Source organism: Engystomops pustulosus, chromosome 7 (genome assembly GCF_040894005.1).
Source record: "Engystomops pustulosus chromosome 7, aEngPut4.maternal, whole genome shotgun sequence".
In the NCBI taxonomy this organism is placed as follows: domain Eukaryota; kingdom Metazoa; phylum Chordata; class Amphibia; order Anura; family Leptodactylidae; genus Engystomops; species Engystomops pustulosus.
In genome coordinates this window covers 159,522,751-159,666,929 of record NC_092417.1, presented here as the reverse complement: position 1 = coordinate 159,666,929, position 144,179 = coordinate 159,522,751, and the positions used below count along the sequence as shown (strand labels likewise).

The 144,179-nt window shown below is 43.1% G+C and overlaps 3 protein-coding genes across 6 annotated transcripts in view; all 3 read left to right on the top strand.

Moving 5' to 3' along the window:
- The window catches only part of LIN7C (lin-7 homolog C, crumbs cell polarity complex component), a 22,509-nt gene extending 22,141 nt beyond the window's left edge, over nt 1-368 (top strand). The window contains 1 exon segment of the mRNA XM_072118557.1: nt 1-368. This exon segment is cut by the window's left edge and continues 7,563 nt beyond it. The gene's annotated coding sequence lies outside the window, so the exon portion shown is untranslated.
- A 28,617-nt stretch (nt 369-28,985) lies between these two features.
- Nucleotides 28,986-98,254, top strand: LGR4 (leucine rich repeat containing G protein-coupled receptor 4). Its single transcript, XM_072118556.1, has 18 exons — nt 28,986-29,393; nt 57,879-57,950; nt 69,456-69,527; nt 70,277-70,348; nt 79,423-79,638; nt 80,996-81,067; nt 86,897-86,965; nt 87,080-87,151; nt 88,100-88,171; nt 88,564-88,632; nt 89,772-89,843; nt 89,932-89,997; nt 90,391-90,462; nt 91,720-91,791; nt 91,950-92,075; nt 93,108-93,229; nt 93,323-93,400; nt 93,955-98,254. The coding sequence occupies exons 1-18, from the start codon at nt 29,185-29,187 to the stop codon at nt 95,229-95,231; spliced, it is 2,880 nt and encodes a 959-aa protein (XP_071974657.1). The 5' UTR covers nt 28,986-29,184; the 3' UTR covers nt 95,232-98,254.
- A 15,059-nt stretch (nt 98,255-113,313) lies between these two features.
- CCDC34 (coiled-coil domain containing 34) lies at nt 113,314-143,456 on the top strand. Of its 4 annotated transcripts, none has more exons than XM_072118555.1 (7): nt 113,314-113,481; nt 116,224-116,470; nt 122,126-122,252; nt 123,269-123,376; nt 134,412-134,570; nt 135,850-135,991; nt 138,552-143,456. In XM_072118555.1, the coding sequence occupies exons 2-7, from the start codon at nt 116,235-116,237 to the stop codon at nt 138,767-138,769; spliced, it is 990 nt and encodes a 329-aa protein (XP_071974656.1). In that variant the 5' UTR covers nt 113,314-113,481; nt 116,224-116,234; the 3' UTR covers nt 138,770-143,456. The 4 variants fall into 4 exon arrangements, with proteins under 4 accessions (XP_071974656.1, XP_071974655.1, XP_071974653.1 ...); XM_072118554.1 differs by having other exon boundaries at nt 113,316-113,481; nt 116,233-116,470; nt 122,123-122,252; XM_072118552.1 differs by having other exon boundaries at nt 113,316-113,481; nt 122,123-122,252.
- The last annotated feature ends 723 nt before the right edge of the window (nt 143,457-144,179 follow it).

Here is a 144,179-nt window from a genome sequence, read left to right as displayed (position 1 = left end):
TAAACTTTTTTTTTTTTTTTTTTTTTGTAACGACAGATTTCTAGATTTTCTTCAGATCTCTCTTATATTGGGGGGTATAGACCTGTATAGGTGACTGTCCTGCTGTATGACCTCTTCTATGTGTCCCCTTCATGTTGTGTGTGTGTGTGTGTGTGTGTGTGTATATAGATGTATATGTGTGTAGAGGAGATCCCTGCTTCATGATGTGACCTGCCACACGGGACACGCACGGTTTCATTTCTACAGCTGAAGATTTTTATTGGTCGATTTGTTTTTGTTTTTTTAGGCTATATGAACACCATTGTAATGTATATGTCTTGCATTTATATGTGGGTGACGCTAGAATAAATATGTGATCGATATCTATGGTTTTGGCTTCAGTGTTTGATTTTTCCATTATAAAATTTAAAGGGTAATTCCCATGGAGATGAGATTCTTAAATATACTCAGCAAAATAACACATTTTCTAATTCACTGTTATTAACAAAGATTCAGCATTTCACAGATATAATTCCAACCTGTCTCTATCAGTCCTGGTGTTTACATTTTGGTTGTCCCTGGATACGACCATAAACTCCTGACTATGGTCGGTAGACTATAGACACAGGCTCTTCCTGTCCAGCAGCAGCTCTACACACAAGAGAAGCTCTGGATCTAAGGGGAATGAGGGTGGCATAGCAGAGCCTGCTCTATTTTAAAGGTGAGATAGCAGAGCTCAGTGTGTCATTGTGTCTTATATCCATCTCATGACTCTGATCTGTCTTTCTTTTTGACTCTGTCTCTATTTTTCTATATGTCAGATACTAGTACAATGTTCAGGAGGTAAATGAAAGTGTACATAAACCCTGTAACCTGATAATCTAAGCACATTGTCAGCACACAGCATCTCATAGCACAGAGGAATCATGAAGTGTCTTAGAACGTTCCCGCCCACACTCTGGAATCTTAAACTGACCATCACTGAGTGATAGGAGCTAAAACAGCAATGTCTGAGTAAAATTTAAAAGTAAGGGGTTAAAAATGATCTATACGGTGTAAACATCACTAGGGGATTAATGATTGAGGACTTTCATTTGCAAACCCCTTTTAAGGAGAAGATTCAACAAGACTCCCTGAATGCTCTATAGGGATTCTATAAAAAAAAGACAAAAGTGTCCACAACACTAAGACTGCAACCCAACACGAAAGACTCAACCCAATTGTGAGACAGAAAACATGATTTAGGGGCAGTTTGCTGCCTTAAACAACCACCTTTCATTGAACAGTTATTCATTTTACAATATACAGAAACAAAAACAAATAAGCAATATTCTTACCTTTTATTATAACACATACACATGTTTCTAGATGTAAAAGAACCAAATAATTAAACCAATCTGAAAGATGAGATATTTATCTTTAATATGACACCAGTAACATGTTTCTAGGTGCTATAGAACAGAAGATAGCGGCATGTAATATGCCACTCCTACTGCAGCCTCTAAACTTGACTCATCGCAGGCAAAATTTGACTCTTCTCTGCTCATTGTTACATGGCTTTGGAGAAGAATTCTAGAAATGACATATCATACCCTAGCTGAGGGGCTAGTATTTTAATGGGGTAAAATTTGGTGACAAGTTCCCTTTTAAAGGTGTTTTCCTTTTAACAACATCTTATAAATGTTTGATCAAGGTTGGGTCCTAGAACCTTTGATCATAAGTGGAGCAATACAATCCCCCCTGCAATATATACAGCACATCATTGTAGTCCACCATTAAAGAGCATCTACCACCAGGATGAAGGACCCTAGGCAAATGAGCCTGAGGGGCTCCAGGCTCCATAGGTGTTAATGGAACCTGGAGCCCATCAAGCTCATTTGCATACAATCCTGCATCCTAATGGTAGATGTCCTTTAAATTCTATGAAACTACTTGTTTGGGAGACTTCTGATCATGGAGGGTCCAAACATTATCAGAAATTTGTAAGGGATGTTGATATGAAGTCCTAAACACCTTACGATCATTGAAGGAACAATAAATACTAAGTTGTATCATATGTTTCCCTTTAAGGTGAGTATAAGGTCCTCAACCACTAGAGGGAGAAAGGGTGCTGCAACAGCATAATGACCCAAATGTTCAAGCATCACAAAGGGTTCTCACACCTGGGTGATGTAACGAGCCGTGCGCATGTGTGATATCACATGATCAAGGATATAACGAGCCATGCATCTGTGTAACATCACATGACCAGGGATATAATGAGCCGTGCACCTGTGTGACATCACATGACCAGGGATTTAACGAGCCGTGCACCTGTGTGACATCACATGACCAGGGATATAACGAGCCGTGCACCTGTATGACATCATATGACCAGTGATATAATGAGCTGTGCACCTGTGTGACATCACATGACCAGGGATATAATGAGCCGTGTACCTGTGTGATATCGCATGACCAGGGATATAACGCGCTATGCACCTGTGTGACATCATATGACCAGGGTTATAATGAGCTGTGCACCTGTGTGACATCACATGACCAGGGATATAATGAGCTGTGCACCTGTGTGACATCACATGACCAGGGATATAATGAGCTGTGCACCTGTGTGATATCGCATGACCAGGGATATAACGCGCCATGCACCTGTGTGACATCATATGACCAGGGTTATAATGAGCTATGCACCTGTGTGACATCACATGACCAGGGATATAATGAGCTGTGCACCTGTGTGACATCATATGACCAGGAATGTAACAAGCTGTGCACCTGTGTGACATTACGTGACCAGGGATATAATGAGCCATGCACCTGTGTGACATCACATGACCAGGGATATAATGAGCCGTGCACCTGTGTGACATCACATGACCAGGGATATAACGAGCCGAGTACCTGTGTGACATCACATGACCAGGGATATAACGAGCCATGCACCTGTGTGACATCACATGACCAGGGATATAACGAGCCATGTACCGGTGTGACATCACATGACCAGGGACCAGGTTTTATCCACAGGAAGTAAACAATGAAGCTTCCTATATGCTGACAGCAAGCAGAGATCTAGAAAACCATGAGGAATTGTTATAGAAAGTATATTGGAAAATTGTACAACTATTCTTTACCAACATCCCCTTTAATAATGCCTCTGTCTTATTTGCTGCATAGGGGATTAGTGGCTTTTTGCACCTCCCAATGATAATAATTGGGCTTATTTATTAAGGGTCAGCAGAACCCATTTGCGTTTCAGCTGCGCTGGATTCCATGCGACAGAAATCAGGGGTCTTGCTGTCGGACGATCCGACTGAATCGGACTGAGCGCGGGATTTAAGTTTCAAATTACAACATGGATACATGACTGGAACCAAGATTTCTTTATTGATACAGCAGCAGAAGCAATATTACTACATAGATACAGGACCAGAACTAAGATAACTACAAAGTTTACCAGAACCACGATTACTACATACATACAGGATCAGAACCAAGATTACTACATACATACAGGACCAAAACTAAGATTACTACATTGATACAGCACCAGAACCAAGAATACTACATAGATACCTTACTGGAACCTAGCTTGCTAAAAAGATACAGAGGCAGAACCAAGATTACTATATAAATAAATTAGTGGAACCAAGATTTCTTCATTGAAACAGCATTGGCACAATGGATTCTTCATTGATACAGCACCGGAACCAAGATTACTACATAGATACATTACAGGAACCAAAATTAATATATAGATACAGGACCAGAACCAAGATTACTACATAGATATAGAACTAGAACCAAGATTACTACATAGATATAGAACTAGAACCAAGATTACTACATAGATATAGAACTAGAACCAAGATTACTACATAGATATAGAACTAGAACCAAGATTACTACATATTGTATATACTTGGGTATAAGCTGAGTTTATCAGCAGAAGTTTTCTTCTCGCCACTCCTCCCAGTACTGCGGGCAGGAAAAGAGGACGCCGGGGGTGAGCGCTGAAGGCTACGTATATAAGTTTATTATTTTTAAGGGGGCATTTTATTTAAGAGTAGTTGCTGCATTTCCCGCCCTAGGCTTATATGCGAGTCAATAAGTTTTCCCACATATCTGTGGTAAAATTTGGGAACCTCAGCTTATACGCAGGTTAACTTATAGTGGAATATATACAGTAGATACATTACTGGAACCAAGATTTATTGATACAGCAGCAGAACCAAGATGACTACATAGATGCAGAATCAGAATAAAGATGACTTCATCAATACAGGACCAGAACTAGGATTACCACATAGATACATTACTAGAACCAAGATTCCTTCATTGATACAGCACCAGAAGAAAGATTACTACATAGATATAGAACCAGAAACAAGCTTAATGCATAGATACACACTGCTAGTATTTCCCTCCTGCTGCTGGCCTGGCAGTGGGAGCGAGTCCCCCTCTGTATGAGTTTCGGATGGGGCTCCATTACAAGCTATTATACCAGCAGAGTGTTTGGGATAAGGCTAAACAACGACAGGAACAAATCACGACCACAATGTGAGTTTAATTGCTTCCTTTAGGGAAACAGACTTGGTCTTGTGCAACCTGGCAAAGAATGAAGACTGAAGATTGTCTGCAACGTTGCCTGTTCCTTATTACAGCCCAGAATATAGAGACAGGAAAAAGTGAGAGTCCTCGGATACTGATATATAGATTAATGGTGACGGAAAGAAAATGAGTGACTTCTTATATGGTAATTACTTAGGAGTCTTCATCAGGCTGCTTTAAGGATCTTTTAAAGGGTAGTATCATTTTCCACAGGATAGGGGATAACAATCTGGTTGTTGGTATCTGATCACTGGGACCCTACCAAGTTGCTGAGCATTTGTACTGCCGCTCCATTGAATATTATGGGAAGCTGCTGAGCACAGCGCTCAAGTATCTCCTGCACTCTCTTTCACTGCCTGAGATAAGCTCTGTCATTTCTGGCTCTCCAATAGTAATGCACGGAGACCAGAGCACATGCTTGACCCGCAACTCCACTCCAATTTGTCAGAACCGGACCACATGTTTGTGAATGGTTTGGGTCCTACCAGTCAGACCCACCTACCATTCATATAGTTACTTCCTAATCTGTGGATAACAATAATAATTTGCACAACCCCTTTTGGGTCAATGAGAAAAGCAATTTACAATAGAAAATGTAATATTTGATAAATTTAATAATTGTTTGAGGCAGTGAGGGCCAATTCACACTGCCGTGTTCGTCTATGATTCACAGACTGCACCGGGTTGTTTCACTGACTGCAGAGAGACAGAGGATCCTCCAGAGGGGCTCAGACTCCAACCCAATACCGGACCTAAGAGAGACAGGGGATCCTCCAGAGGGGCTCAGACTCCAACTTAATACCGGACCTAAGAGAGACAGGGGATCCTCCAGAGGGGCTCAGACTCCAACTTAATACCGGACCTAAGAGAGACAGGGGATCCTCCAGAGGGGCTCAGACTCCAACCTAATACCGGACCTAAGAGAGACAGGGGATCCTCCAGAGGGGCTCAGACTCCAACTTAATACCGGACCTAAAAGAGACAGGGGATCCTCCAGAGGGGCTCAGACTCCAACTTAATACCGGACCTAAGAGAGACAGGGGATCCTCCAGAGGGGCTCAGACTCCAACCTAATACCGGACCTAAGAGAGACAGGGGATCCTCCAGAGGGGCTCAGACTCCAACCCAATACCGGACCTAAGAGAGACAGGGGATCCTCCAGAGGGGGTCAGACTCCAACTTAATACCGGACCTAAGAGAGACAGGGGATCCTCCAGAGGGGCTCAGACTCCAACCTAATACCGGACCTAAGAGAGACAGGGGATCCTCCAGAGGGGCTCAGACTCCAACCCAATACCGGACCTAAGAGAGACAGGGGATCCTCCAGAGGGGCTCAGACTCCAACCCAATACCGGACCTAAGAGAGACAGGGGATCCTCCAGAGGGGCTCAGACTCCAACCCAATACCGGACCTAAGAGAGACAGGGGATCCTCCAGAGGGGCTCAGACTCCAACCCAATACCGGACCTAAGAGAGACAGGGGATCCTCCAGGGGGGATCAGACTCCAACCCAATACCGGACCTAAGAGAGACAGAGGATCCTCCAGAGGGGCTCAGACTCCAACCCAATACCGGACCTAAGAGAGACAGGGGATCCTCCAGGGGGGATCAGACTCCAACCCAATACCGGACCTAAGAGAGACAGGGGATCCTCCAGAGGGACTCAGACTCCAACCCAATACCGGACCTAAGAGAGACAGGGGATCCTCCAGGGGGGATCAGACTCCAACCCAATACCGGACCCAAGAGAGACAGGGGATCCTCCAGAGGGGCTCAGACTCCAACCCAATACCGGACCTAAGAGAGACAGGGGATCCTCCAGGGGGGATCAGACTCCAACCCAATACCGGACCTAAGAGAGACAGAGGATCCTCCAGAGGGGCTCAGACTCCAACCCAATACCGGACCTAAGAGAGACAGGGGATCCTCCAGAGGGGATCAGACTCCAACCCAATACCGGACCTAAGAGAGACAGGGGATCCTCCAGGGAGGCTCAGGCTACAACCTAATACTGGACCCAAGAGAACCAAGGAGTCCTCCAGGGGGGCGCAGGCTACAGCCCAATACTGGACCCAAGAGAACCAGAGGGTTCTCTGGGGAGTTCAGGATCTATGTAAACACTCGACCCCAGAAGAACAGTAGAAGAAAATCCATTTCCTGGGGGATGATTATGTGTGGGCCGCAGAATAGTTGTAGCAGATGGAGCCTTTACTAGACCTCAGTGAACCAGAGGATTATCCGGAGGGGCTAAGACTCCAACACAAAACTGGAACCTAAGAGAGACAGAGGATTCTTCAGACTTCAGAGAACCAGAGGGTCCTTCAGGGGTCTCAGGATCTTTGTAAATACTGGACCCCAGAAGAACAGTAAAAGAAACCTATTTTCTAGGGGATGATGATGTGTGGGCCCCCAGAATAGTTTCAGCAGATGGGCCCATGGAATCCGAGTCTACAACGGAAGAAACCCTTCTTTCCCAGTGAACAGTGTTATGGATATGACTTGATATGATTTTTTTAGAATGAATTGTTCAGCACGACCTTGAAGAACACATATTTCATTACCTCAAAGGAGCAGATTCCAAACTGTAGGCTGCGCTGTTTCCATGTGGTTGCATCTCTTCAGTAGAGTGTAGGGATCTTCAGTACAGTGTAGGGATCTATAGGGAATATGCAAATATCTTCCTTCTGGAATAGATATACTGGTTTGGTTTTAGTCCCGCATCATGACATTAGGCTTCCTGAAGATCATGCTTGATGTCAAGAGAGTTGCCTTACAAGGTAGCTAAAAGAGGTGTGGTTTTCCTTATCCCATCATGGAAAACTTATTTGCATAGTTTTTCCGAGAGGAGTTCCACAGTTCCATGTGTATAAGCATAAATAGGGCATAAAACCCAACCCGAATATTATAATGGCAAATAATAATGAATTTAATGAATGGACTCAAAACTAACGTTCCCGAGTGTTAGGGGCGAGGGGAATTAGCCGAACCAGGACTTGGACTTTTAATGAAGTTTTGTGTTTGTTTTGAGTCGACACTAATAATAATGTTATTGTGGTTGACACGGGAGGAGGAGCATGTGAGCGGACGTGACGTCACGCCGCCCCGCCATTCCCGCCCGCACTCAGAGCAAGCTGATGCCGACTTCTCGGCTGGATGAGCGTTCCCCGCTGATGTTTGACAGGGGTTCGGAGGTCTAGAGCTTCAGGCACACGAGTGGTGGTTCGGGCGCACGAAAGGTGGTTTGGGCGCATGAGAGGTGGTTTCGGCGCTGCATAGAGAAAGAGGAGTTGCAACGCCGGTCAAGTCAGTCAGCGAGGTGTCATACTGTGGTGGCAGGAGCAGGAGCTGGAGGAACTGAACAACCTGGACAGATTGTCTGCAAGTCCAGAAGAGTAAAGGAGTGGCGAGGATTTCCCTATTTTCAACATGCTGTGGAGAGACTCCAGGAGACCGGTGGATGCCTGACAGGATAGCCGTCATCGTCCTGAAGAGGATGTTTGAGGGCTTCGTCCTGAGGATCGGACCGGATTCACTGGGGCCATTGAATCTACTGGGGTGTTCCTCGCCCCAAACAGGTCGTATAAATCCCTGTCTTATGACTTTTTGTGTGCTGTGTATCTGAACTACACTTGCAGTCACTAACTCGCTCCTGGCTCTGACATTATAACAAACGCTTCCTCTAATTAGCCATGCGGCTACACTTTAGCTCAAGAAGAAAAAACCACAGCTGACTCCTAACTGCTTAAGCATTTTTTCTGACTAACCAACTAACAACAGGCTCTTTTTCCCACTGTGGCAACTGTATATTTGAACTATACTTGCAAGTTACTAACTCGCTTTTGGCTATGATATCATAATAAACGCTTTAACTCTAATTACCACGTGGCTATATTTAAGCTCAAGAAGAAAAATTACAGTTGACTCTTAACTGCTTAAAGCATTTGTTTGATTAGCCACTTAATACAGGCCCTCTCTCCCACTGTGACAGTTTGTTCGTCCACTTTCTTGTGTAGATGGAAAAAGTAGTATTCTAATTGGAAAACTGGTTAATGGGATATTGGTCCGTTTTTTGTATTATTGTCTGGGGGAGGAGGGAGGAGGAAGTGGGAAGGGAGTAGAAAAGGAGAAAAAAAAAAAAAAAATGCTTGTTATTTATTGTACCTCCCTGGATTTATCGCTCGGGTCCTGCTGATTATTAAATAAGGTTGTTTTCACTCTTTGTAGGTGTGAGTAGAGCCTACTGACGCACTAATCCACTTACATACTAGAGCTGTAGCACCTTTCAATTGCTCGTTTTTGTCTCCATGAACCCTGTAATGTTTTGACTACTAATGTCCATGTACTATTTTGTTTGTTGAAAGTTGGTCGCAGTTATTGTTTGATTGCTAACTGTAATTTCTGTAATTCCTGTGGCTAAATTGCCTTTTTTCCTCTGTCAGTTGTATGATTATGTACCTGCTAAAAGGCTAGATTGGGATGAACTAGTGTGAAACACGTCCCTATACAATCATTTAAAATCTTATTACAAGAGCTGAGCCTTAAAACAGGGTATTGTGGCACTACGAGTTGTTCTGCCAAGATAATTTGTTCCGAAATATTGATTGGGCAGATATATCCTGCTTGGTGGGATTAGTATACCCTACTAGCCAAGATGACACGTCCGAACTTAAAAAAAAAGGGTACAAGCACCACCCCGGTGTCCTCCCCAATAAAAACCCCCAAAAATCAGAATAGAGTAGAAAAAGTAAGGGAAAATGCCTCACGGAAACTAGATAAATTCGCTCTATCTCCAAAAAGTTGTGGGAGCGCATCGACAGCTACAAAAAAGAGTATTAAGGAGGGGGAAGGGCGGGATGAAGGGGGGGGTGACATAGAAAACATGGTCTTAATAGAGACTGCCCAACAGGAGATAGCCTCAGGCCCGATGGATGATGACAGCACAGGTACGGGTAAATCCCACATTCAGGAGCAGCCAGAAGGTTCAGAAATGGTGGGGGTTAGTGGGGATCCACTACCCCCGTCTCAGACTGAAATCTATGAGGCAATTATGCAGTGCAACAGGGCAATAAGGGTCTTAACAAAGGATGTGGGCCAGTTCCAAGAGGAGCTGGTCCGGATGAGTTCGGATCTACGTAGGCATGAGGCAAGATTTGACCAAGTGGAAACTAGAGTCTCTGACCTAGAGGATGCGCAGAATGAGATGAAATCGGAAATACAAAAATTAAAATTTAGGTCTGAAGAACAAAAAAAGAAAATTGTTGATTTGGAAAATCGTTCCCGTCGAGCAAACCTTAGGTGTTTAGGATTCCCGGAGGGGGCAGAAGGGGAAGACCCCATTAAATTTATGGAAAACTGGTTTAATGAGTTACTAGGAGAGGGTTTTGCCTCCTTCCCCTCATACATTGAAAGGGCCCACAGAGTACCCGGGAGAATCCCAGTGGTGGGGGGCTACCCCCGGCAACTACTATTAAAGATGGTAGTCTCAAAGGATAGGGACCTCATCCTGCGCAAACTAAGAAAAATAGAGAAATTAGAATTTAAAGGTCATCTTATAAAAATCTTTCCGGACTACGCTAATGAGACTCAAAAGATGAGAAAGGGTTTTTTGGAGATAAAAAATAAATTAAGACAGAAGAACATTGTATATTCAGTATTATTTCCAGCTAGACTTCGAATTATTTGGAAAGATAAAACATTATTCTTTGATACACCTGATGAAGCGATGGATTGGTTTAATCATAATATTAGTTGAATTGTTTTTGGGGGAATTAGGAATTAGAAATTAAGAAAATAATGCTCTGGTGGGGGCGGGGAGGGGTTTAGGGATGCATAGGTTGAGAGTCTTAGCTTTGCCCTGTTCCTTTGGGTGCAGTAGGCAGAGAAGACGGAAGGTGGGGGGGGGGGTATTGTTGTTTTTTTTTTTTTTTTTTTTTTTTTTTTTTTTTTTTTGTTGTCTCTCACTCCTTTCTCCTCCCCCTTGCTGGCGGTCCCCATTGGATCTCCCAGGTGGGATGCATCTTCTTTTGTACGGTTTCTACCAAAGCCGATTTAATCTGGCCTTTCTCCTTTCTCTGGTCATTCCTTATGATTTATAGAATAAGAAATGAATAAGTCCATGAAAATATTATCTTGGAACGTTAGAGGCTTAGGATCCCCACAAAAACGGGTAGCAGTCTGGGACTTAATTAATTGCCACCGTCCTGATATAATAGCTCTTCAAGAAACACATCTGGTACAGGACAAGGTGGATGTAATTAAAAAAAGCTGTATAGGGATAGGTTATCACTCCGTTTGTTCTGCTTATTCGAGAGGGGTTTCCCTTTTATTTCACAGAGATTGTCACTTTGAACAAGAAAAGGTCACAATAGACACGGAAGGTAGATATATTTTTATTTATGGTACTTTAGAAGGAAGAAAATGGGCTATCGCAAATGTATATATCCCCCCACCATATTCATCAAATATAATAACAAAATTTTACACTTTTTGTTCTACTTGGGAGGACCCACTTATTTTGATGATAGGGGACTTTAACACTGTTATGGATTATCATTTAGATACAATTCAGGTTACACAAGGATGTAAGTCTTCACATAGGAACACAACACTGTCAGGACTGGTGGAAAATTTTAAATGGATCGAGGCTTGGAGGGCACATAATCCTAATAAACGTGTATATTCTAGTTTCTCGGGGTCGCACATGGTTTTTTCACGCCTGGATATGGCTTTTTTGAATAGTAAGGCGGCACAGTTAGTTAAGAAGGTGGTGTATGGGAAAAGGGGGGTCTCTGACCACTCACCTTTAGTCATAACACTAGAAAAAGATAAATCACGAAGTTCTAGGAGTATTAGGATATCTCCTCTTTGGTTAAATTTATTAGGGAAACAGGATCAGTTTGTGAATGAAATAAATAGGTTTTTTAGTTTTAATAAGGGCACAGCCACGAAGGAGATGATATGGGATACAGTTAAGGCTTTTATTAGAGGAGAATATAAATCTCAGGTGTGTTACTATAAAAAGAAGGAAAACAAGGTGATGCGGGAGCTGGAAGCACAGGCAGAAAGATTGGAAAACTCATTTATTAACAACCCCTCGGATGAGAACAGACGGGCTTGGGAAGAGGCCCAATTGTGTTATACGGACTTGATTAAATTACAGGCGGATCGGAGGGTTTCTGCACAGGCCAGAAGAGGGTATTTGGAAGCTAATGTATCGGGTAAGATGTTGGCTAAATTAGTTAAAGCAGATAAGGAGAAAGAACTTATAACCATCATTGAAAGATCCGATGGGAGTATGACGGATGACCCAGCTCAGATTCTAGAACATTTTATAAAATACTATGAAGAATTGTATACCTCAAAAAATAGTAACTCACGTGCGGATTTGGAGAAATATTTCGGGGACACTATAATTCCCAAGATTTCAGAGATAGGGAAAGATTTATTGGACCAGGAAATATCACGTTCGGAAGTGCTGGGGGTGCTATCTCGAGCGGCGGGGGGTAGTGTACCAGGGCTGGACGGGATACCGTTTGAATTTTATATGTTATATAAGGATGAATTGTTGGACCACTTGATTGAGATTTGGAACCATTCCCTTCAAAGTGGATCCCTTCCTCCATCTATGAGGGAGGCATTGATAGTCTTAATTAAAAAACCAGATAAAGACAAGCGGAGAGTGGACTCATATCGTCCCATTTCGTTAATAAATGTGGATAATAAATTACTTGCCAAAGTGCTGGCAGAAAGACTTAAAAAAATAATTGGAGAGATTATTCATCCGGACCAAAAAGGTTTTATGCCTAGAGGTTCGACATTTGATAATATAAGGAGGTTATTTTTAAATATGCAGATGGAACCATCCGGCCCTGGTCATAGGTCCCTGTTGTTTTTGGATGCCTCCCGAGCTTTTGATACCCTTGAATGGTCCTTTCTCTGGTATACATTGGAGAAAATGGGCTGTGGAGCCCGATTTATCTCATGGGTAAAACTTTTGTATGAGGAGCCATTGGCACGGGTTTTAGTAAATGGGGAAATCTCAAGGCCATTTAGGCTTGGAAGAGGTTCCAGACAGGGATGTCCGTTATCCCCTCTCCTATTTGCTATTGCTATGGAACCATTGGCTTGTAAGATCAGACAGAATCAAAGTGTGGTAGGCTTTAGACTGGGGGATACCCAAGAAAAAATCTCTTTGTACGCGGATGATGTTCTTCTCTATTTGGGAAATTATAGTTCAATCGATAATGTATTTGGGATCTTCGAGGAGTATGGGCGTTTTTCAGGCCTGGGCATAAATTGGCATAAATCCGCCTGGCTTCCCATTGACCATCCAGGCTCCTTCGCTCCAAAGAATGTAATAAAAATCAATAAGGGGGAAAGCACCAAGTATTTAGGGATTAATATTTCAGAGGATATTACGGAATTCATAGATAAAAACATTATCCCAATTATAGGTGAGATTAGGAAAAAAGTTCAGTTATGGAAAAAGTTACCGATTAACATGCTAGGGAGAATTGCTCTTATTAATATGATACTACTCCCGAAGTTACTCTATATTTTAACAGCATCTCCAATAATAGTTCCAGATAAGATTTTTAAAATTATAGAAAGCTTGTTTGCAGAGTTGGCTTGGAGGGGGAAGCAACCACGCTTAAAGATGGAGAGAATGACGTTGCCCATGGAAAAAGGGGGATTTGGAATTCCGGATATGCGTGCTCATTATATAATAGCCCAAGCTAAATATCTGTCTACATGGGATTCCAGTCCCCACAGTCTTGTGGGTAATAGGATTCACTCCAACCTCAATTATGACACCTGGGAACTCTTAGAGGCGGAACACTGGGAAGTATCTAAAAGGGGCCCCCCTAAACATACCTTCCAATTAATGCTTCAAATTTGGAGGGAGCTCCAGAAGATAACAAATGTGAAGGGGTATAACCAGTACACCCCTATATGGGAAAATAGGAAATGGCGTGTTCCGGTGGTTAACTACATAAAATGGATAGACAAAGGTATTAAATACATGTATCAGATTTTTGATAATGGACGGTTAAAATCTTTTAATAGTATACAGGAGCAATTTGGGTTGGATGATTCATGTCTTTATACATACCTACAAATCCTCCACTGGTGGCAAACAGTGGAGAAGTCGCAAAAAGTTATGCAGCCACTTCCGCCATTATTGATAGCAATGCAGACAATGATGGGGACCAGGTTTAAGAGTAAAAATTTACTTCGGTTCTGGCCAATCTCCGAAAAAAGAGATAATAAAAAAAGAATCTTGCATAAGTGGACAGAAGTAGTGGGGGAATTGAGTGAATCTCAATGGAATATAATTATGAGGGATGTAAATAGGTTACTCAAGATACCGGCTCAGCGGTTATCCCATATGTTTATACTACACAGACTTTATTTCACCCCTAAAATACTATCTAAATTCGGTCCAAAGGTGTATAGTTGCAATAAGTGTGGTATGCGAGAAACCGATGACATTCATATTTTGTGGTTTTGCACACAGACACATAAATTCTGGGGCCTCGTCATTGATGAAATCAATAAATGTATGGAGGCAGATCTATCATTTTCTTTTCACGGGTGCATATTGGGCCTTTTGGAAGATGTAGTATCACATAATAAGATATACATCATAAAGAAATTGTTATCCCTGGCAAGATTCAGTGTTATAAAAAAATGGATGTCAAAAGACCCCCCCAATGTTATGCTATGGAAAAGAGTGGTTAATAACACGATTCTGGCAGAGGCTCAAATGAAATTGAAGGGAAATAAAAGAGGATATGAAAGGTTTAAACTTTCATGGCAACCTTGGATCAATTTAAACTTTAGTAGGGAGGAACGTGCAATATTAAGATGAGATATATGCTTATGGGGATGTTGGTACAGCGGAGAGGGAGAGAGAGGGAGGTGAGGAGACACAGTAATCTTTTTTTTTTTTTTTTTTTTTTTTTTTTTTGGGGGGGGGGGGACGGGTGGGGGGCTAAGGAATTTATATGTTATTTATAGTAAAATGTGCCATCACATTTGTTGTATGTTTAAAAGGGGTCTCTCTGAGAAAACTGTTTGATACATGTACGGTCTGAATTACTGAACTATATAGTTGAAATTTGTAAAATACTGTTTGTCTGTTTAAAATATAGAAGGCCTGGATGGGATAATCTATTAATGATGGCTAAGATATTAGGTTGTTGCCTAAAGGAAAGAGAGAAGACAGAAAATAATTTTTTGTATGTATTGATATTATGGAAATTTTGTATAAATTAATAAAATTCTTTTTAAAAAAAAAAAAAAAAAAATGTTATTGTGGTTCATTCTGAACAGATTTGATGTGGGTGGTTGTAACAATTGAACTATTTTGCTCTTGGGCAGCGTCGTCCCCATAATCATTGCTTTATTGTGCCTTTGCTGCTCCACCAGAGGAAATCTGTGACATTAGCTTTTTATGAGCACAAAGATAAACCTGCTATTGTCCAAAACAATGGGATGTGGAATTTGGTTGTATTTACATACCATTGATAGCGCAGGGTTAATGAGCCTCACACACGGCCTTATCCTATATAATCTGTGGGATAAAGGGCAGAGTAGGGTTATGCTAGATCCATCTTAGCTCTGGGGCTATAGAGACGTGTAAGGTGATCCTATTCTCTGGCTCCTCAAAGACTTTGGTCAAGTAAACAAAACAAAGGGCCTGTAGTTTCTCACAGATCCTCCACCCCCCCCCCCCCCCCCCAGAACCGCTGATCCCATATACAGCACCCTGTCTGTACACGCAGAGATACATACACAGTATAATCTGCTGCCTTACACTAATAATCATTTACATAGAAGAGTAGATAAATAATGTAGATGTATAGACAATGGGGGTCATTTATCTTATAAGCAGAAAAGCGATTCACTTCGGCACTGCGCATTTTTCCATTTCCAATCACTTTATTTTCGACATTTTGTCAGAAGTTAAAAGGTATAAAATTCACACCATCACCTTACAAATACAGTAGGGAATTTGCCTAAGCGTTTCAGGTGTTGAAACCACCCTTAGTCTGATGCGCCTTTTTTCGTTGTATTTTAGTGACTTTTTGAGCGCATTAGGGCGCGCCTTTATAATCTGGCACCTCCCTTCACTCACTGCCGGATCTTCAAGTCATTCCCTGAAGTGAAAGCGTTCCTGTGTTTCCTAGTGTTCCAGCGTTCCCAGGTTTCCTCCATGTGTCTGTACTCCAGTGTTCCTCCGAGTTCCTGTATTCCCGTGTTCCTGTGGCGTTCCCGTGATCCTGTGGCGTTCCTGTATTCCTGAGACTGTCCTGTACTCCTGTGGTCCTGCCATCCAGCCGAGGTCCTGCCAGCCTGCCGTCTGTTCCTGTGTCCAGCTCCGGTGATCCGTTCCTGTGGTTCCTGTGCCATCCTGTGGTTCCTGTTGCCTGCTTCCCTACTTTGGCTGCCACCGCGGGCCTAGTCGCACCTGTGGGACGACCTATTGGCTCCCCACCGCAGCGAGACCATACCGCTTTGCGGCGGGCTCTGGCGAAGATCAGGGGCCACTTAGACTCTGGTCCTGGGTTTCGACTAGTACCATTATTTCCTGCGGTGGTCCAGAGGTTTCACAGACTCTAGCCCCAAGAGACTCTCCCACACCCCTGTGTGTGACAGATATGAGATAGAGAGGGAGAGATAGATAAATAAAGAGATAGGAGATAGATGAAATGTAGATACTGTAGATGTGTAGATAATGTAGTTAGATAGACTATAGATTGATACTGAAGAGAGAAAGATAGATACAATAGACACTGAATATCAATAAATGAAAGAAAGATAGATACTGTATATAGATATATGCTGTAAATAGATGGATAGATAGATAGATAGATAGATAGATAGATAGATAGATAGATATGAGATAGATAGATAGATAGATAGGACATAGATGGATAGATAGATAGATAGATAGATAGATAGGAGATAGATAGATATGAGATAGATATGTGATAGATAGATAGATAGATAGATAGATAGATAGATAGATAGGAGATAGATAGATAGATAGATAGATAGGACATAGATGGATAGATAGATAGATAGATAGATAGATAGATAGATAGATAGGAGATAGATAGATATGAGATAGATATGTGATAGATAGATAGATAGATAGATAGATAGATAGATAGGAGATAGATAGATAGATAGATAGATAGATAGATAGATAGATAGATAGATAGGACATAGATGGATAGATAGATAGATAGATAGATAGATAGATGTAGATACTGTATATACTGTAGACAGATCAATAGATAATAGATATATAAATGATAGAAGAAAGATAGATAATAGACTAGTAAATATTGTAGATCTATACAGTACATATATACTGTTAGAGATCGATGGTCCAGGGCCTGTTCCCATGTGTGCCCTCATGTAACTGTTGTTCCCAACATCCCTTTACATTTAGGTCACAATGGTCTAGATAGTGGGCAGTTCATTGAAACAATTATCCTCAGTCCAATAAGGATCCACTTTGTAAAGTCTTTCAACTGGGCTAACTGTCTTGGTAAAAGTGCTAAAAGTCCATGGTAGAGGCAGGACCAGCAGTGATCAATCTCTAACCAAGAGGTGCAGTACTCAGCAGCCCTGGGGAGAATATATATAGGCAATTGCAACAATTGGACATTTTTGTTATTTTTATTGTCACTGAGTGTAGACAGATTATTATTATAATTATGTTATATGGTTATTGTATGTTTAGATACTTTATGTGTCTTCCCTTCATTTCTATGTCTATTGTCTATTTTATCAGCTTAATTTTGTATAAAGGGAAAACCTCTTAAACTTTCTCCAAGCAATTAAGATGCAAGTTCTCTCTCCCTATTAGGGGGTGCACATGTTTCTTTGGTGCTGTGTTGTGCTTAGGTCATTGTGCCCAGCAAAGAAACTATAAAAAAAAAAACATTTTGCCTTTGAAGTGAAAGGACGGTGATTGACAGTTACCGGGAGGCTGTAGAAGCCTCTCTTACCGCTCCTGGCTGGGAAATACTGAGGCTTTACATAGTATTATGTACCACTTCAAAACTTGTCATGAAGCCATGAGCTGACCATGAAATCCCAACAAGCATGAGCCACCGGAAAGACAATGGGGACAAAAATACTTTCCCTGGATTCAAAAAGCGAAAGAAACATTCCCTCTTCTCTCAGCTCTCGAGAGTCAAGTAATAATCCAATTAGGTTTTACAGTTAATTATAATACATTCTACATTAATAGTAAAGTCAATGGAACAATATATGTATAGATATTATCATTGATCAACCCTCAATTTTTTGGGTCATACACATGTCTAACGTTATGGACACAGCATGAATGTCCCCAATTTCGGGGAGAACAAAAACTAGCCAAACATTTTGGATTCCACTCAGGAGATGATCATTGCATGACGGTCACTGATCTTTAAAGTGAATTTGGTGTGGGGGGAGGGGTGTTGAATTTTAATACCCCCACCTGATACATGTACTGTAACGAAAAAAGTTGCCCAATGCGGCCAATGCGGCTAGACCCACCAAGTATCTAATGTGCCTGTAAGGGTCGAGGGTGTCAACTGATTATGTTCCGGAATGGATTTAACTTGTGGCTACTCCCAAGGGTCTTGTCCAAATCTAGGTTCCCCAACCACCAGGTTGCGACCCAAAGCTCGGTCGGGCATGACTGACTGAATGTGTGAAGGTACTCGAGGTGGAAACATTACGGCCATGCACCTCCACTTCACCATTAGTCAGAAGACGCTTCTCCTTCTGTTCCTCTTCCTCACCCAACCGGCTGCAAATTCCCCCAAGTTCATAGGACGATTAACATGTTCTCTAGAGATGAGCGAGCACTAAAATGCTCGAGTGCTCGTTATTCGAGACGAACTTTTCCAGATGCTCGAGTGCTCGTCTCGAATAACGAGCCCCATTGAAGTCAATGGGAGACTCGAGCATTTTTCAAAGGGACCATGGTTCGGGAATAAAATGTGTTAATTAATTGAAAAAGAATGTCTTCTGATAAGTTAGCAGATGTATGCAAACATCTGCAATCTATTCTTCACTGTTCCGCGCGTATATTATCTCCCGACAAGTTAACAGATGTGAAGAACAGTGAAGAATAGAATAAAAACAGTGACCACATGATCATTTAAGTGAAAAACACAGTGAAGAATAGATTGCAGATGTTCTGCACATCTGCTTACTTGTCGGGAGATACGCTGTCCCGGGATCCGCTGCTCTTCTTCCACTGAAGTCTCCCCGATGTCTCCGTGCCCCGATGTCTCCGTGCCCCTATGTCTCCGTGCCCATATGTCTCCGTGCCCATATGTCTCCGTGCCCATATGTCTCCGTGCCCATATGTCTCCGTGCCCCGATGTCTCCGTGCCCATATGTCTCCGTGCCCATATGTCTCCGTGCCCCGATGTCTCCGTGCCCATATGTCTCCGTGCCCCGATGTCTCCGTGCCCATATGTCTCGGTGCCCCTATGTCTCCGTGCCCCGATGTCTCCGTGCCCCGATGTCTCCGTGCCCATATGTCTCCGTGCCCCGATGTCTCCGTGCCCATATGTCTCCGTGCCCCGATGTCTCCGTGCCCATATGTCTCCGTGCCCATATGTCTCCGTGCCCATATGTCTCCGTGCCCCGATGTCTCCGTGCCCATATGTCTCCGTGCCCCGATGTCTCCGTGCCCCGATGTCTCCGTGCCCCGATGTCTCCGTGCCCATATGTCTCCGTGCCCCGATGTCTCCGTGCCCCGATGTCTCCGTGCCCATATGTCTCCGTGCCCATATGTCTCCGTGCCCCGATGTCTCCGTGCCCCGATGTCTCCGTGCCCCGATGTCTCCGTGCCCATATGTCTCCGTGCCCATATGTCTCCGTGCCCATATGTCTCCGTGCCCCGATGTCTCCGTGCCGCTCCCCGATGTCTCCGTGCCGCTGCCCGATGTCTCTGTGCTGCTCCCCGGTGTCTCTGTGCTGCTCCCTTGTGTCTCCGTCCTGCTCACCGTGTTCTGCAATGTCTTCTTCACACATATATATTGTTCTTCACATACTATTTGCTAGGGTTGCTAGGTGACCAGAATAACATTATTTCCCCTGCTCGCGAACGAGCATTTAATTTAAAAAACACAGTGAAGAACAGTGAAGAATAGAATAAAAACAGTGAACACAGTGAACACAGTGAACACAGGATCATTTAAGTGAAAAACACAGTGCAGAACACAGTGCAGAATAGATTACAGATGTTCGGCACATCTGCTTACTTGTCGGGAGATACGCGCGGAACGGCGCGAACAAAATAGCATGTGAAGAACAATATATATGTGTGAAGAACACATTGCAGATGTATGGAAACACCTGCAATGTGTTCTTCACACACATATATATTGTTCTTCACATGCTATTTTGTTCGCGCCGTTCCGCGCGTATCTCCCGACAAATAAGCAGATGTGCCGAACATCTGTAATCTATTCTTCACTGTGTTCTTCACTGTGTTTTTCACTTAAATGATCCTGTGTTCACTGTGTTCACTGTTTTTATTCTATTCTTCATTGTTCTTCACTGTGTTTTTTTAATTAAATGCTCGATCTCGAGCAGGGGAAATACTCGTCCGAGCAACGAGCCGTCTCGAGTACCTTAATGCTCGAACGAGCATCAAGCTCGGACGAGCATGTTCGCTCATCTCTAATGTTCTCTATTGGTCTCTGGGGCAAAAATGCAACTATCCCCTGTTTCATTTTAACCACTGTACAGGGATTTGGAAACCACCAGGTGAGAGACACCAATGTTCAATGTTGAAAGGACAGTTTAACACAGTCATTGGACAATCCAAGTTTCTTCGATCCAATATGCAGCGGATAAATTTGGGCAGGCAGAACTGAATCAGATAATTGGCTTAGCCCCACGACCCCTGTGATAACATATATTTGTACAGAGTAACAAAACATGCATGTGTATGGGGGCAGGGGGGCACTGAACAAAAAACAAAAAATCTTTAGTTTGACAACCATGAACTGTGGTACATTAGGCTGCATTCACACACATGTATGGGGGACGTATATACGGCCGATATACGTCCCCCATACACTTCTATGGGCTCACGGCCCTGTACGGGAGTGGTACGGTGCAGCACACGTGCGGCACCGTACCGCTCCGTAGCCCAGGAAAAGATAGGACATGTCCTATATTTACCCGTATTACAGCGCCGTGCACCATAACTTCCTATGGAGAGGGGCGGGGGTGATCTGCGCTCACCTCCTCCGCCTCCTCTCCCCGCACTGCCGTGTGCCCGCCGTGCTACGGTGCGGCAGGTTTACGGCAGTGTGCATGTAGCCTTACAGTTTTAAAGGGTGCAATCCCACAATATGAAAGTTCACCAATATGGAGATGAGTTGTAAGATGCCGGTGGTTATGAGGGAAGAGGGAATGGCAGATATTTTTCTAGACTTACTGTCAACAATCCAACAGGAAAACAAGTCAACCGATTTTGTAGTCCAGGAATACTGTGGTGAAACTGTGATAATAACAACAGGTTGGGTGATGACATGATACCAGAATAAAGAGGCAAGTGGATAAAGAGTCAAGTGAACAATGCGTTTCGAGTGGATATGAAGAACAATCGGATAATTAAGGAGATTCACAACACATTTCAAGCATATATGGAGAAAATTTGGTTGATTAGATAGATGGACAATGTGTTTCAAGTGGATACGAGGAAGATTAGATAGATGGACACTGGGGCAGATTTACTTACCCGGCCCATTCGCGATCCAGCAGCGTGTTCTCTGCGCTGGATTCAGGTCTGGCCGGGATTCACTAAGGTAGTTCCTCCGCTGTGCTGAAGAGCATCGGAACGCACTGGAATATACCGAGCCGGGCTGAGTGAAGGTAAGTGCAATTTACACGACACGTTTTTTTTAAAAAATGCGGCGGTTTTTCCGAAGTCGGGTTTTCGTTCGGCCACGCCCCAGATTTCCGTCGCGTGCATGCCGGCGCCGATGCGCTACAATCCGATCGCGTGCGCCAAAATCCCGGGGCAATTCAGGGGAAATCGGCGCAAATCGGAAATATTCGGGTAACACGTCAGGAAAACGCGAATTGGGCCCCTAGTAAATGACCCCCAATGTGTTTTGTTTCGATTGGAAGAAAAATCGGTGTGTTAGGTAGATGATCAACACGTTTCAAGTGGATATGAAGAACATTCGGTTTATTAGGTAGACGGTCAAAATGCGTGTAGATGGACAAGATGTTTCACGCATACGTGAAGAACAATCGGTTGATTAGGTAGACGGACAACATGCTTCAAGCATATATGAAGAACAATCGGTTGATTAGGTAGATGGCCATTGCGTTTCAAGTAGATATGAGGAGTAATTGATTAGATGGACGGGCAACATGTCTTGTTTGGATATGAAGAACAATCGGTATATTAGATGAATGGACAACACATTTGAAGTGGATATGAAGAACAGTTTATTAGGTAGACCGACAATGTTTTTTTGAGTGGTATGAAGAACATTGGGTTTACTAGGTAGATGGTCCATTTTGGAAATGACACTACAGAAAGTTGTGTGTCTTCTGCTATTTTATGCCTGGAAAACTTAACAAAGACCAGTAGATTTGGGTAGGACTTGCCATTGGATTTGTTTGGAGTGTAGCAACTTTACCTTCATGGCAGATGTTGGGGGAAATGCCTGATCCTTGTGTCCATAGATGTTTGGTAGAAGCCGTATCCGCTCTCCACATGTAGAATTAGTTTTCCGTCATCCAACAGCTATCCAAGAGGTATGGTCTGGTGGAGGTTCAGTGTTCCTTGAACACGTTGCTGCTATTTTAATTTGTGTGTTTTCTTACTGGAAAATGTGTTCTGTTCCTGGATTCCTCCGCAAAGCTAATTCTAGATAATTGTCTTCGGTGTGTATACACAGATCGTAGCGTGGCAGAGAGGCCGTCAGCACCACCACTTCCTAGAACATGAAATACTCAGTCATGCTAAATTCTGACGTAATTGGAAACCTCATAATTATATTATTAGAGGTCAATTACAGTAAAATTTGTCTTGGGGAAGTTTAAGTGATTACTTCCAATTGCGAGGTCAATTTCTGGTGGGATCTGACTATGTCCTCCCTAACCTCTTCATTGCTGAATGAGATGAGCAGGAGATAAATGTCACCTCCACTTATAATCTATGGACACAGGAGGAGCAGTTGACTTATGACATCTGTAGTTGTATTCCTTCTGGTGTTTGACCTTCCAATGCAAGAGTCCTATTGAAATGTTGACATCATCCTTTTACATTTTAACCCCAAAATACTCATCTTTTTCTATACTGTCCAACCCCATAGAGATGCATTGAGCATTTGTTATTGAAATACAAATTTTTAAGCCTTTTTTGTAAAAATAAGCACAAACAATAGTGGATCCTGCCAGGGGGCGGGGGGCACACACCAGCATATAATTGGGATTGGTTTACAGTCCTGGATCCTGATACCCCTAAAACCTCTGAACTTTTGAACACACAATTCCAAGTCCTCAATGTTTCATTACTTTTTGTACAACTTGTTGTTCTCTAACAAGGAGCTTAAGAGCAAAATTCAAATGGTGTCTGATCCTTGAAATGCCCAATAAATTGCCTGGTTCAATTACAGATAGTATAACAGTCCTCCTTATCATGCTGTTCACATTTTGACATCGTGAGACCAAGATGACACCTAACAAATGATGAACGATTTGTAGGCTTTAGGCAGGATGGTCAATGAAGCCACTGAAGCCACTGAGCTTAGAGTGTCCTCATAAGGTTTCAATAGAGATGCAGAGAGACTGAAAGAGTCACAGAGGCATAGAAGTGGTCGTCCTTTGGCCATAACCATAACTGCTTCATTGAGAAAAAAAAGCCCTGCGTGACCTGATGATGAAATTCACACAACTCCATGGAACATTTATAGGAGGTAAGAGACACCCAAGTTTCACATATCATTCTAAACCGTTTATGTCAGCATGGTCTACGTGACAGACGTCTTATAAGGATACCTGACCGCACCACCAGGCACAGCTGTCATCGTCTTGTATGGGCCATGGAGCATCTACACTAGACTAGGACCAGTGGGCTTCAGTGCTGCTTACTGATGAAGGTCGAATCACACTGAGCTGAAATGATGGCGGCCAACAATGTTGAAAATGTTGCGTAGAGTGCCGTGCTTTTGCCAGACATGCCTTTGGTGGTGTTACAATGAAGGGAAGTGGTACACTTTGGGAATGGTACAGTGACAAGCCCATAAATCTTATAACATCATGAATCCAGTCATTGTGCCTCTGCATGAACAGCACAGGCCTAACCTCATCTTCATGGACTTCAATACGCCAGATCATTCAGGTTCATCATTATGGAACAGGAGACTGGAGGACATCAAATCGAGTGGCCTGCACTTCTCCTGACCATGAATCCTATTGACAACCAATGGGATCATCTTACAGTGTAAAGGCTCTTAAACCTGTACCCCAGAGCCTCAATGATTGGGGGGTTGCCCTTCAAGACGAGTTGTATTCTAAGCCTCAGCAGATATTTAGTTGACTTTTGAACAGCATGAAACGTTGTTGATGCTCATGGCCTCATGACAAGTTTTGAGACACTGGGGCTCATTTACTAAGGGCTTCGCGGCAGCACTTTCGTCGGGTTTCTCAAATTTTTCCGTTTTGCACCAAATTCCACCGCGAATTTGGCACACGTGATTGGATTTTGGCGCAATCGAGCCGGCTTTCACTCGACAGAAATCGGGGGGCGTGGTCGTCGGACAAGCTGACGGATTCGGAAAAACCACGGAATTTAGAAAACGTAATGTGTCGCAAGATCAAGCACTTACATGCACCGGGAAGAAGCAGGTGAACTCCGGAGGACCTTGGCGCAGCAGCGACACCTACTGGATATCGGGCGCACGACCTTAGTGAATCCAGGCAGAACCCGAATTCACATCGGACAACACGCCGCGGGATCGCGACAGGACCGGGTAAGTAAATGAGCCCCACTGACATTTTTGTGGGGTTATACCCACCCCTGTTTTTGGCTTTTAAGATGGCCCAACATTCACGAAGATACTGTATGCTAATACTTCATACAAGCCTGCTCGACAAAAAATATCAGACCAGCATAAATCTTGGGCTCCATGGCAAATTTTTGGTTAAGTTGATAGATATTTGGCCTCAGTCGTTTGACTAGAGGTGAAAAAGTTGTGGGGCACTCCAAATTGTAAGTATTCTGAGCCATAGCCTTAGGGTAAGTGCACACCTATGGAAAACCGGCAATGGCAAATGCTTGGCATCGTCCTTGCTCGGTAAGAAACTTAGGAATCCAAGACTAAATTTTGCTCCCAATAAAAGTTGCTTTTGACATTCTTCATACTGAGCAAGTTAAAACTAAGGAAAAACTTGCATATTCTGAATGAGTAATCACATGAATCACAGTAAAAAAGTCAAAGAATATTCATTGGAAACAAAGGGGAATGTTATAGGACTGAATCACGGAGGCACAGCTAAGCCAAAGTTACTAAACGTCCACTCAGCCTAAGTTGTAAAACTTAAAGGGATTGTCTGGATTAGACGGAAATTTTTTTTTAATGGAATTCAGTGTGTGTTTTTTCTTATATTGCGGAGCGAACAGAGAAGAGTCTTCTCATGGGGACTTTCCTCTATCACCAAACTAGAAGATGACTAAAATGTCTGTAGTTTTATAGAAACTAACTTTTTAATGGTTTGTTGGTGCTACAGAGAGATAATATGAGCAGAAACCATTGTGTTGGGCTTGGGGACCAGCTCAGTTATTACGATTTCACTGGTGCAGTGCAATTAGTAGTTTATTATAATATAGGAGGGGTCCCAGCCTTGTAGGGGGCCCATGGCCTACCAAACCCCTCACCAAATTTTATACTAAGTAGGACCTTCACCCATGAAATCCTTGTACATCTATTTCTGCTTTCAATAAACAAGTAGACATGAGCCATTTCAGGACCTTTAAAGGTCCTCCATTGGTCCTGAAAGCAGAATGAAGCGACACATCTTCCATGCTCAAAGAAGCTTAAGTCTAGTACCAAATTTAGGAAGTAAATTCCAGACTTGTAGGGGCTATAATATTTGTACAGCCCAGAGCACATGGGTGCACCAGAAGTTGTAGACTGCCGAGTTATCTCTGGCGCTCTCATAGCCAGTGAATTGAGCAGCAGGACACATTCTCAACCTGCTGCTCTTTCAATTAGTGAGAATGGGACCTCCGTTCTTATGATGGGTTGGAGGTTACAGCGGTCAGACTCACATGATCACACTGTTATTCCCATCTTGTGGACGGGGGATGACAATATAACTTGGAACAACCCATTTCATGTCCCTGTATCCCATTTTGTCAGGTATATACATACATGGTGGGTGTTGGCAGCATTATGGCTGCAAAGCCACCATCAGCAGGTAAATGGCAGCGGCGCGTGGATGGCACCATCTTTGGTTGGATTGTCGCTCCCCCGTGACGTCATCGAGATGTGTTCCCATGGCAGCCTGGGGTCTGTATGTGATCTATCAATGGGAAGGATCTATAACAGTGTGCTGGAGGCACCGTGTTATAGATCCATAGCAAATTCTCCAAATACTTCAATAATTCAAACCACCAAGGGTCAAAGTACCCTCATGGGTCTGAAAAGTAGTGAAAAAAAGGGTAAAATCACCCCCTTTCCCTGGAATTCATATTAAATAACCAAATAAAATCATAAAAATGTTATGCTTAATAACATAATTCCTTTATTTATATAGCGCACACAGATTAGGCAGCCCTGCACAGAGGTTCCCAAATCAGTCCCTGTCCCCATGGGGCTCACAATCTAATCATCCTACCAGTATGTTTTGGAGTGTAGGAGGAGACGGGAGGACTTGGAGGAAACCCGCACAAACATGGAGAGAACATACAAGCTCTTTGCAAATGTTGACCCTGGGACTTGAACCCAGGTCCCCAGCGCTGCAATGCTGTAATGCTAACCACTGAGCCACTGTGCTGTCCTGTATACTATACTGCTGTAAAGTAAATTACATACGTCATAATTCAATTTAAAACATATACCTCCCCACCCTTCAATTCAGAGATTGCCCCTCCCTCTGACGTCATCGGAGAGCAGCGATCGGTTGCCATGACAGCCTTGGGTCTATGTAAGACCCGAGATTGTATGGCTCATTGTAAGGAATACTGTGTAAAACGCCATTTGTTGCAATACAATAGCATTGCAGTCTATCGTAGTAATGATCAGAGCATCTAGGCTTAAAGAGGGTCTAAAAAATAGTAAAAAAAAAAGAAAACATTCAAATCACATTCGAACCCCCCTTTCCCTAGAACTAATATAAAGCAAAATAAACAGTAAGGCCCCTTGCTTTTTTCGCAGAACTTGCATTGCACTCTGACCCATTGTAATCAATGGGCTTTTCCACATATTTTTTGATGCTCACACACATATTTTTTTAAATGCGCGTTTAAATCTCAGCATGCTCTACTTTTGCAAGTCTCGCGCGTGAAAAACGCACCATACAAGTCTATGGAGATGCATCAAAAATGCATTGCACTCTGAGACACTTGCAAGTGCAATGCGTTTTTCATGCATCAATTGCCATAGAAAAGATAGAGCTCAGTCCTGAGTCCCTTTCACGCAGACATTATCTACGGATGAAAAACGCATTGAAATTGCATTGAAAATGCGCATGAACAAACACTGACCGAAAACTGATTGAACTCTGATGCAAAATGTCAGTTTTTCACTGACCAAACCCTGATCGCACCCTGATCAGACTCTGATGTGATCTGCAACGCAAGTGTGGAAGGGGCCTAAAAATCAACATGTTAGGTATCGCCATGTTCCAAAATCTATCAAAATATAAAAACGGTTATTCCTGGCAGTGAACCACCTAAAATGAGGCTGTTCCATGCTCCAGTAGCCTATTGCATTTCGCCTACCAAGCCATCTTCAGCGGGCAGCTATAAAGAAGCTGGGTTCTGCACATGCGCAGTAGCTCCGGAACCAAGACCGCACAGCCGCCTGCCTGCGCTCTACACAGAACCCGGCTTTGCAGACAAGTGTGCACAGGTACGACGAGCTGGGCACTGAAGATGGCTTGGTAGGCGAAATGCAAGAGGCTCCTGGAGCGTGGAGTAGCTGCGCCGTGTAGCCTCAGCTCTGGCCACTCCACGCCCCAGTAGCCTCTTTGGTAAATTTACATATTAGGCAATACATTTATTTATTATTTAATTAAAAATTATAAAAGATACAGGGTATCCTAAAAAGGGCTATACTACTATAAATTAGATGAACCTTCCACAGGTTCTACCTTAATAGGTAGATCTGTGGTGGTAGGTTTCCTTTCATTTTTTAAAAAATGTTCTAAAACACAATAAAATCTATATAAATTTGGTATCCCCGTGATCGTACTGAACCAAAGAATAAAGCAGATGTATCATTTGGAACGCACAGTGAAGGTCGTAAAAACTGAACCCACAAGAAAGTGACGCAAATGCCTTTTTTTTTTGCCAATTTCACCACATTTGGAATTTTTTTCCAGCTTCCAAGTACACGGCATGGAATAAGAAATAACGTCACTGAGAAGTAAAATTTGTCACGCAGAAAATAAGCCGTCACGCAGCTCTGTACACGGAAAAATGGAAAAAGTTATATATTTCTGAAAGTGGGGGAGTAAAAAAATGAGCGGAGAAGGCAAGTAAAAAATTGGAACGCAATAAACGAAAGCAGCCTTAAAGGGGTGAAATGGAAGGGTCTTTACCAAATAACAATGTGTGAACGCAACCTGAGGGTACGTTGCAGTTTTTTTAATGTGTTTTTGGACGCATTCAAAAAACTTCAGCCTTGAACACGTGATTAAGTAACATTGCGTTTTAGCAGATGTAATGTAAACGCAATGTTACCTCACGCATGCGATTCCAGCCTTTAGAATGCGGTCAAAAACCTTGACGAAACGCGTTGTTTGAACGCGCCCTGAGGGAACCGTACGTTCATTTTTTTTTTTTTTTTAAGCAATTTTTGAAACCAAAACGCAGGTTTGGACTGTAATGAGTGAGAACTGATCATTAAAAACTGTGGACGCACCCTGAGGGGGTGACAGAGTCCACACTGTGCGGTTGCTCCTCAGGGTGGTCGTCGCTGTGACAGAATAAATATTGCGGTAGTTTCCAGACAGATCCCGCCACTTTCTCCTCCTCCTCCTCCTGGCGCCTGGCGCCACGCCCCCTTCTCCCCCCCTCTCTCTCTCCGCGAGCGCGAGCCAATGGGAGCGCGGGCGGTCGCGGCTGTGCTGGAATTTGCATATGAATGCGTCCCAGCCAATGGGAGCCGCGGCGCTCATTAGCATGCACCTTGGCGTGCGGCGCTGGAGGGGAGCGCAATGGCCGGAGCGGCTACATTGTATCTGTAGGAGCGGGCGCTGCTGCGGCTGCAGGAGAAGGAGGTGGCGGAGGGGTCTTGTTTGTTTCTTTCTGCGATAGAAGTGCGGGCTCCGGGCGCGATACTGCACATACACGGGGGGCTCTGGCTGCTGAGGATGATGAGCCGTCCCGGGGGTCTCTGGGCGCCGGGCGCCTTCCTGCTGCTCTTGTTGTCGGTCTCCCCTGCTTCAGGTGGGCCCAGCGGGGTCTCCTCGCCGCCCCCCTGCCCCGTGCCGTGTCGCTGTAACGCGGAGAGAGGAGTGGACTGCTCGGGGAGAGGACTGGTGGCCGTGCCCGAGGGGCTGAGCGCCTTCACCAACATGCTGTGAGTATAGAAGCCCCTAATTCACACAGTGCGGTTCTGCATTACACTCTAAACTTCATTGTCATCCATTTGTCTTGAGGTGCTGACTACAAAATTAGGTTTCAATAGACTTGATGGGGTGTAGTGTCACCTGAAAGTGTCTATTCATGATTTAGAGGGTCATAAAATCCATTAATATTGATACTGTAATGACCGTCATAGGTAAAAGTGGACATTTGCCCAGTGACTTGTAGAGAGAACCTCATGTTTTGTCGTATTTTTAGAAGATCTGGTGGTAATTTTGCTGATTGGACAATATTTTGCTGGTGGATAATTAGTCTGGACAGGGTACAGGGTCACCTAGAAGTTGGTGTTTGTGGTTTAGGTGGTCATAAAATTAACTATTAATGATACCGTAACTACCAGCGAGACGTTTGCCCGGTGACTTTTTACGTCTTTGGAGAAGATCTGGTTATTTTGCTGACACTATATTAGAGTCTGGACAGGGTGTAGGGTCACCTAGAAGTTGGTGTTTGCGGTTTAAGGATCATGATGGCGTCACGCCAGTTGCTTGTTTTATCGCCTTTTAGACAAGGTCCTGTCGTTATTTTGCTGATCTTACTTGTTTTTCCTGCCGTGCATCATATGGGGACTTCAGTGTCCAACATCTGGACCTCCGCTGAACTACGGTACCCTCCAAGTGACATTGACCCGCTTGTTCTTGAGTAGGTCCCTGGTGTTACATTGTATCCAGTAAAACATCAACAAAGTACAGAGAAGTGTTCTGCAGCGTCCGAGAATCTTGGGTGATACTACTACTCCCAGCATGTCTAATCTTTATGGACTCGAGGTGATACAAATGTTTCAATTCCGAGGGGGTCAAGATATTGGGGAGCTGCTCTAGAATACGAGCGTCACTCATGTGTCAATACCAAAACCGTTCCGGTAAAACAATGGCCCCAGATTATCCAGGATCTGACCCCAATTTCTCCCTGTGCAAATCTCCAGCATAGATTGACACGCCATAAACTAAAATATTCACTTCTCCATGTTTTTGGTCTATGGGGGTAAATCTACAGGATATATTCCCCGTGTGTGGCAAATATTTACGATCATTCTCCATCTGTCATGATGGGGGTATGATGTGATTGGTTACTATCTCGCTGTGTTTGTGGTCCCGGGTATATGGGTAGAGCAGAGTATAGGATGGGTTGTTGTGGTGTCTTACCCAGACTTCATTTATTACAGTTTTTATAATTATATTTTAACTTTTTTCTTTAGCTTTCTATATTACACTATGCGTTGAGTGTCCTCGTTGTGGCGCTGTACGTCCGTCCACCATTGTGGAAGTGGTAGAAATATGAAAACTTTTGGTTCTTTTTATTGAATGTACAGACAGTTCCTGAGTTGCGTACAAGATGGTTTGTAAGTCGAAACTGTATGTTTTATAATTGTTACAGACCAGACCAAATTTTTTTTTTTTTTTTTTTTTTTTTTTGCTCCGGTGACAATTGGAGTTTCACATTTTTTTGCTGTTATGGGGCCAAGGATTATTAATAAAGCCTCATTACAGACATCTTACAGCTGATCATTGCAGTCTGGGACTATAGTAACATCCAGAGAGGTCACAGGGGGCAGAGAGGTCCGTCTGTAACTAGGGGTCATCTGTAAATTGGGTGTCCTTAAGTAGGGGACTGCCTGTATTTCAGTTTTTATTATCTGTATCACATGCTCTATATAACTTTTATATGTTACATACAAAGTTGTGTTATTTGTTTTCACCCCCAAATCAAAAAGTCAACAGCAGTTTTTCTTCTTGTGATTAAGGTGTTAACTTGTTGTATGTTTTATTTATTTTTTTTTGTCTGCTCATGAGAAAGCTGGGTTGCAATCCGTATGTCCAACTCTACACTTTCCACTGGAGTAGTCGGTGGGTGCAGGATGCAGCAATGTATTATTATGTTTATGTATGTTTCTATTTTGTTTGTTATTTGGTTACTTTGTTTTTGTTTGTATCCTATTTGTTTGGACAAGAAAGAAAACGTTGCCTTTTGGGATGAATAAAGATCTGTCTATCTCTGTCATCCATCCTGTCATATCTGTCTATACATTTTTCCATCTATGTGCCATATATCCATCTATAGATATTGTATTCATCTATCTCTGGTCTGAGTTGCAGTCGATGTGGAAAATTTGGGGTGATGGCAAATATGTGAAGTATTGTAACAGATTTGTGTTGTGTATCTTCTATTCTCAAAGTTTTTTTTATTTGTTATACTTTTTGTTTTGTAGTGTTAATGTTGTACATTCTTTCTATAGTCTTATTCTCCCTCATTTTCTTGCTGTTCTCTATGGTGGTGGCGCTTTATTAATACTTTTGTAGTGTGCCCAGTCCTGCCTAATGTAAGGATCTGTCTTTTTAAGGCTGAGGCTTGACAAGTCTTTCTTTCAGAACACAATATTGTTGAAGTCATTCTGCAATTACCCCCCAGTGACCCCCACCCCCCTGCTTCCCACCCGGTCGCTGTGCAGGTGGCTGTAGATCACCAATGGCTAAAATTCTGTATCCTAGACCACTGCGGCAGCCGTTGACCCCGCAGTTACACATTTCATAGACCTTGATTGTAAATAACCCAAAATCCTCTAGGCGTAGTAGTTACCTGGCCCTGGAATTTATATGGAGAACACCAAGGACATAGTGTAGCGATTATGTATCCACTACTGTTAGCTGGTTACAGTTTGACTTGTTTAGTCTAGAGATCTGCAGTTTATGTATTGATATTGGTCAAGGAATGTCAAAGCTCTGTTCACATTGCAGGCTTTTTTTCTGCTCCCCAACTTCTGGTGTTAAAAGGGGAGAAGATAGAGGTGTGAAAATATGGAATTTCTGTGCTGTAGAATCTTCTATAGTGTGTTTTTTTTTGTGTACTTTTGGGATAAGTTCTTACTGGATGTATAAATTTTCTACTGCAGAATCTCATTCACAGTGGATTTGGCTGCATTATTGGTTTATGATCCATATTTTTATATTTAAAATTTTGAATGCAAATGTTGCCCCTTGCAATGTATATGGCAAAATAGTGCTGTAAACATCAACCAGAATTCTGGCAGATGTGCTATGAACTATCCGCAATGGAAAAACAAACAACTTTCCTGTATGTATATGGCAATATTTGGGGTGCATACTGTTTTTATGATGCAGTTTTTGATGGCCAAAGCAGGAGTGGAGTGAAAAACAGAGGAGGATTCGATATCTGTTCTGGCCTGTTATAATCCAAACCTGCTTTTGGCTTCAAAAACTGGATGTGTGAATGCACCCTTAGACTTCCATGGCCAGATGTTGGGTGGAATGAGACTAACCTGTGGCTGTCCAGCTGGCTGCATAGGATACTGGGTAATGTAGTCCCACAGCTGTTACGCAGCCACGAGGGTCTGTAAAGGATCACCGGGTGTCATTTAACAGGCAATTTATTACTCTGACACTTTCTTGAGGCTCTTCTATCTCCTGTGTCAGTCCATTACCTCTAGAACTCTCTTTAGGGAATGTGTCCCAATAAAAGCTTCATTGCACCTATAGAACATCTGTGATATATGTTACACACCTATCATATGTGTATACAATAGAGACACGCACACATAATTTCTAGCACCGTAGATGTCCCAGATTATCTGTGTCATGGTCATTCGTCAGAATATTTATTGCTAATAAGGATCATCTATGATGTAATACGTGAAAATATTATGAAAGGGCACAGATACTGACAGTTTTGATGTGACCTCAAAGCTTCATGATCCTTCTCATGTGAGTCCATAATGATGGGACCTTCATTTGGTTCCCATTTGGTTCGGTGAAAGTTTGTTGAACACGGCAAAGGGCATCCAGATCTTTGACGACCACCACAAGTTCTCTGATCTTGAAATTGTTGGTTGTCTAAGCTCGTGACTTTGTGTACACTTTTTATACTGTTTTGTCCAAACTGGTGGATATAGTATGGTTTTGTGATGTGATCTTCTCAAAATTGCAGCAAATATTTGACTATTGATGTTACTGCTCTTTAAACTGCATTAATCTTCCACAGAAGAATGTGACCATGTTTGGCCCTCTGTCCTTGCTGGAGGTCTAGTGACCACAGAGTGAGGATTACTTAATACTAATATTACCTGTGTAGATTGTTCTTGTTTGTCAATTGTCTTGTTGTGGTTGGAGAACCTCATTTGATTCCCCTACATATTAGACTCTAGTTGACAACATTGTGTGGCAGGTGATGTTTTACAAAGAATGAGCCTTTGATTTTGACTCATGAGCAGATGACCACGTTTGACATTGTCCTCCAGTATTCTCTCGTGGTCTGAGTATAGACTTTTTTTCTATTGAAAGGTGTCCAGTTGACTGACTAATAGCTATGATTTGGTTGGCTGAGATGTGTTTCTTATCTATCGAAAGGAGGGAAGATTGGGGATGTCAAGATTTTGTACAGGGACTTCTTGTTTGCCCTGGAGATGAGGCACTACCAGAGTTGTCTGGCGTAGGCTTCCTCAAAGTCTTGACTGAACCATGTGTTCATGGAAGAATCGGCCAACTGTTGATGGTGTATTGGTTACCTTTTACAAAGTTATGAGACCATTCCCAGATGGAGTTTAAGGTCAATTTTGGCCAGGTTGGACAACTTTGGCCACCAATACGGGCTACAACATACTCGTATGTGTTCATGATACTGATAGTTTAACCAACCAGATTGTTGAATGATTCTTCAACCATCTCTTATGTGGGTGACCTCGCTTGTATGAAGAGTTTTAAGACTGTCTAAAATGCTGACCTTGTTTGAGGAATGTTTTTTATCATCGGAAGTGGAGCCATTATCTACATAATGTGGCACAATCTGTACTGTAGCCTTTTCCAAGGATATTTCATAGTTAGCATCTTCATGGTCAGCCGTCTTCTATACCCTACCCTGGCGATAAATTAAAGCAATGTGAGTTTTATTCCTGACTCCAGATGCGATACAGGTCAGCAGTTTGGCAGGAGGAGGATCCCCCCCCCCCCCCTCTCCCCGCTTGGTTTCCTAGGACTTGCAGTCCCCTTAATTATCCTGTGGTTTTTTAGCTCTTTCCATTTGTATGGGTCTTTGCAGCCTAGCAATCTAGGTTCAGCTTTATTAAATAGAAACCTAAATTATATTGCCTTCTTTTTTTTTTTATGAGACTATGGATTTGGCCGCACAAAAGATGGCTCCATTCGATCTCTAATTGGGTGGAATGTCATCTGGCGTTATTATTAACGGCTTTTATATGGGATTTAATCGCTTCATTCCATCAATCCCAAAGATCTGTGTATGATTTGACCAAATATATATGACCTCCCAGTTGACATGAGATTATAATCCAATAATTGGAGGCAGAAATCGTTGTTCTGTCGTTGTAGATTACTGATTTATATCCTGTATTGGCAGCCATCTTGCAGAGGATCAGTCTATGGTTCTTTTAGGAATCCTTCTTGATCCAAAAGAATGTTTTAACCCTTAATCCTTACACTGCATAACACAGAATATGCAGTGAGTTTGTTACCTTAAGGATCCTGGTTGTCCTGGCCAACGTGGTCCCATCTGCAATTCGAAACACTTTGTTATTATTGAGATGATGGAAGTAAGTTCATGAGGTTGAAGGCCAACGAATTGTCTGATTAGTGACCGTTTTGGGTACATATTTTAGGACACGCTGGTTTACAGTTGTTCAGATCGACCAAAAGTTTTCCGTGGCAGCCAGTAAAGCGTGAACATTCCTTCTAGAGAAGATCTTTGGTGGCCAAAAAATTCTTTAGTTGTTTCAGAAGATCGTTCTTCTGACTATTGGACAAAGTTTTTTTTTTTTTTGACCAAGTCGCCCATTTTGTGGTTAACTTTTCAATTCCTATTTGGATAGCTTACGCCATATTTACACATTTTGGGTACAGTCTGATTTCTGGCAACTTCTTGGTTGACCTTTTTAAGTTTAATTTTGCGCTGGTCTCATGACACTATCTACTTTCCGGCCCATCCACGTTGCTCATATCTTTCACTTTGTCTTTGTTTTTTTTTTGGTTTTTTTTGTATGTATATATTTTTTTTTTTTACTTTGTGCCAATAATGATCCCTCTTGGTATTGGGTCAATATAATCCGCACTTTGTATCCAATGGCAATGGTTTTAGCACTAGGGATTTTCTGGCTTTTCTAAAAAGCCTCCACAACAAAAGGCTGAGGCCGGGAGACCTTATGTAATTGCCTGTGTGTCCTACTAAACACTGTGTATATCTTGGCGATTTCTCAGACTTGGTTGAGGAATTTCAAGGTAAACAAGCAAGCAGCGACTAGTCGGGACACTCGTAATATCTGCAAATGTAGATTCACATCAGTGTGCACCCGGGAGACTGAACTCACCTGGATCTTTAGTCTCTTTTCTCTTATGTAGAGTGTCTTCTTTTCCCTAAATTTGTGTCTGTTATCACGGAAGCGAATGATGGGATCAAACAACAACAAAAAAACTCACGTGTTCAGCTGAACTTTCTAGAAATGATGGGGGAGATTTATCTGAAGCGTCTGAGGTTAAACTGTTCTAGTTGCCCAGAGAAACCAATCGGAGCTCAGCTTTCATTTTATAAACTGCTCTGGGAATCTTTAAAGCTGGCTCTGATTGGTTGACATGGGCATCTAGAACGGTTCTGCCCTCAGGCACGTATAGTTTTAGAGGCAGCGAAAAACTCATTTAACCTGGAGCAAGACACACATCAGGTCTCAGGTCAGCAAGAATCCAGACCAGCGTTTTTAATGGCCTCAAATGCGATTAAGGCACAGACCTGGCCATAAAAATGCTGATCCCAGCAACCACTTGGGGTACATTTTTGAATCTTTCCTCATACTACCAACGCCAGGTTATTATCTATTATTATTATTATCTATTACTGTTTAATATATATATATATATATATATATATATATATATATATATATATATATATATAATTTTTTTTTTTTTATTTTTTTTATTTATTTTTTACAAAGGGGCAGTAGTAATGGAAAAATCCTCCATCCCCCCCCCCCCCAAATTTGGAAAGACCTAAACCTATGTCTACTAATCAACATATGGCAAAATATATGCTCCCCCTCCTATACATGTGAAACCAGAGAATTTTGTGGGAAGTGTCAAGGTCAGCGAGCCGTATCTGCATAGGATGTGTCGTGGAGAACTGGCAATGGATTTGCCTACAATTTCTGGGGGGGGGGGGGGAACAGAGGCGGAAATTTTGTAGCTTTTTGAAAACTTCAGTAAAAAAAAAAAAGCTTCACATGTTTTGGGTAAATTTATTCAGATTATTAATCATTTACGGTATTTTTTGCCAAATTTTTTTTAACTGGACTTTATTGACCTGTATGAAACGTATGTGCTATAGTTTAATTGACTGTATTTGTGTGTGTGTACATAGAATATAATAAAATGTGATGAAATTTTGCATTATTTGCCGCCCACAAGTGTAAATTTACAATAGCCTGCCAACTAAATTTTGTTACGTCACCTGCCTTTTTAATAGGAGATTCAAACAATAGGGAACAAGATGCCATGGAGAGGTTTATGCAACTTCTGCTGTGCCAGAGGCAAACTTGCCACCCAAGTGTTACACCTGTCTGGCACAGATCACATGGGTTTGCAGCTTTTCCTGCTTCGAGCAGCTTTTTCATTTTCAACAGGGTAAGTTTATGACTGTCCATTTGGTAACCCCCTTCGTGGAAGGGGTGTGATCTTGGATGCCATTTGTTTGTTGCCATTTGTGAAGTCCTTTACTGGTCCATTGTAGAAGACGTCTTCTCTTCCTCTATAGTCTCTTCTCCTTTCGGAGTTTTCTCTAATGCCTTAAGTGTATAGACCCATTTACTTAAAGGACATCGACCACCAGGAGGAAGGACTGTATGCAGTTGAGCCTGAGGGGCTCCAGGCTCCGTTAACGCCTATGGAGCCTGGGACCCCTGAGGCTCATTTGCATACAGTCCTTCATCCTGGTGGTAGATGTCCTTTAAAAAGGGCATATTATGAAAATTGGGTAGATGGGAAGTCGGGAGCCATTGGGAGAAAAACAAAGTATCCACTTTTATGAAAAGCTACCACTCAGGCGTGTGGATGGTATGCAAATAAGCCTCAGCGGCTCTAGGCTCCATAGGTGTTAATGGAGCCTGAAGCCTCTCCGGCTCGGTTGCATAAGTACTTCATCCTGGTGGCAGATGCCCTTTAAAGGGGATATTATGGCAATTGGGTAGACGCCTGAGTGGTAGCTTTTCATAAAAGTGGATACTTTGTTTTTCTCCCAATGGCTCCCGGCTTCCCACATCAGCTCCCAGTAGCGATGATCTCAAGTTCACCATGCGTGGGATGGCCCTAGTGGTCATTTGTCATTTATTCAGATATGGCCGATGAGGTTGGGGGCTTGGCTAAGCAATCGGATGATGGGAACAAAGAGGTTCAGTTTGGACAGCCACTACTGGATCTGGGGAGGGGCCCTGGAAAGAGAACTTGCCAGTTCTTTGGGAAAACCCATTTTCAATGGGAATGAACTGCAATACCTGACAAAATCCGAAAAAAGTGTGGTTGTTGTTTTAAAATTGTCACCCAATACCCATAGTTTGCTGGCTTGGTCGTTTGTCTGATATCGATGTGGCTCTAACCATTGTATACCCAATATCTGACCATTGTAGGGGGTTATTTGGATATTTGTTTTATTCAGTCTTTCTAAAACTATAATTTTTTTTTTTTTTTTTTTTAATTTTAAGGTTTCTACTATGTACTTGTGTTTTCACTTTTTCCGAAACAAAGAAAGTTGTTTCGTCTTGGTGTGTGATTGTGATTAGATCTCAAAGGACGAAACGCTAAATTTCTAAGCCATGTCCAAAGTGGCAGGTTTTTTGTGTAGATGACAGTATGTTCTAGGCAGGTTCTACTGGTACATGGGGATTCCATAGACGTCCATATTGGAGATGTCCCGGCTATGACTCCTGATGAGGGCGATTATAAACTCTTTTGAACTGTAGTAAAGTGTTGTTGGGTATTGTAGTAAATTGCTTTTATCTCTTCTTTTTTCTGTAACAGGTGATGGGGAAGGTGCGAGCACTTGTATCCATGGGTGGCTTCATGTTGGTTTGATGTAGACATCATTGTCTAATGTACAGAACTTTTTTTTTTTATGTGAGGTGAAGGCTGTGTTAGAAAATTATAGCTTGCTACTTCCATGTAAACTCTTGGGTTCAAAGGGATGTAGACACAATCTTATTAGTTGGGTGGCATCTTCTGGTATTGTGTAATAAAAGACTTTTCTCTTATAAGAGTATTTTTTATAAGATTCCTTTTTATTATTTTTCTTCTTGTTTCCGTCTCATTGTTGCAGTTCCATTCACTGAAGATGGTATTTACTGTCCTTTTTTATCCCCCATTAGCATCTTGGTTACACATGAATGCTCTGACCCAGTCCCTCAGTAGGAGGCTTATGTGGCTTTGCATTCAATAGACATCTTGTTGACAAAGCAAACATATGGGATATTTCATTGCTGCCCATCCTGGCAGAGGCGTGGGGCTGGCCGGGAAGGCATGCAGCACTTTGTCTCATTAGTGGATTCTACATGTGCACTGGTGTATGCGCAATATACACAAATCCGCTTTAATACTCTAACATTATATGCTCAAATGTTTTTGATCGCCCTGTGCTGCCGCAGTGAAAAACAGTTCTACCGAGTTCTCCTAGACTGTAAGCTCTTGGGAGCAGGGCTGTCATTCCTACTGTGTTGTCTGATTGTTATTACTCTGTGATGTCTTGTGGTGTTTGTAGATGTCGTCCATGACCTGTACAGCGATATAGAATATGAAAGCTTTATAAGTATTTTAAGTTTGCTTGTCCACAGGACTGTTTGGACCCCCCACCGATCACGAGAACTGGGTTCCTATTCTTAATTGGAGAGGCTGGTCATATGTATACCTTCTACCAAGCCATTCACTTCTATGGGAGATTCTGACAATTGCTGTGCACCGCTCTCGGCTAGCACTCTGGTTTTTAAAAAAACTTTTTTTTTTTTTTTTTTTGTGTTTAGCATTTTTACTATGAAAGAAACAGACAAAATGGAACCATAATGTATGTGTAAGAGGAGAGTAGATGGTGGTGGGGGGGGGCATAGGAAAGCCCACTCTCATTTTGGCTATGATAGGGTTGCAGATAACTGTCTTGCCAGTTTCTTGCTATCAAACTCGCAGATCAAGTGCTGAGCACATTCAGTTTTCGAGCCGGTACATTCGTACGGAACAGTCTTCCTCGTATTTAACTGGTCTTCATATTGAATGGAGCAGCGGGATGCATGCTGGACCTTTCTCTCCATTAATTGGTGATTGTGGGGGGGGGGGGGGGGGGTCCCAGCAGTCACACCCTCTCCTATTAAATTGTTATCCCCTACCTTTTGGGTAGATGATCCGTATTTAATCAGAGGGGTTTGAGTTTCTGACCAAAGATTATGCTGTTTCAGGAGGCTGAAATCTTAAAAAAAATAATAAAATACCGTAATTAGCTGCCTCTACCTCAGCAAGCACAGCGCTGTACGTTGTATTGAGGCTGTTCTGGGTACTGCAACTTGGACCTAACCCTTGAGTAAGATTTTGCTACAAACGGGTCACAAGATGGACCAGACGTCAGACTTGGAAGCAGAACTTCTGGTGGATACCCGATCTGATATTGATGACTTGGGGGACAATGCCACCTTTTGTTTTTTGCTTGTCTAGAGCCATTAGTATTGTCACTTTATGTCGATGTCCTGTCCATTATGTTGTCAAACGTGTAAAAGTTACTTTTTCTGTGGGAACTGTAACATACGGCCGCAGGTTTCCCGCCAGTGTTTGCTTTGTGGGACTAACTTTTTTTGTACGCCGTGTGCTGAACTGTTAATATTTTACTCGAGTCGTGTAGGACAAGTGTCTTGTAACCTCTGTCTCCCAGGATGCATTGCAAGCATTTTTTTTTTTTTCTCTCTGCGTTGTAGGCTTGTAGTTACGGCTCGATGGTGTCTGATGTGTAATAAGGGTTGACCAGGTGTCTCATTTAATAATCCAATGCTCTATTTTTGTGAAATTTGCACTGCACGTGCCCGTCGCGTCTGTCCTTTCTCACTCTAGTGGGACTTTTTGGGAGAATTGGAAATGGGGCATAAAGCCAAAATAAACGCATTCGGTTTTAAAGGTTACTACTGAAATGGGCCCTGTGTTGGAATTGGAACATGGTGTTATGGTCCCGTCCCGTACCCCCCTCTAATTTTTTTTTACTTTTGCCCTCCACAATCCTTAATGAAGACGAGCATGGCTATGAAATGTAACGGCACAGCTCTTAAGGGGTTACTGCCGACAAATCACTTTGAAACTTTTTGAAGCTTTATGATAAATCTGTGTATTGGGTTACATTTCTGTCCTGTGTTTGAGAATGGGGAAGGGGGGGGGGGGGGCGGTCAAACGTTACCCAATGTAACAAAAGGTAATTAACTTTTGGTCTTTCCGGTTCAGTTTCCAGGAGTTGGAAGCTCCATTCCGATTGGCTGCTCTAGACTAAGCTTGAGTTTTTGATACACGGGGCCCATTATGTAGTCGAAAACTGAAAAGGCAAATGGATTCCCTTGCCAGGCGGCGTTTACCTTTACTAACCCCCATTACAATCACATCTCCTCTCTACTCCACGGCTTTATTGAGAGATTTCCTCACGATAATTACCTTCTCTGCCCTTTGGCCTTTGTAACATTTGTTTGGAGAAACTTTGTTGCTCGGTGAGCATTTCCAAACAAGGCAGTGCCTCAAGCTGTCCCCGGGATGTGATTTATGCCTCTGACAAAGTACGTTGGGCCTCACTGCCTTACATATACATTCTACACCACCTTGTAAAGTTCCCTTTGTGCAGAGAATACAAGCGAATCAATTTTAGTCAAATATCTACCAAGAGCAAACACCAAAAAAAAAAAAAACTTGTGCAATCCGCCTCCTGCTGCAAATGTTTTCACTGAAGTTTTGTTCACTGCAATGTTGTTTAAGGCCAATCAAATTTTTATTGCTTTTTTTTTTTTTTTTTTTTTCCCTTAAGGTGGGGGCGTAGTGGTTGGTGCAGCGCCAAAGGCAATTTCTTAATGCCTGATTTACAAGATGGCGTTCGCATGGTCCGAAATACAAAAAATCTGGGTATAGACTTGGATTATGGGGTGTGCTCTTCTTCTTTTTTCTTTCCCCCTCCTATTTTAGTAGCATTTTTTGCCTACATGCAAAAAGATTTTAATGTACCCTTTCTGGCGAGTAAGAAGCAGTTTTAGACGGTCTTTTACAGGTTTCATAACAACTGAATATTGAGGACAACTATATGAGAATTTTTTTTTAATTCGGTCTTTCCATCTGACTCGTCCGACAAATTTAGCTTCCTCCCATATCCTGAGCTCCTTTCCAGACAAGTGTAGATTCAAATTTGATGGAATGATTTTCTTTTTTTTTTTGGGTAAGCATGTCCTTGTGCTCAGTGTTTTTAAGAAGGACCCCAGGCAAAAAGCTGTAAAAAAGTTACACAATGACTTGCCGTAAGTGGGTTGTCGTGGGTTGGGTTCGGCATTGAGCAGAATGGATGTAAATTTAGGTGGTTTTATTGGTAATTTCCCCCACCAATTCCATTCTGTGGCTTACCGATTCGTGTTTCCGCCTATAACATGCTTGGATACGCTGCTTATCAGGTTCCCACTCTGCTAGGTCTTGCTGGTGAGGTTTTGACATGGAAAAGATGTCTGGATATGGACATACAGCCAACTACTGGCCACATGTGGCCACACTTGGCCAGCCAGAGATTGATTGATTGTTTGAAGCCATTTTTGATATCTTCCTGTCTCTGATAACCTCTATGGAATGAAGACCTTACAAATGTTGGCCATTTTTTTGTTGGGCCACATATAGTTTTACTTTTTGAGTAAATTCTGTGTTCTGGGGCTAGAATGTGGCAGGAAATTTGACATACTTAAATTTTTGCCACCCATGGATGTGGCTTGAGATGGGGCATTTTGAAGCAAAATTCTGCACCGGCTAAGGCCAGCCAATGGTGCACCAGAGTCAAGCAGTGTGAAAATGTGCTAATTATTAAATAATTGTGCTTTAGTGATAGGCTTTTAAGGGCAACATTTATGCAGGACATTTCAATATCCAGTTATGTTTATGCATAGTTGTCCCTTATGGAAAATTGCAGATGAATCTGTCTGAACTTCAGGTTCGCCTAACACAAAGATGTTGCTTGATGGGCTACAGAGCAGGTAATCTGCCCCTAGCATCTAGACAAGGCTCTGATTGGCTAGGTACACCTAGTGGACCCTCCTGGCCCAATCACAGCCATGGCTGCGGCAGCATGTCTGGGTTAGGAGGATGCTGAACCTAAATTTTTGGTCCATTCCCCTCCTAATTTTTTTTTTTAGTTGTAACTTTTTTTTTTTTTCCGGCACTGACTGATCCTAACATCAGGCATGTTGTGATTTCTCACTTTTTTTTTTTTTTTTTTTTAAATAAAAATCAGAAATAAGCTTTCAGTTGTAGTGACTGAATGCTTTAGTACTAAGCGGTATGGGATGTTACGGCGGAATTCTTATTCTATAATTGGCATATTTTTGGTTTCTCAGTTTTACAAAAACCCACAGAGGGGTCAATCTGGTCTAAACTGTGTCTCGCCCATTCGTTCTGGCTCCAGTCCAGGTATTTCTTGGGGGCAGTGAGTTTAGACAATATGGTTAAAATTGTTGGGATGCAGCCATATTGTGGCCGATTCAACAGTGATGCCATTGGGTGATGATGAAATGGGTGGTTTTTTTTTTTTTACTCTCTATGTTCTGTAATATAGATTTTTAAATTTTTTTTTTTTTTTTTTTTTTTTTTTACATCTAAAAGACTATTTTTACGATTATCATCTTTTTGTTGGCCCCCAGAGACTGTAGATTCTAGAGCTGTATGTGAACGAACAGACAAGCAAGTCTTTAGTGCACATGTATTCAGGCACAAGTTCACAAGGTGTGTCTTGCATTTAAGCATTTCAGGCATCTGCTGTAGTAGCGATGAACTTTCTACTTGTCTTTGGATAGGCTTGTAACGTGAGTCCTTCATCGGAAGGGTGACCATTTACTATCTGAGGAACTTCTGCACAAGACTAGGGCATAGGAAGCTTAAAGAATTATGCAAATGAGCCTGAGGGGCACCAGGCCCCATTAACATCCTCTCTGCCTCATTCGCATAATTTTAAAAGCCTTTGGGAAAAAAAAAAAAGGTCATAGGAACCTAAAAAAGTTGGGATGCACACCAGTATGTCAGTGTGCGCGGTTTACAGTCCCTGATCCTGGTGGTAATGTCCTTTTAAACAGTGTTTCGAATATTGACTGCGGAAGTCATACTTTATTCTCGGAGGATGAGATCTTTTTGACCCATTGCAGAGTAAGACAAATTTATTTTTGTCTTCTGTGGGTTACAACATCCACTGAGGAACCTTGTAATCGGGGCTGGGCAAGTGCCGGTACCCAGAGCTTTTGAGGGGGCCCACATAAGGCTGTACATAAGGAATTCATGGGGGTGAGGGGGGCCTTATAAAATAAATAACCATGTTGGCGCTGTTGGTATGATGAACTAGGGAATATTTTTGGGAAGAGGAGACAGTTTTTAGTTTCTTAATTTTAATGCCGCCACGTGAGTTAACTGCAAAGAGGCCTATAGAGGCTCTGTCGCCCAGGGGTCTACTGAAACTTGTGGCCAACCCTGCCTATTATGTCACAGCCTGGAAATTCCCACCCATATCGAGTGTTAAATATACAGGATAGATCTCAGGCTTGGAAGAAGCCAGCAGCATGATACAGGTATCATAAGAATTGTTATCAAAGGCGCTCTCCAGCTGTGCTAACACAACTTTTTTTTGTTCAGTAAGCCAGTTCCATTTGTCCTCTTGACGTGACCATCCTCGAAGAGCGTATGGAAGTCATGAGACTGTAGCAAAAACTGATCAGGTTTTTAGCTTTTGTTACAAAGATGCCACCAGTGCAGTCGTTGTTATATGGAAAACCTTTTGTGCCATTGTTTTGAGGGAATCTGGGGCCCCTTCTTCAGGAGTATAGAGTTCCAAGAAGCTCGTTAGCCACAGAGAGTCGTTAATCATTTTACTTCCCAGTTATATGGATGGAGTGGAAATGAAAGCTGACGAGTCCCCTAGTGATGGCCAGGAGCTGTTTATCTCTTGATTTATGTGTGGGAAGTCAACTTTTTAGTTGTTGTCAGCTTTGAATAGAGAAACCTAACTCCAGCGTTGTCTGTAATTGGAGACTATCTTCTCGACTTCTTCACATAGCTATCACCAAGTGGGCGCGGCGAAGCTTTATCTGATGGTGGAGCCTCCATCATAATGTCGTAGCCTCCGGCAATGCTTCCATTTAGTGGGTGTCTTGGCTGATGTTGCTAATATTACATCTGGGTTCCTTTTAGCTAGTGGTGTGTGTCTCAGGAGAAGTTCTACTACATGATTTTATTTTGGTTTCATGCTATGTCAAAAAAGGCAAATTTCATGCAGCATATTCCCCAGTCTTAAAGTAAAACTACCATCATGATAAACCAGGGGCACTTACTCATAGATCCAGGCACCGTGACTTTGGTGATCTTCTTATATTGTGTTATCCATGGCCTCCGTCCTTCTAAAAATTAACTTTGAAATTGTGCTAATGAGTCTGAAGACTTCTCAGGTGGGGGTGTTGGCAGAGCCCTTCTGTGTTATCGACTCGTTATACTCTGAAAGAGCACTTCCTCCTCCCACTGTGTGAGATAACGTTAGGCAGAGGGAGTGGCGAGTGCAGAGGAAGTAGATGGGGAGGCAGTGTAATAGTCTGTGAAGCCAGAACACGTAATGCTCCCCCCTCCTAAGCCCTTTGGGATCATTAGAATAATTTTAAAAGTAGATCTTGGAAAGGAGGTGGTTATGGATAACAAATAAGAGATTATCACAGTCACGGTGGCACGATCTAAGAGTAAGTACCCCTGGTTTATCATGACGGATTTTGATGGTAGATTTTTTTTTTTTCTTTTTTTAAGAATGGGAAATAATCTGCTACCTAAAATTAGACTTTTTTGCTATAATATAATACCAAAATAAAATGATGTAGTAGAACTTTAACCAGCTAAAGTAACTCCTTTGTAGTATACAGGCGGTCCCCTACTTAAGAACACTCAACTTACAGACGACCCCTATTTACAAAAGGACCCCTGGATATTGGTAATTACTGTACTTTAGTCCCAGACTACCATAAACAGCTGTAACAGTTATAACAGGTATGTGTAATGAAGCTTTATGGTTAATCCTGATTCTTATGACAACCCAACATTTTTTTAAAATCCAATTGTCACAGAGACCAAAAAAGTCCTGGCTGGGATTACAATGATAAAATATACAGTTCCGACTTGCATACAAATTCAACTTAAGAACAAACCTACAGACCCTATCTTGTATGTAATTCGGGGACAGCCTTTATAGTTTTGAAAGGTATAAAAGTTTAATTTGTTTCCGTACCAAATAAGGCGCAGATAGGGGCACATTTACGAAGGGTCACACTGAGCACTTTAGTCGGACTGTGCACCTTCTTCATGGCTAAAAAGGCTTTTACAGATATAAAAGTGTCTGCGCCGCAATTGTGTTGCACGTGACCCTTTTGTGGCGCAGCTGCACTAGTCTCCATGTGACACTGGCGTGCCACCAGACTGTCCGACTGATTCGGACCGAGCGCCGTATTTAATTTTCAAATTGTGTCACGCCCTATGTTAAAGGCGCACCACAAAAAGGATGGTGAACTCTGTCGGACCTGAGCGGGGAAGTGACAGATTCATGATTTCAGGCGCACGATCTTCGTGAATTACCGCACCCGGCATTAGGCGGACGATGCACTTGCCCGTGGATAGGGCCTAACTTTGCTTTGTGGGAAAACCCCTTTAAGGTATATTTCATATAATGGGATTGCTCTTGGTCAATTCAACGTGGGACAAAATTTTCCCTTGGATTCGCTTGTTTTTGCTGAGTTTTGGCCAATTTTTATCTAGAATTATTTATTTTTTATTTTTTGGGGATAGTTTTACATTTTTCTCCTTTTTTTTTTTTTTTTTTTGTTTGTTTGTTTGCTTTCATTTCTGGTAATAACTGAGATGTGCAATTTAATCCATTTGATACCTAATTGGTTTGGCTGCAGAAAGGTCATCCATGAAGCCTTCTAGCATTTCCTGCTCCTGTACATAACAAAGCTGGCGCGTACTTCAGGTATAAAGGGCCGGCATTCCTCGGGTTATATGAGGCATGCTGTGTGTTTTTAGACCTAACCCTGCTTTCTCTGGGAGTAGAGACCTGCTACCGGCCTGTATCCCATCCTCAATGTAACAGCTTTATTGAATATTACAATTATTAATAATTAATATGATACATTATTATCTTGTAACAAAATACAGCGGATTATGCTTTACCTCAGTACAGCAAGCAGTGATTTTATTTATTTTTATTTCATTTTTTTTTCTCTTTTTTTTTTTTTCCGGCTAATAAAAGTAAATCTAAAGTCCTTTAACACGTCTGCGTTCTAGAACATCGGAGTTGTACCGAGCTATAATATTTCACAAATCTTAAATTAGAATTCTGTAGGCTTGTAATTTCTGTGCATTCTCCTCCATCACGTTGCACTTTACGGAGTCAGTCTCTGCTGAAACTAGTGAGCAATGTCTGATTCCATCCATAGCCATATACTAAAGAATCATTAGTCCGCCTATTGTTTTTCCAAGACTCCGATAAAGAACAGATGAGCTCGACTCTTTCTGTAACTCCTGAGAAGGGGCACATTTCATTTGTGAATGGCTTGGGCACAGTTCACACCTGAATCGGGGCTTTCCGTTACATAAGGTGAGACGCCATAGACGGCAGTGTATATAAGGATGCCTTTTATTACACTTCTGTTATTAAAGGTGGAAAGAAAGATGCTGGCGCAGTGCAATTTCTTTCCACTATTCATGACTGAAATGGAGAACGGAACCTGAGGAACTTAGGTGTGAACTTGTCACCAAGAATGTCTGTGTTTTTTTTTTTTTTTTGTTTTTTTTTTTAGCTGGTGACACGTTCCAATAGCCTGTGCTATGTCTATTTTTCAAATGCCTCTGCCGGAATTATGAAACTTTTCATTGCTTTATATAAGTTTATTTCGCATTACCTTGCTCCCTGCCGGCAGCATGCGGTGAGTCCCCAGGGGAGGGTGCTGCTGCAGTATTTGTGTGCCCAAGTCTCTTCTCCTCCACACTCATCCAGGTCCCTTCCCCACTTCCTGTTATGTGCATTGAGCAGGCAGGAGAGGGGGATGGTGTGGCATAGATTAATAATGCATGAGGAGATGTAGGCACACACAGGCTGCAGATGCCACTCCCGGGACCCACCAAACTCTGGCAGGGAGTCGGATAATGTGAATTACAAAAAGTATTGAAATTATTCCATATGCTGAAGAAGGCATTTCCAAAATAGGCATAGCATGGGCTACTAAACCTGTGACCAGCTAAAAATGACTTGGTGACTCAAGCATGATAAACCAGGGACATTACTCATAGATCCAGGCACCGTGACTGTGGTAATCTTCTTATATTTGTTATCCATGGCCTCTTTCCTTTTTAAACTCAACTTTTAAAATTATTCTAATGACCCTGAAAGGCTCCTAGGGTGGTTCCCACAGCCCCTCCATGCTGTTACACTGTGCAGGAGCACTTCCCCCTCCTGCAGTTTGTTGAAACTTCTTGTTCTGCAATGATATTACATCAGGTTGAGGGGAGGGGGAGACTGTGTATAGCTGCAGCATGGAGGGGCTCTAGTAACCTCTCCAGTAGCTCTTCAGGCTCCTTGGCATACTTTTAAAAGTATGGAGGCCACGGGTAACAAATATAAGAAGATAACCACAGTCACAGTGCCTGGATCTATGAGGAAGTGTCCCTGGTTTATCATCCTTTTAAAGGGCATCTACCACCAGGATGAAGGATTGTATGCAAATGAGCCTGAGGGGCCCAAAAGGTATCAATGGAGCCTAGAGCCCCTCGGGCTCATTTGCATATAGTCTTTCATCCAGGTGTTTCCGATCCCTCTTAGGTGTCCGATACGCTTTATCATAGCGCAGTAGACCGGATCGGAAACCACTAGCGCAGTTGTGCACTTGGCCTAATGATCGTAATGAAACGAATTATAAGAGTAAAACATTAAATGTAGAAAATTTTTAGATCTCTGAAATTACATTTTTATCAAAAATGCGCGTAGCTACGAATGTATGTAAAATATATATGTATTAAAGGAATCTATTAATAAAGAAAACCTGCCCTGCATGCAGAGGCTGCTGTGGAGACCCTTGTTATTTTCTCCCCTTTGGTTTTAAATTCAGGAAAACAGGCGTGTAATTCGTTATTGAGCGGAGCCAGTGGGAGCGCTTTGTGCCGGCCTTAATTAAGGGCTTTGTATGCCTCAACAAAGGAGGGGGGAAGAAAAAGTGGGATTCAGGCTCATTGTCTGCCGTCCCTATTGGCCCGGTTTAGCGGGCAGCCATTGGTGCACTTTGTGCTTTCTGAACATAACTGACACTTTTGTTCGTGCTTAACGGAGGTGAAAGAAGCCAATTATTAGCTTTTTTTTTTTTTTTTTTTTTCCTATTTTGTGAAAAGCAGCTGCAGAGTGATGGAAATAAAGGCAGAAATATTCTTGGTCCTGGAATGATTCAACTTTTTTTTTTTTTTTTTTGTATTTTTTTTTTAATCTTTTTAGGCTTTTGGTGCCCTTGAAGTTTACTTGTCTAGTAAGGAGGTTTCTACTTCCTGATTTCTTCAAACACCCCCCCCCCCCCCCCCCAACTGTCCCTTGATCGAATTTTGACAATTTGCATAGAAAAAAATTGGGTCACACTAATCTGTTGGTGCTCAAAAAAACTTATGAAACAAAGTTTGTTTAACTTGCTATAGGGCGCTGAGACAAAGTTGTGTGTTGTTTAAAAAACAAAAAACTTTTTTTTATTTTAATAGTTGTAGTAATAATATTTTTTTATTATTATTATTATTATTATTATTATTATTATTATTATTCATCCTGTTTTTGTTTTTCTGGCTTCCTACAAAAAATAACAAACATTCAAAAAAGTATAAAAAAAACAAAGCTATTGGAAGAAATTGATCTTGTAAGTTTAATTTTTTTTCAGAGAAATAAATATATTGAAACCTGCTTAAAAGTAAAGATCCATACATTGTCGCCACAGATACTGGCGTCAGTCCATTCCCGATACTGTCTAATCTGAAGTCTACCTCCTGTTGTCCCACAATGCACAGGAAGTGCATGGCCTGCATCAGTCAGTGATTGGCTGATCAGTAGTGTTCACTGTGACACAGGATGTAGAGGACAGCAGAGACACTTGTTGGAATCAGGAGTGCATGGGACATGGGGAGGAGTAGATGGGAGGGGCTTGCTTCACAGGACACGCCCCCTCTGCCAGATAATTTAAGATGAAGTTGATTTTTGGGGATGGATGTAAAGCTAAAAGAAGGGTGTTAGTTAATAGGGCTCCATGGGAGCCTGTCACTGTAATTGTGAAAATGTGCTGACAGGTTCCCTTTAAGTATGTGGTGTTTTTTTTTTTTTGTTTTTTTTATGCTGACAAAATATTTGTTGATTCTGGTTTATGGTTTGAACTAGTTTTCTTAAATACCATAGGCGTTGATTTGGGGGTTTTCAGCCATTGCTGGCTCTTATTATACATTTGGCTTCCTTGTTTCTGTGTATTTATACTGACATCTGATCGTACCTGCTCGGTTTAGATGTTGTATTGTTCTCTTCACCCGGGAGTTGCTTCATACTAACCTCCAGCGCAATGTATTTCCTTCATTGTTTCTGCTGATATAAATGTAGAAGAAGAGCTTCACCGCCAAAGGGCAAACCAGCCACTTACAAATTGACGCTTTGTGACTTGCTCCGGTTGACATTGTTTGTTCTGCATTTTTGGCTTGTAGTCAGCTTCACTCAGTACCTACTATATGCCAATATTTGTCTTCCTTGCACCATTCCTGCCATCCTGGACACTTGTTAAGTGCTGGGTGAGTCAACAAACTGTGGGATAGATAGGGAGGTGGCAGCCGACGGATGTCAAAATGCGCTCTATGAATAGTCCATGTACCTAGTGCCCTACGTTCTGCTTTGTGCCTCCATTGCTCTGGTCCCTGTTGGGTCTCCTCTAAAATGGGCATTGCCTTCTTCAGGTGAATGACCTCAAAAATGCCCCCTACGTTGTCACAGCTCAGGGTATTGATGGATTTTAAAAGGTGTTACCCTGAATAAGTCGGTGGGTATTTTCGGGGAGACACATGGTGGTGAATAAAGTAGGGAAGTTACCTAGGGCAAAACAGAGGGCACCAGTTACCACATATACTCGAGTATAAGCCTAGTTTTTCAACACAAAAAGTGCTGAAACCCCAAACTCGGCTTATACTCGAGTAAAAAAATATAGGTTTTAACAGGTTTTTGTGGCAAAATTAGGGGCCTCGGCTTATAATTTGGTCGGCTTATACTTGAGTACCGTATTTTCCGGGCCATTAGGCGCACCGGAATATAAGGCGCATCAGTCCGATGCGCCTTATATATGTAATAATTCCATATATAAGGCGCATCGGACTATAAGGCGCAGGGTCCGGGGGCGGAGCGGAGACCCGACGAGAAGAGACGCGACCCGAAGACGAGACCCGATGAGACGCGGGGAAGGTGAGGGGGAGGTGGAGAATGGAATACTTACATAGGTCCCCGCTACCGGAGACAGCAGATCTCCAGCGGGAACTGCAGACTGACGCGGCAGAAGTTGTTCGTGCCGCGTGGTCTGCAGTTCCCGCTGGAGATCTGCTGTCTCCGGTAGCGGGGACCTATGTCCGCTGTCCTCATATAGGGCGCACCGGACTATAAGGCGCACTTTGGATTTCCAAGGAAATCCAAGGCTTTTATGTGCGCCTTATAGTCCGGAAAATACGGTATATACAGTATGTTTACTATTCAACTCTTGATAACATTTTATGCATGGAAGGTTACTTTTTATACCAGGTTTTAAAAACTTGGCTGCTTTCTTCCAAAAACAGCGCCACCTCTAACCATGGTCTGTGCCGATATTGCACGTAAGCTCCATTTTATGTTTATACAGCTGAGCTGCAATACCAACTACTACCTGTGGTCAGACATAGCACTGGTTTGGCATGTTTTTCAAATCTTGGACAAGACCTTTAAGGAGTTTGCTGCTTTTATTTAGAAGGCAAAAGGCACTCAAAATTGAGTAAAAAAAGACAATTCCCTTTGTTGACGTAAAAGAATACCAGCCATGAGGTGGCACCAGCTAAAGGAAACCGTCAAACATGTCTGTCAAGTAGCTCCAAAAGTATTATTCTACATGTGCCAGCTTGATAATTTGTTGTAATCTGTATAAAACTAGAGAAGAAGGGACTATTCCTGTCCAAAAAGTTGCAGTAGTCTTCTCATGGTCACTGTCCAGTTATGTGGGGGCAGTGTCTATTTCAACCCACAAGGAACTTTGGTGCTGTGCCTTGAAAACCTAAAGTTAGATCTTCAGTCCCATTCCAACGAATAAAGCTGAGCTGTAATACAAAGCACAGCCACTATAATGTATGGTGCTGTCCCTGATAACACTGTGAAGGAGCTCATCCGGGCTCTCCTGGCAGATCGGTGGTTGCTAGATTTTTATCATAGTTTCTACGGTTGAAAAATGACACAGGTCCATCAAGTTCAACCAAGGAAGCGATTGAATGAGGAAGGGATTAATGGGAAACAATTCTATATATCATAACCGTCAATGTTATTTAGGTGTAAAAAAGGCATCTAGACCCTTCTTGAAGCTCTCTGCTGTCCCTGCTGTGCCCAGCGCCTGAGGCAGGCTATTCCACAGAGTGACAGTTCTCATAGTCAAAAAGCCCTGTTGCCTCTGAGTAAACCCAAATCCCCAATCCTAAGGCATGGTAATTCTAAGGGTATTTTTTTGGTTAGGCGATTTTTGGGCTTATTCACTTGTGTCAGATCCCTGTCATTTATAATTTTAATTAACTGTGCTTGATTAAATAAATAAATTGCATAAATTTAAAAATCCTGGAATAACCCTTTAAGACAACCTGTTAGGACAGCATTGCTGGGATCTGTTTCTGGATTGATGGACATCCTCTAAATATATAGATGTCTCCTCCTGGGGGGATAAGAACCGGAAAAATAAATTGTGCCAGGAGCTGGTCATATTGTGCTGCTCATCCTGGGTTAAGTTGAGGCATAATAAGCAAGGACATCTCGGAGGTGTTTTTGGTCTTCTCCTCCTGTAAACCTGTAGGAGCCGCTGCTTCCTCCAGGGATCTGCAGAGAATCATTTGTAATAAGAATCTGCTCCTTTTCTCCCAGGGGGTATTTAGTGTTTTTCTTATCCTCACTCTTGTTAGTCTAGTAATGTGAGTCTTATCTTAAATACCTGACCCCTGAATTCATTATCTGCAACCTCTGCAGCAACAAGAGTGCGGTGTGAATGGAATACATTCACTGTGAGGCTCCGGCCAGGGTAATGGATCGGGGTGGAGTCTTCTCTTTCACATGGTTGGCCATTTAACCCTTGTGGAAGTCTACACTGTATAGAGAATTAAAAAATTGATATATATTTTTCCTAAAGTCCAATTTTTCTCTTCCAAATTTACAATTTCCAGCCACTGTGTGCTAAAAGCCTGATGAAGGGCACTATATTGCGCAACGTGTTCTAGGTTCATGGTGAACCCCAAACATGTGTGTTCTGCTTTTATTTTACCCGACCTGCTTTAAAGGTGTACAGTATGTTGGCTAATAAGGTTTTTTTTTTTTTCTTTGTGCAGGTCTCATGATTTTTTAATTTTTACAAAGGGCCAGTTTACATCTGTGTTTGGGTTTCCATTAGGGTCTCCTATAGTGAAAAATGTGTAATGTAGAAGGGGGTGAAATGGTCTTCACTTTTCGTTCTCCAAAGTGCTCTATGTATGGAAGGGTTTATGTCATGTATTTTTTTTCTGCAAAAAATAACGGATAGCCATGGAATCACTATTTTATGATATTTATGGCAGCATCTGATCTACAAGGTTAAGAGAACCAGAATCGAAAATAATTGTTCTCTTGGTCATGTCCATGCCACAGTACGGCAGCATAGCCCCTATTGTAGGGAATGGGAGCTGAGACGCAGTACCGCAATATGGCCACTACAGGGTGCAGAGAGCAAGAGCCACTGTTTGGCTGGTGTACGGGGCTGCAATAAGTAGTTGATCACTGTGGGTGGCAGGTGTCCAGCCCTTTCCTATCTTTAGGAAAGGTAGTCAATGTCAACATCCTGGAAAACACTGGACAAATGTGAGGATTTCAATGGTTCAACATCCATCTAATAATTTATTCCATGAGAATATATTATGTTCTTGCATTTGTCTTGGTGATTACCGAGCTGGAGCTGGTGACCGTTGCGGCAGCATTTAGAAATTAGGAACAGATTTTCAGCGGGTCCCATAAATGTTTATAAATTGGAAATATTCTAATCTCTACCATAAGAAAACCCTGTACAATTCCAAATTCAATTGCAGGTTCAGCTTTCAGGACGCGGAGCCAAGGCTTATTTTGGAGCAGCTGGGGATATTCTCGTGCCCTCCTTCATAAATAAATACATTTATATCGAGAATCTGTTGCCAGGATGCAGGAAACCATCAAAACACAATTGCAGACCCAAGTGCAATAAATAATCCGCTCTTTTACAGTCTTGTAAAACGTATTTTTAGTCAAAAAAAATAATGGTGCCAAATTTATTTGAATATTTTTCCATTTTAAGACTCTGGACAGAAATAGCCCGAAGTAGCACAAGGAATACAGAGTTTGACATTTCCAAACCGTCACATCTAATTTAGATGTGGCAAAGCATTCGCCGGCTCGCCCACGCCTTACGTGATGTTTTTCTAAGTTATCTTTTTCCCAAACTTTTGAGGGTTTTTTTTTCCCCCTCTACTCTCCTCTTTTTTTTTTTTGTTTTTGTGAAGTGTTGTAACCTCACTTTCATTCTTTTGCAGAATAATTTTGTTATCCTTTTTTATAACTTGCTGACCCTTGGATCGCCACTGATCTTGGACATGCCCCCTCCCCAACCCATATTTCTGTAACATGTCAAGCAAGCGCTCTGTTGATCCTTTCATTCTCTGACTTTACCAGAAATGGTCAAGGGGCCGTGAACTGTTCTGGGACCTTTACCGATACCCCACGGCTGTCGATACAATGGAGCTTAGGTCCGTGTTGCGCTGTTCTACCAGCCGTCTCGGCGTTGCCTCAAATATCTGATGAGGGACACCTAACCTTTTGACCATTTTATGTATTTTTTGAGTCCCTCTCTCTCTCGAGAAATAAGCTCCTTCTGATGAAGATTGGCCGTGGTTTTCTTGCTTCTCCCTGTTTGCACATGCTTGACCAGACATATATTGTCGGAGCTTAATGCTAATGTTGAATTAATAGTCGGCCATGAAGGCCATGTGATGTCCGAAAGTTAGGAAAAATTAGCTTGATGACATGTGCCGGTTATACGGACTTAATTTACTCATCTAAATAACCTATAGATATCAATCTGGAAGAGAGTCCTTCAGTATCAACTCCTTGACAACACATTAGATTTAAGAACATCTTGAGGTGTGCGCGTCTAAAAGATTACCGTATAAGCAGAGACCCCTAATTTTACCTTCAAAAACTGGGTAAAACTATTGCCCCCAGTAGTATACAACTCTGCCCCCAGTAGTATACAGCACTGCCCCCAGTACAGCTTGCCTACAGTAATATACAGCCTGCCCAGCATTTAAAGAAAATAATAAACTTATATACTCACCCTCCGGTGGCCCCGATCTGCAGCGCTGCTCCCCCGATGTCAGCGCGGCCCCTCTTCTGGCTTCGGCGCCCGTCTTCTTTCTTCTCTAACTTCGTGCTGGGCGCCGCCATTCTTCTCCCCTGGACGATGTCTAGTATGACGCGCCGCTGCTGACGTCATACTAGGCGCCGCCTGGAAGAAAAACATGGCGGCGCCCGGCACGAAGTTAGAGAAGACAGAAGACGGGCGCGGAAGCCAGAAGAGGACCTGCGCGGACATCGGGGGAGCAGTGCTGCAGGTCGGGGCCACCGAAGGGTGAGTATATAAGTTTATTATTTTTTAAATATTTTTTATGACTTGTGTATGACTCGTGTATAAGCCGAGGGGACGTTTTTCAGCACATTTTTTGTGCTGAAAAACTCGGCTTCTACACGAGTATATACGGTACTTTGCTGGCCTTTCCTGTACAACGTGGTGGCCCCAGATCATCTGCTGACTATGCCCTTGTAGGTCTGGCCTTGGTACTATTCTGCTGCTTATGTGGAAAATAGAAATAATGACACAGTTGGGTTTCATGGCACTTAAAGGAAACCTACCACTTTAAAATGACCCTTCTGACCCACAAATACCTTAAGCTAGCTCAGGATGAGCTGATGCTGGACCATATTTTCAATTAAACCAGAAACCGCTGTATTTGTAGAAAAATTCTTTTCTTGTGGTAGTAAAATCTCCCTTCGGCGCTTCTGTAAGCGTCATACGGCGCGCACCCCGGACCCTGCTCCGCGATCACGCTCTCGTCAGCGCCGCTCCCGTCACTAATTTTGCTGTGCCCGAGAGCCGGTGACGTCACTGAGCTCTCGGGCACACTAGCGCATGCGCACCACCTCCTCCTGGCGCGCCGCGGCCGGATCCCATTGCGCATGGGTGAAGTCCCGAAGCCTCGTAGTATCGCGATACTACGAGGCTTCGGGACTTCGCGCATGCGCAATAGGATCCGGCCGCGGCGCGCCGGGAGGAGGTGGTGCGCATGCGCTAGTGTGCCCGAGAGCTCAGTGACGTCACCGGCTCTCGGGCACAGCAAAATTAGTGACGGGAGCGGCGCTGACGAGAGCGTGATCGCGGAGCAGGGTCCGGGGTGCGCGCCGTATGACGCTTACAGAAGCGCCGAAGGGAGATTTTACTACCACAAGAAAAGAATTTTTCTACAAATACAGCGGTTTCTGGTTTAATTGAAAATATGGTCCAGCATCAGCTCATCCTGAGCTAGCTTAAGGTATTTGTGGGTCAGAAGGGTCATTTTAAAGTGGTAGGTTTCCTTTAATTCAACACGGCAGCCTATATTTACTTGGACTGTAAATCATAACTGGATACTAATTTAAGATCTAGAACATATGTTTGTCCACAGCTGACCCCGTTCTTATGTGTGTGTGTTTTTTTTTTTTAAATGGTCTGCAGATTGCTGACATGTGAACTTTGTGTTTTCTAAAAGAAAAAAAAACTTATGTTGGCAGCATTCAAAGATGCTATCGAAAGTGGATGGTATTCTGTAGAACTTTAGATTCACCTTTGGTAAATGCATGTGAATGACCAGTGCTTGAACTTGTTCCAGGAGGTTGTATTGTGGTTGCCAGCACTTTATAATCGTGTAGCACGCTATTATAATATTTTAATAAAAATGTAAATACAAAAAAAAATTTGTAAGATTTTACATTTTTAGGACCCTTCTTGACCCTGTTACAAGTCACTGCAGTCGGTTGGGCCCTATTTCAATCCATCTTGGGATGGTTGTTAGGAGGGGGGGGTCTCTTCTTTACTGTTAGTTCCGGGCATAGAACGGCAATACCGGTAGTCCACCAATTTTTAGCTGCAATAATCTGTACTGTACATGACCAGACATTGGCTTATGTGATCATTGCTACTATGTGCACCATACCCCATCAAACAGAGGTCGGTACACTATTCATTGAAGTAGCTTGTTGCCCTGAAGGGTGTGTTTGACCTTGGTTTTTGCCAAGTTCAATGTACTTTCCTCGGAGGGCTAAGGTGAACTTCTATAATCATGCCCCTGGAACTTTAAATTCTGGATACAAGTGATCAAAACAGGTTTGGGACACCAAAACCGATGGGGATGAGAAATTCTATGAAGTGGTTCATAGATTTGTTACGAATCTAATGTGTGTCAGAGACAAAATCCGAATCTTATGATTTTGCTTTGGACGAATGTTTCAAAATTGTGGCTAGAGATTCGGAGAGGGTGGGTGTGGGGAAAATCTTAACTTTTTTATTTTAAAAAAATCACCAAACTGGATGGCTTTGTATGAAAGATCTCTTTATTAGAGAGGGATATATACCAAGTTCTAGGATAATTGGAACAGTGGTTCCAATCGATTCGGACCGGAATCAAACCCTATGAAAAATTTGGCAAAGCCTATATGAATTAGAATTTTGGCAGAATCGCTTATCTCTAGTGGTTAGTAGATGGGCCATTAAGTAATGAAAATTCAAATGGCTGCTATAAGTAGATTGTTTTAAAACCATAATAAATTTTTTGTCCTCCTTCATTTTCAGGGATATCAGTATGAACAACATCACAAAGTTGCCTGAAGGTGCATTTAAAGGATTGCCTTACCTTGTGGAATTGTAAGTATACATGTCTTCTGCATTTCATATTAGAATTTTTTTTTTTGTTTTTTTTTTTTCCAGAAAGGTCATGAGCTTTATGTACCCATAGACACTAGAGAGCGGTGTTTAATATGGTTTGCTTTTCATCCCAGGTTTACTATAATTTTTTCCAATTATTCTAACTGTTGAAGCGGGAAGTAGATGTATGAAGACTCCTTAGAGAGATTATGCCATATGAGGCCGCCTCTGCAGGTGTGTGGAGACTTACAGCCACTGAAGCTCCACTGAGGGATCCTGGGAAATATGCAAAAAATATTTTTCTAACCAGGACGGGGACAAGGGAAACATTTTTTGTCTTTTCTCCACTCCATAGAGGAGCAGAGCCAGCGCTGGCGCCGGCTCTATAGACTCGGCAATCGCGTCACCGCTGGGTCTAATGAGTTAATTAGTCCCAGTACAGCTCGGATCAGCACCACCAGTGACAGGTGGTCATTTTCTCTTATAGATGCTCCAGTTACAGGGGAAGATTTTGTAAAAGAAAAATGACCGTGTAGGTGATATAATGTAAAAAGAAGAAAAATACTCATATTTTACCATAAAATAAAAAAATTGCCTGCTATATTACAAATAACATCCAAAACTATACACATTACAGTATATATCAAAACGAAATAAAATAGGGAATTTGTTAATAATGTTCATTTTGAGTTAATTTGAAAAGTTAAAAAAAAATTACTTTAAACTACAAACTTTTTTTTCCCCCCACTTTTAACCCCCAAATAAAAATGAAAAATGTCTCTGTGTCCCCCCAAAAAAACATTGCAAAAATGTTAACGTAGCCCGCAAAAAAAAAATGCCTAAAAATACCCGGTCACTAGAGCCTTTTCAGGCCGCTTCACGAAGGGGTTAAAAATATGCAAGTGAGCCTCAGGGGTGTCTGTACGAACAGAAGACCCTTCAGTTTCCCAATCAGGTGCTAATTATTCAAGCCTTCCTTCAGTGCCTATGGGGGCTCTTCCTTCTCTTTCCCTGCCAGAGAGCTGGTGACAGCCGAGAAGAGCCAGAAGGGACTTTTGTTCACAGGAGCCCCTGAGGCCCATTTGTATATTGTAAAAGTCCTTTTTACATGCCAGCTTGTAAGTATGCTTGCATTATAATCCCTAAATCCATGTGGTTGGTTTCCATTAATGTTGTGATGCGGAATAAAAGCCTAAATGCTTTAAATGGAATAAAATATGTAAATTGAATTTATAAAGTCAAGGAGGCGGAGAGTTTAACAATGAAGTAAAGCTTTCCCTGCCATAGAACACCCCCTTCACTATAATTGATGGTCCTGTGTCCAGGAACATCATTGATCAGATCTCCAGAAGTACAGCACATGATGTCAGTTACATGAGAGGAGGTGTATAGCACTGAAGTCAAGCTCTCCCAGCCTCTAAACCCTCCTCCTCCCTGATACATTCAACTGGACCATTAAAGACAAATTATCTAGAAGCTGTTCAACGGCTTAGCAACATACTCATGGGGGTTTATTAGGCCAAATTCTGATGACCGGTTCCCTTTAATGACCTAAGCTATTAAGTTTGGCCTAAAAATAAACTATATGGCTAGTTTTGGATAATTTTTTTTTTTGTTACGCCTACGGTATTTCCAGGCTCTATACCTGTGTAAATAAGTGGCAGATGTACCAGAAAACTGATGTACCCAGCTAGAACACTTTGGATATTGGGCCAGTTATGACGGTGTTGTGTTTTGCACATGTGTGTTCAAAATGGCGTAAAGTCAATCTAATTGGTGTTTACACTATCTAAGTGGGTGGGAGCGCCCAAAACTGCAGGCTGTGTATATGTAAAGGTCCTGCTTTTCCAACTGATTCCAATTAGCCTGTCCCGTCATTGTATTCAAACACAGAGATTGTTGCTTCTTTCTGTCAAAATCGGATGAAAAATTAGCTTATTCAATATTTACACAGCTCATAAAGAAGCCTGTTATAATTAGCGCCGTGCAAATGACTAAAATGCTCAGTTTTCTGTTTTCATAGCCTTTCAAGGACAGGAAGGGTCTGGCCCATGGACGGGGTTAATTTAAGCCGGACTGGTGTGACCTACTTATAGCATTTGGAAATATCACCCGATGAGTTGTGAGAAATCCACTTTCATGCATAACAAAGGGTGTGACGAGGGTGGAATTTTTAATTAATGTCTATTAGTGGAACAAATCTCTGAGCACGTAGTGTAGTTGGAGAGAAAAAAAAAATATATTTTTTAGCAAGCATGTGAAAGGGGTTGTCTAGTTTCAAAAACCCATTTTAGTATAACCATAGTAGTTAATCCTAATCTTCCTATTAAGTATTTTGCTCTTTAGATCTGAGTGGAGAACTTCAGAACTTGGTGGCGTTTCCAACAGTGTGTCTTCCTCTGTCCTATACTACAGACCACTATCTCTGTGGATTATTTGGCTTCTTCTGTGCTGCTCAGTAGGTTTGGGGCACCTGCACCACAAGCTAGCTATCATGCGCCTGCCAAATCTTCTTGCATTACATGTGTCGGTGGCTTTGTTCCCAAGATTCCAGATCGTAAAACCATTGTGGTTCTCTTGACTTCAGTCTACTTTGTACCCATGGTGCAGTGAAGTTAGATGTACTGATCTTGACTTAACTAGTGTGGTCCGTTTTGATTTAGAGTGCACCTTGTGCGTTCACCGCCTTAATCACCTCGCATCTAGGGAACACCCACCACGTGTGTTCGCCACATTCATAACTTTGCATCTAGGAAAAGCAACCGGCAAGATGTTTGGACCTTAAATACAGCTTCATGCAAGGACCCAAACCTACACACAGGCTGTCTTTTAACTTGGTGCATTTGTAGCCTCCATAGAGTAATCTGGCTCCATAATCTGCCATGAAGAACCATTGAGGAACTCGTAGCTGATGAGTGGCTAATGGAGATGAATGGACCCGTTCAGGTTAGGGTTGACCTGGACATATTGGCGGCTGAACAGATTGACAGATTGCAAAATGTCCTGGTCAGGCGGTTGAACCTGACCATTGGGTCCACTCATCTTTAGTGGTTAACCTACAAGAGACCCTCCTTGATTGCGGTGGCTCTTCTGGTATTGAAATGGCTTGCCCAATTTTATCTTTTATCTTTATTTACAAAAGTCTGAACCTTGGTTACAACCTATATGTTGGTAGATTTCAGGCCGTAGTGTCCGAGGCCCAGCCCCCCCCCCCCCCCATCCATTTCCATCCTCGGGCCTCTACCGTATCGTACTTGCTGTCATTTTTATTAAACCGTTTCGCCCACAGCTGCCGGTTGCAATACTGATAGACTGATTGCACCCTGTGCTGTGTATAGGGAAAAGGCTGCCAATTGGCTACTCGTATAGGGCAGAATGAAGCTCGTGAGAGATTCTCTTCCTGATAAACATCTCTATATAGTAGAAGCCTTTATCTATATTTAGGCTCTTTTTAATTTACTTTAATAGGACAGTGCTCACCGCATATCACGCACTTCTATCTCCTCTCGGCAAGGTGTGGTTTGTGAATTGTGGCCGAACGCCAGGAGTTGCTTATCATTACTTTCCAGTCGCCTCCCTGTTCCGTCCGGGCTTATTGCTTGCCGTGTGCCTCCTGCACTGCAGCCCACAACTCATGGTGGTCCCAGTGTCTGTCTTGGCAGATGCAGCCTTACAGACATCCGTAAATTGCTTCCAGATGAGTCTCTTGGGCAGACAATAGAGAAAAGTTTAAAGCTTTAGCTTGCGACATGCAGTCATTTAATGGACTCTTGGCAGCTTATTGGTTCTGCACGGATTTACTTCCTTTATCTGCAGAAATACTCCTATCGTCCGGCATGTTTTACAGATATTATAGGAAACCCCACTATTACTGGAAAAAGATGTTGCCACAAATTATCTAGACTCCTCAATCGGGAGACGTGAAAACTCTCCCATAGACCTCAAAAGGTCCACTTCGGTCTGTTGCTGCCTATGGCCATGAGACTGCCGTAAAGCATATTGCTATTAACGGAGCTCAGGTAAAATGGCCACCCTCATGTTCATGTACAGAAAAATTTGTTTAACTTTAAATCAGAGTTGATCTCAGGCTGTGGAACCATTAGTTCTGGACCTTGGCCCATGGTCGCATGGTGACCCAAGACCAACGTGTAAGAGGTGCCATGCGCAACTGCACTTCTAGTACTGTTACTGTAGTCGATAGCAGTATATAGCACCTTCCTTCCTCAGCTTTGACGACAAAGAGGGGTCTTTTTATAATACTTTACATAAAGGGCAGATGTGGACCTTAACACTCTGCTGCCTGAAGTGACTCTGCTGCCACAATTTTGGTGTAGCTAATGTTTCCTGAGGCAATAGGCTCAACTCGCCTCATGGCTGCTGCACCACTGATAATGTGTCAACTGCTTTATAGATGACCAGTACTATATCAATTTAGGAGCATTGATTAAACTCCGCCATGACCGGTTTCTGCGTCCGAAAAGGGGACAGTCTGAGCCCTAGGGAGAGTTGGTAAAGTTCCTCGAAATCTCCCCTCTCCCATAAAGGTGCATCAGATATAGCCATCAGCAGATGCCGACATAACGTTGCATGATCCCCATATAAACCCCATGGATTCCCCAATAATGATGTTTTGTTATGCCTTAGATTCCCTCATCACCTCTGCCGTACACCTGGACCCCCAAATTATCTCATGTAACGTGTAAAGGTTGGGGGTCCACTGCTTTTAATTACGCACAGATGAGCTACTACTGCATTTAAAGGGACAACTTCTCTGTGGACCCTGCTCACGGCTCCACTTCTCTAACTAGTATAGATAGTTACGAGCAAGTGGATGGTCGGTGGGGCAACTCTTGTTATGGTGGTGCTTACCCATATGTTAATGGATGAATGCTACTTTTTTCTGTATAGACGCATGTAATCAGACGACCCTTTCCAACACGTAGGCGCCACATTTACGATCAACATCGGCTGTCCTGCAGCGGACAGCGGATAGTCCAATGCCAAGTCTATGTGATACTAGTTATTAAGCTAAAGTTGTTTGCACTGTATACAAGCTTTGTAAGTGAACTGATGTCTTTGTCCTTGATGCATTAATTATAGATTTCACAGTTGCGATGTCTTTTTAACTCATTAGCATATAAGGTCAATTCAGGTAATTAACTCTCTCGTGAACTAGTGTAACCTAAGACATCTGAGGCTGCATAGTTAGAAAATTTCATCTTGTCACATGGTCCCTTGGAATTTAGTTTTTTTTTTTCTATTAACTTGACATGGCCCAGATTTTTATCACTATTGCGCCCTGTAACAAAATGTCTTCTAGCTGATCTTCTCCTACCAATTTATAATTTTCCTTGGGTTCATTTTTTGGTCCATGTATCTCATTAGCTTTTACTTAGCATATTGACCATGTAGCCCACACAGTTATCGCGCTCCAAAATGTACTATGAAGAACCACTGAGGAGCCGTAGGATGAAATGCTAAACCTCAGCGGAATTCCTAGAGCTGAAATGAATACAGAGGATCTTAGATGTTTCACAAGTCTTGATCTCTAGGCTGAGTAGTTCCACACCGACTCGGAAGGTGTTAATGCAGTCAGGTCAGGTTCTCTCAACCTAGGAGGTGTCATCGTGGTGCCTGCAATATTTGCCATCCGTTTCGCAATCTGTGCTCAGCTATTTCTGCCCAACATAAGTACGAGTGTGTACTTATTACATGCTCCTACGCTTTACACCTTCAACTTGTGTTTTTCCTGAATACTAAACTGTTCTTCACTCCTTACCTGCCAGGTGCCTACATGTCATGCTCTCTTAATGCTTGCCGTCTTGGAGCACAAAACAAGGTGGGGCAACTTGAAAGGGATTACTACATAGCGAACAGGTTCAGCATTGCTTCAGTGGTGTTATTTTTCCTGTAATGTTGAAGCGGCTGCTTTTACAATTGAAAAAATGTATCCTATCCATCTCCGTTTAAGCACTTTGTCATCTAAAATGAAGCAGTCTGGTGTTGAGGCCAGTAAAAATGCTGTGAGAACATACAAGCCATGGGGATGGCTTGAGCTAAAGTCCCAAGTGCAGGACATTCCTAAGTGGGCTAAATGCCTAAATATAATGAGCCACCACGTTTGGTCTGTAACCCGTGTGAATACATTAAGAGTCGGTGCAAATTTGGAAAAAAAATGGCAATGACAAAATAAGAGATTTCGATCGTCCCTTTAGTCACTGTAGACCAACTTTTCTTGTGACGTACGTAAACTTTCGGTACATATGATGATCTTTTCACTAACATGTTAGGCTGGTACATTTCTACATGGTTCTACAAATTTCGTTTCTTAGAACCAGAATAGAATCCACACATTATGTCCCAAACTTGGACTTTCTTGGATTGATGACTAAATCTAATGTTCAAAATTGTACTCAAATTTATTTGCTTTAATTATCACTATTATAAGTGATGGTCGTCCATCAGGTTCCATTTGTGCCCATCGTGATCGTTCCAAAAAAAAAAAAAATTTCAGATTCCAATTTCAGATTTTCTGCGATGAACCATGAAAACAAAGTGCCATATTTTTTCAGGCTATAAGGCACCCTTTTTAGTAAAGAAAAAATGGTGCCCAAATGCCCTAGCTCCTTTTAGTCCAAAGTTCAGGAGGATCTAGCGCTCCCCAACCCACCTGACTGCTGTCACTCTCCTTGCTTGTCCCGACATGAGTATTATTGCATTGCTACCTAGAAAAATGTTGAATGCTTTCTCCATCGTTGCCAGGGCATAGGGCCGGCGAAAAAGTTGCTGAGAGACTGGGGTATGATGTGTGCTCTTTGGTGGGTGAATGGATGGAGCAGTATTGAGTGTACTCTCATGGGTGGATAGAGTGGTGCAAAGTGTGGTCTTGGGTGGATAGATGGAGCGGTGATGAGTGCTCTCGTGGTGGATGGAGCGGTGATGAGTTTGCTCGTGGGTGGGTGGTTTGGTTGGTTGGATGGATGGATGGAGCAGTGCTGAGTGTGCTCTTGTGGGTTGGTGGGTGGATGGAGCGGTGATGTGTACTTGCCTGGATGGATGGAGCGATGCAGAGTGCTCTTGCGTGGGTGAATGGATGGAGTGGTGATGAGTGCACTCGAATGGGTGGATAGTGGTGCGGAGTGTGGTTTTGCATGGATGGATGGAGCAGTGATGAGTGTGCTCTTGCGTGGTGGGTGGATGGATGTAGAGTTGCGGATTGTGCTCTTGTGTAGGTGAATGGCTGGATGTAGCGGTGCAGTGTGTGCTCTCGCGTAGGTGGGTGAATGGATGGAGCGGTGCTAAGTGTGCTGTGCTTGTGTGTCTGAACATGGTCTGAAAAATTCAGTAATTGGTTTTTAAAATTTTCATCAAATAATTAGCAAAAAAATTAAATGTACATGAAATAATTTTTAATAGTTCTTACTGCTTTAAAAATATGGACTGCACTCCTTCACGTCTGCTGTAACGTCCACATCTGAAAAATGGCGTTAGATATTTGTTCCCGAAACCTAAAACCACAGCCACAGTTTTGCTAATCCCTAGTCATAGTTCAGCAAATTACTCAGCTGGGGAGCTGCAAAATTATATCGACACTTAAGTGTTTTATTACAGCTGGGCTACAGTTTCCACCAAGAGCAATGTATGTAATGACTCTTCTAGATAAGGAGGAAAGAGTTTGTGTTACTAATTATTTTTAACCTTTATAAGAGTTAAGACTTCAACATTTACAACCTCCCCTTTTTTTTTTTCCCCTTGAAACCATAGCAACTAAAATGATACAATAAAGCAAATGTTCTCTTATGTAGCACTATGCATCTCCATGGTAACAGACTACAAAAATGCCATGTGTAGTCTCATTTTTAAGTAATGTTTACTACTTTTCCATATCCTTTCCACCCCCACCCTTATTTTTTTTTTTTTTTTTTCTGACCAATGTTTGGTACCAAAACGGGGTTGGCTATTTTGTATAGCCATGCTGAAATTGGTTCTGAGTCTATTACTGTTCTCTATAGACTAGATTATATAAGAAGTCAACCTTTAAAATCCATCATGGTAAACCAGGGACACTTACTTTTAGACCCGGGCACTGTCACTGTGGTGAGACTGAAGGGCTCCTGGGGGTGTTGCTAGAACCCCTCTGTGCTACAGATTCGCAGGCTGTCACAGTGTTCAAGGAGCACTTGCCCCTCCCACTGTGTAAAATATCAGCAGGCAGGGAGGAGGAGCTGGGGGAAGGGGGTGGAGTCTAACAGCCTGTATAGCTGCAGCATGGTCAGGTTCTGGTTATACCCACTGCTGACCTTCTGCATCATTATTATAATTTTTAAAGTTGATATTAGAAGGCAGGAGGCCATGGATAACAAATATAAGAAGATTACCACAGTCACAGGGCCTGGATCTCTGAGTTAGTCTCCCTGATGGAGTTTGATGGCAGATTTCCTGCTGGTCCAAATGCTGGGAGCCCGAGACGGCACAATAACATGAGTACGGGATAATGAAGAGGGAGTACTGTACTGTGAAGTGAATGGGGGAGGTGTCAAGATTTTGGCCTCCACTTGTTTTGTTACAAGTTGGCCAGACGATATTTAAAAAAAAAAAAAAAATTTGGTAGTGTTTTGCTTTAGTATTCGAGCATAATTGGTTATTTACAGTAGGGTCCGTGTACTGTATATGGCTGTTCAGTACATTTGTGTTCAATAATGTAGCGACTTTTACACAAGGGTCCCATACTTTTAAGCTTGGACAATTTTATTTATTTTTTTTAATGCATTATCCTCCTTGTTTCGGAATGTAAGTTCTCACTTGAGCATTCTTGTAGCAATCGGCCCATGTATATAATTGTCCCCTTAAATTGGGTATTATCCATGAGCTAATCCACATGCTATGGATATGAGCTTCCAGGTAATGTCTCTGTTAAAGGTTTTAATATGTCGCTTAAACAAGAAAAAAAAAACCTGCTGTTCCCCCCTGAGGCTACGAAATGTCTCATCTTCCGTTTCCTCAATCCTGAAGGCATTATTTATATCATCCAAAGAGCTTGTGTCTAGTGCTAATAGTGCACATCCCCTCCCCGCCTCTAATTATGAGGTTCTTGACCCTTATAAGCAGTAAGTCCGTCAACGGCCCACGAATATTTGGCAGGCATGTTAGAAAAACCTTTTCGCATACTCGGCCAGTTGTATCCTGTTTCCTGGAAGATTGCCAAAGTGAGGAAAAGCGGATGCCGGGTGAATTGCTCCTCTCTGTTAGTTGGTTTAGCAGGCTGAATAAACAGGAGTTGCCTTGAGGTAGGCAGCTCATCTCTACTTAAAGTCACGCAACGGCTCTTGTTTTCGGCATGTTCCTCCTCGCAATCTAATGGGGATACTAAATGTGTGTAAAGCAGCAAAGGAGACTGTATTTGTTCCTATTTGGAGATCCAAACGATGTTTAGAGCTTAGGTACATCTGTGTGTAAAAAAATTTTTTCAATTAAATCAACTTTCCCCGGTTTCCCTCCTGCTCCTTCAGCGCACCCACCATGGTATCGGTGTTGAGTTTGCTAGTCACCATGAATGTCATTTTTAGCTGAAGACAGTTTCAAATAGCCTATGCTAAGCTTATTTAAAAAATGCCTTTGTCAGAAATCTCAATCATTTCAGTACTTTATAAAACTTTATTTCAAATTACCTGGCTCCCTGCCAGCAGCATGTGGTATGTCCTTTGGAGGGGGCAGCTGCAGCCTGTGTTTGCCAGTGTCTGTCTCCTGTTATACACACTCGGACATCTCCCTCCTCACTTCCTATCAAGTGCATTGAGCTGGCAGGGGAGGGAGGGGGATGGTGTAGAGGAGAGGAAGAATGTATGAGGAGACTGCGACACAGGAACACACATGCAGCTGCGCCTCCCCAGGACTCTCCACATGCTGAGTGATTCAGAATGCTGACAACGACATTTTGAAATCCACATATAGTATAGATTTTTTTTTTTTTTTTTTTTTTTACCAGTCAAACTAAAAATTACATTCCTGGCAATAGGTTTGCGTTAAAGGACTTTTGTTGGCTTTAACTATTTTTATTAGTGGATCAAACACCCTACACCCTACAGATTAGAGCAGAAAGCTGACAGCTCCATTCTCTGTATAGTGGCTGGATTGAGTCACTGCAGTTTAACTACCATTCATATGAATAGAGGATAATCTGCCCTAACCTGTTCTAACCACTACACTATTGATTTGATAATGAACAATTTATGAGGACGTATTTTATAGATTGGTTAGCAATATTTTTAGATTTGGGGGGGGGAGACCCATCCTATCCCAAAAAAACGCCAAAGCAATACTCTAAATTTGAAATCCTAATATTTCTTTTTCATTGGCACTGAAAAACCTAGGTTCATTGAAACTTGGAAGCTTTGGTCTCTTATCATTCTGGCGTGCCCACTCCCACCATTTTTTCTGCACTTGTCCCTATTATTTGATTTATTGCCGGATCGGAGGACCTTGCTGTAAAAAGACAGATGTAAGAGCGATTAACTAGCAATTATGAGCACATCCCCTCTCTAATAACCATGGAAATCGTGAAGAGCCGGTCTGAGATGTATCCTGTGAGCCCCCACCTTTTTGCAAGGGAAGGAACCATCGAGCTTGTGCTCAGTTTACCGTGTAAAGCGATCTCGTGTTGGCAGGCCGGTGGCTGTGGGATTACTAGGTGTGCCACATTTTAGCACTTGTCTGATTCTGCATTCAGGAAAGGGCTTGTGATATTTAAGCCTTTGGTGCAAGCGAAAGGTTGGACCACACAGAAAATGTTTATCGGGAAGTAAAACGAGCAGAAGAAAACAAGCCCGGAGGAAGGACACGGTGCCGAGAAGTGCACATCTAGAAGAGATTGTTTTGTTTGTTGATCTTTGGAGATTGCCAGATCCGTAGGGATGGACATTAGACGTTCCTAAGAGACTAGAATCAACTTTTTATATAAATGAGTGACGGAAGAGAAAGGATCACATTGAATCGGAAGGAAGGCGTCTTTTATTTTTTCACTTGATGTTTAGAAATGTAATGTTGCACAAAACGTTTTCCTGAGCCACAACCTTAGTCTACAGCTTTTGGTTCTATTTGATTTTAATAGGTGAAAAATGAAAAGTTTGGGGATGGCAATGGTAAAAAAAATTAAATTGCACCATTTCTTGTTAGGATAGTTAAAATTATTTAACTTGGGCACAAGGGGGTTCAGTATTTGTATGCCACATTTATTCACAGATTCATCCGTTAAACTGGGTCACGATTTGCGGCCAAAACGCACGGGATTACCAAAAAGATGAATCTGCCGATGGCCGGTCTGATAGTCCGGCGCTTTCCTGGTCTAATTGCTGTACAATGTGTTGTCTGTGACGCCTCTAATTTTTTTTTTTTTGTTTAGTCTGTGATTATTTCTAGAATTTTTTTCTATTTTTTTTTTTTTTTGCTTTATCTAATTTTCTTCTTTGCTCGCAGTCTCAATTATTATTACAATTTTTTTTCTTCCAGGCGGCTGGCGGGCAATGACCTCTCTTTCATCCATCCCATGGCCTTGTCTGGCCTGAGAGAACTCAAAGTCCTGTAAGTAATTGTGCAGTTTTGTTAGTAATTACATGCTTGCCCTGCTCTGTCAGCACAGCAAGACTTTGCCTTTAACCCTCCTAGACCCAGGGGAAATTGGTTGTCCTCCTGTGACATTGCCACCCTCCCCTTTGCAAATGATGTCTAACGTTGTGGTCTGTGATTGTTGCTATTCACTGGGAAACAGATGTCTTATATAGTTTACTGCTTGCTGTGAAGTGTCGGAGCATCAACCTTGTCTTTTTAGGTTGTGGATCTACATATTCTCCTAGTTGTATAGAGCTGAAACCATTGAGTTGTGTAGTGTCTCCCATATTTTGCTATGAGGTTGGCCACAAAAATACACATTGTGGACTGAAGAAGCTTGAGATCACAGTCAGTGGTGTGATCTTTAATGTTGTTGCTTCATGGACAAAGATGGCCGTTCACCTTCCATATCTTGTACGACCAGCAGCTTTTCCATAAACACACAGCTAGGTCAGGGCATTCATGTGCTTTAGGTAAAGGCGGAGTAAGACTATGCCAGTTGACTCTTGTTCTCAAGGGGGACAAGCCCCAACCAAAGGATCAGTCTTTGGAATTCAACAGGCCTCCTCTTTATTTCGCCCAATGTCATCAGTTGGATGTCTCCTATGTTTAATGGATTGTTGCCCCTTTACATGACGGTTTCCATTATTTATCTCAAATAGGATTCATGATTCTTGAGATCTGCCCCATAATAACCTTTCATACATGTATGGTTTCTCTAGGACTCTTCAGAACAACCAACTGAAGACTGTGCCTAGTGAAGCGTTAAAGGTCCTGGGATCTCTCCAGTCTCTGTAAGTAAACTTGATGTTCTTGGTGGTCTAAAGGTTTTTTTTTTTTTTTTCGTTTAGAAAATTACTTACTTGGGCTCAATATAGATTGAGCACTGAACAGCCAATCGGGCAAGTTGTCGCCCCTAGAAACTAGTCATGGTTATGACTGGCCAATCATAGCAATGTCTAGATGCTAGGGGCTTTGTCGGATTAGCTGTTTCACTCCGGTCAGGTGTGAGGTCACTAAAGCCAATCACAGGCCCAGTAGTGTCATTGGACCGAACTTTCTTAAGTGTGGAAATACCCAGGAATGAGACTACTTACTGCTATTGTTTTCTGCTGTACTTTATTATGTTACTGCCGCACTGTAGAATTATTCATCATACAACCCCCCCCCCCCCCATTAATAAAGTATGATGTGAACAGATATGTAGAATAGTGTTTTTGTTTTTAAGAATATCACACACTGATGGTTATTTACAAAGCTCACTGGAAGAGATGGTGTTAAATCCGCTGCTAAAATGATACAAAAGAGTCTAGACTCCACCAATTACAAATTGGACATGGATAAGCCATAAAGGAGCAGCTCGGCTTTGAACGGATACTTAATTTTACAGTTCCCATTTATAAAATCTCGTGATTTTAGATGTCGTCCTCTGGCTTATGGAAGGCGAGCGTGTTGTGTGGAGAGCGTCCCGTTGGTGTGGTAGCGCAAATAACACAGTGTGCAGCTGTAGAAGTCTGGATTTAGGTTGCCTTAGAATAAATAAATGTTATGACTGTCGCGGGCCGGCGCCCTTTCCCATTTTAGAATGTACATTTGAAGTATGGAAGATGCTTGTGAGGTTTCCAGACCGACTAAAACACTATAATTTAATCTATGCAGAGGATCTATTTTGGTAGCCCCAACAGTGATCATTGCAGGGTGTCCCGAGGCGTCTACAGCCTGTGTCAGAGATGGATGATATGGCAGCTGTATATTATATACTATGTAATATATAGTTAGTTGCCTCCTTCTATCCTCCTTGAAGGGTAACTCATCATGAGGATTTCGGCTGTAACCTCTTATTGGGGACAGTAAATGAATCGCAATAGTGTCTTTCTAAATTCTGAGTGATCAACACAGAAAAAGAACTTGATACACTGCATAGAAATCACGTAAGGAGTTGCGTGGGTGGAGAGGAGTATTCCTGGATTGTCTTCAAGTCCCATTGGACAAATACATCACCATAACATCCCTTCAGCAGCTGACACTGTTCTATGATATGCTTGGACTATGGAACCTCGGTCAAGCCAGTAGAGGACAACTCGGAATGAATCTCCATCCCATGACTCCTTTTATAGACTTCAAACTTTTTTGTTTCTTTTTCTGCCTAAAGCCTTATCTTCCAGAATATAGGAAGACCTCATGGTGATCCTGTCACTGTCCTGGTGGTTTGTGGGCCTAAATCCTCATGACAGGTTCCCTTTAAGATACAATATCTAAAGCTGGCTCTATACATCAGATAGTGGGACAACAATAGGGGACTGAGGAAAAAACCTAAAAGTACTTGCTCTGCTCCGGCTTAGTGCATCAGAGGCGCATTGAGACACCTTTGTGATCACCTGAATACTGTGTAGTAGGTACATTTTTAACATTTTTTTTTTTTTTTTTATTTTGTTTTACCCCTTTCCCCTCAACAATGATTTAAACTGGAAAACACTCTTTAGTCTATGGTGTATGGAGACCTCTTGAATAGCGCCTTGGCAGATATGAGAGGGAATTGGAGGTTCAAATGGAGCCACCGAAGAGGAGTCTGGCAATGGTTTCCCAATTCCTCACGACCTGAGCATGCATGTGTATTAGGGGGTTAGAAGAGATCAGTGGAATATATGTCTGAAGTGTATGACCCTCCTAAAAGATGTGTAGTAAACCACTTGAGGTGCAGCATACTCGAAGGTGGCCAAACCTCTCCAGTAGCTTCAAGCCGAATGTTCTTTTGAGCCAAAATAAAATCTCTCCAACCCGTTGCGAAGGGACAAGGTGTGAGTCCCTTGCCATAAACTCCTGGAGCTGAACACACCTGAGAATAAACAAATTCATCATTTCTGGTCATCGTGTGGTGAGAGAAGTCGTTGGTCAAGATGGAATACAGATCTTGCCAAAATCTGTAGGTTTAACTGCTCATCTTCTATGTAGATGAGTTCTTAAGAGTTCTTAAAGAATTTGTACAAAGCTGCCAAATTTTGAGGTACGGGTAATGGATTTGAGTACTGAACGTATGGATGTAATGTTATGAGACCACTTTTGGTTGGATGTTTTCTTTGAATAGGAGTTAAAGTTTGACAGAACCAACATGTAAATCCCAAACTTTTCAGTTCAATAAGGCTTGGTAAGCACATTCCCTCATATGCAACTTTTTTTTTTTTTCTTCCTACCATTTCTTCTGTCCAAACACCTTGACATCCGTGGTATCCTACCAGAACGTGCTCTGCTGAAAGGTGCTTTTGTTCAGAGCGAGGCTCTGTTTTTATTTTGACAGGAATATGTTGTGCCAAGTTTTTCACGTTGGTAGGTTTGGCACATTGGTTTGTGTTCCACAAGACCTACCAGGTCGTCTGATCTAAATCCTCGTAGAGGTCTTGATGTTTGTTCAGCCTCCTGCCAAGCAAAAAACATTGAGTACACATTGGGAATTACTAAAATCTCACGCTCATTTTACTCAACTCATAGTTTTTAGGGAGCAAAACAAATTATATTAGATGAAATTCAAATACCAACTTGAAAAATCATATTTTTGGGCAAAGTTCTTTAAATCTATATTTAGGAAACTGCAGTAAAGTCAGTGGCTCTCCAGGTTGTAAAACTGGAATTTAAGAGTCCAATAATCACTAAGTGGTGCTTTCCCCCCCCCCCCCCCCCCCCCCCACATATAATCGGTGTAATTTAAAAAAAAATTAATTCTAACGCTCAGTTCTGATTTTTGCAATTAATTTTTTTTACCACCATGGAACACTTTTTTGTACTCTTTTACATTTAAAAACTACATACATATACATAGTTGTTTTTAACATTAAAGATCATGATCTTCAGTGGAAAATATGTCCACTATTTTTCAGCCACACTATTTTAATGCTTGTATTTAAAAAAAAAAACAAAAAAAAAAAAAAACATTTTATTATTTTTTTTTTGTAAAATGTTTTCTTTATTAAAAAAAAAATGAGACAACTCCTTGTTATAGGACATTCACATTATTCAGAAGACCAGCTGCTTATTTTTCCTTTTGCTACACGGAGATGAAAACTGAGGGGCGCTCAAAGCAACAGCACCCCTGCGATCTATTTTTGTATCTTTCTGGGCAACATTTTGAGCCCGATGTGTCAAAATTCACTTCGCATAATTTGGATCGTGTGTCAGTTCCAGAAAATACCATAATTTTGTGGTTTTTGTAGTTCGGTTTGGTAGCTACCTTTTAGATGGTGGTCAAGTTGTAAGGAGCACACGCGCCTGAGAGGACTCCTCACCACCCCTCTATCCACTAGACTAGCTCATGGTATATCCACCTGCTGTTGACAGTCTGGATGGAAGTCCACAATACATTTAGTGCAGGTGGGAGCTCTCGCTTTAATGCCACAGCCTTCATTAAGGGAGGTAAGATGGCCTCCCTCTCCTCCAGACGCTGACAGGTGGTGGCAGCAACCAGACCACCTCGGCAGCAGGTAGTGGGACAACTCTTCTCTTGAGTTTATGGCACGATCGGCAGCCATCTTGCCCCCATTAGTTAAGGGCACTTGACAGGAGAGTTGGGTGGCAGCAAAAACTTCTCAGGTGGGTGTCCTAGGTTAGCCAGACTCCCCTCCTTCCCGACCTTTATTTTGGCAGAGCAGAGGTCTGTTGACTTAGGGGTGGTCAAGTTGATTTTATACTTCTCAGATTTCTGAGGATTGCCAGGGTTCATGGGCTAATGCACTGTCCATTTGGAAAGACAATAATGGCACATAAGCATGAGCTGGAACTGTTGATTGTGGAGCTTGTGATGGACTATGAGTGGACATCCCATCCCACCACTTCAGCCTCTTACCATTAGAACATTGAGCTGCTTCCTGTTCATCTATAGTGAAGGCATTCTGTAGATGTTTGACGAGTTTATCCCACCGGAAAATCCTCCTTTTGATCTCCAGGGGAGGTTTATGAATCTGGAAAAAGACAAAGAGGGACAGGTATTTTCTCGTTCACTTTTGACGGAGCCTCAGGCCTTTTGTATCCCCAGATATTTTAATGCACCCTCTGTTTAAATAGTCCTTTTTCTCTTGTGAAGGCAAAAATGATTCATCAATTCAGCCTTATTTATTTGCATTAGGTAAGAGGCAATGCAGGTGTCATTACGTAAGGGGAGTCATCTCTCAGGTCACTGCTCTGCATCAACATTGTATTTTGAGACTATCTTTCTCGGCTTGTAAAAATAATTCTGACACGTTCACAAGCCTTCAGGCAACTTGTCAAAGTGAAAGAAGGATTGAAAGGAAGGGTATTAGCTCTTCAACATGGTATACCCTTCACAAGAGCAAGGAATGCAAAGATATCCTTATGCTTGTCTTGGTTATTTACAGTCAAAGGATAGTGTTGGATCATGGGAAGTGTAGTCTGTGGTTACAATTTATCATCTACGTTCATCTATTCGGAGCCTTTTGACTTGTGTATGAAAGGGCTTACCGGGACAATGAGCAAAAGTAGGACAAGGCTTCCTCGAACGTCCTACTATGGTCCACATTGGGTCATTCACTCAGAATGAATGAGTCTATAATCTACTACAAACACTCCAATGTAGTCCTCAAAATCTAGAACCAATAACCTCACTTTTTCAGTCATTTTTGAATGCTACCAGCCAATACCTTTAACTGGTGAACAAGTTTGTCCAACCTAATTGCTTGTGTGTAACCAACCTAATAATGCTATTACAATGGTAATGGCTCAACCTCTAGGAACATATCCAGGATCTACCCAAAATATAACCTAATTGGATGCAGAAAAAAATACCAGAACAAAAATCCTTAAAGGGGACCTGTCCCCTATTTTTATCCCACTAAACTAGCAGCTCCCTCAGGTTCAAGCCCATTTACTTTAAGTTAAAAAAATCTTCTCCCAGAGTCATGTGAAAATGAGCAGAAAACTACGAGGTGTGTGTCCAGTTCTGGGGAGGCTGGTGGGGAAGTGTTGCTTTAGATGCCTTTTTCAATATGTGACTACATAAGATACAGCCTGATGGCTTTTATGTATTGGAGAACACTTGGGGGTAACAAAGTGCATTAATTTGGGGTGGTTAAACTCCTAGTCTGCAGGCTCTTTAAGTAATTATTCATCAGAAATTCATGATTATTAGATGAGCATAAGAAAATAAAAATATGTAAAAATATCTCCAGGCGGATATGAAAATTTTATTCCGGAATGCTTTTTTTTTCCCCCATGGTTACTAGATTATTTATCTAAATTTTGTTGTCCCCTTTTTCACATGGACAGAAGACAAACTTCGACTGCACTTGTACAACCGGTCTTTGGTATATGGGTCAAATTTGCTCCGACTAACTTGTTCTGTGTTTTATGCTGGATTTACCAAACGTAGAGTTGACATGTTGAGTTCAGTTCAGACCAATAAATCCAGAAGAAACTTGGAATGAGCTTTTTGGACCAAACCCAGTCATGTAAAACCGGGAAGTATGCAAATACATTTTCCAAGGTGTTAAATGGAAAACAATGTACCCAACTCTTCCAATATGCATAGATGTGTCGTCCAGGGAGAAACTTCTACTCTTCAGAGCAATAGAAAGGATAGTTGTGATATCCAACGGCCTACTTTCCTCAACTCTCCTACTAGGAAGAGACTTCTCTATTAGCATTAAATGTTTCCACAGAAACCTCCGAAGATTACCCATCTTCTCCTACAGATAAGCATCCTCCAGACATATCGGGTGCCACTTATCATACAGTCTTGCGTCTCGTCCTAAAAAATGTGTCCAATTGGCCAATGATAAAGTTTGAGGAGATGGCTATCTACAAAATAATCCCAGTCCTCTCTTGACTATATGGACGTCTTTCAGTAGGAGCTTGCAAATGGAACGCTTTTGCCTAAACACACAAATCCTCTGCACTTTCCACTCTGGATGATAAATCTGCAACCCGGAGGTGAAGCTTCAATTTACCTCAGACAAAGGAAGGGAAAAAAAAAAAATCTAACGTGTCTACAGCTGTTCCACAGATTTCATATGTTCCCGGAGACAGGACGGATAATGCACACAGTCATCAGCTTTTGTTTTTCTTTTTGAAAGGAACGAAATTGCAACTGTTGTCCGCTCCGTCCTCATTTTTCAGCCGATGGTAACTTAGAAAGGCGAAAGATGGGAAAACTGTAAATGATCCCTCACTGCTTTGTTTGGAGAAGCTTAATGCTTGGGCAGCATGGCCATTAATCACCAACGTGACAGGAAAATGCAGGTGTTTTCTGTTTAACTAGGAGGGAGCCTGTCAATTTTAAGTGTACCCTATGCTCTGCCACAGGGGCATCAGCCCAAGTTTTCGTCTTAACTCTTTAATCGCCAGAGGGGCCTACCTAATGTTCTTTGTTCTTAAGCGCAACTTCATCATTTCCCCAGTTCAAAGTATCCCGTAACTGAGGATTAATTAAAGCATCCAAGGTAACGTGATAGCCTAGGTGGGGCGCTGCTTTAAAGCTTAGCCCTTTGTTATAAACGTTGCTGTGATCTCTACTGAATGATGATGATTTAGACTCCGCTCGATTGATGTTATTTGGGTCCCAAAACACACATAAACAGCTTGTTGTGAAGCGCAGGGTGGAAGCGCCGGTGTAGGATGCGTTCCGCAACGTCTTTTCGTGAGAAGGTTCTTTTGAAGTTCATAAGCAATGCTGATGAATCTGCTGGTAACTGGTCTTTCATACAAAATTGGCATCTCCATAATAAAGCGACTCTCCCTATTTTTATTATTATTATTTTTTTTTTTTTAATTTTTGTCAAGTTTTGAAAACTTATTTTTTTCAGAAACATGACTAATTCTGAGTCGATGGAGAATAGTCTTGCTTCAGTAGAACATCTCTTGATATAGAGGTCACAACATGTCCACTAGTTGTATGCACTTCCTGTATATATTTAAAACCCTCCCTAAATCCACCACTGATAAGAACAGAGCATCCATTTTTATCCAGATTGTGACAGATTTCAGACTTTCGATATACTGTGTGTATTGGCTATCTTCTTTGAGTGGACCTCCACCCTAGAACAGTATTTTTGGGTTGTTGCATCAAAGTTGCTCCACTGTACCATGTAACCAGATTAACTCTACCGTTTACTGATCCCTTTGACTTTTAAAAGGTCACGCAAGTTGTAAGGTGATCATGAGGTACAACAGTTTGTTGGATTTGGAGAGCCTGGTGTCTACTTTTGCAGGAGTTGTTATCTCCCAACTTTTTTGTGGGACTTCAGCTCTTTGTATGCTGAGATTAGAACATTGTTAGAGCCCTAAGTTGGAGACCACAACTCTAAATAATATAATGCAGAAGACTTGGAGTAGTCCCATCTTGAAAATTTATGAAGCATCCAAAAGTTGTGATTGATATCCATCTTCTCAAGAACAATGGTTCACCTTCTCATGATGGCTAAATATGCTATATGCAATTGTGAAGCCTCTTTTCTTCTATGATGGGAAGTGTAATGATGGCCATGTTTGTAGAGGTGACTAGTCCTGATTAGATGCTGCTCGTGGGTGTGAAATCTCTAATTCAAGGTTTTAATCCTGCTGTGCGTGGTGACCAAGAACATTCAGTAAAGTAGAGAACCGTATAGTGCGAGTGGTGACATGCAATAACATGCAATCCTTGGACTGTGCGGTTACCTCTTCTCTAAATCAACTTTATCTAATAAGTCATGTGAGCATCTTGTGGTTGATACTCTACTAGACCTTACATGATAGATACCTACAATGAAGAGTCTCTAGTAAGTGATTGAAAGGTTTAAAACAAATGTTGATAGTTTTTGTTACCGGTGTGCTTTTACCATATTTACAGCTCTCTAGACTGGAATGCACCGCCTGTCAATGGATGGTTTGGGGGGAGGGAGACGATGCATTAAAATATATATGTCATGCAAGTCTTAAAGGAATTTTCCCATTAATAAGGCTTATCCCTTGTCCACAACTTCAGCAGATAATTGTCTAACTACTGGATGATGACAACTGGGACACTCGGTTATTACAAGAATGGAGCACTACCAAGCACAGTGTTGTATCAGACAGCCCAGATCCATGACTATCCCTAAAATGAGTGTCCTTCTCTCCCCTGCATGAATAGACTAGCAATGCACATGCATCGCCACCACTTGATTCACTTTTATGAGCCTGATGGAGCAACAGATCATAAGTTAATAAAGCGGTAATTATGTATGGACACTACCACTCCAATTACCCCATTCTCATGATTACTGGGGTCCCAGACCACCAAGTGAGTTCACTAACCCATTAAACTATGGATAAATGTTGAAAACGATACCTTTAATACCAATCTTGCTGTGTAGTGTAGTTCCCCATTATCTGCCATGTTGGACCATTTCGGGCCGTGCATAAATGATTGTTGTAACACCAACACTTTTACGACCATGATTGTAAAACTCTACGATTGCTCTATGACCGCCGGTAACCTGTGTCTCACCATGACCTTTGTGACGTGCTTTTAGTGCCCAGTAAGATGAGATGTATGGGTGCGTTTGCAAGGTGTGTACAATGGATAATTGATTAAAGCTATGATGAGGGTCATAAATCCAATGTTGGGTTGCTACTGTATGCAGTAACTTAAGTGTTGGGGGACACGGCAATGGAACAGGCGCTCTATGGAGTCTGGATGATACCGGTAACTCTTCTACATCATTAGATTGACTTGTGGAAGATCCTTGTCTTCTCTTGTGGATTGGAGCAGTCCATACACTCGGGTGAATTATAAATATAATGGCGTGCCAGGTGTAGCCTTGAGTTTGCCAACGCTCAGTATAGATTTCATGTCTTTTCTGTAAACTCTCACTGAACGCTTTGATTAACTCAACGTCCTCTCTTGTAGCCGGCTAGACGCGAATCACATTGTCAGCGTGCCGGATGACAGCTTCGAGGGTCTTGTGCAGCTGCGGCACCTGTGGCTGGACGACAACAGCTTAACAGAGGTCCCGATCCGTCCGCTAGGCAACCTCCCATCACTGCAGGCCTTGACGCTGGCCCTGAACAAAATCACTTACATACCGGATTATGCCTTCTCCAATCTCTCCAGTCTGGTGGTTCTGTAAGTAACGCAGCATATAACATGTGGATTATAGATAACGTAGATGTATATTGATCATACGTGTCTTGATATGCAGTTTTATGGAGTCTGTGTTCTGCCTGTAGAGAAGGTTGAATGGGTTTTTGGTGGAACCTTGGATATATGAAAACTCTTTGATATATGAGCGATTTTGTATTATGAGCACAAATTCTTCTCGCAATCCAAGGTTCCGTCGTATCTATATTATTATTTATTTATAAGAATTCTGTACAAAATTTTATTCAAGGGAAGTGATTCTTGCACAATTATCTTTACAACATATCTTAGTGTATGTTATATAACCCAGTATATAACATTTGATTAGAGAAAACCAAATAAACCCACATCATTGGGGGAATTTATCAAGAGCCGGAGCATTTCTTGATGTGGGCTAGCACCCCACTTCTCTCTATCCGCCATGTAAGGGCTACTGACTGGCCGTAGCCCAGGCGAGCACACATCGGCGCTCTGGAGAGGAGGAGGGATGAGTCCTGCGGCAGGGTATACGTCCCCACACTGCCGATGTGAATAGGGCTAAACTCTTTCCATATCTAGAGAATATCTCCCTTGATTCAGCTCTGTCCAGGAATGGTCTGTAAGGAGTTAAGTCATTAGGAACTCATCTTATCGGTTGTCTGTGTGAGTACAGAAGAGTGCTGAATGTCCTGGTTTTTTTTTCTTCCTTTCTTTCTGCTAATAAATAATAGTAAATTTTGTAATATACTGTATACTATATTTATACTATAATTTGGCTTAAAAGTTTATTTAAGCGTAAAGGAAATTTACCATCCAAATCAAGCATGATAAACCAGGGACACTTACTCATTCAGGGACAATGACTGTGGTAATCTTCTATTTGTTATCTATGGCCTCCTCCCTTCTAAAATCAACTTTTAAAATTTATACTAATAAGCCAGAAGGGTATTACCTAATACTGTCACATCCCCCCCCCCCCCCTCCTCCCACTTTAAGGGGCAAGTGCTCCTGCACAGTGTAATAGCTATGAAGACCGAGCACAGAGGGGCTCTGGTAACACACCCAGAGCTATTATTTCTTCTAAAATCGGCTTTTAAAATGATGCTAATGATCCAGGAGGGCATGGATAACAAATATAAGATTACCACAATCTCGGTGCCTGATTAATCATGATGAATTTGGATGGCAGATTTCCTTTTAATCCTCCCTCTTATACATACATACATGCATGCATGATCTTCTAAATCATCTTCATTTTTCTCATGTTTTCTTGCACTCGGTCTTCTGTTCTATATTATATTCTTCTTACAGCAATAGGTTTTTAGGATCTTTATTCATCCATATGTTTTATTCTCCCTTCCAGACACCTTCACAACAACAAAATCAAGACCCTGGCCCCTCACTGCTTTGACGGCCTGGACAGTCTGGAGGCGCTGTAAGTAGACGCACCGCGTAAGCTTCCCCTCTGCAATGTTTATCCGCCTCAGTCTTTTCCTGGGATTATGGGAAGTGATGGCATGACGGGGGCAGGGCTGCATATTGTCAGGGCATACTTCTTTCATTATAGATCTGTAACTTCAGGGTATGGGACTCCAGGGACAAGTTTCACCATCAATGCCTTTTATTTTAGAATTCTCTTTAAAGTGGTGGTGAGGGGGGGGGAGTTGTTGACTTCCTCGAAGACATTTTTTAGAAAACCATCGCCTCAGTTAGTGAGGCATAAGATTTGCTCTTATATAATGGGATTTGGGTCAAGTGTCACAATTCAGTATTAGGGAAATACTGTAACAGATATTTTTTTTCCCCACAAATTTTATGGAAGCATTTTGCAAAGGGTCAGTTTAATACCATTTACGTGTATCTAAAATTTCCTATTTTACGCATTATCTCGCAGTTTACCTAATAAATATCACTTCTGCTACTTTGTATATGAGTCTTATTTTCCTGAGATGAGTCAATTACAGAGGCTACAGGAGGAGTCTCACTTCAGACCCCCCTATCTTCACTTCTACAGAACCCAGAAATGGGCATTTTGGTGACACATTAAAGAGAAGTATCTCATTTTCTGTGATTTACATACAGAGATCCGGCCAGTTAAAGGGGTTTCCAGTGACAACAAGTTGTCCCTTTTCCACAGGATATGGGCAAACTTGCTGATTGGTGGGTGTCTCAGTAATTGTGGAGGGGGGAACAAATCACGTGAATGTTGCTCCATTGTACCCCCTTTGCTGGTTGCGCAGGTCAGCTTCCATTACATTACATTCAACGTTTTTGGAACTGACAGAGATAGCCAAGCGCGTGGGTACAATGGAGCAACATTCATGTGATCTATGGGGGTCCCATCTCTGAGACCCCTTCCGATCAGTTACCCCTATGCTGTGTCCAAGGGATAACTACTTTTAAGTGAGCAACCCTTTTAAATAAATACTATTTCTGAATCTGTGGTTATGTAGATCACAGAACAACATGTCTGTTACGATCTGAAAGATGAGATTCTTATCTTATAAAAAAAAACTTCAGCAGTGTGTTTCTAAGTGCTATAGAACTGAAGACAGGGGCAACTAAAGACCTTCCCCCTGCAGACTCCTAGACTGGACTCGCACTAGGCAAAATATGACTCTTCTCAGATCACTTGCATTTGGCTTTGTGGAGAAGTTTTTGTGTTTTGTTTGTATTTTATATGCGTAGGTAGACCGGTTAGAGGTCGCAAAAGTGAGAATACTGGAAAGAACATGTCCTTTAAAAATCTGGACGGTGTCCCTTTTTAATGCAAAAAAAAAATAAAATACCATGTGAAAAAAAAAAAAAGTTTAAAAAGAACACAAGTATGACAAAGTGTAACCGGAATAAAATGTGACCTGGGCCACAGTGCAATACATCCATGAGCATGAGTCGCCGTGTAGTCTCTGCTACCTTGCCCCGTCCACATGTCTGCTTCCCAGAGCTGTAGTTCCGGCTCCATCTGATGTTACAAGTCAAGCTGAAACACATTTGTTCCTCTTGACTTGTTAAACATAACCATATCTATATTTGTTTCCTTTCCCCTTATCCTGTGCCGCTTCCATTACTGTGATCCCCTCACACGGAAGGGGCTTGGCTTGTGTGTAAGAATACAGAACATTTATAGTATCCCAAAAAAAAAACACACAAAAAACCTTCCCTTTATTGTCAGTCCATGTAAACGCTGCCTCTAACTCAACACAGACAAAGGAGGAAGGTACAAGGGAGACGATTAAGAATACACCGATCCCCCAGATAAGATCAGTAAGCGGCTCGCTGCCAGTCACAGATCACATTGCATATGGCGTCACCCGGCTCGGGAATTGTCTGCGCTGCGTTTACATCGCAGCTGATTTCACAATGTCCTGTCAATAAGGACGGGGAATGTTGTATGATGAGACGATATGAACTGGGATATATGTAAAATACTGTATGCATTTTGTTTTAGAGCAGGGAGAGGCGAGCAGATTGTATATAGTGTCCTACTGTATCTGCAGGCAGCATGTTATAGAGCAAGGCGAGCTCAGAAGAATGCCTGCTGATATGGCACCGCATACAGTGCGTTTATAGCGCAGGGTCAGCTGAGCAGAATATATGTGGTGGCCTGTATGTAGCATGTTGTAGAGCAGAAGGAGCTGAGCAGATGGCACCCTGTACAATCTGCTCTCCTCCTCCTGCTCTATAACGTGCAGGCTGCATGTTATAGAGCAGAAGGAGCGAAGCAGATTGTACATGGTTTTCTTTCTGTAGGCAGCATGTTATAGAGCAGGAGGAGCTGAGCAGATTGTACATGGTTGCCTATATGCAGGCAGCATGTTATAGAGCAGGTGATTCTTATTTGAACATCAATACAATGTGGAAATGTGAATGATTGTTTTCACTGTGAACAGAATATCCACCTTGTCGGTGGGCCGAGGATGCTGGTCTTCTGCATTACCCTTGCATTGTACTTGTTTATATTGCAGCGAGCCAGATTACTGGAAGCCCCACTGATAGCTGGAGCGGAAGTTAAGTGTCCCATTATTTGTGTGTAGCCGTGGATTTACATGCTGGGACTGCTAAGGAAAGGGAGATTCTAGTGCTCGTCTGTCAGCGATAGAAATAGTATATAATAAACGGATCTGCAGCGTTCAGGTCAGTTCTTGGTCCAGTACCAATAAGTTACCTGTTTTTGGGTTTGAGTTGGACGACCCCTTTGCAAACCAGAACATGCATCTGAATGGGCTCGGATTTGAAGACTGTAGAAAATCGGACCACGTACATGGACTTGTGTATGCAACTATATAATGGCTCTGTGAAAAATAAGTGGATAATGTGAACATGTCCAAAGACTATAGTGAAGGTGTGTGCGGTCCGTCTCGTGCGGTCCGTTCTAGTCGCAGGCAGAGAACAAGGTCGTTCTAAATAGTCACTGGATCAGAACGGGATAAGATATATTATATGACACTTTTTGTAATGACAAACTCTGCTCTGCTACATCTGTATGGAAATTTAGAAGCTGTAAGAGCATTGCTTGGCTAAATCCTCCAGCGCAGAGGCGTTGCGTTGCCTGTCCTCGCCATAGAGCGCACATGACGCTGCTGAACTGGCCTGACCCCGGGGCCATTGTGTTCCTGGATCAGATATAGGCCGCACTCTGAAGGAAGTCATTAAAGATGGAAAGACAAATACTGTGGTGAAACCAAGGGGGGGGATTTAAGGATACCACTGATTTTATTTACACGCCTGCCGTTCTGCTGGCTTACAGGCGGATGTGTCTCTAGATATAATGTGCCTTTTGTTTCTCCAGTCCGTCACCATATACAACATGTAGGCACTTATGTCATATATATATATATATATATATATATAATCTATCTGAGACCCAGGCTGATCAACCGAAAACATGGAAAAATAAACCCACACTTTCCTTAATCTTCTCCCTTCCCATGGTCCTATAATTGTCTCGGATATTATAGGGCTATGTCCCAAACTTGGCGGCCGCTTTGTAGGCCTCCTGGTCCCTGTGCTGTTTATATGCTGTTACCAATAAACCTTTATTGAACCAGAATTGTCTTGGATTACAGCTAAAAACTAAAAAAACACTAAATAAACTCCTTTCGGCATCTAAAAGTGCTTGAAGGGACACAGTTGTCAGCTTCTAGGCCACCAAACTACCCGTCCCCTCCGGTAGGGTATGAAATGTCCTTTCTGGAGTTGCCTCTTTTATGCTATATATTCACCAATAACCTATAACATTTTTTGTTTTTGTTTTTTTTAAATCTCCCCAAAGTCGTATGCTAATGAATTGAATAGTCGTTAGTCACATGTGTTTTTAAAACTCAGAACGGCTGAGAATCAGGAGAATATCCTGATTGCGTTGCTGTTAACATTGGGTTTACAAAAGGAATGGATTTGTTAACACTGTTAATGCGTGTGTTAATAGTTATGTAATCAGGCAAATCTCCTCTTCTCAGTTCCGACTGAAATTAGAACCCAAGTTCTCGTATCAAATAAAAGATCCGCATATCTTTTGTCTTTCAAATAGCATCAGGCTTGTGGTTGTATGCGCTAAAGAAGCAATGTTACCTAGGGAGAGATTTATCAGAAATGTCTGAGGTTAAACTGTTCTAGTTGCCCCTGGAAACCAATTAGAACTTGGCTTTCATTTTATAAACTGTTGTCGGAAAATGAAAGCTGAGCTCTGATTGGTTGCTATGGGAAACTAAAACCGCTCTGCTCTGACACTTCTGATAAATCTCCCCTATAGTTATCTGCAGCTCCCATTTCCAACGATGCCGTTAGTTGACCTTATCTCCTGTTCTGTATCTCAAAAAATCACAATCCTGATGCAGTTTGTAAGTCTAGACTCGCCTTTACAGGACATTTAGCGCCAGGATGAGGGATTGTAGACCAAGCGCGCTTTCATGCAGGTGTTTGTCCCCTCCGGCAGGATCCGCTCTTTTAGCTTCTTATGAACTTGTTTTACAAAAGGCTTTAAAAGTTATGGAAATGAGCTTGAGAGGCTCCGGGCTTCATAGATGTTAATTGAGCCCAGAGCCCCCCAGGCTCATTTTCGGTCTTTAAAGCCTTTTTTTTGAGGGGGGGGGGGCGAGGGAATAAAAAGCTAATAAAAGTACGGATCTTACAGGAGGGGACATTGTAAGTGAGCTCGTCTAACAGTCCTTCATCCTGGTTGGTAGATTTATTTTCATATGATACCAAGACATGGATTTAGGTGCTATAGCCCCCATGTTAGGGACTTCTCAAACTGACTCTTCACTTGTCATTTTGTACATAACTTTAAAAAGGGAGAAACCCCACTTCTCTAAAGGGTTATTCCCACAGTGACCAGATTCTTAAAAGTACTCAGTATAACAGAATAACACATTCTCTAATTCACTGTTAACAAAAAAAAACAGCATTTCGGAGATATATAATTCCCACCTGTCTTATATCACTTGGTGTACACAACTTCGGTTGTCCCTGGATCCAACCGTGGATCTCCTGACTTTAGGGTCGGGGAGACCTATTGCTCTCCTGTCTGACGCTGCACTGCGCTACTCTCTGCCTCTAGCTCCCACTCTAGCATTCCAGGAAGAGCTCACACACTCGGAGACTTCCTGCTGCACAGGCACATAAGATCTTTATCCAGGGGAGGGAGGCATATAGCAGAGCTGATAGTATGTTATGGCTGTGATGGCAGAGCGGAGAATATTATGTGTAGTATATATCTAGTAGATCTCATCTCTTTGTGTCAGATACTAGTACAATGTTGAGAAGCTAAATGAAAGTGTATATAAACCCTGTACTCTGACAATCTAAGCACATTGTCTGCACAGAGCATCTCGTAGAACAGAGGGAACATGAAAGTCTCCACCCACACTCTGGAATCTTACATTGACATCAGTAAAATTGGAGCTAAAAAAATCGATTTCATATAATTGTTGTGTAAACATCACTAGGGGGTTGAAATTTGAGAATTGTCTTTCATGGGGAAAACCCCTTTTTAATGTATGCTGTGATTGCAAATGAGAATACAACCCTATAAGGCGTTATTGTATTAGTATGTGATCTAGTCTTTGCTGTGTAGGTAGGTGGCCATGGATTTTCCTGCAAACCTATTATGATTCCACAGAAAAATGTATATGAGAACAATACATTGCAGAACAGACATTGAAAAATGCCTCATTTCTGCTCATAAGTAACATAGGAAATAATCTGTTCATAAAGGTGTATTGATTCCCATTTGTTATATCTTCATGGATCTCTGCTTCTTTTATAGGGACCTCAATTATAATAACCTGGTGGAGTTCCCTGATGTCATCAAGTCCCTCAGTAATTTGAAAGAGCTGTAAGTATTTTCTATAGGAATAGAATCAAGTCTGTTTCGTTTTCCTATGTATTCCCTTTCCTTGGTGTGTATTATATTATGTGAGCTAATCCCAGGCGTGTTTTCTGTCTGTAGAGGCTTCCATAGCAATTCCATTACTACTATTCCGGATGGAGCATTTGAGAAAAACCCTTTACTAAAGAGCATGTAAGTAGCCGCAGCACAACCTACCTCTCGTTCACCTTACATTCTGGTAAATAATTCATAAAGCAGGCGAGCCTCTGCTTTGTCAGGCGGGTAGTTATGTAAGATCTTCTGACTGTGGTTACAAAGTTTCTGTAAACTTTAGCGATTGGATACATCACAAAGATTATTTAGGTTTATCTTGGTCCAGATATTCTACGTCTGTGCTGAGTGTCCTATCTGCAAGCAGCATGTTATAGAGCAGGAGGAGCTGAGCAGATTGTACATAGTGTCCTATCTGCAAGCAGCATGTTATAGAGCAGGAGGAGCTGAGCAGATTGTACATAGTGTCCTATCTGCAAGCAGCATGTTATAGAGCAGGAGGAGCTGAGCAGATTGTACATAGTGTCCTATCTGCAAGCAGCATGTTATAGAGCAGGAGGAGCTGAGCAGATTGTACATAGTGTCCTATCTGCAAGCAGCATGTTATAGAGCAGGAGGAGCTGAGCAGATTGTACATAGTGTCCTATCTGCAGGCAGCATGTTATAGAGCAGGAGGTGCTGAGCAGATTGTACATAGTGTCCTATCTGCAGGCAGCATGTTATAGAGCAGGAGGTGCTGAACAAATTGTACATGGTGTCCTAACTTCATGTAGAACATTATAAAGCAAGATGAGCAGAATTGATGAACACTCAATTCTGTGAGTAAAGTTTTAGTATAGCTTACAATATGCCAAATCCCTGTTCATTTTGGTTTGTAAAAACCATTTGCTGGCATTGGTAGCTGTTATACAGAGAAAGTTGTGAATCGCTAAGGACCGCCCACTGGACTCCTAAGACCGTAGACGTTAATGAACATTTATAGATCTCCACCTGCGCTGCTACTTTTACTCAAATGCTTATAAACACGTTTCGGACCCAGACCTGTTTCTTGTCAACATTTCAGCTAAGTCTTTATTTATTTTTTCCCAGACAACTTTATGACAATCCTTTGTCTTTCGTTGGGAATTCGGCTTTCCAGAACTTATCAGACCTCCGCTTCTTGTGAGTACTTGTCTAACCTTTACTAGGACATGCGGAGTGAGATACTTGACACAGCGCAAGTGGCCCTGGTCCTTCTGCTACTGTTTGACTATGCTGTGATCCCATGACCTCTAATAGAGGCTCTGTTAAAGGGATTTTCACCTAGACACATGAGATCATTGTTGGCCCTCTGTTTTTGAGCTAGAGTGTTTTATCTTCGTAGATATGTATATAAGTGTGTGTGTGTGTGTGTGTGTGTGTGTGTGTGTGTGTGTGTGTGTGTGTGTGTGTGTGTGTGCGTGTGTGCGTATATAATTATACCTACTACTCCACTTTTCCTTGTTTCTCAATCTCATATGATTGTGTAATACTAACGGTGAAGCTAATACTGATATGCGTCTTTCTCCCACCAGGGTAATTCGAGGGGCATCTGATATTCAGTGGTTTCCAAATCTGACCGGAACCATGAATCTTGAAAGCCTGTAAGTATTTTTTTTTTTTAATTATTTTTTGTTTAATTTGTCTCATTTTTTCCCATTTGTTTCCCAACTTAGTATAACTTCTATTTTAGTTACATCCAAAGCTGCATTAAAACTGTGCAGATTGTGACTGTTCCTAGAACTTGTCCCCAATTTTTAATTTCTAGAAATGTAACTTTTATGAGCCCTTCTGTTCTTTTAGCTACCTGTAGCCATTACATTTGTCAGCTCCCTCTTCCCTGTGCAGCTCCCTCTCCCTCCTTCTCCATGCTTCCTACAACATCGATGTGTTCTGAATTGTTGCTCCTAGAAACACTTTTCTGCTGTCATTTTAAAAAGGAGAATCTCTCCTTTAATACCTGCTTGTATTTCAGGGTGCCACAGAATAGGAGATATACACTGTTAAAGTTAGTATTTTTATTGCCGTATACAACTCGCATTCCTGATTCTAACTTTGACTGTAGATATCTCTGGTTATTAATATGATAAATGTGATATTAAAGGGAGGACTATACTCTTTAAAATGACACCAGAACTGTAACTCTAGGTGAGCCCTGAAGATATAGCAGTTTGTAACTAGGGCTTATTTTCCAGGTGGGTCTTCTATTTCAGCCCCACTCTGAAAATGCTGAGAAATCAAGTTGGGGCTTATTTTCAAAGAAACACGCTATCCCATAGTGCATAGTACATAGACATCTGATTGCTTTGTTTTTATTTAACATACAAGAAATAAGGTAATTTGGTTAAATTATGATCGGAGCCGGTCAACCAGCTTGGTTTTATGTGGCCTCAGTTCTCGTCTGGGAGTATTGGCCATAATAAATCTCATCATGCTTAATCCTTTTGTTCAAGTGCAAAGCTTACTCTCCGGTTGTGTGTATGGGGGAATCCTGATGTAGGGTCTCTCCAATGAGAACCAGTAATTTGCTCCATCAGTGAGCCAAATTTTACTTCTGCAAACCAGAATCCTTTTTTTCCCGTTGCAGCTTTAGATGTGACTTGTGAAGAGTTAAAAAGTTTTGGTGCAGTTTTTGGCATCATTTCCCTCTTCATTTCAGCATCTGCCATGACATCTATGTTTTCTCCTCCCTTATCTTATCTCTCATTGACATTTCCATCCACTTCTCTTGCATGTTGTGCAGGACCTTGACAGGCACCAAGATAAGAAGCATCCCCCTGAACCTGTGCCAGGAGCAGAAGACGCTACGATCTCTGTGAGTCGGGATCGCTCATTCCTCGCACTAAACTCCATCTTTGTGCGTTTTGACCTTGATGTAAGATGCATTATATTTCTTTTTCCAGGGATCTCTCCTACAATGAGATAACATCGTTGTCTGGGCTGAAGGGCTGCGGCTCGCTGGAAGAAGTGTGAGTGGCCATGGCGGACCCGTTTCTGTTATTTTACTTTTTAGTGTGGGGTTTAGTCTGGGGGGGAAACGGATCATACGTCGGCCATTTTTCCTTTGACACTTTGTCACTTACATTTCTATATTCACTGCCTCCCCTAGTGCCCCTTACTGTAATTATTATCCATATAAGGCACTAGTCCCATAGGGTGAGATGCTTTACTACAATGCTGTAAAGACTGCTCCCTAGACATAAAATATGGCTGACATACAACCTAGTCTTACACTCGTAGAAGCAGACAGACCTATACTGTCTAATATGAGAAATCGCTGTAAGGGCCAATAAACCAGCATTGTTTGCATAGGTTATAATTATCTTTTAATATTCACTTTTGTTTCTTTTTTACTTTTATAGTTCCCTGCAGCACAACCAGATCACAGAGGTTCAGAACGAGTCTTTGCAAGGCCTGGGCTCCCTCCGCATGCTGTAAGTACTTGAGATGGGACTATTTGTTCCCTTAAAGGAACACTGTACCTAATGACTGAGTACATGGCTTGTATCCAGTCTGGAGAACCTTCAGGCCTTGTTTAGGGGTGGTGGGTGTGTTGCACTTTTTTTTTTTTTTCCTTGCAGGTTTTTTTTAAATAGAAAATCCAAAACAAGGTTCAGTTGTTATATGTGGGTTTCATGATCGCTCTATGCAAGTAGAGTTCTCTGTCCGGGGGTTTGATAGCCCACTGCTGATTCTTAAAGGGCTTTTACCAGTTATTATCGGTATCCCCTATTCACAGGTTTATTGGTGGGGGTCCAACTGCTGGGAACCCCCCTTGATGAGGAGAATGGTGGGTCCCGTTCTCACTAATTGTAGCGTCAGGTTGAGTATTCGGTATTCGCTCCATTCAACGCTTTTGGAGCATTGGAAATGACAGACACTTGGCTATCTCCGGCGCTCTCGTAGACAGTGCTTGGCAATTTCTTGACGCTTCCATAGGATAGAATGAATGCTTGGTCAAACTTTATCCGTCCAATTAGCGTAGATGAGGGTCCCATCAGTTGGATTCCCACGAAACAGCAAGTTTCCCTATTACTTTCTTAAACTTTAGTGTTGGCCATACATATTTCTCTTGCTAATTAGTTTGACTTGCGTCTTTACAGTCCCTGTCATGCACATGCATACTGTAGTCTAGCGAGTGTATTTGTGTGCTCACGAGTATGCACATCTAGTGGTGTCTTATCTTGTCTGTTGAATACCATAAACCTGATTCTTTTCTCTACAATCTAAATATCTACTACAGGGGGGAGAATTAGAAACCCACCACACTTGCACTCACTCACACTTTTTCTATATACACACACGTTTAGGGTCACCACCTTTGCAACTCAAGGGTAAGCATAGATGAACCCTTTGATTCGGTAGTTGTTCACAAATATCAACCTTTTGGGGTTGGTATTCCAAAAAAATAATGGACGAACGGTAAAAATATCCACAACCCAACGTGTCTGTTCGCTGAGTGGAGATCACTGGCAGAGGACTCGGCGCAGACCCATACTAAAGCGTTAGGGTTATTCATCAGTGCACATAGACATGAGGGTCACATTGGTCCAAAGTAATGAGTAGGAATCCATCTGATACCAAAAATATGCTAAAGCTGCATTTTCTAGAAATTCAGCTCTGTAATATATATTTATATATATTTATATATATATTATAATTTTTTTTTTTTTTTTTTTTTTTTTTTGCAGGGACCTGAGCCGAAACTCAATCAGCAGGATCCACAAAGATGCTTTCAGCACTCTGACCTCCATATCCAAGCTGTAAGTGTCTCCCATCGTCCCGCAGCCCGGACATCTCGCCTTCCCCTCCCATTATTACCATATCCAGTAATCTTTGTAAACCACCGGTGCCCAGCATGTTTAATGCTTTTTATTGTACTTTATCTCCTCCTGATCATGTTGCCCACTGATACTTTCAGGGACCTGAGCTTTAACCAGCTGTCATCGTTTCCAACCGGAGGACTTCATGGTTTAACTCAACTGAAACTCACGGGAAACCCTACGTTCAGAGATTCACTGTCCGCTAAGGACTTTCTCAAGCTGCAGTAAGTAATCTTCAGGGTTAACATGCAGATCATGCAAGACCATATTATTTGAATCTATGGTTAAGATATCTATGTAAGATTGATGGGGGTTCTGATCCCTGGAACTGTGGCCCCTTATTGTCAAATGGTTTTGCCAAGAATTCTGGAGACCACCTGGGGTCTGGGGCAGGGGTGGCGGAGAAAGTGAACTTTAACCCTAACCCCAACCCATGTAATTTGTCATTTCCTGCAGCCCTGATCTAAAATGCTCCCGTTACTGTAGCCCCTTTATAGATGCCCTGAGTATAAGCCGAGGCACCTAATTTTACCACAAATAACTAGGAAACTTATTGACTTGAGTATAAGTTTAGTGTGGGAAATGCAGCTGTTCCTCATTTAATAAAATGTTTAAAGCAGAGCCCCCTAAAAAAAAAGCAATGCCCCCGTTGAGATGCCTTTTTAAAAATAAACTCTGTACTCTCCTCTGACGCTCCTCTTATCCTCGCGGCTCCAGGTTCTTCTGGAGCAGGAGGAGACGGCAAGTATAGAGTTTCATTTCAAGGTCTTTTGGCCCAGGATCGGGTGTTCCATGGCCTGGGCTTGTTCCACGGCCCGGTGGTTCAGGAGCTCTGATCTACGCCTGGTGTCAGAGGTTTAGCATCTACTTTGGCCAAGCCATGGCCTCCTCAGACCACAGGACTTCCGTGTCCCGTGGATAACCTGGAAAGGCCAAGATAGGTCCATTGTGCCAATGGCATTTTTGATAAAGTACTGGTGTTGAAGACCAGATGTACCAGTGTGACATGGAAACTGGAATCCCCAGGTGGTTTCCATAATTCCTGTAAACCCTATTTAGTCTTGAGCAACCTTCTTAGAAGTGTACTGCAATTCGCCCTATAAAACTAGCCTTTGCTACAGTGGCAGACACAGCAGCGCTTATTCATCACTTTTTTCACATAGGCACTTGATGTGCTCCTTGGTCTAGTCTTTCATGGATGATAAAGAGAAGATGTTGTTGTCCTGAAGTAATTCCATCTTTCTCCTTGGATTTAGGTCTGTGTCTGTACCCTACGCTTATCAGTGCTGTGCTTTTTCTGCGTGTGATTCCTACATGACCTCCACTGTGGAAGACGATGGCTCGAAGTACCAGAAGCTTCTTCTGGATCATGAGAAAGGTGAGTAACTAACTTGCCACAGTGTAAATGTTACCTAAAGTACCATTAAATCCATAGATAACTTGGATACAATCAATATATCCTGTTGCATAGGTGCCATCGAAGATTACATGATATCCGAGGAAGTGAAAGACCATGTGCAAACTGTTGTTCACTGCAATCCATCAACAGGTGAGTGTCACCTTGAGTTCTTCCTAGTAGATTGCGAGTGTTTTGGGGTATTTCGGGGCCGTTGAACATGGGTTCTTTTGGTCCTACCAAATTTGTCAGTTATGTTGAACTAAGCGACAGTGTACAAGTTTAGGGCTGTATATGTGGCCAAGACCTTTACCTAGTATGTACATTAGTTATCTGATTAGATTATAGACTGAAACTAGGTTTGGTTACTTTGTAGACTGTGTTCTTGGGGTTCATTAACTTTGAGTAAATGATGAGAATGCATATTATGTCCTTTATAAGGTTGCTATAGTTGAATAGTTGCAGAACTTTTCCACTAAGTGGCCATATACGCTAGATGAATAATGGCCAACCGCAAAGATTTGGAGGTCTTGTGCGCATCAGGGACTGTCTAAATAGATGAACATTAAATGTCAGAGCTGAGTGTTCGGTAATTTCCTATCCCTTCCATATACAAAGAGATATTGGTTAGTTGATAATGTATGTCTATAATATTTAGATGCTGCTTGACCAACTAATTAAACCCCAAATCCCTCCTTTTTTTTCAGGTGCTTTCAAACCCTGTGAATTCCTCCTTGGCAGCTGGATGATTCGGCTCACAGTATGGTTCATCTTTCTGCTAGCCGTCATCTTCAACGTCCTGGTCATCATGACCATGTTTGCTTCCTGTTCCACAATGTCTTCATCCAAGCTCTTCATAGGTCTGATTGCTGTCTCCAATCTCTTCATGGGTATCTATACCGGAATTTTGACTGTGTTGGACACGGCCTCTTGGGGACAGTTTGCAGAGTTTGGCATCTGGTGGGAGACTGGCAGTGGATGTAAAGTGGCTGGGTTCCTTGCAATTTTCTCTTCAGAGAGTGCCATATTCTTCTTGACCTTGGCAGCCATTGAACGGAGCTTGTCGGCAAAGGATATAATTAAGAAGGAAAAAAGCCAGCATTTAAAGAAATTTCAGATTGCTTCAGTCGTCGCTCTGTTCCTTGCAATAGCAGCAGGATGTTTGCCGTTGTTTCACGTTGGAGAATTTTCCTCCTCTCCTCTCTGCTTGCCTTTCCCGACTGGAGAGACGCCATCTTTGGGCTTTACGGTTACACTTGTTCTTCTCAACTCCTTGGCGTTTTTGGTGATGGTTATAACTTACACAAAACTTTACTGCACTTTGGAGAAGGAAGACTTGACTGAGAATGCAGAGTCCAGTATGATCAAACACGTTGCCTGGCTCATCTTCACCAACTGCATCTTCTTCTGCCCCGTTGCCTTCTTCTCATTTGCACCACTCATCACGGCCATATCGATCACCCCTGAAATCATGAAATCTGTGACTTTGATATTTTTCCCATTGCCTGCCTGCCTTAACCCTGTGCTATATGTCTTCTTCAACCCCAAGTTTAAGGAAGACTGGAAGCTACTAAGGTGGCATCTGACCAGGAGACGTGGATCGGTTGCAGTCACGACCAATGCTCAGAGGGGATGTGTGACTCAGGATTTTTACTATGACTTTGGAATGTATTCCCATCTCCAAGGCAACTACGCAGTGTGTGATTACTGCGAGTCGGTTCTAATGAAGAATCCTCCACCTTGTAAACACTTAATAAAGTCTCACAGTTGTCCCACCTTGGCTGTGGTGCCCTGCCATCGGTCAGAAAACTGCTGGTCGGACATAGGAACTCAGTCTGCCCACTCGGACTGCGCAGATGAAGAAGATTCATTTGTGTCTGATAGCTCCGACCAGGTCCAGGCTTGTGGTCGGGCATGCTTCTACCAGAGTCGTGGCTTTCCATTGGTACGTTACGCCTATAATATTCCAAGAATGAAAGACTGAGCAAACGCTGGTGGACTTATTCTTGCGGAATATATATCGGTGGTCGAAGAGCACAACCCATCAACGACCTAACATCAAAGGGAGCACTTTTATAAGCATGTCACTTATAAGAAAGGGAAGCAGACAAAGGATGTCAGGACTCTTAAACGAAACCCTTTGTTGTCTAGGGGGGTCGTGTATTTTGCGCTGCAAGCGCAGAAGTCAAAGGACTTGACTGTTTGGACTACAAATAATTTGTAAACCAAAACTTTTACCTGCAATTGTTCTGTTATGTCTGTCTTCTAATCTATGTAATGTTTTTTTTTTCCCCCTTCAGAATTATGTCCTTTTGTATGTTAGCTCGGCATCCTTGGTCACGTAGAGTCACGCAGATATTGAGGGGGCGTTGTTGTAAGAAGACAGCTGTCAATCATATTCTGCGGCTAAGTAGCCTGTATGTTTAGTAGCTCAGGATAACTTACTGCAGGGCCTATAAGGGATACACTCCCAGTAGGGAATACTGTGATCCTAGGTGTGTGTAATATGTCTGTATGGGAAATCTACACAAGCTGCACAAGGTCTATCATAGCTAGCAGTGCCATGCTGCCATCCCGGTGGGGGCCTAAATCAGTAGCATATACCAATAAACCGCTGTTCTATAGGTAAACATAGACCAAAAAATGTACAGTATTATCTAATCTTAACACAAGGGCTAGAAATCTGCTAATGGCAATGATAGATTAAAGAGTAGTGCCGGTGGCCACCATGCACAAGTCCGGTACATCATCACCAAGATAACTTTTTTGAGGGGGAGGAAATTGACAGTATTTGTAAGTTACAGTCGGTACATATCACAAAAGGAATGATGTGAGATGTAGAATATCACTCGTGCCTTATTGATTACTAGTTTAGGATTTTTCCTAAAGCCATCCATATCCTCCCGATTGGGTAACCTCAAAGGGCCCAAAACCCATCATCTCGGCAAATCAGATGACAACCTGGTAACATTCATTCATGTTTTTCCTATTGCAAAACAGTCCGGGTGCTTGGATATCAGTCTGCCATGAAACTGCACAAAACATGGCATTCATAGTGAAAATTTAACCAAAATCTGTGCCAATATATACTTTTAGAGAAAGAAAAGTATGTGATTCAATCCTCCTACGGAGAAAAACGCTCCCTAGAAAGAGGAAAAGTCTTGTCCATTGGCTTCTTGACACAACTCATCCACAAGTAGAGCATGGAGTTGCAGTACCAGACGCAGCCCATGAATGTGAGGGTTGCTTGTTATGGAAATGGTCTACAGTCCTCTGATGGAAAGATATTTGGCTTAAAAAGCACAAATGAGTGGCATCTGTTACCCATAGATGGAGATGTTCCATGATTCCGCTGGAATTCTGGCTGGATTCTGGTCCACCATTGTAACATGGTTGATGTGACTTCTTAGTTACGACTTAACCTCTGTTATTGGTCATGTCACATAGTCCCAGACTTGATCCGGTAACTTATGGAACACCGACCTATTACTCCAAGGATCTACTGGAACTCCCCCATCCCCTGGACCCTTTATATCTTCTTAAGACAATTGCCCAGTCCTATTTTTTACAGGGTCTTTTTTTCCCCCCAAGATTCAATTTAAGCTAATTGCTGTAATTTCTCTAAGGATAATCTTGCATGTCAGACTTGAATCGGCCAAACCTTCCGATCATCTGTGTACGGCACTCTCCATGATGGGCAGATGTTGGTAGAGATGAGTAACAGCAGTCGGATCTACGCAATCTTTTGTTCTCAGGCTTTTTCCTCTGACCACTGTTTGGTTTTTGGAGGGGAAACTCATGTGTCTTTTTACCCGTCGGCAAGTGGTCAATTCCACTGCAGTGCCTCTACAGGTGTAAAGAAATATTACACACTTCTCAATCAAATGAATAGGTTGTTCATTAAAGAGATGTTGGTAGACCTCTAGAGACGTACCTAACTAGGCTATTATAGGTTGGTCCTAAATAGGAGACCCCCCTACAATTTGGGTTGTCCAAACTGGACAATGTTTATTCACACATTTTTGAGCACTTAACATTTTACAATCAAACCATTAATTCTTCTAAATTCTATACATTTTGCTTACATAATTAAAAAAAAAAAATTGTAACTTTTAATTTTACTTTTCCTCCAGGGGTCACTTTGCGTTACCTCCATTACCTGCATATTGTAGAAATTGTATCATGTTGTTGTCTAATCTCTTAGGGGATTAAGTTTATAGGACCTTTTGGGGTCTGACTGTGGGGACCTGCCCATCTATAACAAGAAAGGGGGCTCCTAGAAGATCTGTTGGTGGACCTTGTTACATTCACTTCTATAGGACTGACTTCGGTAGCTAAATACCGGGCTTTGTCAGTCCCATACAAGTGAACAGCACAAAAAGTCCCGATCTGTGGATCTCCAACAATCAAGTATGATGAGGTGATAAATTCTGTTCAACATTTGAGTAGTCAGAAGCACAATTTGTCAAATCCCATTGGGTTGCCCGTCACTGTTGCGAACCGGTAGCAATAATCCTATTGCGTAATGGCTAAATTCCTGTACTCTATATATTAAAGTACAGATGCAATCCTGGTCGCACTGTAAACGGGATCTGTTTTGCGTTGTTTTATGTTTTTTCCACAAATTTTCTCCGCCTTTTTTTGTTTTTGAAACATTCCGATCTTTATCCGTGAAGCTAGATTGAAGTTTTACAAATTGAGCTGTATATAGTGAGCCTATTTTTTTATCTTTCTATTCTAAATTATTTGATAGAGCACAAGGTGGGGATGTATAGCTTCAGTTTATTTTGTCAATTACAGCTACCTCCTCTAAACTATATTGGCTGCCAGTAGCAGAATGAATCAGTTTATATATATTTTTTCCTCTTGCCTTGTAAATAAGCTCTTTTGTACATAGCTGCTGTAATAAAGTTGTTGTATATTAATCATGGGGAGGGGGTTTTACTCTGTATATTGTAATTTTTGTTTTTATATGAAAAGCTTTTAACAAGTAAAGAGTTATTTCCATTTTGTGTGTCCTTTTATTGGGTTAGTAGGAAAATGTTGGGTCTTCCTTTTAATGGGAAAAGCCAACCCTAATCTTCTGACAATAGGGCATAGGTACAGTGGGTACAGAAAGTATTAAGACCCCTTTTAAATTTTTCACTCTTTGTATCATTGGATCCAATTGATAAGATCAAAACAGTCTGCACCCCATCTTGACAAAAAACATAAATGTAGATATTTTTGCTTTATTAAACAAGAAAAACTGAAATATCACAAGCAGAAGTATTCAGATCCTTTGCTGTGACACTTATATGCGGTCCATATGCTGTGTTTAATTTAAACTGGACTTAAAATGGAATGACTGTCCATATGAGACCTCACAGTGCATGTCGGAGCACATGAGAATCATGAGGTCTAATGAACTACCCAAGGATCTCAGGAACAAAAGAATTTATGCAGCACTCAAGGTTCCTAAGAGCACAGTGGCCTCCATAATTCTCAAATGGAAGAAGTTTTAGACGACCACAACTCTTCCTAGGTGTCCAGCCAAACTATCCAATGGTGGGAGAAGAGCTTTGGTGAGAGCGGTAAAGAAGAATCCCAGGATCACTGTGACTGAGCTCCAGAGATGCAGTAGGGAGTTGGTTCCAGTCAACTATCACTGCAGCCTCCAGCAGTTGGGTCTTTCTGGCAGAGTGTGCCGACTGAAGCCTCTCCATAGTGGAAGCATTTTGAAAGCCATACACAATGTGCAAAACGCATGAAGGACCCCCAGACTATGAGAAATAAGATTTCCTGGTCTGATGAGACTAAGATTAATCGTGGTGGTGGCAGCATAGCAGGCACAGGTTGACTGGTTGCAATTGAAGGAAAGATGAATGCAGCAGTGAGATCCTGGAAGAAAACCTCTTCCAGAGTTCTCTGGGCTGAAGATTCACCTTCCAACAAGACAATGACCCTAAGCACACAGATAAAATAACAAAGCAGCGGTTTCAGAACATCTCTGTGACCATTCCTGACTGGACCTAAACCCAAATGACCATCACTGGAGAGAGACTGAAATGGTTTCCACAAATGTTCACCATCCAACCTGAGGGATCCGGAGAGGATCTTCAAGGAAGAGGCAGAGGATCCCCAAATCCAGGTGTGAAAAACTTGTTGCATTTTCTCAAGAAGACTCCGGGCTGCACCAGCTCCAAAGCTGCTTCTACTCAACACTGAGCAGAGGGGCCGAATACCAATTGGCTGCAATGAAACTAAATAAACAATGTAAAGGGGTCTGAATACTTTCTATACCCACTATATGATCTTGGGATTTCTTTGACCAATTGTTACATCACTAACAACAATAGATGATGTCACAGCTTATCTCCTCCCCCTCCCTGTACAATGACCTCTATATAGATAACACTGACCCATCATTACATCACTACTGACAATAGATGATGTCACAGCTTATCTCCTCCCCCTCTCTGTACAATGACCTCTATATAGATAATACTGACCCATCATTACATCACTACTGACAATAGATGATGTCACAGCTTATCTCCTCCCCCTCCCTGTACAATGACCTCTATATAGATAACACTGACCCATCATTACATCACTACTGACAATAGATGATGTCACAGCTTATCTCCTCCCCCTCCCTGTACAATGACCTCTATATAGATAACACTGACCCATCATTACATCACTACTGACAATAGATGATGTCACAGCTTATCTCCTCCCCCTCCCTGTACAATGTCCTCTATATAGATAACACTGACCCATCATTACATCACTACTGACAATAGGAAAAGTGTTATTCCTTGTGCACACACACACAGGGCTACTCATCTTTATATGGTAAGGTACACTTTAAAAACTTTTGGCTCCATTTTGTGGAGCTCCCCAATTGGTATATTTGTAGTCATACTGACCCTGGCCTTATTCCACGTTGTCAACAGAAAAACATATTATTCACAAGTTAACAATGGCCACAGGTGCATATAATCACAAAATACATGACTTGAGCCTCCTAGGTTTATTTCACGCTCCGTTAGAGCATGGCTGACTACAGAATATGAAGACAATTTTTGTAACGGTGGTTAATGGTACAGGTGATTACAGTCGTCCTTGCTCTAGCAGAGTTGCTTATAATTAAACTGGATATCAGAATTAGAGAATTATGCATGTATCGTTAGAAAAAAAAATTCTGAAATTATGTAATCGCCAACATTTTATGAATTTGTTGGGTGAACCATGTCAGTCCTGTGACTGCTGTGGGTTTCTTGGCCATGCAAGGAAGGGAACCACGTGGTGTTGAAGGTTCTGATACGTATCTGAATTCATTCATTATGAGAGGTCCATCTCCTAATGTAGAAAACATTTCCCAAACATGACACTTTCTCTACCACCTTTCGCTGATTACTTTACACACTTTAGGTTCAGTTTTTCTTCAGTTTGCCGACAAACAATGTTTTCCATCAGAAACAAATTAAATTTGCTTCCATCACTAAGCCAAGTGATGGGCGTTTTCATATATTTGAAATGGACACATGGAGGTGTGGTTTCCCAAGGGAGGGGAGGAAACTGCTCCTATATATCCACTTTCAGGTGACAAGTGCCTAGTCACACAGCACATGGCATTGAATGGTTCTATATAACATCTCATTTTTTTTTCTGTAAAACCTATTTTTATACAAAAACTCTTTGGCAGTGTATGTACTATGCTCTGTGGGGGCTGGGGGAGTGCTAAAAATGCGTCTCCTGGTGACAGGTTCCCTTTAAAGGAAATCTACCATCAAGATCAAGCATGATAAACCAGGGACATCTACTAATAGGATTGTGACTGCAGTGATCTTCTTATATTTGTTTTCCACACAAGCAGTCCCCTACTTAAAAACACCCGACTTACAGACGACCTCTAGTTACAGACGGACCTCTGGTAATTGGTAATTACTGTACTTTAGCGTTAGGCTACAATAAACAGCTGTAACAGTTATTAAAGGTGTCTGCAATGAAGCTTTATTGTTACTCCTGGTTCTTATGACAACCCAACATTTCTAAAAATCCAATTGTCACAGAGACCAAAAACATTTGGTTGGGGTTACAGTTATAAAATATACAGTTCCGACTTACATACAAATTCAACTTAAGAACAAACCTATTAAACATATCCTGTACGTAACACAGGGACTACCTGCACTTCTAAAAGTAACTTTTAAAATAATGGTAATGAGCCAGAAGGGCTACAGGGGGTGTTACCAGAGGCTCTCTTGCTGTAGCTTCAGCAACTGTTAGATTGTCTTGCGACTCCTGCACATTGTAACAGTCTGTGAAGCTACAGCATGCGGTGGCTCTGGTAACTTACTAAGGAGCCCTTCAGGCTCATCAGAATAATTTTAAAAGGTGATTTTAGAAGGAAGGAGGCCATTGATAACAAATAGAGATGAGCGAACACTAAAATGCTCGGGTACTCGTTATTCGAGACGAACTTTTCCCGATGCTCGAGTGCTCGTCTCGAATAACGAACCCCATTGAAGTCAATGGGAGACTCGAGCATTTTTCAAGGGGACCAAGGCTCTGCACAGGGAAGCTTGGCCAAACACCTGGGAACCTCAGAAAAGGATGGAAACACCACGGAAATGGACAGGAAACAGCAGGGGCAGCATGCATGGATGCCTCTGAGGCTGCCTAATCGCACCATTATGCCAAAATTATGGGCAACAGCATGGCGATGACAGAGTGACAGAATGAAGCTAGATAGCATCTAAAACATCCAATAATTGACCCTGACACTATAGGGGACGGCATGCAGAGGCAGCGGCAGCAGGCTAGAGAGTGGCATGGCGACATACCCTAATTGGACTCAGGCTTCAAACCAATGGGTGTCAGAGAGGAACCAAAGGAGGTGAGCAAGAAGCGCTCAAATAATATCGGTACATGATAAAAGTTTGCCAGTATATTTTGTGGATTACACAGCAGGGTGGCGACAAAGTTAACATGGAAGCCATGAAAACAACCCAAAATTCTGCCTGACACAGCTCGTTTGATAAGGGGACCATGTATGCTTACAGTTCATGCCAGTCGCTGCACTGGCTGCCAGTCTCCTTTCGAATACAGTTTAAAATAATAATAACCCTCATCCATAAAGCTCTGTATAATGCTGCACCCCCCTACCTCTCCTCTCTTATCTCAGTCTATCGCCCAACCCGTGCTCTTAGATCCGCCAGTGATCTTAGATTAACCTCTACCCTAGTGCGGACCTCCCACTCGCGTCTCCAAGACTTCTCTAGAGCTGCACCAATTCTATGGAATGCTCTGCCCCGGACTATCAGACTAATACCTAACCTCCAAAGTTTCAAACGTGCTCTTAAAACCCATTTCTTTAGGCAAGCCTATAACACTCATTAACTGCATGAAGTTTTAACTCTTCTACTAACCCGTCCTGTGTCGTCCTCCCATCTGTTATCCAGCAACCAACAGGCACCAGACTTCTCTACAGTCCCATTCACCCTGGACCTGGTATATAAGATGACGGCTGAGTGGTTCAAGCGACAGCAATTCCATTTATTATATTTTGTTCTATTCCCTAAGAAGAATGGCTTGACCATTAAATATTCTTTTACCTCGTGTTACCCCATCATCTTCATAAACCGTAAGCTCTGGCGAGCAGGGACCTCACTCCTGTTGTTCCATACAAATGTTGTGCTCTGTTACATTACATTTGTATTTGTTTCCTATGATTTGTAAAGCGCTACAGAATATGATGACGCTATATAAATAAAGATTATTATTATTATGGAGGCAGTGAACTAGTAGTAGATTAAAGGTGCTGCAACTATGTTAGTTGGATCTTGGGATGGAGCTGGCGCTCTGCAGCCAGGCGAGCTTTCGCCAATCCAAGCCCCTGTCTCTAGGCTACTCCCCAAACAGCACTTCTAAGAACCTTTTGTATAAGATCAAGTGTAGTAGCGTTCTTATAAGTTTAGGATATGGCGGGTGAGGGGAATGTAAACAGATGCGCAAGAAGCGCTGAAATAATATCCCTAAATGGTAAAAGTTTGCCAGTATATTTTGTGGATTACACAGCAGGGTGGCGACAAAGTTAACAACTTTGATGTGGAATGCCCTGTAATAGCTCTTGGGCGGTGTGCCTTTTATCGCCTAGGCTCAGCAGTTTCAGCACCGCCTGCTGTCGCTTAGCGACGGCACTGCTGCTGTGCCTAGAGCTACCGACTGATGGCGCCATGCCCACGGATGGTAATTCGGAGGAGGAGGAGGTGGAGGAGGGGTGGGAGGAGGTATAGTAGGCCTTTGAGACCTGGACCGAGGTAGGCCCCGCAATTCTCTGCGTCGGCAGTATATGACCAGCCCCAGGGTCAGACTCGGTCCCAGCCTGCATCAAGTTAAGTGTAGTAGCGTTCTTATAAGTTTGGGATATGGCGGGTGAGGGGAATGTAAACAGATGCGCAAGAAGCGCTGAAATAATATCCCTAAATGGTAAAAGTTTGCCAGTATATTTTGTGGATAACACAGCAGGGTGGCGACAAAGTTAACAACTTTGATGTGGAATCCATGAAAACAACCCAAATTTCTGCCTGACACACCTCGTTTGATAAAGGGACGATGTATGGAGGCAGCTATATGGACGACTTTTGGAGGTAGCAATGGAGACAACGTGTGGAGGCTGCTATGGAGACAATTTAATTTGGATAGTGCCTGTATGTGGCAGTCCCAAACATTTTTAAAACCAGAGGAGCAGGTAGGTGGCCCTCCAGTAAAATGGAATAGATTGAGTGCCTGTATGTGGCAGTCCCAAAAATTTTTCAAACCAGAGGAGCAGGTAGGTGGCCCTCCAGTAAAATGGAATAGATTGAGTGCCTGTATGTGGCAGTCCCAAAAATTTTTTAAAACAGAGGACCGGGTAGGTGGCCCTCCAGAAAAATGGAATAGATTGAGTGCCTGTATGTGGCAGTCCCAAAAATTTTTCAAACCAGAGGAGCAGGTAGGTGGCCCTCCAGTAAAATGGAATAGATTGAGTGCCTGTATGTGGCAGTCCCAAAAATGTTTCAAACCAGAGGAGCAGGTAGGTGGCCCTGCAGTAAAATGGAATAGATTGAGTGCCTGTATGTGGCAGTCCCAAAAATTTTTCAAACCAGAGGAGCAGGTAGGTGGCCCTCCAGTAAAATGGAATAGATTGAGTGCCTGTATGTGGCAGTCCCAAAAATGTTTCAAACCAGAGGAGCAGGTAGGTGGCCCTGCAGTAAAATGGAATAGATTGAGTGCCTGTATGTGGCAGTCCCAAAAATTTTTCAAACCAGAGGAGCAGGTAGGTGGCCCTCCAGTAAAATGGAATAGATTGAGTGCCTGTATGTGGCACTCACAAAAATTGTTTCAAACAGAGGACCGGGTAGGTGGCCCTCCAGAAAAATTAAATGCATGAAGTACTATAGCAAGAGCCAGTGGGCCCTGTCAAAAAATAGCCATTTTCCTCTGCTTTACTGTACAAAGAGGAGGAGAAGGAGGAAAATGAGGAGGAGGAGGAGTGGATCAATTATTCAGGTTGAGCTTCCTTCACCTGGTGGAGATTGGAAATTCTGAGAAATCCAGCCTTTATTCATTTTAATAAGCGTCAGCCTGTCAGCGCTGTCAGTCGACAGGCGTGTACGCTTATCGGTGATGATGCCACCAGCTGCACTGAAAACCCGCTCGGACAAGACGCTAGCGGCAGGGCAGGCAAGAACCTCCAAGGCGTACAGCGCCAGTTCGTGCCACACGTCCAGCTTTGAAACCCAGTAGTTGTAGGGAGCTGTGTGATCATTTAGGACGATGGTATGGTCAGCTACGTACTCCCTCACCATCTTTCTGTAAAGATCAGCCCTACTCTGCCGAGACTGGGGACAGGTGACAGTGTCTTGCTGGGGTGACATAAAGCTGGCAAAAGCCTTGTAAAGCGTACCCTTGCCAGTGCTGGACAAGCTGCCTGCTCGCCTACTCTCCCTCGCTACTTGTCCCGCAGAACTACGCACTCTGCCGCTAGCGCTGTCAGAAGGGAAATACTGTTTCAGCTTGTGCACCAGGGCCTGCTGGTATTCATGCATTCTCACACTCCTTTCCTCTGCAGGGATGAGAGTGGAAAGATTTTGCTTGTACCGTGGGTCCAGGAGAGTGAACACCCAGTAATCGGTGCTGGAATAAATTCTTTGAACGCGAGGGTCACGGGATAGGCAGCCTAGCATGAAATCTGCCATATGCGCCAGAGTACCAACGCGTAAGAATTCACTCCCCTCACTGGCCTGACTGTCCATTTCCTCCTCCTCCAACTCCTCCAACTCCTCTTCTTCTGCCCATACACGCTGAACAGTGAAGGACTCAACAATGGTCCCCTCTTGTGTCTCGCCAACATTCTCCTCCTCTTCCTCCTCATCCTCCTCCACCTCCACCTCCTCCGATATGCGCTGAGAAACAGACCCGAGGGTGCTTTGGCTATCAACAAGGGAATATTCTTCCCCTGTCTCTTGTGACGAGCGCAAAGCTTCCGACTTCATGCTGACCAGAGAGTTTTTCAACAGGCCAAGCAGCGGGATGGTGAGGCTGATGATGGCGGCATCGCCACTGACCATCTGTGTTGACTCCTCAAAGTTACTCAGCACCTGACAGATATCAGACATCCACGTCCACTCCTCATTGTAGACTTGAGGAAGCTGACTGACCTGACTACCAGTTCTGGTGGAAGTTGACATCTGGCAGTCTACAATCGCTCTGCGCTGCTGGTAAACTCTGGATAACATGGTCAGTGTTGAATTCCACCTCGTGGGCACGTCGCACAACAGTCGGTGAGCGGGCAGTTGGAGGCGGCGCTGCGCTGCCCTGAGAGTGGCAGCATCTGGGCTGGACTTCCTGAAATGCGCACAGATGCGGCGCACCTTCATGAGCAAATCAGACAGATTGGGGTATGTCTTGAGGAAACGCTGAACTATCAGATTTAACACATGGGCCAGGCATGGCACATGTGTCAGTCTGCCGAGTTGCAGAGCCGCCACCAGGTTACGGCCGTTGTCACACACAACCATTCCCGGCTTGAGGTTCAGCGGTGCCAGCCACAGATCAGTCTGCGCCGTGATGCCCTGTAATAGCTCTTGGGCGTTGTGCCTTTTGTCGCCTAGGCTCAGCAGTTTGAGCACCGCCTGCTGTCGCTTAGCGACGGCACTGCTGCTGTGCCTAGAGCTACCGACTGATGGCGCCGTGCCCACGGATGGTAGTTCGGAGGAGGAGGTGGAGGAGGGGTGGGAGGAGGAGGAGGCATAGTAGGCCTGAAACACCTGGACCGAGGTAGGCCCCGCAATCCTCGGCGTCGGCAGTATATGAGCAGCCCCAGGGTCAGACTCGGTCCCAGCCTCCACCAAGTTAACCCAATGTGCCGTCAGCGATATATAGTGGCCCTGCCCGGCAGCACTCGTCCACGTGTCCGTGGTCAGGTGGACCTTGTCAGAAACGGCGTTGGTCAGGGCACGGATGATGTTGTCTGACACGTGCTGGTGCAGGGCTGGGACGGCACATCGGGAAAAGTAGTGGCGGCTGGGGACCGAATACCGAGGGGCGGCCGCCGCCATGAGGTTGCGAAAGGCCTCGGTCTCTACTAGCCTATAGGGCAGCATCTCCAGGCTAAGCAATCTGGAGATGTGCACATTAAGGGCTTGGGCGTGCGGGTGGGTTGCACTATATTTGCGTTTCCGCTCCAGCGTCTGGGGTATGGAGAGCTGAACGCTGGTGGATGCTGTGGAGGATCGTGGAGGCGACGATGGGGTTTTTGTGGCAGGGTCCTGGGCAGGGGGCTGACTAGCAGCTGACACAGGGGAAGGAGCAGTGGTGTGCACGGCCGGAGGTGAACGGGCTTGTTGCCACTGAGTGGGGTGTTTAGCATTCATATGCCTGCGCATACTGGTGGTAGTTAAGCTAGTAGTGGTGGAACCCCTGCTGAGCCTGGTTTGGCAAATGTTGCACACCACAGTCCGTCGGTCATCCGGTGTTTCCTTAAAGAACCTCCAGACTTCTGAAGATCTAGCCCTCGCCGCAAGAGCCCTCGCCACGGGAGCTTCACTAGTTGACACATTTGGCGCTGATGCACCAGCTCTGGCCCTGCCTCTCCGTCTGGCCCCACCACTGCCTCTTCCAACCTGTTCTGGTCGAGGACTCTCCTCCGTCTCAGAAGCACTGTGTTCACCCGGCCTCTCAACCCAGCTTGGGTCTGTCACCTCATCATCCTCCGATCCCTCAGTCTGCTCCCCCCTCGGACTTCCTGCCCTGACAACAAGTTCCCCACTGTCTGACAACCGTGTCTCCTCATCGTCGGACACCTCTTTACACACTTCCACTACGTCAAGAAGGTCATCATCACCCACAGACTGTGACTGGTGGAAAACCTGGGCATCGGAAAATTGCTCAGCAGCAACCGGACAAGTGGTTTTTGACTGTGGGAAGGGTCCAGAAAACAGTTCCTCAGAGTATGCCGGTTCAAATGCCAAATTTTCCTGGGAGGGGGCAGACTGGGGGGGGAGGAGGCTGAGGTGCAGGAGCTGGAGGAGTGGCGATTTCGGTGACATGGGTGGACTGCGTGGAAGACTGACTGGTGGTGGACAAATTGCTCGAAGCATTGTCAGCAATCCACGACATCACCTGTTCGCACTGTTCTGGCCTCAACAGTGCTCTACCACGAGTCCCAGTAACTTCAGACATGAACCTAGGGAGTGTAGCTCTGCGGCGTTCCCCTGCTCCCTCATCAGCAGGTGGTGTCTCACCCCGCCCAGGACCACGGCCTCTGACCCCTGCAGTAGTTGGACGCCCACGTCCCCGCCCTCGTCCTCTACCCCTAGCCCTCGGGTTAAACATTTTTAAAATGAGAGTTATAACTTTATTTTTTTTTTAACTTTTTTTTGTTTTTTTTTGTGTTTTTTGTTTTTTTTGTGTTTTTTGTTTTTTTTTTGTGTTTTTTGTTTTTTTTTGAGTTTTTAAAACCAAACAATGCTATCCTATTGCTATGGCTATTTTCTAGCCAAGTATCAAAGCACACTACTATGCCAGATGAGATGACACTGAGTTAGTGCCTAATTGAAATCCAACCCCTACTAAATTTTCCCACTTCGGTCTTTGCTATGGATATGTGCGTCACTAAGCGCAGAACACAGCGGTCGCAAGTCTCACTACAAATTGCTCAGAATTGGCTAGTACATGCACTGCAGAAAGTACAGCCACCAGCAGATCAACCAGAAATCAAATATATAGAACGCTACTGTAGGCGTAAGTAAGCTCTTTGTATTCTCCTATGGCTATTTTCTAGCCAAGTATCAAAGCACACTACTATGCCAGATGAGATGACACTGAGTTAGTGCCTAATTGAAATCCAACCCCTACTAAATTTTCCCACTTCGGTCTTTGCTATGGATATGTGCGTCACTAAGCGCAGAACACAGCGGTCGCAAGTCTCACTACAAATTGCTCAGAATTGGCTAGTACATGCACTGCAGAAAGTACAGCCACCAGCAGATCAACCAGAAATCAAATATATAGAACGCTACTGTAGGCGTAAGTAAGCTCTTTGTATTCTCCTATGGCTATTTTCTAGCCAAGTATCAAAGCACACTACTATGCCAGATGAGATGACACTGAGTTAGTGCCTAATTGAAATCCAACCCCTACTAAATTTTCCCACTTCGGTCTTTGCTATGGATATGTGTGCCACTAAGAGCTAAACACAACGGTAGCAAGTCCCCCTGCTAATTCCTCACAAAATGGTACTAGATTCAAATTAAAATAAAAAAAGTAGAACGTTATTGTAGCCCTAAGAAGGGCTGTTGGGTTCTTTGAGAATCACTCCTGCCTAACAGTAAGCTAATAGAACACCCTAACGCTTTCCCTGACCAGCAGCAGCTCTCTCCCTAGCGGCATCCAGACACAGAATGATCCGAGCAGCGCGGGCAGCGGCTAGTCTATCCCAGGGTCACCTGATCTGGCCAGCCAACCACTGCTATCGACGTGTAAGGGTACCACGTCATGCTGGGTGGAGTGCAGAGTCTCCTGGCTTGTGATTGGCTCTGTTTCTGGCCGCCAAAAAGCAAAACGGCGGGAGCTGCCATTTTCTCGAGCGGGCGAAGTATTCGTCCGAGCAACGAGCAGTTTCGAGTACCCTAATGCTCGACCGAGCATCAAGCTCGGACGAGCATGTTCGCTCATCTCTAATAACAAATATAAGAAGATTACCACAGTCCCGGTGCCTGGATCTATGAGTAAGTGTCCCTGGTTTATCATTCTTTAAGCTGCTTATATTTGTACTTTCCGGTAACTTTTGAGTAGAGTAGATTTGGGCCATGACTATTTAGTAAAGAAGACCCTATATAGAAATCTATTGATCTGTCTGGTGTCCATTGATGTTGAGTCCCTGCCATAATCATAATAGTGATCATAATCCACGTCTTTTTTGGGTACACTGGGCACATGGCAGCGGGTACCTGTGAGCACACGATACAACACAGAAATTCCACACCCACAGAGAGATTTCGGCATTCATCCGCCGGCGCCAGTGTGATTTACTGTATATTGTTTAGTGTTTTACTAAATAAAAGTTAACAATGTTTGACAGCTGAACTAATTGTCTTAAGACAGTTTAGTGTTTTGCCGTTTGTGGGAACATTTCTTAAAAGATTATCAGTTTTAATGAGAAGCATAACAGGGGCTTTAGGCACAATTCCTCCAGGTTATCCCAGGAAAGCCTGGGTTTGTCAGCGATGGTTTTAACATGTTAAGTGCCGCTGCCTTGTGATCTGACCTGAAATCCCTTTGTTTTACTGCATCTCCCAAGATAAAAAAAAATGTCATTCTTGTTACGTGCTGAATTTTATAGGAAGAAATCTTTCATCGTAGCAGTTTATTCTATAAAAAGCCTTAGGTTATGTCCTTTTTTTTCCGGAATGTCAATTTTGTTAGTTGGATCATAGACTGTTTATATAACATAGGATTGGAGGGATCATCCTTTTTAGGGGGTTTGTATTAGAAAGCCCCCATGGCAACCTACAGGCTGTTCTAGCAGATGTAACACAATGGGGCACATTTACTTTACCCGTCCTGTTGACGCCACTGATCCAAAATGTCCGACGAGGATTCAGAGCTGCCGTTTCACTAAGATCGTGTGCCCGATATCTTGCTTGTGTCGCTTCCCCGCTCAGGTCCGCCGGAGTTCACTTTCTTCTTCCTGGTGAATGTAAGTGCTAATCATGCGACACAATTTTGAAAGTTAAATTCCGCGGTTTGTCCGAATCAGTCGGGTTGTCCGACGTCTATGCCCCCGACTTGTGTCGCATGCAAGCCGGCGCCGATGCGCCACAATCCGCTCACCTGCGCCAAAAACCTGGGGCAATTCAGCGCAAAAAGGTAAAATTCACAAAACCCGCTGGAAATGCGTCCAACGGACCCTTAGTAAATGTCCCCCAATGTGGAGACTACACAGAGAATTTGGACTTCGGCTTCTGGCTACATTCCATGTGTTCATTCCGATACCGGAGGTGGTGGTGGATCCCTACTGATCTACACTGCTGGAATTACCACTGTAGTGGGAAGGGAGCATGAAGGTTACAGAAAGAGGCAAAAGGTAGGCTCCCTAAAGCAGAACATATGGTGGTGGGGCTACATAAAGGGGTGCACAATACATTTGGAGGTATGAGACATACAATACGTTTGGGGGATAAAGAAAGGACAACAGAACAGAGAGGTTAACAAGTAATGAGGGCTCCAGGAAAGGGGCACTATACAATGTTGGGGCATCTAAGTGGGGACTTGTATTTTGTGGGCACATTAGAGGGCATTGTTAGAGCACTAAACAAATTTTAATGGCCGGGTAATGGTACAATTTTATGGCTGGTATATACCCATAGTACAACATACGGTTACCCATGCGGGCCACAGCCCAATCTAATTCAACTTACACCCATGCCCTATATTGATTACTAAGGACAGGTCATCCCTTTTATACAGGGAGCAACTCAACTTTTAATCCCATAGAGCGCCTTCCCACGTGGCGTTTTTCTTGCGATTTTAAACGCATTAAAAACACAAGTGGGAGGATGCGTTTTCATTAAACCCCCTCCCATTTTCGTTTTGGATTCGTTTAAAAACAAAGAAAAACACCACGATGGCGCCCATTCAATTCGCTTTCTTTTTTTTACTGACTGAGCACAATCAGGTGGCAGCACACAACCATTCTCAGTCCATGAAACCAGCCTGTGTGTTGACTGGATTTCATGGAACCAAGCACAGTGTCGTGGATGGGACTCCTTGCATCACATTGAATCAGTAGCACCGAACTGTAAGGTTACATTCACACGGCCGTATGGGGGATGTATATACGTCCCCTATAGAATGCAAAGGGCACACGGCGCCGCACCGTTCCGTACCAGGGAGAAAGATAGTGTCCTATCCCCCTAATACGGCACTGTGCGTCATACATTGCTACGGAGAGGGGCGTGGGAGAGCGGTGCTTCTCCTCTCCCCGGTGCCAACGTATGCCCGTCGTGCTACAGTACGGCGGGCACACATTCGTGCGATTGAAGCCTAAGTATGAATGTTTAGTCAGTGAAAAATATCTTATTTTCCATCAAATTTCAATCTGTGTTCTGACAATTCAGTGTGTGCGTTTTACTGCGTTTTTACACACAAGTAAATAAGAAAACAAATGAATTTGGTCTATGTTTTCTATGGCAATGCATGAGTGACAAACACATTGTATATTTGTCCTGTACTTCACAAGTGTGAAAAAAACCCCATAAGATAGTTCTGCTTTATGATATTTGTCATAAAAAGCGACAAAAATTGTAACGTAGACTTTAAAAAGACACTAGAGGCATTTATCATGGCTTATACGCTGAAAAACTGGGGAACCACCAGGAATTGCGGTTATTTCCCCTTTTACGCCACCTGTAAAGGGGGCTGCGGGTGGCAGCTGAGTTGGACCCCATCTGGGACACTCGCTATTGCCTGCGGCCCGATCCGGCCTGGACTCTGTATGCCAGTTGGCCGCTGGATACCTCAGGAGGCGGTACATGTATCATACACAGCGCATGATAAATGTCCCCCTATGTTATCTATGGCAAAGGCATGAACGCAACGGGGCACATTTACTAAGGGTCCGAACAGCGCGGGTTTCCCGACTTTTTACATACACCGGGAAGAAGAAGGTGAACTCCGGCGGATCTCAGCGGAGAAGCGACACATGCAGGAAATTAGACGCATGATCTTAGTGAATCGCGGCAACTCGGAATCCTCGTCGGACAACGCACCTCGGGATCACGACAGGACCGGGTAAGTAAATGTGCCCCAATACGTCCGTACAGTCTTGTATAGGGCATTTTCATACGTGTCACAAAAGCATGCTGGGAGTTTTGCAAATTTTGAAAAAAATTTTATATGATATATCCAATGTGACACTTTACAAACTTGGATTCACACATGATAAAAAACCCCTGTGTGAAAGGGCCCTAAAAGATAATTCTATGTTGTAATATTTGCCATAATAATTCCTTTTTAATATAGCGCACACAGCGCACACAGATTACGCAGCGCTGCCCAGAGCTTGTCATATCAGTCCCTGCCCCCAATGGGGCTCATAATCTAATCAACCTACCAGTATGTTTTTGGAGTGTGGGAGGAAACCGGAGGACCCGGAGGAAACCCGCACAAACACAAAGAGAACATACAAACTCTTTGCAGATGTTGCCATAAAATAATGACAAAGATTATGACAATGTGAACTTTTCTACCAGTGACTGGCCTTGTATCTCAGCACTATATGTGATATAGTTATGTTATGACAGAATATGCGGTATTTTGCAAATTTTCTTAACCCACGTTTATTATCAGTCAATTATGTCTTTTTCACACGTTTTTTATATTAATGTTTTTATTTTTTATTCAGATGATGTTTGTGTATTTCACTATCTTATGGCAGCAGTATACAGGAGCTCTATCCTCCTCACTGTACACAGCTGCCAGCGGTTGCTATGGACCGAGCATGACGCGTTACTAGGAAGCTTCCTAAGGACGGTTTCCCTCTGCCTTGACCACAGAGGGCGGGGCTTCTAAAGCGCGCTCGGTCATTGGCCACATCTTGCAGTGGCTGACGGGATTGCGGTAAGCCGTCGCCATTTTGAAACCTGGCTGCTGATTGTTGATAGTTGTAACGTACTGGCGATGCTTCTCCGGTGATAACGGTAGGTAGAGCGGAGGCGCCCGGTAGGTACAGAGTCATGTGATGTTCTGTTATAATACTCTGTGTCTGTGCAGGTGTTGGAGCATGCTGGGAGTTGTAGTTCCAGCTGCAGCCCCCCTGCAATGCATATACAGTGACATACAGGATATTTGGGGTAAAGCTTCCTAATTAAGGAGAAATAACATGAGATTATAGGTAATAGAAGGTGCAGGCAATGGCTACGTGTTACCTTATATCTCCCATCTGTATATACAGGGCACTACATGGAAGTTACATGTGTGTCACCACCTTCATTACACCCCCAAACCAGACAATAGACCCCATATCCAAACCCCTACAAAAAATCCAGACCAAGCACCAGAACCTGTACACAGATCTAGACCCCCAGACCACCCATCCTAGTCTAAAGATGACCCTAGATCCAAACTGCTAAACGAATATAGACCCCAAACCTGAAACCAAACCAGACCTGGAACCAGCATAGACCCTGCGATCTGAGCCCCTATATAAATAAAGGCCCCAAACCAGAATCCCTTAAAGGGGTATTCCCATCTGGGCATTCACATTTAAATAAATTCATTTGCCACATGTTCAAAAAAATGTTCCTGTGTGAAGATAATGTCTCATAAATGTAGTCATATGGTCCCTAAGAAACGAGATAGCTTCCTCGGATACAACCACCTCACATTTTGGCAGCAATGGCCAGAGATGCACTATTGAGTCCTGCCTGACCTCCTGGATTCAGGGATCATTACCACAGGACGGCTGTGGGACATACAGTAACTCCCAGACATTTCATATACAAACACCTTTTGTTTCTTTGTGAAAACCCTCCAGCAGAGGTGGCCGTTTCTAAGGGGACCATATCACTACATTTATGAGAAATTATCTTCACACAGGAACATTTTTTTTTTTTATTAACATCTAATTGAAGAAATGTTTATATATGGCAGATTAATGAAAGTGAATGTAAATGCCCAGACGAGGATATCCCTTTAAAGGGAATCTACCATCAGAATCCATCATGATAAACCCGGGGCACTTACTAATAGATCCAGACACCGTGACTGTGGTAATCATCTTATATCTGTTATCCATGGCCTCCTTCCTTCTAAAATCAATGTTTATGCTAATGAGCCAGAAGGGCTCAAGGAGTGTTACCAGAGCCCCTCTGTGCTGTAGCTTCACAGGCTGTTACACTGTGCAGTAGCACTTCCCCCTGTCATTGCTCCCTCTGCACCTTCCCCTGCCCTCTTACTGCTGTCCTAGGTTTTTTATGCTTGATTTTGATGGTACACTTCCCTATCCCTACCCCAGTAATAACAGTGTTAAATTGCTAGCTTTATCGGACCATACCAGTAAGCTAGGAAACACTGCAGTACATAGCCGCCTGAATGCCTAGCTTACAGCGGTCCGGCTTATTTAGAAGGGGGCAGTCCAAGGAGGAGGTAACTGCAGCTTGAAGCCTGGCAGTCACTGCCGGCCTAAATGTGGGAGGGGCTGTCTCGGGGAGAAGCAGCCCCTTGGACCACCCCCTCATGAATACGCCGGACTGCTGTAAGCTTGATCCGGCATTCAGACCGCTATGTACTGGAATATTTCCTCGCTTTTTTGGTTTGTTATTACTGGGGTAGGGCTAGGGAGCTGCTTACTTAAGTGCTCCTAGAGCGTTTATTTCGGGTGACAGGTCTGCTTTAAGGGGAATCATGTCCCCTGGTCTGAGGAAGCCACTGATTGCTTGAAGTGGGTCCTAAAACAGTTTAACCTAGTAGTCATTGACAAATCTAAAAATGGTGTAGCAGATCAATCTAACTACACTTTTTTTTTTTTTGTGGTGGGGGGGGGGGGATCGCTGCCCTGTAAAGCCCCTTTAAAGGGAACCTACCACTATGGATCTACCTATAAAGGTAGATCGGGTGGCAGGTGCATCTATAGGACGTGAGGATAGCCCGCAATCTTTTACTACATATTAGGGAATTAAAGGCTAGTAAAAGATTGCAGGGACGTGAGGATTAGCCCTTTAAAGCGCTATCCTCACGTCCTATTGATGCACCTACCACCCGATCTACCTTTATCGATAGGTCCGTGGTGGTAGGTTCCCTTTAATTGGTATGGCCACCAGACCCTTAGACTGATTCAGATCCATACCGAACCCATAAATTAATTCTTAGCCTAGACCTTAACCCCTTAATGCGAACCCTGTGCTCAAAACTCCTCAATAGACATAGACCTCCTGAACAAATACAGGCCCTCCCTGGGTTACGTACAAGATCGGTTCTGTAGGTTTGTTCTTAAGTTGAATTTGTATGTAAGTCAGAACTGTATATTTTATAATTGTAACCCCGGCCAAATTTTATTTTTTTTCTTTGACAATTGGATTTTAAAAATGTTGGGTTGTCATCAGAACCAGGATTAACAATAAAGCGTCATTACAGACACAAGTGATAACTGTTATAGGTGTTTATTGTAGCCTAAAGCTAAAGTACAGGAAATTACCAATTCCCAGAGATCAGTTTGTAACTGGGGGTCATCTGTAAGTCGGGTGTTCTTAAGTAGGGGGCCACCTGTATATAGCCGTTGAACCAGAACTTGTTCTCATACAGGCTCCATACCAGAACCCCTTAAACACACATAGATTGCAGACATCATGAAGTAGTGTAGACCCCAGACCAGACACTATAGTCCAACAAGAACCACACACAGACGTTGTAGACTAATGCAGATATTTTCCCTGATATTGCAGACGAAATAGGAATGTCTTCCACAACCAGCGACGTGAGATCTGCGAGACGCTCTTATTCCACCCCTCAAAGGCCGAGCACGAGTGAATCCGTGATGGGGCGATCCAAGAGCTGTGACGTCGGCAGCACCGGGGACTCCACCTATTCCTTGTTGTCACCCATCTATCACGACAGCTTCGAGAGCGACATTGAAGATCATTCCTTCCATGCGGAGATCTTGGCCAAGGAAACTGGAGCAAAGGAGCCCTGGTAACGTTGTGTGGTGCAGACTGACTGCACGTTTAGATACTTAAAGGGGTGGTCTGGTTTACATTTATCAATACCCTTTAAATGTTGATCCCATATATACAGAATGGGTCATCAATATCAGATTATTGGGGGGTGTTCAACACTCTGTACACCGACAGATAATTGTTCTCTTAAAAGCCAATAAACAGAGAATGGACCAGGAAGCAGACAGCGCCGTTCTCTGTGTAGTGGAGAGATCAGGTTACTGCAGATCAGTTCTCATTCATTTGAGCTAAGCTGCAGTAACACAATCCAGCCACTACATAGTAACATTGATCTGTGGATGTGCTGGGAGATCAGTCCTGGGGATAGGACGTTGAACTCTTTGGCTCATTATACATAGTTGACTAAAGTCCGCAAAACCAATGATTTCAGTCGGACCTTCCAATCTTCTGATTTGTACCTTAATCGTTTGGATGAAAGGATTGGGCTGTTGGATGTCAACATGCCTGATCTTTATTTATCTGTCTGATACCAGTTGTGTCTGATGGCAGCTTCATCACGGTTTATCAAGATGGATTTTGATGTTAGATTTTTTTTTTTTTAACAAATTTATCTAGAATTTAGCAGCAGGCACCATAGAAGTCCCAGGGTCAACATCTGCAAAGAGTTTGTATGTTCTCTCCATGTTTGCGTGGGTTTCCTCTCCCACACTACAAAACATGCTTGTAGATTGATTAGATTGTGACTCCCATTGGGGGACAACCTCCAGCAAGCAATTGACGGTCCAGCCAGGATTCTCGGTCCAAAAACTTTCTTTATTTAAGCATGAATAGCAGTAACAAATCCACTCAGAAAGACGGTGATCGCCTACGCGTTTCAGACAGTTTACCTGTCCTTAATCATGGCTAACAAACAATGGAAAGACATACACTTTATACATGGATAAACCCCTCCCCAGGTCTCAACTCCCAATGGAAACTTAGTTCCGTTAACTCCTTCTTAGCGGAGGGAATGGTGTTAAACTACATAAGACATTAAACATTCGCAATTAAAAACAATCCTGATAGATAAAGTATGCAGATCGCGTTTGTGAGAAAGAAAGTATATACATATTCTTGACTCGTGTCAGGTGTTCACATAAGCAATTGCTTGCAGTTTCAGTGACCGTAGTCACAATCACGTGATCGGTCATGTGGTGGGGGCTCGTCATGGATGTTGCGGTCGTTGCTATGCAGCGGATGGGCGGTCTTGATGACGTAGTTAGAAGTCACATGACCTATCATGTGTCGGGAGCTCCCCTGTGACAGCCGAAGCCATCGCAAGACAGCGTACAGACCACCAAACCCGGACAGAAAAGTGCCATCATCTAGCTGACCCATCGGAACAGGTAAGTAATATTCCATGCAGGTCACAACGGCGGTGCTGCTGGGATCCAAATTTGGATAATAAAATAATGAATATTATTATATGGACGGGGGTTCCCATGCGGCACAGTGGAAGCGGCCCGATGGAATAGAGGTAATGAGACCTAGGGGTAGCATAGAAAAACAATATGTTAAAAATGCATTAGAATACAATACTCGAGGATTAAAATATACTCCCAGGAAACGGAGTATAACAGACAAAGTGACTGCATGATAGATCTACAATTAGGTTTAATTGCACATATTGAGCAGTAGGAGAACTAGAAAACACGTAAGAAGTGATGGTACAGACTATGCACCACCCAAGTTGGCCATCCATTAGTAATGGTACATTAGTTCACTTTTGAGATTGAGGCCTTGGGGAGAACAGGTCTCTAATGAGAAGATCCAATATGCCTCCCTATTGGCTAGTCGTGTTTTAATATTGCCCCCTCTGACGTTATTTTTCACTTTTTCAATTACATAAGTGTTCAATGTGTTGGTGTCCCCTTGATGGATTCTGATGAAGTGCTGGGATGCACCAGACAGATTCCGTCCTTGTGGGTTTAAAATGTCATGGAGGTGTTCCATAAAGCGAATTTTGAATTTGCGGGAGGTCTGACCTATGTACATTAAGTTACAGGCTGTACAGTGAATAATGTAAATTACATTTGTGGTATTGCAGTTTGAAAATCCCTTAATCTGAAAAGTACGACAGCCCTTACTATCAGTGAATTCTTTCTTTTTATTTCAGGCAAAGGTGCAAGTTGTGCATCTCGTGGCACCGCACCTGTAAAAGCCTTGGGAACTGAGCCAAGTTGTCTTCGACTCTGTGGAGAATAGGGATGGAGACAAAAGGTTACCCAGACTTACTCCTCTTCTGGAAACAATTCGACATCCTCTGTCCAATATTTGTTCCAGAATAGGATCCACTTTGAGTAGCGGTATATGCTGTTGAACAATATTTGAGATGGCATTAAACTGTGGGCTAAACTGGAGAACAAGTGTGGGTAGTTTATCCGGTGTCGTACTCGGTGTGTTGGAGGATTGGTTCGGGTGGATAAGGGAGTGTCTGTCTTTATTCTTAACCCTGCTGTAGGCTCTATCTAGGGTCCATTGTGGGTAACCCCTTTTTTTAAGCCTAGTATACACTTGTTTCGCTTCTGATTGAAAGAGGGCATCTGTACTACAGTTTCTTTTGGCCCTAGTTAGTTCCCCAACTGGAATCCCCCGAATAGTATGTGAAGGGTGTTGAGACTTGGCGTGTAGTATCGTATTGCCGGCTGTAGGTTTTCTGTACGTGTCAAAAGCAACAATCTCATCCACAGTGCCCACGAGATGTAGGTCTAGGAATGAAATTTCCCTGTGGTGTGTTGTGAAAGTAAAACGTAAATTTGATGTGTTATCATTGAGATACTCAACAAAGAGTGGTATGGCAGGTACATCACCGCTCCATATTATCAAGATGTCGTCGATGTACCTGCCATACCACTCAATGGCACCAGCAAAAGGATTGTCGTGTGAGTATATGACCTGTTCCTCCCACCAAGACATGGTCAAATTTGCCAGGGATGGGGAAAACTTTGCCCCCATGCTAACTCCCTTAGTTTGTAAATAAAAAACATTGTCAAACATGAAAAAATTATGGGTAATCAAATATTGGCAAACCATAACAATGAATTCCTTGAGTTCCGGAGTGTAGTCTGTATATTTGTTCAGATGAAAATAGAGGGCCCTCATTGCTACATCATGTGGAATTGACGTATATAGAGATACGACATCACAGCTGAGCCAGTGATAGTTGCATCTCCACATTTTCTGATCTAATGTCATCAAAATATCCCTTGAATCTTGTAGGAAGCCAGGGACCCTACGAACCAGGGGTTGCAGCACTTTATCGAGCCAATCGCATAAGTTTTCATTAAGGGACCCTATGCCCGAGATAATCGGACGCATAGGGGGAGGTGACATCCCCTTGTGGGTTTTGGGCAAGGCGTGCATAATAGGAACCACTGGGTCCTCCGTGAGAATCTGTTTGACTTGGTTTTGGGTTAATGCTCCAACCGATAAACCTTCCTCCAAAAGTTTCTTGAGTTCACTGCTGAATGACTTAGTCGGGTTCTCTTTTAATCTGCGATATGTGCATTTGTCATTCAGCAGTGATAGAACTTGTTCTTTATAAAGGGTTTTGTCCATTATTACAACTGAACCCCCCTTATCTGACATTTTAATTATTATATCATGCCAGGTCTTGATTTCGCGTAATGCATGCTCCAAAGGAGGAGAGAGGTTGGATTTGGTCTGATAAGTGGAGTTTTTGAGGCTCCTCAGATCACGTTCGACCCTCTCTTGAAATAAATTCATGCAGTCCGCTCGAGAGCTGACAGGATAAAAGTTGGGGTTTTTAATTTTAAAATCCCTAAGTACATCTACATACACCTGACCACATAACTCATCTTCCAAAGACATCAGATTCAACAATACATTTTGATCAGTAAAATTAAAGGGTACAAATTCGTTATTACTCACATGACACTCATTGGTGGGTGTTGTATGTTCTCCCTCGTGATTATAAAAATGACGTTTGACCGTTAGATCCCTTATAAATTTGTTAATATTGCAGACAGTGGAATACACATCAAAGTCTCTATTTGGGACAAAGTTCAGTCCTAGTGATAATAGCTCCATTTGATTAGATGTCAAAGTTCGATTTGATAAATTGATTACATCCAATTTATTGGTTATGTTTTTTTGCTCCTCAGGGTTCTCGAAGGGATGCCATTTTCTTCTCCGGTGTTTACGCCCCCCTCTGCGTTTTTTGTTGGTGGTTTCTTATTGTTTTTATTGTTTTCTGTAGTATTCATACTTGTCTCACCATTCTTCATCGGTTTCCTAGATCTTTTCTTTTTATAATAGGATGGGCGTTTTGGAGTGCTGGTGCTAGGTTCCGACTATGATTCTTGGGTGTGATATTCTGATGAGTCCTGGTCAGAGGACAGAAAACCCACTTTTTGAGTCCTGTCATGTTTGTATTTGCGATAGGGTTTCTTCAGGATTGAGCGAGGGGTGTGCGGTGGTCTCTCCCAACGACCCCACTCATAAACCTGTTGATTTTGATAGTCGAATTCGTCCCGTCTAAATTTGATTTTCTTGCCTTCGGCAATTTTTTCTTCGAGGGCAATGATATGTTGATCTATTGTCTGTAGGTGTGCACTGTATTGTTCCTCCGTGCATCTCTCTTTAATAAGAGCTTTTGTTGAATTAATATTCGTCTGTAGTTCCTGTAATTTGGTCTCTTCACATTCTACGATAAGGTTCATTAATTTGCAGGAACATTCCGACAAAGTATTATTCCAATTGGAGATGAATTGTTCCGAATAAATAATAGAAGGGATTTTCTTTAGTCTAAGACCTCTTGGAATGTAGCTACGGTCCAGATAAGCTTTTAAAGTGGTCTGGTCCCACCAGATCCGTGTTTCTTGTTCAATGAGTTTCTCCAGAATCTTTATATTGTCTGTAGTATCAACTTGTGGATCAATCAGTTCAGGATTACTTGAGAAAACAGCAGCTGCTCTTTGTGATCTATTCATATTGGTATAGATTGTATAAAGTGTATGTCTTTCCATTGTTTGTTAGCCATGATTAAGGACAGGTAAACTGTCTGAAACGCGTAGGCGATCACCGTCTTTCTGAGTGGATTTGTTACTGCTATTCATGCTTAAATAAAGAAAGTTTTTGGACCGAGAATCCTGGCTGGACCGTCAATTGCTTGCTACAGTTTCTCTTATACCCCAGCAGAGGGTTGGCCCGTGCCGGGTCCGGTCGCTCAAAAGGAAGGTGAGCTGGCATTTTTTCCGCTATATGATGTGGACAACCTCCAGGCCCACAGGATGGATGGTCGGTCCTATAAAAGTAGGTATGATGGGTTAGATTTTAGGGTAGACCACAGCATTCAGAGTTCCCTCCACCAGGACTAGTAGTCCTGATCTAGGAATGGCTATTTAAGTGATAAATGAAGACAATGACATTACTAATGATACAATAATTTAGTAAAAATCTCATTTATTACATGCGATCCTGTAATATGTGTTAGCACTTTCTGTCTAAACCTCCATCCATGTGTTCTTAGGGAGAGGCGCTCATACATGTGTGCTGGAGGAATCCTTGTCCATTCAGCTCCAGTTTGCTTTTTCTGCCTCAAAATTTTTATGAACCACAATGTTGAATAAAGAATTTGATTGAATTTTAAACTTTGCTTTTGTTTCAGTAGTCGGACCCAAGAAGGGACCAGCAACATTGAGCAGTCTCTGGCCGACATGAAGCTCTCTCCATGGGAGACATGGCTGCTCAGCAAGGAAAGACAAGGCCGAATTGATCTACAGAACAAAATATCCGAGGTGAGAAAGTGTGATACCTAAAGGGACTTGCATCTTGAGAACAACAACTGCTGGGCTTGTCCCAACAACAGACACTTTTATCCACCTGCCACCTGGGGACTGGCATAGGATGCCAGGACAGTCACTCAGTTCCTGCAGGGGCAGGAAGGCAAATCAGGGTAATCAGGACTCTCACTGCCAATCACTGTGTGTGGGCATGGTAATCAGGACTCTCACTGTCAATCACTGTGTGTGGGCAGGATAATCAGGAATCTCACTGTCAATCACTGTGTGTGGGAGGAGTAATCTGGAGGCTCACTGTCAATCAATGTGTATGGGCATGGTAATCAGGACTCTCACTGCCAATCACTGTGTGTGGGTGGAGTAATCAGTACTCTCCCTGTCAATCAATGTGTGTGGGTGGAGTAATCAGTACTCTCCCTGTCAATCACTGTGTGTGGGTGGAGTAATCAGGACTCTCCCTGTCAATCACTGTGTGTGGGCATGGTAATCAGGACTCTCACTGTCAATCACTGTGTGTGGGTGGAGTAATCAGTACTCTCCCTGTCAATCAATGTGTGTGGGTGGAGTAATCAGGACTGTCACTACCCCATCCACACACAGTGATTGACAATCAGGACTCTCACTGTCTCTCTATGGAGTCCTTTAAGGATTTTACTGAAAATCTGATCTTGAATCAAAAAACAGAAATTTGCTGAAATCCTATATTCTGTGGGGGGGATTTATCTCTACGCTGTCCCAGTAAGAGAGGTTAAAAAATGACATCCGTCTATGGAGTCCAACCTACTGAATTATTCAGTGTTGATCAAGAAGAAGGCAAAACCCCCTGAAAGGCTGATGCCAAATTACCCAATGCAGAGAAAAGATCCTTCCTGACTGCTAAAATGGCAGTCAGCATAACTTCCTGAATCACGTACATAGATAAGAGAGAAAACATTTTTTTTTCGGGAGGGGGACAAAAGTTTAGAGAATATGGAAACGACAAACTTAAAAAAATTGTGTGTCTTCTCATTAAGGAATTAAAACAGGAGGAGGAAAGATGGAAAGAGGAGCAGAAGAAAGAGCAGAAGAAACGATTGGCTGAGGAACAACACAAGGAATGGGTCAGAAAGAAGCAAGAACAGGTAAAGCTGTAAATCTCTCTGCAATCCGACCTGTCACCATGAATATACATGAAGTTACTCCATAAATATTCATCAGAGGTGTAACCCCGATCGCTTGCACCTTGGCACATACTTGTCATATTTTCACTTCACCTGAAGCTCCATAGATAGAAACGCAGAAGAACCGGATTGCGTGATTTTCCGCACAATCTGTGGATAATCTGAAGCGAAATGTGTTGCCGGTTCTGAATTCCTTTTGGAACTGAAAGGGACAAATCCTACAACCATCGCTTTCCAGAACTTCAAGGGGTTTTCTGATGAGGCTTTTGTGTGTAGATACATAGAATTCTATATATCTATATACAGGCAGTCCCCAGGTTACATACAGGATAGGTTCTTTAGGTTTGTTCTTAAGTTGCATTTGTATGTAAGTCGGAACTGTATATTTTATAATTGTAGCTCCAGACAAAAATTTTTTCGGCCCAGTGACAATTGGATTTTTAACATTTTTGCTGTGATGGGAACAACATGGACACTTTACTGCTGGAATTAAAGTATAGCATCCTGAGAGGTCACAGTGGGCCGAGAGAGGTCCTTCTGTAACTAGGGGTCATATATAAGTCGGGGACCACCTGTATCTATTTTTGTAATTATGGAATATACAGGCGGTCCTCTACTTAAGAACACCAGACTGATGACCCCTAGTTACAAAGGGACCTCTGGATGTTGTTAATAAACTGTACTTTGCCCTTAGGCTACAATAAACATATATAACAGTTATTAATGGTGTCTGTAATGAAGCTTTATTGTTAATCCTGGTTCTTATGACAATCCAACACTTTTAAAATCCAATTGTCACAGAGACCAAAAAATAATTGGCTGAGGTTACAATTATAAACTATACAGTTCCGACTTACATACAAATTCAACTTAAGAACAAACCCATAGAACCCTTGTACGTAACCTGGGGACTGCCTGTATTGCTTTCTGCAAAACAAACCTTGCACCTCCAGAGTCATCCCCCAGTTCCATTACCTGCTTTCCCGTCATCTTTGGGGGCTATCAGAGTAAGGCTGCATTCAGACACACGTGTGCCCGCCGTACCGTAGCTCTGCTCACCCCCGCCCCTCTCCATAGGGATAAATGGCTCACGGCGCTGTATGCTGAGAAAAGATAGGACATGTCCTATCTTTTCACAGCTTCGGAGCGGTACGTTGGCGCCCACTGCCGTATATACGTCCCCCATACGGTTGTCTGAAGCACTGGTTTTGCACCTAAGCTGTATAGTGATGGATGGAGCTTTGTTGCAATACCATGCACAACCCATGGTCAGGGGTGGCGCTGTTTTAGGAAGAGAGCAGCCATATTTTTCCAACCTTTGGACAAATGCTTAAAGGTGACAGGTAAAATCGCATGCACAAATCACATGCACGTTTTATCTTTGTCCTTACAGGACTGAGACCCTGTAGCACATCACCTATGTGATACAGCAGTATGCACACGACTATAGGAGAGGCTTTCACCTCTTATGTAGGGAGCTGTGCGTGTTCAAACAGAGCGTTGGTATGTAAAGGTGTGACCGCTTTCTAAGCCCGGGCCCAACCTATCATGTGCCTGTGGAAACAATAGTATTGATGTGTGTGCCAGAATAGTCATCAGGTTATACATTAACCCCGGCCATTGTGCTGCGTACACGATGCAAGGTAAATTATTGGAATACAACGGCTTATGTGGATCTCGCCAGGAAATCTAATGATCTGAAGGGAAATGCCGTAAATTTAGATGATGTGTGCAGTCGCCTAAAATATTATTACCTGGTTTTTAATCATTATCTTAATACATTAGCTTTACCATTACCTTATTATTAAAGGGGAAGTGTTACACTGAACACGTAGTCTGACTCTAAGCGGCATGTTACAGAGAAGAGGAGCTGAGCAGATTGTACATAGTGTCCTATCTGCAGGCAGCATGTTATAGAGCAGGAGGAGCTGAGCAGATTGTACATAGTGTCCTATCTGCAGGCAGCATGTTATAGAGCAGGAGGAGTTCAGCAGCTCTTACATAGTGTCTATCTGCAGGGAGCATGTCATGGAGCAGGGGGAGCTGAGCAGATTGTATATAGTGTCCTATTTGCAGGAAGAATGTTATAGAGCAGGAAGAGATGAGAAGATTGTACATAATGTGCCATCTACAGGCAGCATGTTATAGAGCAAGAGGAGCTGACTAGATCGACTATAGTGTTCTATCAGTATGCAGCATGTTATAGGGCACTAAGAGTAGAGCAGATTGTACATTGTGTCCTATTTGCAGGCAACATGTTATAGAGCAGGAGGAGCTGAGCAGATTGTACATTGTGTCCTATTTGCAGGCAACATGTTATAGAGCAGGAGGAGCTGAGCAGATTGTACATTGTGTCCTATTTGCAGGCAACATGTTATAGAGCAGGAGGAGCTGAGCAGATTGTATATAGTGTCCTATCTGCAGGCAGCGTATTATAGAGCAGGGGGAGCTGAGCAGATTGTATATAGTGTCTTATTTGCAGAAAGAATGTTAAAGAGCAAGAGGAGCTGACTAGATCGACTATAGTGTCCTATCTGCAGGCAGCATGTTATAGAGCAGGAAGAGTAGAGCAGTTTGTACATAGTGTCCTATCTGCAGGCAGCATGTTATAGAGCAGGAAGAGCTGAGCAGATTGTACATAGTGTCCTATCTGCAGGCAGCATGTTATAGAGCAGGAAGAGCTGAGCAGATTGTACATAGTGTCCTATCTGCAGGCAGCATGTTATAGAGCAGGAGGAGCTGAGCAGATTATACATAGTGTCCTATCTGCAGGCAGCATGTTATAGAGCAGGTGCCTCTACTGATCATCCATTGACGACCAATACTAAGGATAGTGTTAGGCTGGAAGATCCCCTTAACGCGGTTCTAGCCACCTCCTTCCACACTGATAATTCTGATGGATGGTTCTGAGGTTCATTGCAAATGTTTGTCCTGAACACGTCTGGCATCAGACACAGTACTGAAGATCCAGGAGCCTTGGGGTTGGATGATAAAACATGCGCCTCCATGGTGTAGACATAGAAGTTTAGACGATGGCGGTAATATTTGTCGGCACCGCGCCTTCCTGGCTCCTGATGTTTCTCAGCCTTCGCCCCGTTTCCTCTTTGATCATCTGTTTTCCTATTTATGCCCCTGATTATTATTATTATAACGCTTGACTAGCGCCCATAACAAAAGGAACTGCATGCAAAGCGAGACGGCAAATCCTTCCAGTATACAAGTCCTTGCTCTTTGATGTATCTGGCTTTGTAAAGGGAAATAAACCAGAACTTATTCTATAGTCTACAAGTTCACAGATACGCGGTTCCTACTCTAAATTACGGGAGGCGTGTAACAACTCGCTGGTGGCTCCAGAGACTAGAAGTTGGCTTCATATAATGTACACAACATGAGTCCTACATTATGGGACTAGGTATATAAGCTTCCACCTTGTAAATTATAGAACTACTCCAAAATACAAATATACTACCACAAAATACAGGAGTTACACCGTTCTTTATATACAAATACAAATTCATCAAACTTTATTAAATATATTAAAAAAACAGGTACAATCAATACAATCAGAGAACCCAATATTATGGTCCGACTGGGCCGAATCACATATGCGCCATATAGGGTATGTCCACCAGCTATAAGGGGTCTTTCCAAATAGATATCTCACATCAGAAATTACATCACAATTCATAGTGACCAAAGTACTTAATAACAGCGGATCTGTATCTAAAAGACGAGCGTCTTACCCATATTGGTGCAATGTGGACTCCTGCTGGTGGCCACATTGCACTAATATGGGAGGGAAGTCCGCAGGTGACAACATTGCACTAATATGGGAGGGGAGTCCGCAGGTGACCACATTGCACTAATATGGGAGGGAAGTCCGCAGGCGACCACATTGCACTAATATGGGAGGGAAGTCCGCAGGCGGCCACGTTGCACTAATATGGGAGGGAAGTCCGCAGGCGACCACATTGCACTAATATGGGAGGGAAGTCCGCAGGCGACCACATTGCACTAATATGGGAGGGAAGTCCGCAGGTGACCACATTGCACTAATATGGGAGGGAAGTCCGCAGGCGACCACATTGCACTAATATGGGAGGGAAGTCCGCAGGCGACCACATTGCACTAATATGGGAGGGAAGTCTGCAGGTGACCACATTGCACTAATATGGGAGGGAAGTCCGCAGGCGACCACGTTGCACTAATATGGGAGGGAAGTCCGCAGGCGACCACGTTGCACTAATACGGGAGGGAATTCCGCAGGCGGCCACATTGCACTAATATGGGAGGGAAGTCCGCAGGCGACCACGTTGCACTAATATGGGAGGGAAGTCCGCAGGCGACCACGTTGCACTAATATGGGAGGGAAGTCCGCAGGCGGCCACATTGCACTAATATGGGAGGGAATTCCGCAGGCGGCCACATTGCACTAATACGGGAGGGAAGTCCGCAGGCGGCCACATTGCACTAATACGGGAGGGAAGTCCGCAGGCGACCACATTGCACTAATACGGGAGGGAAGTCCGCAGGCGGCCACATTGCACTTATACGGGAGGGAAGTCTGCAGGCGGCCACATTGCACTAATATGGGAGGGAATTCCGCAGGCGGCCACGTTGCACTAATATGGGAGGGAAGTCCGCAGGCGGCCACGTTGCACTAATATGGGAGGGAAGTCCGCAGGCGGCCACGTTGCACTAATATGGGAGGGAAGTCCGCAGGCGGCCACGTTGCACTAATATGGGAGGGGAGTCCGCGGGCGACCACGTTGCACTAATATGGGAGGGATACCTGGAAGAGGCATAAGCGTAGTGACTGGCTTCTGCTCCGCACTGATGAGGAACAAGCCAACAGGAACAGATGTCATCAGCAAGTAATTTGCGGTAGTCATCCTCATGGACTGGACAAGGAATAATAGAAACAGGGGGACGTTAATCATATGTCAGCACTGTGTGCCAGCGTATGATGAAAGCCTTGCCCCTCCAGCACCACCAGGTTCTGCTTCCTGCGCTGGCATACAATTGCGCTATTACCGGCTACGGTCTCAGGCTGGAGCGAGTGGGTAGAAGCGAGGCACAAACACCCTGGACCAGCCCACTCCGCCGCCGGCCACGTCAAGCCTTCACACCCCTCCTCGCCCACTTGGCCTGGAGTTGGTGTAAAGGGGAAAATAAAGGCAATGCCTTACGAATATTTTAGGGCTAATACACCAAACAAGCCCTGATAAATGTCTCCCACAGTCTTATCAACCCAGGTGATCTCTACTTGTAATAGCCCTAGGGCTCAAATTATTCCACACATAATTTTCCCATTTAGAGAAAACCTGATCTGGAATTTATTCCGAACTGATGTTGTCTTCACCCAAGGGGTGAGATTTTATGTAGGGTGTGATCACTGGAGCTCCTCCTGGAAGTTGTCAGGGGCAATGTAGACATGTACTGGGGGATAGAGAAGGGAGGGGTTAGACAGAAGGGGTGCATAAAATCAAATAAAAAAGTGGCGTGCAACATAGATGGGTAAGGACATAAGGGAGGGGCAACAGAGTACTGGGGTATAGAAGAGGCAATTTAGAGAAATTGTGGTCATTAGGTATAAGAGGGGAAAGCCGCCACAGATGAAGGCATACCATACAAATTAAAATCGAGAATTATTTTTTTGTTTGAAAAAAATAAATAAAATTAAATTTTAGCCACCACAAGAGAGATTGGAAACAGGAATTTCCTGACCCTGAACACTGGGAACTTCATGGTTCCCCAGTAGATAAGACACACCAGCATTTTCTTGTTGTGCCCCTTTGTATTACAGATCTCAGGTTGAGGCATTTTTAGAGTCTAGTTTACTAGATGAAGGCAAAAGGCAACAGGTTGTAATTTTTATAATATTTTTGGGCTTGCAAATGATTCATGCACTCATACTTATTGCTTAGCTTAAATTAATTGAGCTATGTCAGATGAACACCTGGTTGAAGGCCTCTACCCTGAGTCTCTCATACATATGTGCTTGTATGCATGCATGTACATATCCTTTCAATAGGGAGCGGGAAATTAGCCACTGCCAGACATTTTTTTTTAAAAATCCCACGTGCCTGACCCTTCTTGTCGTCAACCCCTGCCTTTGGTTGGGGAGTACTTGGACAATAATATTTGGTTTATGTTATGCCCCTGGGCATTTCTGTGTGGACTCGTTAGTTATGATATGGTTACTTGTAAAGCTCAGCCTCTACTGACGGTCTCCGGCCTCGGTCCTTGCCCTCCCGCTCTCCGGCCTCGGTCCTTGCCCTCCCGCTCTCCGGCCTCGGTCCTTGCCCTCCCGCTCTCCGGCCTCGGTCCTTGCCCTCCCGCTCTCCGGCCTCGGTCCTTGCCCTCCCGCTCTCCGGCCTCGGTCCTTGCCCTCCCGCTCTCCGGCCTCGGTCCTTGCCCTCCCGCTCTCCGGCCTCGGTCCTTGCCCTCCCGCTCTCCGGCCTCGGTCCTTGCCCTCCCGCTCTCCGGCCTCGGTCCTTGCCCTCCCTCTCTCCGGCCTCGGTCCTTGCCCTCTCGCTCTCCGGCCTCGGTCCTTGCCCTCTCGCTCTCCGGCCTCGGTCCTTGCCCTCTCGCTCTCCGGCCTCGGTCCTTGCTCTCCGGCCTCGGTCCTTGCCCTCCCGCTCTCCGGCCTCGGTCCTTGCCCTCCCGCTCTCCGGCCTCGGTCCTTGCCCTCCCTCTCTCCGGCCTCGGTCCTTGCCCTCTCGCTCTCCGGCCTCGGTCCTTGCCCTCTCGCTCTCCGGCCTCGGTCCTTGCCCTCTCGCTCTCCGGCCTCGGTCCTTGCTCTCCGGCCTCGGTCCTTGCTCTCCGGCCTCGGTCCTTGCCCTCCCGCTCTCCGGCCTCGAATCAAAAATACCAGCCGTCCATTTAGAAGTTTTTTTTCCTTCTGAGAGCAAGAACTGCAGAGCCAAGAGTTTTAACGTGTGGGATCATTTACCAGGACTGACTGCATGAGTAATTGTTGGGCATTGTTTTAAAAGCCTATGATTATAGGATTAGAGTGATTTATCTAAAAAGCCGTCTTGGAAACAGTGAGGCCTATAAATTTTTTTTATAAAGTATGTGAAAGATGGTTTTATATGTATTCAGATCTCTTATAAAGCGCACCAGGTGTTTCCACATAGCAGGAGATGAGGTATGGAGCCGAGCTATGTGACAATAAAACGAGATGCAATTATCTCCATTGGCGAGCCGCCAGTCTGCGAGCGCAGCCATTAGTTAATGCGGCTCCAAGAAGCTGGTGGGGCCATTCGCGAAAGGGTATAATTACCGAATCAGAAGCTTCAGTCTATGTCATGAAATTGTTGTGGATGTAAAGCGGCAGAACAAATAAAATCGGAAGCAATGGGATTACACAGAGGCGTGCAGGCCCTCTAAATGAATTGCCTAAACAACGGGAAAAAAAAAAGTATTTTTTCCGTCTGGGGGACGCAGGGGAAGTGTAAAGTATCGTGCAGGGCATCCAAAGACAATTCTATAAATGTGCCCTTTGGAACTTGAATTGCAAAGAGGAAAAGGCCAATTTCCTTTTGTCGTGTTTGAGAAAAAATATTCTTAGTCTTATTAGATTTTAGTCTTGAGTACAGGACATGGTTATATGAGGGGGTGGAGATTTTATTATTTCAGTGTTGGTGGGATTTGGTGCTGGGTTATCAGAAAATTTGGGTTTCAGATCTTTATAATAATTATAATAATAAATGGATGTATAGTGGCATCATTTAATTGGGTTGGCTGATAGATTGAGATAAGAGAGGAGAGGTAGGGAGGTGCCGCACTGTACAGAGCTTGGTGGATAACGGGGGATTGGTTTGAATTAAATTTGGAAGGAGACGGGCAACTAGAGAAGTGACCTGGGGTGGATTGCGACTGCCATGGGTTCTGGGCTGTATGAATATTGTAGCCCCTACAAGTCTGGAATCACTTCCTACGTCTGGGACTAGAATCAGCTTCTTGGGGAGCAGAGGATGCGTCCCTTGTGCTTTCAGTCTGCGGTTTCAGGACCTTTTGGAGGACCTTCAAAGGTCCTTAAATGGCTGTTGTGTACCTGTGTATTGAGAGCAGGAACAGATGTATAAGGAATTCATGGGTGAAGTCCCTCTCAGTATAAAATTTGGCGGATGGTTTGGGTGGCCATGGGCCCCCTAGAAGGCTTGGGCCCTGGGCTAAACCACCCATATTATAATACACTACCGGCAGTGACTGGACAGACTGTAGTAATCTGCGTAGCGCCTGGAAGACGAGCTTGGCTGCTGTGATAATATTATATTGTAGAGGGGAAAGTTTAGTAAGTGGAAGGCCGATTAGTAGGGAGTTACTATAGTCGAGATGAGAATGAATCAGAGAAACTATTAGTGTTTTAGAGGTTTCCACTGTCATAAAAAGTCAGATTCTGGAAATATGTTTGCTGTGCATGTGGCAGGAGCGTGCAACTGATTGTATATACCGGTGCAAAGGAGAGGTCGGAGTCCAGCATAACCCCAAGACAGCGGGCCTGCTGCCTCAGGGTTGTGGTGATCCTACAGACAGAGATGGAGAGGTCAGGGTTGGGTCGGTAAGTAGATGGTGAAAGATAAGTTCAGTCTTGGAAAGATTAAGTTTCAAGAAGAGAGAGAACATGATGGTGGAGACAGCAGAGAGACAGTCACTAGTGTTTTGGAGTAAGGCAGGGGTGATGTTACCTGCAGAAGTATATAGCTGGGTGTCATCAGCATAAAGATGATACTGGAAACCAAATCTGCTGATGGTTTGTCCGATGGAGGTAGTATAGAGAGAGAAGAGAAGAGGACCTAGGACTGAGCCCTGAGGAACCCCGACACTGAGAGGAAGATGAGAAGAGAAAGATCCAGAAAAGGAGACACTGAAAGCCAGAGAGAGAGGAAGAAAACCAAGAGAGGTCCGTGTCCTTCAGGTCAATGGAGCGAAGCATCCTGAGGAGGAGCTGGTGGTCCACAGTATCAAACGCTGCTGATCGATCCAGAGGAGCGAGGAGAGAATAGTCACTTTTGGCTCTAGCAGTGAGGAGACTTTAGTAAGAGCAGTTTCAGTGGAGTCTGGTAACCAGATTGTAGGGGGTCAAGGAGAGAGTTGGCCGGTTAGTTCTTGGCACCAAGAATCGATCTGCTCCACAGCCCCTCCCCCTCGTTCTTAATGCCTATTGGAGTACTCAACCAATAGCCTGCAACAAATCTTACTCCTAGCAGAGGGGGAGGAGCCGTGCTTCAGATAAATACTGAGAGCTAAGGGCACAGCAGTGTGAGGACACCCCACCATTGCATAGTGGAGCTACAGTTCTGTAATATAAATGCTACTAGTAACAACTACACAAGTAAATATCTGCTTGCAGTTTTGTTAGGTTCCCTCTTAAAGAAATCTGCCAGCAGTTGGGGCAGTCACCAGATTTTAACTCAATTAACTACCAGCTCTGTCAGGGAGGGGATGAAATGTCCTTTCTAGAATTCCCTCTTTTATGTGAAATCTCATCCGTTACCTATAAAATAAAAAAAAATGTGAAAATGAGCAGAGAAGAGTCGTATTTTGGCTGAGATGAGTCAATTTTAAGGCTGTCATCTCAGACGCCCCTATCTTCAGTTCTATTGGACCCAGAAACCTAGAAAGATACTTGTATCAAATTAAAGATAAGAATCTCAACTTACATATTTCATCAGGCTTGTGGTTCTATGATCTATAGAACTGGAAAAACTAGTGACAGGTTCAATATAGAGCCCTAATACTAACTGACACCCTTCTTTTTGCTAAAAATTGTTTTCCTTACATCCCCATAAATCAACTTTATCTTATATTACCTGGCATCAAAGGGGTCTTGACCTGCTTGGCCGGCCCCTCCCATCTACTCCTTCCCATGCCTTATGCCTGCTTACTATTCGGCAGTTCATGTCATGTGAACAGGGTGATGTCATCCTTTACATTTGCAAAACATACCCTATGTATGTATCTGATCTACTCCTCCCCATCCACCATGGAGGCTGCTGTGATTTCATGTGATCCGATACATACATGGAATGCATTTTGCAAATTTAAAGAGTATAGGACCTTAAATGACATTACCCCGGTCACATGACCTGAATGTAACACAAGACAATATTTCCTGTAAGTAAATATAGCTGTATATGTCTTTAGTTGAATATTGGTAGACGGCCCCTAAGTAGAGGGAGGCAGGGCAGTGAATTTGAAGAGACACAGAGCTGTCAGAATAAGGGGGCGTGGTCCACTGGCAGCCTGGGAGGGGAAAAGAGTCAAAGACAGGAGATAGGAGTCAAGTGAGCAAGTAATTTGCATATTTAAAAAAATGGCTGTAATTAAAGAGTTTGGGGGCTGGTTAAAAAAAAATAAACATTTACTTACCTTTGTGGTCCCTCCCGGCGTCCTGTGCTGCTATCACTCCGGTCCGGGCCCCATTATAGAACGCTGGGAGTAGGAACGGGTGGGCTTGGCCAGCCGGAAGCTGAACACAGGCACGGCTTTCATGCCCCTGTATGTTTACAAGGGGCACATCCCGGAGTGATTGCATTGCGGGACCCTGGGAGGGACCATGAAGGTAAGTAAATGTTTGTTTTTTAACCAGCCCCCTCCCGGCCACCAATAGCTTCCTTTATGCTCTCGGACAACCCCTTTAAGGTACAGAGCCCTCACTGCAGCTCGGTTAGTTGGTATGGAGAGGACTTGTAACCCTTTACCAGCAGGCAGTGTTGGTTTGGGGGATACAAATCTGGTGACAAGTCATCTTAAAGAACTTCGGTGGTAGTTGGATCTTTATTTCCAGCTATAGACCTCTGCACATGTCAGAGAATAGAAACCGCAGGGACCAGGACCAGATAACGTCGGGTGTGTACAGTGTTGGGTCGGGGTGTCAGATTATCTTCCCCTCCATTCCTGGAGAGCGGAGATGAGCTTCCTACACTGTGATGAAAGCTGCCGCCTCTACGTAAGGAAGTCATGGTGTTTTTTCTTCCTTGGACAGGAAAGAAAAGAGAAGGAACAAAAACTTCTCCGAGAGAAGCAGGAAAAAGAGGTGGAGGAGCAGGAGAGGCGCATGATAGAGGAGAAGAGCCGCGAGCGTTACCGGGAATGGCTGCGGAAGAAGAGGGACGAGGAGCAGGAGAGGAAGAGGCGGCAGAAGGTCAGCACCATATTGGGGGGCAGAACCAGTTTAGCTTCTCATGCAATGTTAATATTGGTTACCCCCTGCCCATGTATTATAAAGGGGTTCCCCGCCAGCACCTACAGTACCACTCCCTTCACACAGGATACACGGGACCCCTGTTCTTGTAATTGATGGGGTCTTGCGCATAAACTATCTACCATCAAAATCCATCATGATAAACCAGGGACACCTACTCTTAGATCCGGGCACCGTCACTGTCTTCTAAAATCAACTTTTAAATTAATTCTAATGAGGGGTGTTACCAGAGCCCCTTGGTTCTATAGATTCACGGCTGTTACAATGAGCATAATATTTCTCCCCCTTTCCCCCCTGCTCTATCCCTCCTCCCTCTGTCTGTGTAATCTACCTGCTCTGCTTGTTGTAAAAACCTGTGAATCTACAGCACTGAGGGACTCTGGTAAACCTTAACATTTATGCTAATAAGCCTGGAGGGCACTCAGGGTTGTTACCAGAGCATCATCCTTGCTGTAGTTTTACAGGTCGTTATACTGTGCAGGACCATACCGCCCTATCTCTGTGTTCTGTAATCTTGCACAGTGAGATGGGGGGGGGGGTGCTCTTGCACAGTGTAACAGCCTGTGAAGCTGCTGCACGGATGATCTCTGGTACACTCCCAGGAGTAGATTGTAGAAGGAAGGAGGCCATGAATAACAAATATAAGAAGACTATGAGTAAGTGTCCCTGGTTTATCACGATGGATTTTGATGACTTTGTCCGGGGTGGTTGTCTCTATCCTAAGGAGGCTCTTTTCAGGAAACCCCTTTAAGAAATGCCCTATGCCGGTTACATGAGATCCGTCTTCATTCTCAAACAGATTTGTGTTGCTGTGGGATATTTAGCAGGTAGAGCCCCCACCCCCCAGCTCCTTGCGGTCGACCGATGAGCCCTTTCATGTTTAACCGTTGTGTGACCGCAGCACATTCCAGTAACCAGGAATTACAATCCCACCCGGAGACGGAGAGGATATTAATAAGTTCCATGAATACATTTATGGAGCGTTTGTAAAATGGCAAGTTAGAAACCCGCACGGAGGCGGAGGGCCCGCAGGGGGATCTATGGATCTTTTTTTAATGACCTGTGTGCTGATCAGTACCAGACCTGAGCTTACACATCACACTAGCGGCTGTAGGGGGCGCTCATTACATGGCTTGTCTAGCCGGATCCTGTCCTCTGCTCCTGTCCTTCATAGGGTTGTTATTGGGATGGGCAGATGTAACGACGTGTCTTTGTGCAGGAAGAAGAGGAGAGACGTTTCGCTGAGCAGAAAGAGAAGAAGGAGAAGGCGGAGCGGATGTTCAGCGAGTGGTTGGAGCAGGCCAAGAACAAGCCGCGGCCTACGCTCAGCAGCTACGGCTATGTCAATGGGAAATTAACAGGTGTGTACCGGAGCGGGCGTCCTAAACCCAGAACTAGTTGTCATATAGGGCATATATTCCCGTTTTTGCTTGCCAAAACCACTCCCCCTGGTGTGGGTGGGGTTTTCAAGGAGCTCATTTATTGGCCAAATGATTTTGCCACTCAATGTGTACAACTATGCGCCGGCCAATAAACAAGACACTTGAAAACCCCTCCCACTACATTTGGGGTGTGGCTTTGGAGGCTATAGACACACCCCTAAAAGGTCTAATTAGTTTGACATCTACTTACCTGACCTGATTATTGTAATATCATCGGAAATGGCTCCTGCAGCTCTAGTCTATGACACGTAGGGCCGGTTACAACTGCAGCCAATCGGACGTCTCGGCTGTGGCCCCCGACACCATTGGCATGACCGGTCACAGCCCTTAATGTCACTAGATATTATACTGACTAAAACAGCATTTTATCAAAAGTGCCGTCGAAACTGGGACGGAGGGGAGAGGTTAATATTATGTTTACGTTGGACCACCCCTTTAAGATTTTACCAAACGAATAAGGCAAGGGATATCCTCTCTGTCACAGGATCTAATTTATATCAACATTTTCCGTTTGGTAAATTCTTAAAGGGGTTGTCCAACTTAAACATTGCTCTTTAAGCGAGGATCATTATTCATTCTTATTTCTTAAAGCATTCTGGATACTCCTGGATACCCCTTTAAGAGATGCCCCACTGTATCCAAGAAGCTTAATTTTGCTTTTTTTTTTTAAATTTCATTTTAATGGACGCAATTTCAATCATCTTAAAAGGTTTAGATAATGTAAGTTCTTCTGCTTCAGTCTCTGCTTAACACTCTCTAAATCTGATACCAACAGTGGGGGAGATTTATCAGAAGTATCTAAGAGCAGGACTGTTCTAGTTGTCCATTGCGACCAATCAGAGCTCAGCTGTCATTTCCACAGCTGTTTATAAAATAAAAGCTGAGCTCTGATTGGTTTCCATGGGCAACTGGAACAGTTTTACCTCAGAAACTTCTTATAAGTCTCCTCACTGTGAGACTAACGTACAATTAAAGGGGTTTTACCTTTAAAGACCCTTTTTACAGGATAAGGGATTGGTGTCTGGTTAATCTGGGAATCCAACCGCTCACAGAGATCATAACAAAGGGGTCTTAAAGGAGGTTGAAAAACATGGCTGCTTTCTTCCAAAAACAGCGCCACACCTGATTTGGGGCTGTGCGTGGTATTGCAGCTCAGCTCCATTCATTTCTATACAGCTGAGCTGCAATACCAGCACAAACCATGGTCAGGTGTGGCGCTGTTTTTGGAGGAAAACCGCCATTTTTTTTTCAACATGACAACTCCCCAAAGTCACTTAAAGGAGACACAATATGAATGGATATGGCGTCAGCAATTTACAATCCATGTCTTATTTTTGGTGGCGCGGTAACTCGATACATTTAGTTTACTATTTTTTTAACACAACCCTAAAAACAAATGTACACAGATTTTTTTTTTCCATTTAGCGTTTTACTAGGTGTAGTGTTTTCCTCGTGGTAAATACATTTACGGCCTGTGTGGAGTGGAGACGGGCCAGGCATGCTTTTCATACCGTCATTGGAAGCTCATAAAGTGCTGACAGTTTCCATTGGCGTCTCAAACACCCCGTCCCACCCCCCTCGGCTGTGTGTAACATATGCCAGAGCTTACATCGGGGTCTGGAGCCGCGTCCTCATGGCCGACGCTTCACACATTCCTGCTGTCAGCCACTGTCTGGAGAGGGACCATGGCCCATCAGAGGTCAGCGCCTCCGTCCTCATGGTCCCTCCGGGTCTGGGTTTGGATCTTGCCACGACATTTGTCACCCTTGTACTAGTGGTTGACAGACGGATAACCTTTCATGGTTCAGCAAGAGGCAGAGAGAGACATTCTAAAAAAGGCTTAAAGGGATTGTCCACTTCACCTCATGTTTTTGTAATGTGTGTGTAAGTGTGTGTGGGACAGGATATGAAGTAATTTACCAATATACATATATTAATAGTTCTGCTCCGCTTTCTTGATATGTAAAGTGTATTTTACCTCATCAGACAGACATTCCTGACTATAAAATGGCCGCAGATGGAGAGTCATGTGATCTCTATCTGCCCATGAACAATCGCCCTGCCAGGACCTTACATCATATGGTCTTGGCAGGGCGATTGTTCGGCTGAACTTTGAATAAAAGTGAGTTTCGGGTACCTGAATGTGACCACCTACTGGTAACATCCGCAATCAGTGCTGGCACCGTTATTGCATGTTAAAAAGGAAATCGACCTTGAAATGAAATGATCACTGGGGATCGCAGCCACCGCACCCCCTTCAATTACACATGTTATGTATGTATAGGAAAACCACTCCTATAGTTTCCTAATAGTAGCATAAATATTTGGGTGCAACCCATTGAATTCAACAGGATCCACCAGGGATGTTTAGGAAGGGTGACTCTCACCTATAACCTCATCATTGGGAAGCACAACGTGCGGGTCTCTACTACTGTCATGACCTCTCCTGTAATTACGCGGCTTTCTTTGTTTCTTTTAGGCTATTATGATGGAAGTTCCTATCCCGCTCCAGGTTTTTGTAACCCCATTCCATGGAAACCTATTCCCATGCCGCCACCCCCGAAAGAGAATGTCAGAAACCCGTCTGGGAAGAAGAAAAAGAGACCCGTATCCCACCAGCTGTACAGATCCAGCCCCTCCATGGTGTGCAAGCCAAAGGACAATCTTCACGTTGGTGGCGGGATGTTTAGAAGATAGAGCGGACGACTAGAAGATGGATGGGGGGGGGGCTTTCTGGGGTCACCATAAAATCCATTGGTTACTAAGGAGGTGGGAAATAAGGAAAATAAGAAGGAATAGGGGGGAGATTTATCCGAAGGGTCTGAGAGGAGAACTGGCAACCAATCAGATTTCACTTTCGCACAGCTGTTTAGGAAAAGAAAGCTGAGCTCTGATTGGTTCTAATTTCTCATTGCAACCATTCTGCTATCAGACATTCCTGAAAAATCTGGCCCTTTTAGTGGTGTGGTGGGGCTCCCATAGTGCCTCATGGACAACAATAGCGTTATCATATTACTTGCACGTGTGACTCCTGGGACCGGTTATTAGTACATTGATTAAGGTTGTGTGGACCCGAACTGTAGCATTCAGGTCTATGTCAAATATTGTGGGTTTGGGTCCCCGAACCAAGACTTAAGCCAGAAGTTCTGGTCCAGCATTCAGGCTCGCCTCTACCCAGGGGCGTAACTACAGGAGTAGCAGCCATAGCAGCTGCTATGGGGCTTACAGTGTCAAGGGGCCCCAGCATCTGGGTTATTGGGTGTGTATATGCTGTATGTATGTATATTGTATTGTCTGTTTTCGCACATATATCTGTGTGTATATGATGCATGGGTTTATATGATACTGTATGTGTGTATACATTGTGTGTGTGTGTGTGTATATACTGTGCGTCATTCTAACTCACGTGTGAGTATACAAATATGTTTTGTTTTTTTTTAAGCGGGAATGTAGGCCCCATTAAGAAATCTGCTATGGGGCCCTGAATCGCCTACTTAAGCCCCTACCGGTAACACCCACAATTGGTGCCTGTTAACCTTAACACCACAACCATTTTCTCTAGGATTATCATTCCCTAATGACATATGAGCCACCATCAATTAAAGAAAATCTACCATCAAAATCCATCATGATAAACCAGGGACATTACTCATAGATCCAGGCACCGTGACTGTGGTAATCTTCTTATATTTGTTATCCATGGCCTCCTTCCAACCATAAATTATGCTAATGAGTCAGAATGGCTCCTGGGGGTTGTTACCAGAGCCCCTAAGTGCTGCAGCTTCACAGGCTGTTACACTGTGCAGGAACACTTCACCTCCCCTACCATCAAAATCCATCATTATAAACCAGGGACATTACTCATAGATCCAGGCAACGTGACTGTGGTAATATTCTTATATTTCTTAGCCATGGCCTCCTTCCTTCTAATATCAACAGAATAGCTCCTGGGGCTTGTTACCAGAGCCCCTCAGTGCTGCAGCTTCACAGGCTGTTACACTGTGCAAGAACACTTCACCTCCCCTACCATCAAAATCCATCATGATAAACCAGGGACATTACTCATAGATCCAGGCACCGGGACTCTGGTAATCTTCTTATATTTATTATCCGTGGCCTCCTTCCCTTTAAAAGCAACTTTCAAAATTCTGCTAATGAGCCAGAAGGGCTCTTTGGCTGTGTTACAAGAGCCCCTCCGTACCGCAGCTTTATAGGGTCTTACACTGTCCCACTAAACACAAAAGAAAAGATACTGTATCTCTCATAGCATATTACAGGATACAAGGTCACAGGCCAACACGTTTCCAGCACTCATTTATGGCTCATGATGTTATGACTAACAGCGGTTTACATTGGATTATGTATCCGGAATAAAGACAAATTTTAAATATCCCTGGACAGACGCTGAATGTAATCTCTCTTTGCCATACAACTGTCTCACACACCCCTCTGCTCCATCAGCACTTCCCCCTTCTCTCTGCCTGAGGTAATCTCAAGCAATGGGAGGAGGGGAGTGCACAGCATGAAGGTCTGTGAAACCGAAGCACGGAATATCTGGTAACACCCTTCCTAAAGCACTTCTGACTCATTAGCATAATTGTAAAAGTTGATTTTGGAACTCTCTTTTGCCATCCGTTGAGAGCAGGAAGGAGGAGTGTGTAGGACTGAGATAACAAGGGGAAATGTGATTCTGCACAGTGTAACAGCCTGTGAAGCTACAGCACAGAGGAGCGCTGGTAACGCCACCCATAACACTTTTGGCTCTTAAGTATAATTTTCAAAGTTGATTTTAGAAGGAAGGAGGCCATGGATAACAAATATAAGAAGATTACCACAGTCACAGTGCCTGGAGTTATGACAAAATATCACTGGTTTATCATTATGGATTTTGATGGTAGATTTCATTTAAAGGGTTAACGTGCGCAAATGGTGCCAGCGCCGATTGTGGATGCTTCCGTTGAATCATCACATTCAGGTACCCAAACCGAACATTTGTTCAGAATTCTTCCAAACTCTGCGAACACGGACCTGAACAGAGCCGCCCATCCCTAAAAGTTAACACTTGATCCTCACCACTTCCACTCCAGTTGGGCCTGGACAAATGGGTCGCGCTAATGGAAAAGAGTAGATGAGGACGCCTCCCTTGGTAACCAATAGATTTTCCTGTTAGCCTGAAAAACCCCTTTAAGATTATAACTACAAGAACCTAATGGGGGGGGGGGATTAAGAAAAAATTGACAATAGTGCAACTTTGCAACTTTTTAACCCTTTTTCTCAACCTAACTTTCTCTAAAACATTATTGTTATAGCATAAAATCTGTGCCAGCTGGAGTTTGTAGCACACGGACGACCAAGAGATTATTAAAGAAAATCCACCATTTGATTTCATGCCTTATGAAGCAAACGTACCTTGAGAATGCTGTAGCGACACTGATGCAGAAACATATCTTGTTTAATCCCTGAGCTGAGTGCTTTTGCTGAATAAACAATTATAAAATTCAGGACCTTGGGAAAGCTGGATCCAGATTACATACGGAGCTTTCTGAACAGCCAAGACGAGACTAATCAACCTGAGCTGCATCACTTATACACAGCAGCTGGGGGATGGTGCAGCAATTGATTATTCTGCCTGGCAGGGAGAACCGTGATTACTTCATTCTCTGGTGCAGTGCATAACTAATGTGAGAGGAGAAGCCAAGCCCAGGCAAAGGAGCGACAGAGCTTCATTATCATAATTTTATAATTGTTTTTTTTCACTCGGTTCAGGGATTAAACAAGATATGTTTCTGCATCAATGTAGCTACAGTATTCTCAAGGTGTGTTTGGTTCATAATGCTGGGTTAGGTTTCCTTTTAGGCCTTGTTTATTAAGATGAGTCGCTTGCTCTTCTACCAGCGGATCCCTGCTGACTACAGCTGTACATCTATATCTATAAGCATAACGATGCCCATTGCTGGAAATTCCTCTTAAATCTCATTTTACGAGAGGGATTAGAGCGGTTTTAGGATTTGGTGTGACATTTATTGTGTGTCGGAGAAGGTAACGTTGTATAAAGTAGTTTATGTATCTGACTTGTAGGAATGTTAGGGGATTATCCTATTGGTGGTAATAAGACCGTGCAAGGTACCGGGATATGGGGCTGAACTATTTGGGGTTGAATTCTACATTGATAATTGGCAAACCCAAAGTCACTTGTGTACTGCTTGTGGTACCAAGTTACCATATCCTATGGAATCAGTATGGACCAGTATAGCTGAAGGTATGGGTGGTCATGTGTGAACTGACCCTTGAAATGGTTTATGCAGCAAATAATTGATATTGTTTGTGGAATTAAAAGTTAAAATTAAATTAAAATTAAAAGTTCTGCAAATTACTGATATACTTTCTGTATCAATTTCTCTTTGTTTTCTAGATCTCTGCTTGCTGTCAGTCTGTAGGAAGTTTCATTGTTCACTTCCTGTGGATAGAAAGCAGTCCCTTGTCATGTGATGTCACACAGGTGCATGGCTCGTTATATATCCCTGGTCATGTGATGTCACACAGGTGCATGGCTCGTTATATATCCCTGGTCATGTGATGTCACACAGGTGCATGGCTCGTTATATATCCCTGGTCATGTGATGTCACACAGGTGCATGGCTCGTTATATATCCCTGGTCATGTGATGCATACAGGTGCACGGCTCATTTTATAACAGGGTAATTAGAGCTTCGTGTTATAACGAGCTGTGCACCTGTGTGACATCACATGACCAGGGATATATAACGAGCTGTGTACCTGTGTGACATCACATGACCAGGGATATATAACGAGCTGTGTACCTGTGTGACATCACATGACTAGGGACATGATCACATGATCATATCCCACAGGAAGTAAACAATGAAGCTTCCTATAGAATGACAGCAAGCAGAGATCTAGAGCTACACAAGCAATTGATACAGAAACGCATAACTTTTCATTACGCAAACAATATCAATTACTTGCTGAAAGTAGACAATCCCTTTAATCACCTGGTTCACAGTTTAATGGGGTTCTATAACATAAAAAAATGTCTCTTTATTCTAAAACTGGAATGATATAATTGATGAGTCGTCTCTTTTAGACAACCCAGTCTTGAAATAAGGGCCTACAGGAGAATTTATGAATTGCAGGTCCAAAAGTTTAGAGCCTCTAAGAATGAAAGGGGAAGGACCTACAAAAGAGATGGAAGGTCCTTCGGGCAACCCTCAATGTTTTGTAGAGGCTGCTCAGAAACCAGCGCCCATGGGTAATATAACTCCTCACCTAAGAGGCAATTATTGCCTTAAAATATGTTTTATGGATAAAATCCCTTTTAATATTTTGCTTTGAAATGTTGTTTAGTTATCTGTTTGCTTTAAAAAAAAAATTCTAAGAATTAAATTATTTTACTAGAATTCTTTAAAATATTTTTGTACTTTTGATAATGCATTTTTTTTATTGTTCTTAACATTTGTAATAAAAATAACATTTTTAAAGTGTTTTCAGTTTACATTTTTAATAAAATTATTATGCTGTCACAGTTTATAGATCAGCTAGCCTATCTAACATGCTTTGCTATCTGCAGTTTGTACATAGGGGCAGATTTATCAAGCTGTCTGAAAGTCAGAATATTTCTAGTTGCACATGGCAACCAATCACAGCTCCCCTTTAAAATATTCATGAGCACTGGTAAAATTTAAGCTGAGCTGTGATTGGTTGCCATGGGCAAGTAGGAATATTCAGACACCTTGATAAATCTGCCCCTATAGTGTCTTATCTCTAGGTATCTTATAGAGCATGTTGCATAATCTACTTAGCTCCTCCTGCTCTATAACATGCTGCCCGCAGATAGGACCCTATGTACAATCTGCTCAGCTCCTCCTGCTCTATAACATGCTGCCTGCAGATAGACCACTATGTACAATCTACTCAGCTCCTCCTGCTCTATAACATGCTGCCTGCACATAGGACACTATGTACAATCTGCTCAGCTCCTCCTGCTGTATAACATGCTGCCTGCAAAGAGGACACTATGTACAATCTGCTTGGCTACTCCTGCTCTACAACATGCTGCCTGCAGATAGGACACTATGTATAATCTGTT

What these genes read in the sequence shown, in the direction of transcription:
- LGR4 (XM_072118556.1), top strand. Translation starts at nt 29,185, where the DNA reads ATGATGAGCCGTCCCGGGGGTCTCTGGGCGCCGGGCGCCTTCCTGCTG. An exon ending in TTGCCTTACCTTGTGGAATT is followed by an intron (nt 57,951 to 69,455) that starts GTAAGTATACAT and finishes TTTTTCTTCCAG; the next exon opens with GCGGCTGGCGGGCAATGACC. An exon ending in TTATCAGACCTCCGCTTCTT is followed by an intron (nt 88,172 to 88,563) that starts GTGAGTACTTGT and finishes TTCTCCCACCAG; the next exon opens with GGTAATTCGAGGGGCATCTG.
- CCDC34 (XM_072118554.1), top strand. Translation starts at nt 116,235, where the DNA reads ATGTCTTCCACAACCAGCGACGTGAGATCTGCGAGACGCTCTTATTCC. An exon ending in TACAGAACAAAATATCCGAG is followed by an intron (nt 122,253 to 123,268) that starts GTGAGAAAGTGT and finishes CTTCTCATTAAG; the next exon opens with GAATTAAAACAGGAGGAGGA. An exon ending in AGAGGAAGAGGCGGCAGAAG is followed by an intron (nt 134,571 to 135,849) that starts GTCAGCACCATA and finishes GTCTTTGTGCAG; the next exon opens with GAAGAAGAGGAGAGACGTTT.